Source organism: Tyto alba, unplaced genomic scaffold (assembly GCF_018691265.1).
Source record: "Tyto alba isolate M040663 unplaced genomic scaffold, T.alba_DEE_v4.0 Super-Scaffold_13, whole genome shotgun sequence".
NCBI classification, from domain to species: Eukaryota; Metazoa; Chordata; class Aves; order Strigiformes; family Tytonidae; genus Tyto; species Tyto alba.
The window spans coordinates 11,467,741-11,585,369 of NW_024881275.1; the positions used below are offsets into that span (position 1 = coordinate 11,467,741).

A 117,629-nucleotide genomic window follows, 5' to 3' on the forward strand; every position below is an offset into this window, starting at 1 on the left:
CCTCCAGTCCCAGCAGCGACACCGACCCACCAGGCCGGGCACAGGGGCGAGGCTTTTCCTCGGGGACCTCGTATTTACAGCGGGGTGGGTGCACACTACGAGCAGACACGCAAAGAGATGTCTGTCACACCAGGCCAGCAGACTACAGAAACGGTTTCAACGACTGTCTGTTTTCTTTCAGCGCACTTGAGAGACTTCCCATTTTGTAGAGTAATGTTTCAGACTGAAGCTGCTTGGAATCCATTGCAGAGAATTTTTTTTTTCTGTTTGAAAAAAAAAAGAATTTTAAAGAATATGCACTGGAAAGTTTTACTCTGACCTTGTGTGGAAAGAATTTTTGTATTTTTTTCAGGCAGCCTTAAATTCAAGATCTCTTGCAATTTGCTAAAATGAGCTGGAAGATCATATCAAGTCCTGTAGAAATGATCTGTGTGAATTTGTCTAACAGCATGGGTCAACTACAAAAATTCAGTGATCTGTCAACAGTTAACAATGTGAAAAAAAGTGTTGATGACTGCTGAATAATTAATAAGACAAAAATCATAGTCTGGTTAAAGATATTCCCTGAGAAAGTAAAGCAGCTACATTTGTCTGGTAAATTATTCTTTGTGAATAATTTGCTCAGCATTAATTAGACGTAACGGTAACATGCTACTGGGGGAAGAGATGGAACACTCTGAGACTCATAATCCCTTCTAGCAATAGATACATAGAGATATGCAGACAGGTATGTGACCCAACAGGACTAAGATGCTGTAAACATTTTTGCTCACGTTATAACTTTTCCCAGGGGAGTACAGCCCACTGAAATCAAAAGTGTAGCACAGCTACCTAAAGCTGAGATAGCAAGTTTTACAGGTGTCAATGCCAGGTGCCACACACCAGGACAAACATGGGACTGCAACACTGTGGACTTTCATTACAAAAAGAAATGTGATTTATCACAGGAAAAAAAAAATACAACAAAAAAAAATCCTTACTATAAATAAATACTCAATATTACATAATGTTTGAACTCCGGTAACATATCAGAAACCCCAACCACATCCAAGGCCCTTGTGAGAAAGAGGCTGTGAAGTATGTCTTGTTCGTTACACTTAAGAAACAACAACCTATTAATCTGTCAGGGAAAGGAAACAAAATAAATTAGCCAGCACGAATACATACACCCCAGCTTTCTTCTAGATTATCCAAATCTTAAATGGAAACTATTGTGATAAAGCAGCAGCCAAGTTTGTGTATCTGCTGCGCTGCTCAGGAATTGGTTCCCTTCAATTTTGTGAAGGCTTGTATCTCAGAGGCTTACGATTTACCAGGAGCTTACTTAAGCATCCTCACACAGCTGTTTTTCCAACTCATACCCTTCTCCAAAGGAAGCCTGACAAGGACGCTCACACCAACACCATCAAAATTGGAAACCTGGGGACATTCTAGCTCTGTGCAGGTAATAAAGGAACCTTCTACTCATTAAATCTATTGGCTTGGTGGGCAGCAAGCCAAGCATAAGCTTGCTGCATCCTTGCAGCAAAGAAGACCAAAGGTATCTAGGCTCCCTACACGTCAAGCAGCACAGGCAGCAGCTCAAGGGCAGGATTTATCACTCTCTTCTTGGCGCTTATTAGACCTTATCAGAAATACTGTGTCTGATTGTGGGTCCCTTATTACAAGACACTGACAAACTGGAGGAGGGCACTGAGACAGTTGGTGACTGGAGCATTGCCCTGCAAGCAGAAGCTGCGGGGCCAAGGCTTTTTCAGCCTGGAGCAGACATGGCTTTAGGGGCACTTAACTGCAGCCCCCAGTACACCACAGGGAGGGTATGGATGAGATGGAGCTGGGCTCTTCACAGCGGTACATGCAGGAGGACGAGATGAGGGACAGGAACCAAAACAGGAAGTTCCTGATGGATGTTAGAAACAACTTTTTTCCCCTGAGGACAGCCAAGCAGAGGAGCAAGTTGTGGAGAGAGGTTGCGAAGTCTCCACCCTTGGAGATTTTCAAGACAATCTGGTCTGATCTCATGTCTGACCCTCCTTTAGGCAAGGGACTGGACCAGAGACCTCCCTCGGTCCCTTCCAGCCTGAATGATTCTATAATTCAGATAATGTTTGTTGCTATAGAAGTCATATGTCTAGTTTCTGAAGCAATCTGAGATGACCTCTCAATTTTCCCCTACACAAGGATGAAGTTCCAAGATCCAGTGATTCACTTACTGTTCTATCTCCCTGTGAATGCTGTAGGTACAGGCAACATATGCCTCCTTATTCACATTTATCTGTGTTACTTAGATGGTTTCTGCTTGGAGCTGAAACATGTCATCCTTAGTCTTTTCATCTGACACAAACTACTTAGAAACATTTTAAAATAATTAACTGAATGAGTATATGCAAAATACAGGAATAGTTGTGCATGTATGAATACAAGTAAGCTGAAGTCTGGTTGGGAAAAGTTCAGAAGACATCAGTAGAAGGCCTTTTATCCAGGAAAATAGACAAACCCGGTGATTATTACAGTGATACTCCTAAATTCTGACTATCATAGTAATGTTTAAATTTCAGAATTCCAACACCACAGCATGCTATAAAGTCAAGATGATTAACTGTTGAGCAGGTCTCTTTCCTGTCTTGACCCCTAGGTCTCTTCAATATAAATGTTCACAACAACTCACTTCTGATAATAACATGCAGTTTGTGAAACTAAATGGACAGGGTTAGAGAATCTGTAAATCTCTTTAGAACTAAAGACAGAAGTCTATTTACCTCTGATTTCAGTGAGTATTAAGTGTGTGAATATCTGTATACACAGCAGTTTAGGTTTAACAGTTATATGTACTTTCAGTAGCTGATGCAAACTATCATACTGAGAACCAGAAGAGTTCAAAAATCATCAATCGTATCTCAAAATATATGAAACTTACTTTAAATTTGTAATCTGAAAAAACTGTACAACTGACTGGCCTTTTCTTTGCTGACTTCTCTGCAAGTTCGTATCACAGATTAAGCCGAGTTTTTAGCTTTCTCTTCAGCCACGAGAGAAACCCATTTTTATTCTTTTTAACATGGAAGATTACAATCTTATGTAATTCATTTCAGGAGCTGGAACTTCAAAAAGGCAGAAGATAAAACATTTTAAGACTTGCATTTGAAAAATTAGAGTTAGGAGCAAATTCTTATTAATTAAAGCTAGTCACATATTATCAACAAAGGCTGTAAACAACTCCAAATCTTTTGTGCATGAAACAAAACAGAAAAAAGGTACGCTATGTAGTTGACTTCTTTTTCCCACACACAAATAGAAAACCTCTAAATGCATCAGCATCTGGGTCATCTGGCTCCAGCAATGTACAGACACAGGAATGTACAGTCAAAAACTGAGGAAGGAAGGTACCTATTTTTCTAACAGTAGCAGCACTGAAATAGATACATGTCTTAATTCTGCTAAAAGATTATGAGTGATTTAAAACATGGTAATGTTCCATTCTCCAGTTCCTACTCCATACCACCAACTGTGATGATATAATTTTATGCCTATAATATTTCCCTTTAAATTTTCATTGATAGTTGTTTTTTGTTGAACACTGACCAAGCTAAAACCAATCAGCACATCAAACATTCAACCAACAGAATAACACAACGAGAATCAAAATCAGTGACTGGATGAAGAGAGACTGCTATTCAGTGTCCACCTTTTAAGTTAACCTGAACTGCTCTCCTATTTATTGTGTTTACATCGTTTCAGCTGAGAAACAAGGTAGAATGGGTATGCATATAATACTAACTGGGCAAGATGACAAATGGTCAGTTTGGAGATCAAGAATCTCACCAATTCAAGACAAAGATCACCAGTCTCAGGTGGTTTTTTTGTGAATAAAATAGTTCTGCCTCTGAAATGAAAGTCCCACAGGATACCTCTTTGGACTGTTACTAGGATAAAAGGCAACATGTAGATCCTTCCTGTTTAATCCAGCCTTTTCAGTGATACTCTTGCACCTCCACTAAGGCACTGTTAGTTCAGGAAGTACTCATATTCTGCTGTTCAGCTGTATCTTCTCAACCAGGGCTGATATATGTTATAATTGAGCATCTCGGGCACCAACTGGACATCATTCTATGTATATTCCACCTCCTGTCACTTTTACTAAGGGTGGGACATATGCCAGCATAAACGAATATGAATTTTGAAGAGATGTTATGCAGTGCTATTGAGCTGCATGAGGTATGACATACATACAGTTGGTGGTAGGGGGTTCTGCGATCTGTGTGCTTTCTCTATTGCCTGTCTAAATCCTCTAAAAAAAAGAGAGTTTACAATTCTTGATTTTAAAAACAAGTTGTCAGAGGTTACAGACAGCAGCAAATATACTACATGGCAGCAATACAGTACTAGGTGGCAAAATGCTTTTCTTCAAAGCAAGAATTGGAGCAACTCCTTCATAATAATTGGAAGTCAGCTCTAGGAAAACCTATTTACAAATTTAAAGATAGGCAGCACCAGTAATTTACTGCTGTCTGATATGGAGTGCCAGGTACTCCAGTAATACCACTCGGGATGGTTCTATAATGGCAGATGGCATTGTAAGTGCTCAGTGTGTGCCTGAAAAGGACTCTCAGTTGTTTTGTAACATTCTTTTCATAATGCATCTTAATCTCCTTGTTTAGATAATGAGACATAAAATGGCAATAGAGTTTACAATGAATAGCAGGAGGCTAACTTCAGGTTGAGTTTATTTACTAGACGAGACATGTAAAACCCACCTGCTTTTCATCAAGTATTCTATTTCAAGCCTAAATTGCAGGAATCTTCTCTGTAGTACACTCCAGACAGTACAGACAACAAACAATAAGGTAGGCTGGAGGCCACACGAGCCAGACTGTCAGGCTTGGCTGGTTTGCCAGGTCAATGGCAGTAGCAGCTTTTTATTCCTCACTGTCAACAGCCTCTCCTTGACCGCTTTATCTTTTCCCCCCTGTGCTCTACCTGGAGAGGATAACGTTTGTGTCTATCTGCACATAAGCACATATGAAACTAGTATGAAACAAGACCATTCCAGAGGATGTAAAAAAGTTAAAATCCATCTATTTTTTGAAAAAAGGTCCTTCCTATCCTATGCTACTATAGCTTATCTCATGTACTGCTGAGATTGAAGAGGGCAGGCTTTTGACCCTACCAGGTTAAATCTTATGCACATGCTTGTCAACTCTGTAGAGACAGGATCACTTTGAAGTCAAGAGCACTATTCATACACACATTTAAGCTAATTGGTAGGGGTTTGCTGCATCAAAAGCCTTCAAAGGTGCCAAGTTTGATGGGGAAGCAATGAACAGTATTGTGGGAAAATAGCACACTTGTGATAGAAAGTAGAAGTCTGTGCTAAATGGCTATCATATGAAAACTCAGAAGTCCAACTGTGGAGAAAGACTACAACTATGGATACAGTATATTGAAACAGTTGGATATAAAAAAAGTATTCCAACTAAAATGTCTAAAGACTCTTCAAAACATTCTGATTTGTTTGGGCTTTTTTGTGACATGCATAATAAACATAGAAATAAAAGGAAGTGGTTAGAATGGATCTGTATGAGTAGCACTGTCAGTTGGAAATAACAGCATTCTGGAAGATCTTGGCTCAATCCAAGGAGATATCCTGTACAGCCCATTTTCACTTAGGGAAAAAAAAAAAAAAAGAAAAAAAAAAAAGAGCAAATCACTGTTTTACCTCAGCTTTGTCAACTGCACGCAGCCTGTATTGAATGGAACTGCCTATGACCATTCTGAAATATTGCAGTTTATGATCATTCAGTACCACATATAATTTAACTCAGCTTTTGTTTATTTAATGAGATACTCAGCTTCCTCCACACCGAGATGACAAGAACAGCCAGCCTGAAAACCAGCATCTTAGTGGCTCAAAAAGCAGCATGGCCAGATTTATGAGGCAATGTTCAAGAAGAGGGTTTTTTTAAAATGAAGATTTTGTAATGACTTCCTAATAGACACACAATAAATGCTGTATTTTGTAACTTTTTGATTTTGGTGAACAAGAAGGACGAATTTCAGGGTAAATTAAAGTATTCTGATGCATGATAGGTTAGAATCTGTCCAACAGCTACATTCCTTCCTGTTTCTACAACCCAAGGAGGAAATTAATTTACTGATATGAAACTACTCCCAAAGCCAAAGGATCATATGACTTGAGGCAGGACTGTGCTCAAAGTTACTACTATGATCAATTTTCATCACATTTATACAGAACTGTAGAATCAACGATTCCCAACTTTTCTGAACCTGAGTTTCCTTGCTGATGACTCCTCCTCCTTGCCCTGCTGCCTCTTCCCTTTCTGTCTTCCTTTCCTGATCCCCAACCAAGGATCACTGTCCACTGCTTAATTCTTCTTACCAGCATTAGGTGTGTCAGAGAAGGGCCCAGCAACTAAGCCTGACTGTCTCAAACTACAGCTTTTCAGAATCACTTATATCCTCAGTCCTGGCATGACAATGCAGAGAAATGCACCATGCAGGATTATTAGCTTGGGCACTGCACTACTCTTCACTTGCAATGCTTCTCAGCAGTTAAGGATTACAAACAAGATGTCTAGGTAAAATGGACTGCAGAACATCCAAGAGAGAATAATTAAAAGGAAAAAAAAAAATAGCACATATGACAGTTCTCAAGGCACAACGAGAAATTACAAAAATGAAAAAAACCCACAAACCGAAAACATCAAAAGGAGAGAAGGGACTCAATCAGCTCTTCAGTCAAAGAGAAGAGTTGAAAATATGTGGGAAAGGCAGCAATGTTTGCCTTCCACAGTATTAATTAACACAGCTTTAAAGCAAACAAAAAACTCAAAGAGATTGTCAGATCTTTGCTGGTTGCTCAGGTGCTGCCTTGGGTTTTCATTAGCACATGCAAACACACAGAGACTGGTTTTACCAGGCAAACAATCTAGGTAACCAAATTCTAAATCTGGATGTTACAAGTCTCTAGACATAAATTTGCTCAGTTTTATAATTTTCACACTTAATGAGGCTTTGAAAAGTAAGTATAAATGCATGGACAGACAGCTTATTTGGTTAGCAGAACATTCCCTATCTCACAGAGTTTTTACCCAGAATACTAATGTACACTATTTTAAATGATATGAATCATTATAGATACTGATAGGATTTTCATACATTCTATGCACTCTCAAAAATGTAATTTATATCTGCATCATCTAGTATAGCTGGTTGCAGCAGAAGATATTAAGAAACTGTCAATTGCATTCAACAATTATGTGTATATTTGGTTGTCCAAGCTAACAGACTAGTGTGGCACTTAGTGCTATGTACACCCTATGTATGTTCCTGTCAATATAATTTAATTGTAACTAAACCAACAGTTTTTAGTAAGCCCTTTTTCCACTTCAAGCAGGGAGAGCGATGAGGTTACAGACTTCTAAGACTTGATGAAAGAGGAAGCAGATTAAATGCTTGGCATCATAAAGGAGGAAGGACTACCAGATCCAAGACTGCCCTTGCCATAACTGTCATTTGCTCAGAAATGCCTGTTACATGCACCACCAAAATCTCCACATTAAAAAGTTTAATATCCTGCAGTAAAAGCATATCTAACTGGAGACACATGGAACTAGGACTTATTAAAGTAGTTGACTTTCTGTGCTTATCTTTAAATTTGGTTCTTAAAAAAAAAAAAAAAGGGCTTTAGTTCATGAAAATTGTTTACTGCCTTAAAAAACCCCCTATGTATAAAACTTAAGTAGGCTGCGTGACTGATTTCTTGGCCCCATCTGTTTGTAGCCTGTTATATTATTTACTGCAGTTCTTAAGAATTGATTTTACTCATGCGTGATCAGAAGTACAGCTGTTAAGGGCCGCAGTTCAAATCAACTACTCAGCTTGGTTTGTGTCACACTGAAGTATTTTCACCCCAAGGGCGTAAAATACAAGCCACAGGTTTTTGTTTAAGACTAAGGCTTACCCTCCGTGACAGACTCGATCACGGATGATACTCTCGGTTATAAAGCGGTGCCTTTATACAGGCGCTGTTGCCCCATGCCAGGCCCCGCCCGCCGGCCCTGCCTGTTGCCTAGAGACCAGGGGCGGCCCCAGAGCGAGACGGGAGCGGGCCCGCCTCACCTCCCCCGCTTGAAGCGGAATGGCCACTCCGACCTGTCCGTCAAGCTGCGCGCCTTGACGCGCTTCGCCACCGCAGGGGAAGGATATAAACGGCGCGGGGTGGGGGGTGGGGGGAGGGGGCGGGGGGCGGAGCCGTCGTGTGCGTGTGTCATGAGCATGTGCCGCGAGCCCATTGGCTGCGGTGGAGCCGGCCAGGGGGCGGGGCGGGACGGGGAGGGGAGGGGAGGGGAGGGGAGGGATGGGATGGCGGTGAGGCCACCGGGCTGCGGCTAGAGGCTGGTGGGGGGGAAGGGGCGAGCGCCGGAGCAGGAGCCCTCGGGCAGGTGGGCAGGGGACGGGAGGGACCCTGAGGAGGCTGGGGGGGCCCGTCCTTGGAGGAGGCTGGGGGGGCCCGTCCTTGGAGGAGGCTGGGGGGGCCCGTCCTTGGAGGAGGCGGGGGTGTGGGGCGCCCGATGGTGTATGTGGGGGGAAGGTGGGTGGGAGGGTCCATCCCCGCGTGGAGAAACGCATTCTCATCGCTGTCGCTGCTCTTAATTAACACTGTTAATCATTTTTAAGTTGCAGCAGCGTTGCAGCTCGGGGACCCGCAGTTCCGGGGTGTAACTGTTTCCTGGTCTCCGCTTGAAACCTGACCGAGACATCTGATCGCGTTTCCCGCAGGATTCAGTGCTCCCATCCCTCCCCCTCCACCCGGCTGAGCTGGAGCTCCACCAGTGCACTTCACAGCCTGGCACCTTAATGGCAACAGAAGTTGATGGTGGCCCGAGGTGACGTATGGCTGAGGAGCGGGCATCTCTTTTTGTTCTGCCACAGCTGTGAGGATGGCAGCCTTCAGCAGGCCTTGTAGCTGGGATTTAAATTATCTTTCCTCAGATAATCACTTTTCTTGAGTTAGTGCCTAAACTGGGGTCTTTTAGGGCTTTAGCATTTAAGTAGTATAATGCTTTAACATGATTCTTAAGTGCAGCCTGACATACTTTGTCAGGAAGAAATCCTGTTAGGAGAAAGTGTGTATTAATTCAGAATGACCCTGAGGGTTATTTTTAAGTTACTAGAAACCTGAAAAGAATTGTTTCCAACTCTTGATATTTCAAGTGAAAAATTTAAATCAGAACACTATAAGTAGTATTACGTATTTTAAGCAAAGTGCATGCTGTATATGGCTTATGCTTTGTAATAGTTGCCACATTTATGAAATCTATAACTATGAAATCCAAGCTTTTTTTCTAAAGGAATATGTTTGTCTTATATTGTGCCTGTTTTGCAGGTATTTGTGGGCATAAAAGATTTGAGCTGCAGCTGTATAAAACAAGGGCTGAAAATTAAAGAATGGCAGCAAATCCTTCAGGCCAAGGTAGGTTTTAATCTAAGTATTCAAGGGGAAAGACTATGTGCAAAATGTCGCCAAAACTGTAAATTTATTTTATAGAAAGCAAAAAGGGATAGGCAGGAGGGTGGGGCTGAAAGTAGCAGAATGCAAGCAAGCCTTCTGGGAGAAGACATGCACATTAAATGGTTGAAAAAGACCACTGATGGCTGGCGAGCTCTGAATTACTGTGCATTCCTTCATGCCTAGGTTATGAAAGTGCAGTGGTGCTGTGGTTATTTCCTGAAGCATGTGTCAGACTCTTACAACGCTTAGCATTGAATGTGACTTGCAGCTCTTGCTCTCAGCATCAGAGAGCAGCCAGAAATCTAATATATTCCATGTTGGGAGTAGAAAGGCCCACACGGTAATAGATGTCAAAAGATAGGTAGCAAGTGGCCAGGCATAGGAGGAAAATCCAAATATAATTGTAATGCTAACTCCGATGAAATGTTTCTTTGCACGATGATGCATGTGAATTGCATACGTAAAATCGTTCAAGATGTGGAAGTGGTCCATCTATCTAGCTGAGGCCTGTGCATTCGAAGGAGCTGAAGGTCTGGGGTGAGGGGAGGAGTGGGAAGCCCACGGTAAATTGAAGGAGCGTCTTAAATCGCCCTCTAGAGGTGACGTCGGGAAATCTTAGGGGAACTGTGAGACTTGGCTGCAGAAGAGCTGAGGAGAAAGAAGTTTCAGAGGTGTGGCGCTTTATCTACAGGTTACGAGAAATTAATTCATTTTCCCAGCAGCCAGGGATGACTTCATGCACATTTGTGTCCTTATCCAGGAGAGCAGTCCCACAAAGCTGGGTGTAATTCACTCTGAAGTGCTGATACTTTGAAGGAGTACCAGGTCACTTATGTAGTTCCCTGCCATCCCCCCGTGATGGTCCTCTGCTTTCAAAACAAATACAAAAGAAATGTGTTGGTCAGAAAGACAGATTTTACTTGTTACTGGACGAAAAGAAGGTACTTTTTAGAATGCTCATTGAGCTTTTCTGAAGTGTTGAGACAGGAGCACTGCAGATTGCAGATGATTGTCTGTTTGCAGATTTTAACTTTTGAGAAGTTTTTGGTACATAATGCTAAATCTTGCTTTAATCTGTGAATACCGAATCAGCATTATTGCAAGGAGTAGAACTTTATCATCGAGAATGAAAAATACTTTTTCTTAAATATGTGAATTTATTGAGAAGTGGGATGGGATTTTAGTGCCAGAATGCCTCCAAATTCTAGAGGCTTACAATTTAATAGAGCCTTGGAACTTGCTTTTATGCTTTGAGATACCCTTTAGAGACTCACTAAAGGAACTGTTTAATTACATGAAAGTTACGTACGCTAAGCAGGCAAGAAACACTATCAAGTTTAATCACCCAAATGAGGCTATAAATAATACACTAGAAAAATGAGAAAATAACAGGTAAATACAAGCAACATTTCAAGGCCTCTATATCTTTCTCTTGGATAGATGCAGTCTAGTAGTGAAAATGGTTGAGACAAATTGCATTTTCAACATGCTGCATGGCACATATGTTGGTACTATTCAAGCAATTAATTCTGTCATTTCCCTCGTCTTGGTAAAAAAGAATAGGGATTTACTGAATCACTAGAAGGGTTATGAGTGGTAGTTCTTACTCTGAACTGTAAGGATGAATTAAACATCAGCCTTCTACACAGGTGGACTCTGCTTGTTATTTCTTTGTACTGAGTTGTTTCTTTCCCTTTAATCAGTACTGGGTATTTTCCTATTAACTGAGTTAACTAAGTTTTCTGTTAATTGCAGACTCAGACTACAAAGGTTAATAATTATTTTGTGGACTGGACTTCCTTTAATTTATTGACCTCTTAGGAAAGCACTCTTGATTAGAATTTTGAAGATGACGAGCTGCATATGAGTGCAGCAAAACCAAATAGAATTGAATGAAAACCTTACTTCAGGCTGCTAGTACCACATGGAACTGATGGCATGAGAGTGATTACAGCATTTAAAAGAAATGGAAAAGCTTTTAGCATGCTGTGTATTATCCACAAGATGAGCTCATGGACCAGAGTGGTACATTTTGGTAGGGGAGATGGAGGGAAAATCAACTTCCAAATTACAGACATTACTTTCAGATACTTGGTAATACACTGCTTCTGCAGCAATACTTCACAATACTTGTACAACATGCATTAATAAGGCTGCTCTTGTAATGCTTTTGCTTGTGCACAGCAAGGCCAGAGCATACCTTGTGTGTTACTAAACTGAAGACTCCATGTGTGAGTTTTCCTAGAGAAAGCTCTCTGAGATGACAGAAGTGTGACTGCTCAGGAAGGAACTCTCCGTTAGATCCCCCAAGGTGGAAGAAATACAGGTCCTGCTTCAGGCAGGGCTGAACTTTTCAGAAAAGAAGAGTTCTGGTATGTTGGAAGAACCAAGCTCTTGAAATATGTACAGAATTCTAAGCTTCAGGCTGTAGCAATTCTATAGGGTCTCTTGCTGTCCTGGAGGTTGTTTATCCTCTTGGCCTAAAGGTATGTGAGCACATTCATGTAATGTAGTCTGAGCAGCTAGATTTAGTATTCTGATTACCGAGTCTGTGTTAAAAAGGAAGATTGTGCTGTTTTGTGTTGAATTATGTCATCATCTACAAACCTTGCTGCTTTGCATCTGAGTCTGGTCTGTGTGCAAGCATGGTGCTTGAGATCTGTAGCATATCTCTTCCCTGGAGAGCTCTGCAGCTGTAAAGTAATCAATGATTTACATTCAGTTACGCATGTAGCTGTTTTCTGGAGGCACAAACAAAATATTAATGTATCTTTTAGTAATTCAAGATAACTTACTGAATTACTAATACGATTTTTGTTTCATTTTAACACAACATACTTGAAAGCATGTCTAACTGTAAATCGTTACTGAAAAGTATTGATGTGCATCAGACTACTAGATGATGTTTTGTGGTGTCAGAAGTCATCAACAGAAGAGGAAATCAAAATGCAGTTACTCCATCCTTTTTCCCAAGCCTTATGTGTTTAATAAGGACTTTCGTTTCTGCTTTTTAAGAGGTTGCAGTGCTGCCTCACTTCATGAAGGCTACCATTTATGAAAGCATGTACTTCAGTAAAGATTGTTGTGAAATTCTTTCTGAATTGAGCAGCCAGAACAGCATGCAGTGACAGTGCTTTTTATTGTACAGAGTTTAGAGTAGGCATCTAGCTTTGAAACCATTTTTCCAAGTAAAAGTGTATCTTGAACACAGAGTGGCAGAGGGCTCTTTTGTGCTGTTGCACATATATGGGCAAATGATAAATAATGCATATTAGAAAAAACTTATACACAACTGAATTTGAAGCAACCAACAGATTGGTGAAAAGATACAAGATGAAAAGCAAAGCAATAACTTTAAAGGAGGTAAAGGTAATACTGTTTCTTGTCGTGCAGAGTTAGCTAGTACTACTGACTGACATAGATATCGATGAAGTAGGATGGTAGGATTAGGTTAAAGAGTGAGGCTTGCTGTGAGCTGGTAAAGCTACCAGTATCACTCAGCAGAACTTCAGCTTTCTCTAATTTTCTGCCTTTCACATTGAAACCATCAGTGCGAGTAAACTTCTAGCTCCTGCATGGAGCACATAGTACAATGCTTGATGTCAGAAATAGAAGTGTCAGAATGGGTTTAAATTTTAAATGTCTGGGATCTGCTACTTTAGAGAGTAATCTGAGGATCCAGGTCCTCAGTTTGACATCTGACACTGCCATTAATCTGTTTAGCTGCCTTGAATGGGTCATTTTATGTCAGGACTCTTGAGTATGCAAAGCTGAAAAGAATATTAATGAACTGCAAATTCGTGAACTGGTCAAACTCAAAATAGTAGTGCAACTCATCCCAGTTAATGGAAGTCTGAACTTAAAGTTTTATTAAGAAGTTGCTGTGTTCAAAAATCTACACTTCCTTTCATAGATGAGAATCTGGTCTATCCTAAGGATGGCTTTTTTTTTTTAAATGTCCTCATTTTTAGTAGTAGAAAGCAGAACAGACAGATCTACAGATGAAAAATTACTTTATAACTGAAGTAGAAAGATTCTGTAGCTGTTTCAAGTTGGTCTTTATGGACTCACTTTGGACTCCTGGGCAGGGAAGAATCTAAATAGAAGTCTTGCTTATGTATTGCCAGATATGACTAATTATTTTGTAAGGATGCTGGATTTTTTTCTGTAAAATTAAATTCTCATGTCCCACCCCCTCAGTTGTTAACTTTTAAATGAACAGATTTTAGTTTGCATTTTTAAAAAGTTCAAAATTTCTTAGGAACTTCATGTTGCTCAGCTGAGGGGCACTAACATGTATGTGTTGGATCTCCTCCATTTTCTCCTCATTTTGTCAATGAGGCTTTTTTCTGCTTCCCACTAACAAATTTGCTTAAACAAATTGCAGATTGGTGATGGGTGCTGTCTGAATGCTAGAACAAAATACTGCCTTTTTAAGAAAAAAACAGAACCCTCTACTTAGAGAGTGATAAGAAAAGGAAGAAGAAATACTTGGGTTTCTTTCAGATTTCTGTAGAGTTTCTGCCATAAGATACTATAGCAAGAATCAAACTAAAATAGAAGACAGTGATAGTCTTGCACTGTCTCTAATGACAGTTTAAAAACAGCATTTAAAATTTTATTTTTACACATCTCAAGCCTTTCTGAATGTCTTGGTTTGGGCTGAAATAGAGTGAATATTCCTTTTCAGGGCCTAGATGAGTGCTGTGTTTTGGATTTAGCTTTGGGTTTGGTATGGGAAAAATGCTGCTAGCACACTGATGTTTTCAGCTGCTACCGAGACTCCAAGGACTCTCTGACTCCCCATGTCCTGCCCCTGCGCAAGGGCACAGGGAGCAGGGAGGGAGCACGGCCACAGCACCTGACCCAAACTGGCCAGTGAAATATTCCATATCATGGAACACATGCTCACTACATGGAGGAGGGGTGGTCGGGAAGGGGCTCTCTCTCTCTCTCTCTCGCTTCCGGGATTGCGATCGCGGGATCTTGGTATCTCGGGGTCGCTGGCCGGGAACGGGCTGGGGATTGCTCAGCGGGTGGGGAGCAATTACGCTGTACATTGCCTGTTTCTGTATTTCTTTTTTTTTTCCCCCCTATGATCGTCATTGTTCTCATTTTATTGCCATTATTAAACTGTTCTTATCTCAGCCTGCAAGTCTCCCTTCACCCCTCTAATCCCTCCCCCATTCCCAGGTGGGGAGGGGGAAGGGAGGGTGACCAGCTGTGGGGGTTGGTTGCCCATCAGGCCCAAACCACGACACTGAATCATACCATCTGCTTCATGATAAATGTAAGCAGACTCAGTCTATTTTTTAGCTGACAACAACTTATATTAAAAAGTAGTCTCCTTTTTCTTGCCTCAGTCACCATATCATCTGAATTCCAAGCATGCATTTAGATTTATGCCGTTTGGGATAAAAAAGCACTAGCAGAAGGCTGCTGAGTAATATGTCAAGTATTAAGCTTTTTGGCTGAAAACTGTGTGGAATGAGCATACAGACAAGATCACTTTAGCTCAGACCCTCTTAGAGGTACTTCAGTCATTCTAACACAGCATTTTCTCCAGAATTTACAAGAGTAAACTCTGGGCTACCTGCAACTCGGAAATATTGAATCTTAGCTTATCAGCAAGATCTCTCAGCCTTTGTGCTCTTAGAGCATGCATTCAGCAGTGTTTTAACTTTTCAAACTCATTGCAAGTACAGGGTGTTCAGAAAAAGTGTACAATACCTAAAGTGCAGAGAGACATGGAAGACCCAATTCAGTACAATTACAAAACAGAGTTTAAGTGAAACTAATGCCACATGGGAAGGAGAGATTAACAGACAGGAAAATAGCAATTAATTACATTAGTTAACAGATTTTTTTAAAATTAAATTTAAAGATGATTATGAGTGGTCTTGCATAAAAACACAGTATAATGTAATCAAACAACTGCTCCTTTTGAGAACTCTGATACACTGAGGCTCAGAGGTGCACGTTAGCCATAGTAAAAGAAAAAGGTGAGGGTTTGATAGCAAGGCAATATGGATGCAAATTATTATTTACAGTTGAAGGTTTCTACCTGGTAATTGTCTCCTTTGTTGAACCATGCTGATGAAAGGAATACTGGATTATGTAATTGAGCAGTGACAGAAGATCTCTCAAAGGGAATGAACTTTTGAGTGCAACTACTGAAAGTTGAAATAATTCTACCTTGACATGCTAATATTCCCCTTAAGAGTTACTGAGTCTGGTCTTCCTAACAGTTTGTAGGCTACCATTTTTTGGTGGTCTTACTAAAACAGCACTGAGAATGGGGGCAAGGGCACAACTCACAGCAGTTTCCAATGGGAATGACTTGATGTTTTGTATAGAGGAAATAAAGGGGATGACTTTTACCTTTTTATTTTTTTTTTTAATGACACGGTAGTGGCTTGATATTTATAGAATAGCAGGAAATTATAGATTAAAAAAGTGTGTATTTTGACATGAGGTGTATTGTTAGTGGCATAGAGGCCTGTAAGAGTCATCTCTAGCTGTTGTCCTCAACTGTGCTGTATGGGCATCCTGGGCAACATCAGGGACTTGTGTACCTGGTGTATTTGGTGGCTGCATTGAGATCGTTGACCATGTAAGAGTCCTGTGTAAGTGCAGCAGTTTTGCCACATTTTCATTTAGAGGGCAACTTTAAAAATACACAAATGGCAGCTATTTCAGGGATTTTCTAAACTCCCTCAGTCACTCTACTACCCGACTCCTTCTCTAGTAAACAAGGTCCCTTTGGGAGAATGATGTACAAAGCAAATAAAGGCCACGTTCTGGTATTGTGTCCAGACAGTTTAATTTTGCTTCTCTATTCCAGCACTGTGGTCATACTCTATTGTGGTCATACTAAGAATAAGGGTAGTGTGTATATGTAAGGACATCAGTATATTAAAACTAAAACCTTTCTGCATAAGTTGAATAAAACGTGGTAAATTTTTGTATAAGCACATGAGCAAGTTCCTACCTCTTACATATGTAAAACTTTTATTATAGTTTGAGTTCACTGGCATGAGAAATTAGGCCCTGTAAGTATATTACTCCATTATTATCATTGGGTTGTACGTTCAGTATGTTAATTTTAAATTTAGAACCTGGTAAGTTTACTTTTTTATGAAAGGCAAGTATTTCATCATGTACCTTGTTTATAGCTCCAGAGCTGGCTTGGGAAGGGGTAGGATCTAACTTGAGATAGAAACCTGTGTTTTAAAACATATGAATATCTATGATGGCTTAAGGAAACTATTTCATGTTGTAAAATGAGAATAGGAAAAATGAAACCTATTTATTAATAGCCTTTCAGACAGTTGCAAAGCTTTGAAGATTAGTGTATTCATCATAATGTCATATTGTACAGAGACTTTTAATTCCACAAGGTTAGAGTTGGGCCATAGAAATCAAGTAAATCTCTCTAATATTTTTCTGTCATTCCCACCAGGTTTCCAGAATAAAAATAGGGTTGCAATCCTGGCAGAACTAGACAAGGAGAAGAGAAAGTTACTTATGCAAAACCAGTCTTCCACAAATCACCCTGGAGCCAGGTATTTTATGTTCTTAGACCTGTTCGGACATCACTGACTATATCAAAGAAAAAAAAAAATAGCAAGTGAGCTGTAAACTTGCATAAACATTTACCAGAAGTCTTTTCTCACCGTCCTCAATAACCAGTCAGAGAGACCTTGCACTTTAGGAACATATAAGTATTGTTTACAGACCCTGTATTTTGGCTTACATAATTTCCATTTGAGAAGGGGAGAAGCAGATATGCTTGCTCAACGGCATTAAACTCTACCTTAAAGAAGAATCAGGGAGCAGGCACTGAGAAAGCATTTAATTATTAAGCTAAAATGCCCCGCGGTATGGAAGTAGCAGACAATTAGGTTCAGGGTACTGTGTGTTTAAAGGAGAACAGTTACAGCAGGGAGTGAGTTATCCTTGAAATTCCCTGTGTGCAAGACAAAGCCAGTTTATGTTACTGCACATCTTCTTGTAAAAGATGCTGTGTTACAGGGATGATTCTACACAATAAAGTGCAATAATCTCATCCGAGTTTGAGCTGTCACTGGGATTTCCTCCATTTAAGACAGAAAGACAAGATTTTTCTCATAAATCAGTAACCAGAAAATCATGTGCTGGTTTATGTGGGGAAATTGAATTGAACTTTTGGGTTAGCATGAAGTGAGTGCAGTGCCATATTCTAGACACTGTTACATGCAGTATCTGTAAAAGAGTAAAATACTCTGAATACAATCTGAGTAGTGTGTGTCTTTTTTCAAGGAAACGCTAGGTCACATTTATTTCCTTCATACTGTCAAAAAACATGCGGAATATTTGAAGTTGCCTGAGTTAGATCTCTGAGTGACTGTGTATACAGTTATTATTCAAGCAAAATTATTGATTAGGAGAAAAAAAAAAGTAGAAATAACATACTGTTATGTACAACCCCTGACTCCTGGCAACAGTGTTTCCATACTTCATTGCAAGTCTGGCAGTTTTGGGGAGTGCTTGTTTGCTTTCTTTTTTCTTTAAGGAAAAATAGCACCATATGCTAGTGAGCAGAATTAGAATTTACTAATTTTGAAGTTGGGGATGGGGGGGAGCCTATAAAAGCAGCAGTCGAACTCTGCTTCGGCATGGTGGACTGATGGGTGATTTTTGAGAAGCAGACAGTTCTGTGGCAGGGATGTTATGCCAGAGATTTTAGGCCACAGAGTTGTCAGAAATGAGACCACAGGAGTTCTGCAAACATGACAGAAAAGAATTTGATGTACCTAAAGCACAATAGCAGCATGGCCAGCATAAGGCTGAATGAGTTGATTGATTTCTGGCCTTGGCATATGCGAATCCTCTGTCCAAGAACAAAAGATCTCTCTTGAAAAGTGTCAGTTTATGATGAAGCTGTAAGATTATCTATAGAAATTGTATGGAAAAGTTAGAGACTACAAAATTAAATACAAAATAACTGAAAACGTTGTGTTTTAAATAAACTGAGTAGTACTTTTCTCCAGCAGTGAAACTCATCTTAATATTTGTCATCAGACTTCGTCAGAGGATTGTTATTTAGCTTTCATTATGCATTTAGGTATTGATTTGGCTAAAGGGTCTTTACATGGGCATAGCTGCTTTTGAAAAACTGATTTACTAAATCAACTGTTGATGAGTTTGCGTGGATCCCTTGTTGTCCTTCATACTTTGTCTCTATGACTGAGAAGAGCTGGGCTTTCAGCACCAGTCTCCAGAGCCAATGTCAGAGGTAGTTGTGAGTTGCCTTACGATACATCTCTAATGGCAGTCCTCACTGATTTCTATCTGAAGGATGGCTGATCACATTAATATATAGTTGGGGAAAAAATGTCTGCTTTTTATTTCTTCTTTTTGGTTAACAAGGTGGACAAGTCTTGAGATACAAAAGCCAAGAAAACCTATTCAGAAATTTTAATTTGAAACCTAATGTATGCTGCAGTGAGATAGATAAGCAAAATCAATTTTAGGTACTCTAAGCTATCATCAGAGGATCATTATTTCAGTTACATCAGTATGAAGCTCCTTTGCCATAAGCAGTGATCTGCTGCCTGCCTGCTGAAGAGCTAGTTTTATACTGAAGACTACAGAGCTCTTGTTAGTGCTTCTGTTTATCACAGTTGTTTAGAACAGTCGCTGAGTGAATGAGTAATGGTGAAAACACAAAGCTGCTGTTTCAAAAATTGCTGATGTTGTCTAATGTTGCACCTCAGTGGTTCCACTGACTTCAGTGGGACTGCACCCATGAGCTAAATCCACAACAAGCTTCAGGACTGAGTCTTCTGGGTTCAGTTTGGCATCAGTTGTTTATGCAAGGTCAAATGATACAGCTAAAGTAATTCCATTTTCCTTTTCTCTCATGTTAGCAAAGAGTAATTCCAAACAATAGTTAACAAATGTCAGGATGTGAGTGAGTCAGATAAATCAAGAGCTGTGGAAGTCATGGAATCTATGGATAGAATGGTGAGGACACATTTTTTTCTGTGGTATGTATCGTACTGTGTTGGTTTTTTTGCAGCATTGCACTTGCAAGATCACCGCTGAACAAGGATTTCCGTGATCATGCTGAGCAGCAACACATCGCAGCACAGCAGAAGGCTGCACTGCAGGTAAGCTGATACAGCCAGGTAGAGTTTAGCTTGGCTCTGTTTTAGGTGTGCATCCCTTCAGAGAGCAGTCCTGCACCTAGAGAGACTGAAAAGCCCCTTTTAGAGGTTAGGTTTCATACAGTTCTGTGTTTGTCACAGATGAAGTTTCTTATTCTGTTATGATGAAAACTTAAATCTGTCAGCTCACCCTCCCTTGATATGGTTGTAAGAATGTAGCCTACAGTATCATCATAGCTGTTTTGTACATCTCAGTCAAGATTCAGTCTTATACTTCTGAATGTCTCATGAAGTGTAGGAGAACTAGCCACGCTCCTTTCCTTGTTTGAATCTGAGTAGATGGAAAGTAAATAACCTGCAGTCACTAGCGACAGGGATGAAAGATTTGGGAAACTTATTTGTACATTTACAGGCTTCTGTTTGCTGCTATTTTGCTCATGTCAGGTGAGGTTGATTATGGTGTTGAAATTGGAAATTGAGCAGGAAAGCCAGTACGTGGCCACCTGCCTTCCTGGCACTCCAGACAACATGGTTTGGCAGAGGGCACAGGAGTGGGGAAAAATGTTGAAATGCAAACTGGCAAACCTGTTCACATTTCCTGTGCCTTGTTTCTGTTAGCCAGTAAAGGCCCCCAATTTCTTCTCCTAAAATTAATGGAAGCAGAAGTGAGCTCTGAGTGGCGTCCTGTGTTGATTACAGAACATCGTAGGCTGGAAGGATCTCCTGGAGTTTCTAGTCCAGTGCCCTGATCAAAGTGTGATTAACAGCAGTGCTATATTGCATTGTTCAGGGCATGGTCCAATCAAGTTTCGAAGCTCTGCCGGGACAGACTTCTCACCAGCCTTTCTTGACTCTGAGTCTGGCTCTGTCTTCTCTATACCTTGTCACTAGGTGTCTGAAAACAGCGTAAAATCTCACCTCAGCGTTCTCTTCTTAAAATAAGCTCAGTTCTCTCACCAGCCCCTTGGACCTTGAGAGCTCCAGCCCAGCTGACTCTTTGGGTCTCTGCTGGACTCCCTCTAGATTGTGTCTCAAACTGAACACAGTATTGCAAACGCAGTCTCATGGGTGGCTTCCCTTGGCCTGGCTGTTGGCAATGCAGCCTGTTGTGCTGGTAGCCGTTATTACTGCAAGGGCATGCTGATGGCTCAGGCTAAATTTGATATCCATCAGGGTTATTCCCTAGTGGTAGAAGGAAGGAATATCCAGGCCATCTAGCTTACTGGCGTCCAGTCTTAGAACTGGGAAGGATTGCATAGGATTTTACAAAGGTTGTCTAGAGCCATAAGCAGCAGCTGCCCTCCTCGGGTGAAGAAGCATACATACATTACATGAGCAGAACGCTGGTGTCCTAGGTTGTACAGGAGTGTGTCTGATCACCTGTCACTTGTACATGCAGCCTCAGGTTGTGTGGCACTACTGATGCACGTTTCTGGCAGTCATATGTGGCAGCTGTCACAAACGAAGACCTCTAAGTTTTTTATAAGCAGGAGTAGAAGCATGGGGTCTAGCAAAGGAGAGCGATCGGGAGTTCATTTACCACTCTCCCTACTTCCATGGGATTTGCTGAGAAGGGAGTAGCATGGAATGACTGAGTTAATTCCCTGGATGGGCCCTGTTCAGATATGGCTGACTTGAAATGCTGGTTTTGAATTTGTCTATTGGAGTTAAGGAGCAGACTGGGGGAAATAAATAACTAATGCTGCAAAAGCTGTAAAGTCTTAAATTTTTATCAGTGCTGCAGGGACTTATGTTTTAACAAATGTTTTTCTCTTTCCAGCACGCACATGCACATTCCTCAGGATACTTCATAACTCAAGACTCTGCGTTTGGAAATCTTATTCTTCCTGTCTTACCTCGACTTGAGGCAGAATGAGGAATGTTTTTTCTCAGAACTGCAAGATCTGATTTTTGTCCACAGCAGGAACTGTCTGACCTTTTAATTTCTTTACTTATCTTAAAACCTATTTTTTCTGGATTTTTGTGGTTGCCTTTTGGGAGTGTGAGCTCTAATGATGAAAAAGCAATGTTGAACAGCAGTTCTTACTCTGTATTTCTATTCCTCTGTCAGTCAGAGGTAAGACTTCCTTGATGTGTGAAGTGCATAGTGCTTGCTCTTCCCTGTTTCTGTGCTTCCTTTAAAGAAATGTCCAAACCCAAGTCATCAAGAGATGCACACTCTGTCAGCATTTATGTTTCTTTTTATTGTGTACAGGTACTATATTTGACTTTGATGAAAGACAAAAGTTACTTTTGTCCATCAAAACAGACATGAATCTATCAATCAAATGCACCAGTCAGTTGTTTTTGTTGGGTTTTTTACTTTTTTTTTTTTCCCTTTTCTGTGTGCAGGAACATTACTAGTGTACCGTTTGCTGTTGTAGTATCATCTGGTCTCAAGTCCTTAGATACAGTGTGCCTGCCTCTTATTTTGTTTTGTGAAACACGAAAACAAAGTGGGGAAAAAAGCAATTGTTTCAAACAGTCTTTTAACAGACAAAGTTAAAGAAGTCTTTTAAGTTGTCAACATTTCAGATGGAAAGTGTTTGCAAGGACAATTCAGCTTAAAAGATCATATTTTTCTAGTCATGCCTTTTGCAATACCTAGTGTGTTTCATTTTTGTTTGCTTTTTTCCTTGTTGTTTTTATCGGTGGTAATCAATTCCAGCTCCATTCTGAAAGACAATATATTGACCTTAAGGTAAATTATTTTGTAATTGTGATCATGCTACCAGCATTAAGTAACTTGGAGTGAAAAAGTCGTTACCTAGATGTTCTTATATGTCCACAACTTTACTAATGCAGTTATGCTAGTATATTAATTGCTTTACGTATGGAGGGAAGTTTTAGAAAACAAAAAGAACAAGAGAACTTAAGTGAGAACTAGAAATCAGAAAGCAACTGTTTAATTGGTGCCCATTTGGTGCAGCTCTGTCCTTTTCAGAAACTTAGCTGTCACACGGAGTTTCTGGGGTTGTAGTCTACAGATTTCCTTAGTGACATTTAGGGTAACCTCTTTCTGGTCTGTCCCCCCTGCAGGGGATTGCTGAACCCAGTAAGCACTACTGAACTATAAGCCCTGTTAACAATTTCATTTGTCATGAGTACAGAGTGAGGGCCAAGAGATGAGTTGCAGGTATGAGGAAAATGGCACTGCTTTCATGTACCTCAGCTGAGTACAGACCCTTGTAGAAGCTGTAGCATTACTGAAACATTTTAAAGGAAGAAAATCTTGTGGAGGAGGCCTGACAGAGCTTAAAGATGTGCAACTGTAACATGAGCTATTCATATCGTGTGCTTTTTGTGAGGGGTCTGATGTGGTAAATCATAGGAACCATGATGGGTTTTGTGGGCAATGGAGAAAGAAGTACTGTCATTTCTGTTTTCGGTGGTTGGCTTTGCATAGCTTTTTAATCACCAAGAGTAACTTTACCATGAAGTTGTCCTGACTACTCATTATTCTGCAGTGTGAGCTGAGTATCTTAGATGCTTTGAAGAAAAAGGTCTGCAAATCTCTGTGTGTAGAAAAGGCAGCTATGAATCAGTCCAAGCTTGGAAACATACAAAAGCAAAGAAGGTAAAGCAGATATAGCAGGAAGTTTGGATTTTAGATTTTAGTTGAATTTAAAAAGTAAGCTGGGCATTTTAACATTAAGGAGCTTTTTTTTTCTTTAGAAAAGTGGCAAAAGACTGTCTGCTTCCGCTAGAAACAGACTCTCTGTGCTAACAAATTGAACTATAGAATCTTTCTGTGTTGCTGCACAGACTGCATATGATCCAGACAATGAAACAGTAAAGATCTTTCCATAGATCTTTAGATCTTTCAGTGGAGCTATAGTTGTTCCACTGAAGGAGTTAAATTTGCTGGCTGTGTTATTTACATTTAAGGTATCAAAAGACCTGCTTTTGGAAATCCAGAGCCTGGGCTCAAAGCTGGAGATACTTGAAAAGAGGGAGACAACTGACACAGCTGTTGTAATATTTTTTAAGTTAGAATGCCTCAAATTATTCAGTGTAATCATGAGGGACTTGGTGATATATGTAGTTATAACTAACCATCAAAGATACAAACCTTGTATATGGAAGCTTTTATCTTAGAAACCACAGACTGTAGCAGTTAGTGTCAGATGCATCAATTTGTCTTGCCACTCTTACTTTTTCTTTTCTGCCACTAATCAGTATTAAAACCATTAATCTATCCCTGTACGTTAATTTCAGCAAAATCTTTTCTCCTGTTGAAATTGCATGTTCAAATTCAAATCATTACTAGTTAGAATATACCCAAATCAGGAGGTGTCTGGGATGTCTTTCTTCTGGCAGTAACCATTAACTTGATCACATAAAAGCAGGAGGCTTGTAATCTAGTCCTGACCTGTGTACCTAAAAGTATTTTAACAGACATAATCACTGGAGTAATTTTATTTCATTTGCTACAGTAGTAATCAGCCTTTCCACTCAACAAAGGTGGTTGGTGTACACTCTGTATCAGAGCTGGATGGTGGGGTGAGAGCAGGTCACAGCACTGGGTGTGTCTTATATCAGAGGTTAGATAGGTGGGAGGTGGGCTAACACACTGTGAGGTCAGACTGTCTAAGTGATCGCAGCATCATAATCTGTTGAGAATATATGAGGTAAAGCCAAAGATCTTGAACTGAAGCACTGAAAGAACTGAACCACAGCTTCTTTCTTCTTATCTCTGTGCTCTTTTCCACTAGATAAGGCTTCTCTCCACACCCTTTTTTTCCAAAGTCACTCACCATCTTCCCACCATTGTAGGGTGTGGAAGATACTCAGTTTTAACTGAAGAAATCTGACTGTAGAACCACACATGGTTTCCTACTGCTACAGCATTTTAGTCTCTGGTTTTTTTCTTAGTACATGCACTCTACTGATCTCTTAGAAGCACTGGTATGAAACTAATCAGTAGTACCTGACATTATATTTGCACTTTATGTCAGAACACAGAATACCCCTTGAAGCTTGCTACTGGAAAGAAATTGCACCCCCTGTTGTCACTTGCCAGGAGCTCCCTAATTGCTTTGATGTGTTCAATCAGTAAAATAGGTAAATGCTACTATAGCCTTCCTATGCAGACAGGACAAGCCAGCTGTAATTTGCAAGTCCTGTGAACGCAGCTGGGTACCACTATTCACACTGAGGAGTCCTGTCTGAGATAGATACTTTGGATCGCTTTAGTGTTTTATTAGACCTGCTGTGTCACTTAAATGCTGGATGTCATTTATCATCTTGGTGCACAGCAGAAAGGTCACTGCTCTGACCCTAACCTTGTAGAAATGCATGAAGAGGCCATACTTTTCCCATCCTCTTTAGAAAGAAGAAGAAGGTATTATCAACAAGGTAAGAGGGAACATGAGCTCGAGCTGGTGGAGGGAAATGCAGACAACTGTGTCTGACAGGGAACAACTTATTGTGGCTTGACTTACTGTGTTTGCAGTGTTTCAGGGGCAGAGCACAAGGGCTGAAGGAGGGTAATGGGCTTAGAATAGTGTGGCATGCTGTCACTGACGTGTGAGCAGGCAGTGACTATCTCAGTGCATCCTCCTAAGCATTATGATAGTTAAAACAGGGCTTGGTGTATTCACCAGGAAGAGGCATTGCTAAGAATGGCTGTCTTATGCAGGTGACTGTTCTTTCACTCTGTGTCTGCTTAAATGTATGTTTAAAATCAGCAGGATGCCTGACAAAGCAGCTGAATGATTCCTGTTGGTCAGAATTATGGCACTGATGAATCCTTCTGTCAAACCAGCTCACGTAGCAAGTTTTCTTGAAGGACAGAGTCGTTGTGCTGTGCTATGGACTTCTGCTCAAACCAAAGCTGATTCCCATGTCCTAGGGAGTAGGTGGTAACCAATAAGACACGTGAATTTTAAGGGAAAAGCTAAGAGGAGGCAGCTAGGTGGTCTGTATGTACAGATGCCTCTGAAGGAGGTAGAGAAAGAGGGAAGGATTGTCTGTACCTAGATGGAAAATTCTTCCCATCCAGAGCTTTACATGCCTGATTGATGTTTTGCTAACACACAGGGGAAAATCCTATAGCATCTTCTAGTAACACCCTTGTGTCTGGAAATTGTGGCAATCAGTGTGTTCTGAAACACTTTTGGAGGCTGTAGGGTATCCTTCTTCAGCTAAAATACACTGTACAGAGCTTTATGTAGTGAACAGTAACTTTGAAAGCTGGTCGGAGAAGGGGATTTCACATGCTATTGGGTTAAAAGCTTGCTCCAGTGAGTTTTGGTATTTGTTGGAACCACAGAGCTTGCCCCAGGCTTTTTACAACAAGGACACCTTTTCCTTGTTTCCTGGTTCTTGCTCTTGATGGAATCAAGTAACATAACTCCCTGTGGAAATGATGGTTCACACTCCTTCCTTGAATACAGGTTTTTCAGAGAGGAAGAAAGCAGGTTAAATGCACTAAGTGGATAAAACTTGATTAGTGCAGTGGGACATATGAAAAATGATACTTAAATGCTGGTGAGGAAATGGCTCTGCTCTATTCAGTTACCCCACTCTGCCAGGTTCATTCAGGCATTGAATTATGAAAGGTGGTGGGACAGTTCTCAGCCAGTTCTCATTAAGACCTCTAAGCTGGATACTTTAGCATCAGTGGATGCTACTTTTGGCATGCAGGTTTTGTAGGTTGTAGAAGTACATTAGTGTGGCTGTCTGCCTGAATGACTGTAGACCTTCTCCATCTGTCAGTGGGTGGCTACTTGTGAAAGTGGGAATGGTCAGATGTGGACCCAAGCCAAAGCTTCCGTCTCCATGTTTTTCTCCCAGCAAGAGCTGTGTACAGCTGGGACAAGGATACTGCATGTTTACAGCTGTGGATCATTATAGGCTGTAAAGAAGAGACACACGAAGATTCAAACATTTTTCAAAATCTGCCCTAGCAGATGGCTTGTTAGTCCAAGTAAAGCAAAATGGCCACGCATTGACCTGTGTACCTGGCTGAAGTGCATGCTGCAGTGCCAGCAACCCTGGCAGCCCCTCTAAGAATCTGGTGCTTTCTGTCCCATCCCAATGAAGGTGTATTGTGCTGGCTTGGCTTGAAGCTACTCTGTTCTGAGTATAGCCTGCTTTCCTGGACTTTGAGGTTTTCAAAGGCTAAGTTACTGTCTGAGCTAAGCCTGGATATATGTCCCAGTCCCACACGCACGCAGAGAATGTTTTTGGCAGTCTCAGGCCTAATCACTTTAACATTTAATACCTTGAACCAATTGGTTTGCTCTATCAGCATATGAGTCTGATTAATGTGTTGTTTTGGATAGACCATCTTTCATCAACATCTCTCTTCGTCACCTGGCACAATGGAGTCCTGACATAAGAGGGGTTGCTAAGCACAGGAAGTCATTTATAGTGGCAAATACTGCTGGTTCAAGCTCTATTACTGGTCTTCATTTCAGCTGAGCATTCCTACAGCAATCGCAAAAAAAATATTTATAGTAATATCCCCCATACTACTTTGTACCTTATTCCAATGATAAAATCAGAGACAGGGATTCAGAGAGACCTGCCAGTATGATGTCATGATGGGGCTTTTAGCAGTGGTGCTGCAGTACATCAGAAGAGAGCACGATGCCATCACCACTCAGCAGAGCTTTCTGATGATGCAGTCTCTTCCACATATATTGAGAGTAGCAGGTGTTACTCAGCCATCTAAGAATGGGAAGTCTCAAATCTAAATAAATGATTGCTTATCCAAAATCCCAGCTCAGCGATATTCTCCAGGTTTTAACAAAATGCTTGCCTCAACACAGGGCTGAAGACACCTCAGTATACATCAACTTAACCCTAAAGCAGATGGGAAACATGGTGGTTCTTGTTTCTGTGATTACTGCTTTTCAGCCTTTCCATGCTAATGTGGCCTGTGATTCTAGCTGACCTGTTTATTATACCCTTTTAGACATTTGGAAGTCTTTTCAGCATTTCTTTAAGACTTCCTAGAGTAACACAATTTCTTCCTCTGCTTCACACGTTCGTCTCTCTTAGTTATGTTATGTTGCTCCTCCAACTCCACTTCTTCCTTCCCATCAGCCTTCATTCCTTTCGGTATCACTTACCTCAGCTACCTTGTTACACATAGTAAATGTGTTTTGATGAAGCTCCATTTCAGTGCTAAACAAGATGTAATTACATTTCTTGACAGATGCAAGCAAGACTGGGATCAGAAAGTTCTGTTCAGGAGCTCTCAGCGCATTCAGCTGCGGAAAGGTTCATGATTACTGGGAAAGCAGCTCAGCATCACCCTGATATACTCAGATTCATTGATGAGGAAATTGTATTTTGCAGCACTTAAACAGTTCTGTTCTTATTGGAGAGTGACATTTGATTGCCCAGAGTTTGGCAAACCAAGTCAAAAGAATTGCTGGCTGATTCCAGCCTGAGCCCAAGCTTGATGATACGAATGAGGGGTTCTACCTGGGTTTGGTGAACTTTAGGTTAGGTAAGCACCAACACCACCTGATAAAGCTCACGTCATGGCATCTCAGTCCAGAGTTGTCCCCCTGTCCTTGCCCACAAAAAGCATGTGCAGCCTGCATGTGAGCAGTCTGCTTCATTCCCAGGCTCTGACCCAGGGGAATGCAATTGGCACAGTGTTCACAGAAACTCACTTTTTACACTGGATTATAAGGGTCAGAAAAGGGGGGCAAAGCGGGTGAGTGATGATTGGATAAAGGTTTTTCTTGTGGGCCTAGAGACTGCAAGGTGAGATGCCAGTGCCTAGTTTTCCAACATAGGTTTGCATTGTGCATGTGGGAGCACCTCCATCCTTTTAGCCCTGGAGACATCTCAGTCCCTGTTTTTGCCCTAGAGACAGCCTCAAACTCCAGCTCACTGCTGGGAAGGGCAAATGTCACCTTAAATGCAAAATGATGATTAGAGCTGAGTTGATGAATACTTCTCCCTTTCCAAGGAAGCTCTTGGGACTTCCAAAATATTATGTGCTGGTCCTTCTCAGACCATCTGAAAAGGCAACAGGAAACGCTAGAGGTAAAAGTTCATCACTTGGTGATGTCTGAGTCTGTGTGCCTCTCCATCCCAGTCTGGCATATGAACCTGACCTCTATACCACAGGAAAGTGCCCGGATTCAGGTTTACAAAGGCAGTCACCTCTGATGGAGCTCCTTCCCTTTGATAAATGGTGAAATAATCATTGGAGCAAAGACCTGACTGAGGGTTTTCTACTGGCCAGGTGAGAGGCTGACCCACAAGGTAACAAGGGCAGTTTTGCTCCAAGACTGTGAATATTCATTGTCTGTCTAAACAGAATCAGTTCCAAAGATGGAGGTTGAGAAAGTTTGGTCACGAAAATGCCTATCCCATGCTATTGAGCATTTTTATTCATGGTCAGGACAAGCATAATGCCAAACTAATGAGATCTCTCAGTAGTTCAAACCCAAATTGAATTAATACAGGGATTTTCCTTCATTTACAGGACACAAATCTCCATCAGATGACAATTCACTGCCTCCAAATTCTATGATGTGTGTTCAGTATGCATTGTGCATTCCATATAGATACATCATTACAGATCTGTTACTTGCTTTTGATCCTTACAGCAATGAAAGCCAATGCCTGGCCTTCCCCCTCCCTGACTCTACCTGGTTTTCTTTCCTGTAAGCTATTTCCTACAATATTGGTTTCAAGTAGCAGAAGGAAATACATTTATGGGATTTCCTAACACACACAGTATAGTGTAAATTATACAGCCTTCTATCTGACAGCCAAACTGATTTCAGAAATATCCCTGTAAATAATAATTACAGTGAGTTACAAACTACACCTTGCAGTCCCCCATAAATGTCACAGCTTTTCAAAACTGAGACCATTTTCATGAGGAACAAAGCAAAACATTGACTCACTGCTGTGGTCCTTACTAGTCTGACATATAATGCGTTATTTACGAGCAAATATTAGCTTTCCTGCATCTCTTAATGTTGGTGTTTGACATAACGGGTTGGAATTGTGCCTTTAAGTATTGTGTTCGGTGTCTGGATTTGGAAGCGAAAAGAATTCAAACCTCAGATGAGGGAGGAATCATCCTTCGGTGATTTAGGGATTCCAGTTGCAGGTAAATCAGTTTCAAGATTTAACTCTCATTAGTCAGATGATGCATGACAATTATGCCATCATGCTCTGCTTTATTATGATGTGGCAGAGGAAAGGTGTGAATGTCTAATCTCACAGTAGAGCACTCCTTGCAATGAGAGTGTTTGTTCCAAGCACAGAGCCCCTCTTCGACATTGTTGTGTCCCCAGGTCTGTGGAAGAACATTATCAAGGAGCAACTGTTGTTTTCCTCACTGAACAGGGACTTAAACTGAGTCACAGAAAGGGGAAATGCCTTGCTGAGATCTAGCTATGTGTTGGCAGAGGACAGGTGAAAACCCAAACCTCCCTATACCAATGGCCCATCAGCTGCCTTCTCTTCAGTATGTTTTGAGGATGCTCAGTGTCTCATCAGGTTGTACCCATTCTCTAGGCCTACCAGATCTCAGTGTTAAGGTACCTCAAAAAGAAAGAACAGTCCCTGCCCCCCACATATCTGCACACTCCCCCATCTTGCATTGTAGAAATAAGTGTTTTTACAGTTGATAGTTTCTCTAATGTCTGTGCCAGGATGAGCTTCTAGTCATGCTTTCTAGATTAATTGTAAAACAGAATACATACAGTGCTCTACAAATGTGTACATTTACGTCACTGCAGTAGTGATGCATACACTTAACACATATAACTGCTGTTTTATCACACACCTTTAAACTTCTATCCCCTCTGTTCTCTCATCACAAACTGCCCTGGAGCACATCTGAACAGTAGGGGCAGTTTATCCCTGCTACCTTCCTGGTCTTCAGCATCCTGTTGAAAAATCCCTGTGAGCCAAACTTGCAAGCAGCAACAGTGCCGTGTGCTGTATCTCCTGGAGACATAATCCCACACTGCTGCTTCATGCAGCACTGGGGAATGAGGTCCCCAATGTGAGTTGTAGGGCACGTTTCCATTCAAAGCATTGGGACCTATCCCAGGGAAAGATGAGTCCTGTAGTGGTGGATGGTAGTTTCTTCAGACCTTCTTACAGAGCTCTGAATTGCACCAAAACCAGGCCAAGAGCCCCACTTCTGAATGTTGGCACCTGGCACGAAGGCAAGTACACACAGTGCAGCTGAAATTCAGAATGGCTTAAGGTGAAAATACACATTTTTCCCTCCCCAGTGCAGGGCTTTCATTGCTTCTCAGCCTGTACCCCTATGATCTAAATGGGCTTCCTCTGGGACCTTTACAAACTTAAATCTGCACAGACCTTTCCTCTCTTCATTGCACCCACAATGCTCACAGCTTGCTGTGGAGCATCAGCACTGTGTATGGTGTGGGGTATCATTTGCTGTCACTAGTTGTCCTGCTCTAAAGCAGGGGAGGGAAGGAGGAAATGCATTTGCATTTGTTCACTGGGTTACTACCTAGTGTGGCCCTAGGTCTGTGGCTTTGGTTTGGTCCTTAGCAGTCAGCAGGCAGAAGTCCCAGTCCTGCCGGAGTGCTTAAGTGCTGAACTTGCGATTCTCCTGAAGATACCAAGAGGCACACATGTCAAAGGAAGTGGCTAAGACCAGGTTTCTACTGCTGTGGCTTTGGGGACAATGTCTCTGATGTCAGAACTCTCAGTATGGACCTTAGGTGTCTTACATACAGCTCTTGAGTGGAGCATATTCAGATCTCCTGAGTGTCTCAGTGAGCAATCATGAAATATCACATTGTTCCAGTGCTCAGGCTCAGAAAAAAGCACAGCAACTAAAGGCCCCATCAGGGCTGAAACAGGCTGTAGGTGAAGATACTGCCTTGTAGAGCACAGCTCAAATGTGAGAATTCTCAGAAATTGCCTCCAGCTATTCTAACAGTCCTCTAGGACCAGCACTATAAAGGGGAAGTCTCACTGTGATTTAGCTTAAAGACTCCCAACGTGGTGATTCCTTCTGTGTTACACAGTATTACAAAGAGCATGAGAAGGCAGTGTTGAAACTATAAAAATAGATTTGCTGTAATAGTGTTTTTATAGAAGTCTAAGGTAGGCAGGGGACATTTCAGGATTTTATTAAAGCTAGTTAAACAACAAAAGTACAAACCATATCAAGTGCGAAAGCCAATGCTTTTGGTATTGGTATGGGAAATGCTATTGGTATGGAAAAAGTGAATCTCCTCCAGAGACATGTAAAAAAAATACTTCCTTATCCTGTCATTTGGCTTTCCTCCCATCTGCTGTATCTCTGGACATGATAACTAAATAAATGACACCTAGTAGCCAGGCAAGTTTTCATATGGTGTCATACAGTGAACACATTCATGTCTCAGGCTGGTCTCCATTTAGTATTGCAGCAGTCTGCAGTAACGACTATCTTGACAGAGGTCACCATTAGATCCAATTAACCTCTATAACAGGCTGGTGGCAAACAGAAAATAATCAAGTGCCTGATAAGAAAGGCTACAATGCCTTGATGTGGACTTCATGTCACTAGATCATAGGGTAGTGTCTGACGGTTCATTCAAAAATAAGAATGCCAGCACGGTTGGGGAGAGGTGCACTGTCACTGTGACTTGCATAGGTATGAAGGAATAGGTATGGGCAAAGACAATCCAGGGTCCTATCAGGATGTAAAAACTACACTGCCTCAATAAGGAAGACACCAGTCACAAGGCCATGATGGGAGGATGATCAGACACTTCTTACCCAGAGAGGCTCCCACCAGGGAAAACCGGGCAGCAACATCCCTGCAGCAGAGGTGGGAAATTAAGGACGTGATTGACTTGCGCAAAGGTTAGAAGGGTGCAAAGGAGCCCCAGCCCATGGTAGCCTCAGGGCAAGGGAGTGTGTTGCAGTAGCAGGGTTGCTCCTTGGAGGAGCTCTGCAGCCTCAGCACAGGGCCAGCTCTTGCTAGGGTGCTCAGGAGTCCTGCCAGGGCTGCAGTGCCAAGCAGTCGCTGAACAGCCAAGGGTGGCTCTGCCCTGGGGCCAGGGCTATGGGGAAACTCGAGGATGCAAAAAAGTCTGGTTCAGAGACATGGTGCACCCAGCAAAGGTCTGCAGGACGGCTCCTTGCTTAGCTTGTACCGCCACTGTCAGAAGGACTCAAGTCTGGAGAGTGAAGACTTGAGTTGCATGTTGGACTGCTTCTTTCTAGTAGATCCTTGCTTCTGACAAGCTGGGATTGCTTCTGACATGGAAGAGCTTGCTTCTGAAGCCAATGCCAGCTTCAGCACACAGGTTTGCCATCTCCCATTTGTTGCCTATTTTCTTTTAAGTTTTGCTCAGATGTGACTTGCAGCTGGTCAATAGCTGTTCATGTGCTACATGAATGCCTGTTTGTAAGTTTAGGTGTATCCTTCCTGAAAAAAACCAAGGTGACCAAGCAGGAAAGGGAAAAGGAGTGGCATGTGCCCTCAAGCTCTGACCCCAGTTTGACTCAGCTTGGGTGTTGTGTCAGAATGATGCCAGACACTACAGATTGTCCCTGTGGGGACGCTGTCCCACCTACTCTGCTGCATTTGAATGAACAGCAGAGTAATCAACATGGCATCCTTCAGTTTCACAGTGAACCCTCTCCTCAGGCAAACATGGATCCTGCCCCTCAGACCTACAATTGAAGGCATCACAGCTTTTTTTTATAGTATTTGCAAGTATTTAAGACAGGTGTTCTTTAACAATGTAAAGCACAGGCAAGTGTCCCCCAGAAAACCCCACTGCTTTGAAAAGCAGTTATGAGCTGGCCACTCAGTGTGTACACATTTAAAATAGCCAACATATAATACCAGAGGAGCCATTCACATGTCATGGTGTTCCTGCCAGTCTCTGTTAGCATCTTCCTCCACCCTCATCCCCAAAAATCTCCTCCCCTGCCCACAGCTGCTCTCCCTGTTCATGGGTATAGCTGCACCCCAGCAATGCAGATGGTAACCCTAAAAAGGAGAAGGTGTTGGAGCAGACCAACAGGCCCTGCTGTTATTAAGGAGGGTGCTCAGCAGGCTTTGACCCAGCTCGGTGACTATCTCACCCTTGGGAAAGAGGCCACTTTGCAGCAGCAGAGTTGGATTGCGGAAAATTGGATGAGGTCCTGTCCTCCCTACACAGAATGAGGAGGATCTCAGCAAGATGCTGGAGGTCTTGGGTGACTTTTTGCTAGAGAAGTGAGAGACCCTCATAGGGCAGGGTTAAGGGTTAATTTTTCAAGCAGAGCAGAAATCTGCCCCGTGGACTCATACCCAACTGGCTGGGCCTCACTCTGAGCTGTTCCCAACATACAATGACAAATTGGGAGTAAGTTTTAAAAAGCAACAGCTTTCTTCAAGAGCCCCAGATTAAAAAGCTCCAGTTGCATTGTGCAGGACTGTTTCCATCTAGACTCTCCTTCCATGCCACCAGAAGCAGAAGGCAGAAAGAACCCCAAAGCACAGAAAATCTCCAGAATTGTTGATAGCACTTCTTCAAGTAAGACCATGCACAACAGGTTGTTCTCCAACTGCCAGCACACCTGTGTCCTTGGCTGGCAGATCTGGGATAACTTCCTCCGAGCTCCTGAGAGACCAATGACTGATATGGTTGCCTTTGGGATTGTGTTTTAACTAGGTATGAGAAGCTCTATTTTGAGAATAATCACTTGTTCAACCTAACTTCTCTCACTCCAGCATGACATGACTTCAGCACATGAGCTCTCACTGTTTTTCCCGACAGGCTCCACTTTCCCACAAACCTCATCAGTGAGCTCAGCAAAAGCAACCTCATCCACCATACATATCTAGCCTTCACGTAGGTCCTGACATGTCTTGAAAGTAATGGGTGGCTTACCCAGGAACTGGCCATGCTGCAGCTGTCCTGAGGATGACTAAAGGCCCTCAGCCACATGGCAGGGACCTTCTCTGCAGCTGTGGGACTTTCTCCACCCTTGGTCCACTTGATGTCTCTGGGAAGGGCTGCTCAGACCACCCTCTGTCCACTCCTGGAACCCCCAGGAATGGGACCACTGGGAATGGTCTGTGATTCTCTGCTCTGCTCTGCTTCCTGCACTCACTTGGGGCCATGGTTGAGGCTGGGAGTTATTTCATTGTTTTCTGGCCTAAGTGTCCTTCCAAGAAGCATTTTCTCTAGGTAACATTTTCCTGTACCTTAGACTCCTTCATGGAAAACTGAATGTAGGATTTGCAGCTCTCTGTCTCCCTTCACTTCCCTAATTTTGACCTGATGATGTGCAGTCCTGATTAGTTCATGTTTCATCTTTCCCTTGCATAAGGGTGCTCAGTCTAGGTCACGGGATTAGCCAGATGTGCCCTGTGGGTATTACAGTGTCTGTCTTTAATAGGAGTGATTCCTTCTCACTCTTTGAGTAGTGAATAAATAGCCTGTCTACGGTGAAAATTGTAATTACTCTTGGGCCACCATGGCAGTTAGAGATTTCCAGTATGGCAAAATGGACTGGAGCCTTGCCTCCCAAAGCATTCAACTCCTTTACACTGGGCCCCCCAAGACATCAGATTGGCAAAGAGACAACAAATGGAGCAGAAAAAAGCAGAGTGCTTGAGATTTATTTTTTTCTTAAAGTAAATGATATATCTTAAATTGTTACTATTTTCCTTTCTCATTCATCTTTGAGTCCATAGGAAATATGTGGGTGGGTTACAAATACAAGGTTCTTTGGACTCTGCCAATGTGCAGGTGTAATTCTGCATGGCCTGACTCAGGACTACAGTATGTGGCATTTCTGTTTTTTGTTGTGGTTTGGGCCTGGTCAGCAACCAACCCCAACAACCACCTGGGAATGGGGGAAGGGATTAGAGGGGTGAAGGGAGACTCGCAGGCTGAGATAAGAACAGTTTAATGGCAATAAAATGAGAACAGTGACGATGATGGGGGGAAAACAAAAAGAAATGTCTAAACAGTCAATGTACAGTGTAATTGCTCCCCACCCGCTGAGCAATCCCCAGCCCGTTCCCGGCCAGCGACCCCGAGATACCAAGATCCCGCGATCGCAATCCTGGAAGCGAGAGAGAGAGAGAGAGCCCCTTCCCAACCACCCCTCCTCCATGTAGTGAGCATGTGTTCCATGATATGGAATATTTCACTGGCCAATTTGGGTCTGGTGCTGTGGCCGTGCTCCCTCCCTGCTCCCTGTGCCCTTGCGCAGGGGCAGGACATGGGGAGTCGGAGAGTCCTTGGAGTCTCGGTAGCAGCTGAAAACATCAGTGTGCTAGCAGCATTTTTCCCATACCAAACCCAAAGCTAAATCCAAAACACATCACTCATCTAGTCCCTGAAAAGGAATATTAACTCTATTTCAGCCCAAGCCAAGACAGTTTTGTTTGGTTTTTCAGGAGAGCGTAGTGACTTGCTAAATAGTATTAAGCGGATAAAGTCTGAAATCAGTGTTCTGAGTAGCTGAAAGCCTGCCAAAGAATGGAATGCTTTAATCAATTGAATTAAATGTGTTTCTCATACTGGCTTGAGAAAAACATTTTTTTGTAGCAAAATTAAAACATCACTTATTTTCAACTTAAACCAACTGGACTGAATGCATCATGACAGATGCTCTGCTGGCTTCGTGCCCTCATAAGTTCAACTGCCAGGAGGACACATTTCAGAGTGAAGATACACATGCACACTCTACTTCGTTCTCTGCTCTGTGTAACATGAGCATCTGCCTCTCTCCCCAGCACGCAAGACTGTAGGAGGACATTGTATTAATCATCCATGCTGATGACAAATAATGTTAAAAATAAAACATCAGGTCTGTCTGCTATAACATGCTTAAGTGCACAGTCCCACCCTGGTAAGGAGAGGTGTGTGCATGTCCTCTTTAACCTGTGCCAGTGGTGGTCATTCTTAGCTGTGCCAAGGTCTTCCAAAGTAACTAGTAATTATGAGTGCCCGATCTGACACACTGCAGAAAAGCCTTAAAGGCCTCAAAATCGTAAGACCTGAAGTATCACCATGCTGGTCACTCAGCTAGGCAGTATTTTGATAATCTTGGGCATAATTCTGTAGCCTGCCAAGGGTGAGCATTTGCCTGGCATCATAGATGTGTTTGGTCTGGGGTCAGTGGGGAGGGAATGCAAAACAAAATCCCTGCAATTAACAGCAAATTCTGAATGAACTGTAATCCTGTTTACTTTAGAACACAGAATAAGGAATAATACTGTGCCACTGTAATCTCCATGGCCCACAAAAACTAACAAAGTAAGGATTTGCTAAATGCTCTGATTTTGTAATAGGAGAGGTATTTCAAAGGAAGGTGTTAAGTGTGAGAAACACCCACTGAATAATGCATGCCTGGCTGGAACTCTGCAAGAGCTAACTTCTCAACAAGGACAGAGCACAGCCCAGTATGTGAGACATGGCTGGAAACAAAACTCATGACTTAGCTCTCCAGTGCACCACAGAAGCACAAGGCTGCTATAAACACCATGTACCTGGAGTTTGGGTGTTTGGGCACAGAACAGATGATACCTGCTTTAGCTGGAAACAGGGCAGTGCCAGAGGGGGTGTTTCTTTGTCATTTGTAGTATTTATTTGTTAATAGTAAAAAAGGGTAAATGCCACTCTTGATATATCCTGATTCTCTTTTTGACTAGGTGATTCTTGAGTGCTGGCTCTTAGAGGACTCCAGGAGGATTTGGATTTATCAATAATGACCATGTGGATGAGGGGTGCCACAAGCAGATGTAGCTGAGACGATCCTGCTCCTGACACATGCTCTTGCCTTTGGCAAGTCATATCACAACTCTTCTGGCCTTCTCTTTTTGCCTTTTGGTAGGAATTTCTTCATGATAGAAATTGTCTCCTTCAGACAAAACTAACATACTAATATGAAGTTGGTCTCATCAGAGCACGTTAACCGCTGCTGAAATACAGATAATTATATGCTGAGCCAAAGAAGTCAAATGAGTTCAATATTGTTAGATAAAACATAGTTTTTGGGATCATGGATTTGAGGAACCGCCAGAAAAAAAGGACTATCAGTACTGAAGAAGAAGTTCGACTGATAGGCAAATATTCCTTGTGACAATAATTAACAGTTAAACACCACATGTTCTTCCACATACCCAAGCAATTTCTGTACCACTTCAGTTCATAATGGTTCCACAGTTTTCAAAAGTGATACTGCTTTTATTTCAGAACAAACATTGCTTGTGAGAAAAGACATCAAATCATCAAACTCAAGGATATCAGACAAAGGAGTAAGACATACTGTGAGACAAAATCAATAGCAACTCTTCTTCACAGAAGCACCCAGTAGCATTTTTTTCTCCTTTTCACTCACTTTATGTCACTATTTAAAAAATCCCCTCATAGTATACTCTGATGAACTGTGAGCATTTCCTCTGTGGTATCAGATGCCACTTCAGGAGAACAAGAACAGGACAGCAAACAGGATAACTCAAAGTCAGCCTGAATTGTATACCTACCAACCCTGTGGATTTACTCAGTTTTCATATATAGATATGCAGCCCTTTGCAAAACACTGAAAGGGAACTATCATCCCACTTGGGATATTGGACATAAGCTAAATGCTTTCTATTTATTGACTTTTACAGGCAATATTTGCATGGGCAGAGGAGTGCTGTTGAGTTACAGCCTTGGCTCCTAGTGCCTTCACACTCCTGGGGGGAACAGGGAGAAGCTTGCAATTGTTGAGAGAAACCACAGTAGTCCCTATCACCATGCCCTAAAGCAACCAGTCCTACTGCTCTGTATGTTCCCTCTGCTCATATACGAAACATATTGTTAATTTTTCAGAGATCTGACCCTAGGCAAGTGCCCACCTCTCCTGCAATGCCAGATTCCCCTGGGCACATGGACAGAGAAGGGAGCTGAGCTCTTCTCTAAGAAACCCTCCACTCTGTGCTGCCACAGGGCTAGGAGCCCACCACAGAGCATTCCTGACCCACTAAATACAGCCACATCAATTGAGCAAAGAAATAAAGGGAAAAGAACTTCTGTTGATTAGAGGAACAGCCACTGGTCTTTCATACCTCCTATTTGTGCCTAAAGAAACCTGACCATGACTGATTTTACTGCCAACAGCCCGCAGAAGGTCCCAGCTGGGAACTACTTGGTGGCAGTGACTGTAGGAGGAGCTCCAGCAGGTCAGCACATCTGAAAAACAGGTTCCTTGACTAGTTACTGAACAAAGAGTCTGATTTTCTGGGTGCACTCAGGTTTCAAAATGGTTTGTGTTAGAACAGCCTCTTCTGTTCCTTTCAAAGACTATTAAACCCAATCCCAGCTTCTGCTTCACCTCAGTCTTAACTGGTGCTTTGCTCTGCAGGACTGAGAATAGTATTTCTTTACAGTCAATGCCTTTTACCGTTGCCCATGAAACAAAAGAAAATTATGACAAATAGCATTTTTCCTCTGGGAGCAATGCCCACCTGAGACCCTGTTCAGGCAGAAGCTCGTATTTGCATCACATGAGCTTGTCCGGAAATCCTGAACATCCTCTGTCTTATCAAGCAAAGGCTGCCAAGGCTTCACAGGATCAGACTCTTAAAAAAACCACCCTGATGGTGGGAAATAATGTCCACAGCCTGTGAAGGTTGTAGGTAACAACTTTCCCTAGCAGATGTTTCCCCTGCAGAAGTTGATGCTACTCTGTGTTTCAATATCCAGCAAATTACTTTCTTAAAATTAAAATAATGCTGTGCAAAAGCATTTAGAAGACAGGAGTAATACTATATTTTACAACACAGAGATCCTACAAATCAAACTAATATTTAAAGAAAGAAAAAAGAGAATTCAAACAACTTGGAGGAGGGAGAAGCTGTCTCAAAAAATTATAACTAAATGTCATTATCTTTGCAATCATGTTCCTTTTGGACTGAAGCTGTGATTTCAAGGTGTTACACAGTACTAGGAAATCAATGACTGTATAGCGGGCTCAGTAAACCTCATCAATCCTCTCAGAGCCCTGCAACCTGGTGGGAAAAAACCAGCCATATCTGTCCATTAGAATAGAAGCAGATTGCACATCATCAAATTGCACTTCCCCAACTCTGTTTCAGGTCATCCAGGTTTTCTTTTCTTTGACTTAAAGACTTGCCACAGCTCCAGCTGAAATTAAGCTTTCCTTTCAACTGAGAGTGGACCAAGCTGTAGCTGTAGAAGTTTAAGGCAATTATTTTTACAACTGACCACTGATTTTTGAAAATTACATCATTTGGATGCCAGATTTGAGACACCTTAGAGTGCTTTCATTTTCAAAAGATGATGATCATTTGACTTCTGATACAAGCCCCTTTTAAGATGTCTCAAAACCTGGACAGCCCCAAACTTCTGATTTTTGAGTTAAGTACTCACCATTTATAAATGACTGACTAAAAATGCTGTTCTTTGGGGATGCTGTACTTAATTTAATCTGTTTGTTATTTAGCAAAACCAATAGTAGTTTCCAGCAGTACCTACAGATGCAGTGTAAATAACCAGGTATTGAAAAATATCTATATTTACAATACATTAAACAAGTGGAGAAAACTGTGACCATGCAAAAATATGGTTCACGGGAGAGTAACTTTTGTACAGTAGGTCTGAAACAAAGCATAGGCACTTCTGCTTCAACAGTTTTTTATCCCCCAAACTCAGTCTCCTTTCTCCTAGCTATACTTGCTAAGGAGGAAAATCCATGACATGCACATTGCTGCCTTCAATGAGGAAAAAGCTCTCCACCACCTCTTTGCTTGGAAGACCTTGCAGCAGTGAAGGAGACCACTGTTCTCCTGCTTTTCAGAAAAAGACTGTATTCATCCTTAAAATGGGACCGTACCTTTTGCAGTCCTCCTAAGAAGTTAATGTCCTGTCTTTCCACTTTTTGCTCTTGTTTGAAAGCAGCTAACCCCCTTCACATCACACTAAAGACACTGGGCAAAGCACTTCCTTGGGATGCTGGCTGGTGAGATCAGACAGAGGACACAGTTATTGGTAGGAGCTAAGAGAGACAAGCTTCCTGGAAGCCTGAGTGAAAGAGACAAAAGTAAAATTTTCACAGTGCTCCAGCTTCACTTTCTTCACCAGCTTGGGGACGACAACCCTGAGGGAGTGGAGGCCCATCCTCTGCTCCTCGTACCAGACGTTCCCCATGCCACTGACCTCCTTCTGGGCCGTCAGGTAGAAGGGAGAGTTGGCCTCCAGTGTATGTACATGTACTTGTAGAGGAGGCAATATGGGCAGAGCTTGTGCCCTTTTGAGTGCTCATGGTAGATTTGGCCGTAACATGCTCTGTTTGCATTCATCCTGTTTCCTTGCTTCATGCTATCCATTCTGGCAAAAAAAAAATGGCCTGTTCTGGGAGTCTTCGAGCAATTCAATGTCACTCATGGAACGTTAAGTCTGCGTGCTCCTGGAGGGTTCTCATGTTCAGGTACTGGCTGTCGTATTTCACCACTGTGGACAGCAAGGCTACAGGGCTGTCATCTCCCAGGTATCCCATCCTCCACATCTCTTCCTCATCAGAAGGGGAGAAGTAGACAACGTTGTGAGAGCAGGCACCAGACATTCCAGCCTTGCTCAGGACCTTAAGCTTCTCCTTGAGCTATCTGGTGGAAGAGCTGAAGGTGCTGCAGGTGACGGAGAAACCAGTGTCAGCATTCTTGAGGATCTGGTCTAGGCCTCGTTGGATAGCGTGGAGGGACATGGCTAGAAAGTCAGACCCATCTGTTTTCTTCACGGTGATGTAAAAGTCCTCCAGGAGTTCATTGAGCTTCACTGCTGGGATCTGGAACAAGAGGAATGGGAAAGATGTGTCAAGGTACTCATGGGAAGGAAATACATCACACATGGGGAAGACACATTTAGGGCTTCTCCATCCTCTGTCTGAAGAAACCTACAGCAGCTTCCACACTTCCCCAGAAGTTTGTTTCTGGGCAGCCCTACAGTCTTGGGAAGAGGCTACATGTTTATCTAAGCAAAAGAGATGCAATGAAATTCCATGGTGTCAGAGTGCTCAGACAGACCAGATGCATTTCACTGGCTGGCACCACTTTTGCACCAGCTGCAGAAATCCAGATTCAGATGAAAGGAGACAAATTCCTGACTTTTTTGAAGTGAATGAAGGTTTCAGTCACACTGAGGTGTGACCATGTGCAAATGTGTGACCTACCACTTGGGTGTAATACTCTGCTTTTGCAGTAACATGGTACATATGGACAGTTTTCAGGTGAAAAAGGAAGAGGAGGAAGGAGGATGAGGAGGAAGAGGAGAATGAGGAGGAAAAGGAGATGCTGCTGCTTTTATCCATGAGATGTCAGTATTGCAGTCAGGCTGCCTGTCAGGCTGCTTTAGCCTGCCAATGTCTTAGACCAACCTGACCAGCTCCAAACCTGAGTGGGGCTTTTTGTACTTCGGCCCTTAGTCACAGTCCTTATTTTTTGGGGTGTACACTGATTTTCTTGGGAGTTCATTTTTTTGTAGAAAAGTCCTCAAATGCTCGGAATCGCATTGGCTAGCCCTGGGAGCTGAAATCATGCAAACAGTATGTCCTTAGGATAACAGCGGGAAATCTTGTGACATGGCAGCATGGGGCCAAGGTTGTGAACACGTGTTATGCACATGGAAATCTTCAGGATCACCCCGGGTCTCCAAGCTACTGGCTCAACCGTAAAGGCAACAGGGTGTGAATTAGAAAAGGTTACAGGTTTATTAAGAGAAACTTGGAAGGTCCCCAAGACCACAAGGACGTAAGGAAGGCTGAAATCCCATCTATTTTTAAATTTTATGATAACCTCATTTGATATGGGGGGCTGGCTCCACCACTGAAAAAATGGCATTTTGCTAAATTTTCTGACCTTAGCGATGTCCATGTAATCTCTGAGTCCTTTGTCCATGCACCAGTATCTCCACATGTTGAGAGCACAGAAGGTGGCCTTGGTGGTGTTGGGGCTTAAAGCACTGATACACAGGTACTTGAGGTCATCATCAGAATTAAAGACAGGAAGCTTGTTGTGCTTAGTTGAATATGCTAGAAAACAAATAAAGAAAGGTGATAAAAATAGCTTGTCCTAGTGACATGCTGCCCCCAATTCCAGCTAAGACCAACTTTGTGTTTTTCACAAAACGTAAGGAATTTTAAAAAGATGAAACACAGCACTTCCCTGATGATTTCCCATGAGTTTGTGTGCTGAAAACTCAGATGTGGCAGGAAGGGCACCAATATGAAGTCACCCTAAAGTTCCTTCAAAGCTGAAAATGAACTGCCACATGGAGCCAGTAACAGAGAGGGAGTAACACAGCATCTTTTACCTTGCTGCAGAAACAGAGTGAGGATGACAAAGGAAAAAGTTTTTCCTTTTGTCATTTGACTCAGGAGCAGAGGAAAAACTCGTCCCATTACTACACAGCCTGACTGTGCTGCTGGTGTGTCTCAGCACCATGGGTGTCTGTGCAAGCTGGACAGGCAATGCTAACCAAGTAGGATCTTTCACTCATACCCACTTCCTACTCCCTGTTAGGCACAACAGAATCAGGCCCTGTTGCTGCAGTGAACTGAAGGCAGGTGCATCTTGATGAATACCATGACTTAAGTGAAGACATGCAGTGTGCATTTCTTAAAATGCCCCACAGGCAGGAACTGAAAGTAGAGGATTGATGGAGAACTTTTTTATAGATGTTCAGACACTTAATATCCTTTATGGAAGAGTAATACATTTTTATGATACCACTATAATTTTATTATATCCACTATACTTTAAGTCTACTTTTTACAGGGCTGAAGGTAATGGATTTTGCAGCCCAATGCATATTAGCTGTGAAATGTTGCTCTGAACATCCATGCACTGAGCCTGTGATCCATCCCCATGGAGACTATCTCAGCACAGCAGGCAAAGGGAAAAGGTCGTACACTCAAGAGGAGGAAGATGCTGGCTTTCTCCTTCTAACCTTCAATTCTGCAGCCACAGCTGACCGTTACTGCAGCCCGAGAGGAGTAACTCTGCATGCTAGAGAGAAGTGATTTTACAAAGGGGTTTCTATTGTTGCATCTTTTGCTGTGAATGTATATAAAAGGTAAAGGAACTGCATAAACCCAACTGAAGAACCCACTGCAAGCAAAACAAGCTGGAAAGCTGAACAGATGCACCATGCACAGGTTAACAACGTAAGCATGTTTTCCGATCCTCTGAGCTCCGGGCACTTCTATAACAGGAGTCTGTGCTCTGCAGAGCCGTGACAGCACAGAGTCTCCTCCTGAAGACTCCAAGAAATATTGCTGGAAAAGAGCAGGCTATGCAGAGGGCACATCTGACATGCACATTGCCATGCAAGCCTGTCCAGGGGCAGGGGTCTAACAAACCAAAAGGACCCTCTCTTCCTTCTGTACACTGCAAGTAGTCAGTGGACAAAAATAGGACTTCTTTCCATCTGAAAGGTAGGCTGCAAGTGTTTTTTCTAAAGTCAGCATAATGAATATTTGCTTTCTTTTGTCCAGGAGAAAACAGTTCATCCATTTAATTCCCATACAGTGTGAAGGAGTCCCGGAAAAGGCCAGGATCTTGGTTCAGAGGGGCACCAGTGCATGGGCTCTGTTTAAAGACAACGCCATTCCCATCCTGTCTGCATCACTGACTTCAGCAGCTGCATACCAAACCATAAAGCTCTTTGCCCAACATCTCCTGTCAGCAGCTGGATGATGCTCTAACAGTTTTAAATGTCTGAACACCTCCTCGAGTATGTGACAGAGGTGTTGGCACACCACCAAGAGACACTAACAAAACCTACACCCTTAGCAAGCACGGAGAGGAGTTCTCTCTGGGACCTGTCAGATAGAATTTGGAAAAGCATCAAGTGGCCAAGAACACACATCCCATGTCCAGAAGGGCCTTGCAAACAGTGGTGCTCTGTCTTATAATTACATCAACGCTTGCAGGTTCTGGATCAAGACCCGCAAGACTGCATTTTTACGTGTGTAACTCACAGGCTGCCCGTTAAAGCAAGCAAGTCCTGACTCAGTACTGCTGTAGGTACGGTATGAGTAACTAACAAACACAGAGGAGATCTTGCACCTAAATCTCAGAGTGCTGAGCCCTCACCACTAATACACCTTTTCCATCCCTCTTCCTGGAGGTTACCCAAGAGTTTATTTTCAAACAACACTTCAGGGATGTGGGCTAGGTATGTGAATATGCAGCACCCAAACACCTCAGGAATGATGGTTCCTTTGATACAGTAATCTTTGTATTCAGTTCACCTGATGCTACACTCATGGCAGAAACACTGCAAAAGGACACAAAACAGCCATCTGCACAAGCACAAGCCCTCTTGCCAAAATTCTGCCACTGTGATGATACATCATTCAGGAAAAAAACAGTTACATTTGTCATTGCTTGCCAAAACATGCACAAACCCTACACCTACAGAGACAACTGTGCTATTATCTGATGGTTTGCAGGGGCTCCATGCCAGACCTTTTAAGTTGAAGTGCACGTGGCAAATGTCTAGACATCTAATGCTTTGCTCCATGTTGAATCCAGGAGCTGTACTGTGTGTGTTTGGAGAATGAAGAAGACGAGGATTGCCAAACAAGCTAGTAAGATGCCATCAAAACTGGTGAGATTTCAAATCTGATTTCTCTTCACATCTCTGCAGTCTTCCCCTAAAGCAAAGGCAGTTCCTCATACAGTGCCTGCTGCTGTTCATGCTGCAAATTAGCAGTTGCTGTCTCAGTGGCACTACATCAGAAAAGCTGGGGGACTGTATTAATCCTCCCTCTATGGAAGCAAACATACTAAGCCCCCCACTCACCTACCCTAAATAAAGAAGATAAAGATCACTGCCATATCTGGATGTTCTTAAAAACCCCAGATGCCATTCATCTTTACCTGGCCTTTACTCATTTTTGTGCTAGTCCATGCTGCACAGATGCTGACACGTATCACAGGCTCCTGCAAATACCACTGTTGTCCAGAAGGAACAGGGATTTTAGATGCTTTTAGAAGGTATCTGGCTCTTGCAAGGTGAGCAGGGAGACACTCCTGTGCTCCCTGCTGGCTTGCAGGCACCCAGCGTCTGATAGAGCACCAACGTGGGCTGACGCATTTCTGGTCTGCTGAGCAGTTTGAGGACCACATTTTACAACTGTGTAACCAGTCCCTCTTTCAGAAGGGGCTCCATACCCAGGAGCCTGAAGGACACAGATGATGTGAAGGGGCTATCCCCCCAGCAGATGACATTGCAGAGAATACAGCTTAGCTGTCTGGTTTTGTAGGATGGGCAATGCCTGTCTGCTCAATGGTTTCCTCAGGCAATCCTCTGCAATACAAGAACATGTGGCCACCCTGAGCCTCCAGGAATGTTTCTGAGTGCCCTCCACAAAGGTTCAGACACACAGAAATCTCCTTCCAAATGCAGATGAACGGCATCATCTTGTATTACAGGGTTAATGGCTCCATGGCTAGCAGCATCTTATCTCCTCAACACTCAGTGCTTCTGCCTGCCTTTCCCTGGGTATACATTTGAAGCAGGGTTTTCTGCAGTCCTCTTCTGTTTGCCATTTTGTATAGGGACAAGAATAACTAAAAATGTACTTGCAAGTACATGAGGAGCTCTGAGGTGAATAATCATCCATGATTTTTCTTCAAGCACTTTCAGTGTCATTTCCTCACAGCTTTCAGAGGAGCAGCGGTAAGCACATCTCATATGCTGCCAGTCTGGTGTGCACATTCTCTGTTCTCTGCTGGGTACCTGTAGGAATTTGGCCCTTAGAACAATGTGTCTGTATACAAATAGCTCTATCTTCTTATACTTAGACATATTTTTTTTTCTCCTTTCTAATTATTCTCTTTGAGAGCTAATCAATGTTATCAATAGTGAAGGTTGTAACACAGTAAGCCATCACGCTACTCTGAACTTGCAGATCTTTCCACAGATAGCTGCCAATTTCCATTTGTCTGGTATATAAGACAAAGCAAACCACCAGCAACTTACAGACCCCAATTTGCCATCTCCAAAGCCTATCTGAAGAGACAATATGCCATAATGTCCCCAAGCAACTTCCACACCAGTTGTAGTCATGATGTTCTTAAGCAAGGTCTCAAGTACAATGTCCAGATATATTCAGTTGCAGCCAGGAGACTTCATCACATTTATGAGATCATTCTGGGGGAGCACCTCAGGTTAACCGAGCCAAATTCCTTGGTGCTGTTTGCCTAGCTACTCAGAAGGCCTGAACCCTGCAAAACTGCACACAATGTGTGCATGCTGCTGCTGGTTATCCTTGGGTATGAGAGGAGGAGGAGGAGAGGACACGCAGACATCCCATGAGCTGGGGAAGCACATCCGTTCTTAAAATGTAATCTGGGTTAAAAATGTAATCTGGGTTAAACCAGTGTACAAAGGGAAAACTGAAAGCAGCTCAGTTACCAGAACTTTGCCAATCTGATCAGTTGAACCACGTTAACCATTACCAATGCCTGCATACTCACTTTTAGACCAAAGGAAAGCACATCAACTTCTGTGAAGATAGCTTAATCCAAGCTAAATTTAATCCAACAGTTTTACTGGGCATTTAAAACAGATAGCAAAAGCACCTGGTAGCCCCTGGCCATCACCTGTCCATACTTCACGTCTCTCTCTCTTCTTCCAAAGGGCTCTATTTTTTCTTTCCACTTGTCACTGGGACCACAGCAGGACCTTTGACATGATGCCTTTTATGTGCTGTTGTGCTGAGCAACAACACACAGTCCACTGCTAGCACCAAGCATCAAGAAGGGAATTTATACAGCAGAATTTGCCAGGTGATGGAAATGCAGTCCCAAAATACCTGGTGAAAATCATGTTCCTCTACCCCTCACCTATGGTGTTCTTATCCCAAAAGAAGGGTTCTTCCACCCAGGATGCAAGTCAGTGTGCACAGGGTCAAGGTATTTCTTCTATTTCATGTCTGCACAGACATGGGTATTAGGTGGTAATTCCACAAAGCTAGCACACTGCACAAAATAACTTCAGTGCATTTATACACTTCAGACTTCACAAATACGCATTTACTGTAATGACCACTGGTTAGTTTCTTATCACTTTGTCCCTCATTGGTTAGTTATATTTAAATTAGCCTCATTTGCTATATAAATTAGCACACATGCTCCTTTCAGGCTTGGGGGAACAAGTCTTTTTGGTCTTGAATTGAGTTGGTGGTCATGATCCCCCAGTGACACCTTTACCTTTCCCATAGTTACCACAGATTTTTGCTGACTTCATGCTTCTTGGGCAATGATCCCTCCTCTGGACCTTCCAGGGCAGGATGTTCCCCTATTAGTCTTTTAGCTCCTCTTCAACGGTATGGTTGTTAGCAAGCTCTTCATCATTTATAGAAAGTATCAGGCTTACACAATAGACCCAATGTTTAGTGGTCACTACAGCTTAGGCATTAACCTGAACATATGTTTTTTCTTACTCTACAGTGGCACTTAGCTCTTACTGTCCTGCACGGATGTCCTAACACCAACACAAACACACTGCTGTTTCCTAGACGGCAGTTCCCTGAGGGATTTTGCTTCTTCCTTTTTCTCATGTTCCTTTGGCAGAACCTGAGACACTCTGATGTTCTTCAACGCAGTAGTGATCCCATGAACAACAGCTCAATGGAGTTTCATTGGCGATCTCAAGGGATTTTTCCACTTGATATGTTTCTCTTTCACAACACAGGGGCTTTATTAGCTTTACTTTTCTGGTCATTTAATTTTAAAACCCCTTGAACAGAGAAAAGTCAGACCTGACAAGCAACTGTCTTAAAAGATCCATATCCTTGGGTCCACATTTGATTTTATTCTAGATGAAAATTAAAACAAAACTATGCAGAGAGCAGACCTTACTGCTGAAATTCTAAGTGCAAAATCAGTAATTTCAAGCCAAACTGTGCCTTGGAATTGATGTAACCAGATGAGGTTCAGAAAAATTACTTCAACAAGGCTCTCAGGATGTAGGCGTTCAGTCCTAGTGAGGTGAGATTAAATGAGCACATGGTTCAAGTCAAGCTTGCTTGTAAGTACATTCCTGAACAGGGAAGGATTTAAGCAATTGTTTAAATGTTTTCCTGAAACACAACCCCAGATGTTAAAGAGGGTATGACAGCAACTGTTTCTTGGTGAGCCTATTTGCAATCTGCTAATAAAAATGCATCACAGGTCCATGGGAACTTCCCAGCTATGCTGATACTCGAAAATCATGAAAGAGCACTGTGCTTTTTTAATACAATGTGCTTTGAAATGCCAAGTAAATTGTTTTCAAGTGATTAAAGAAAGCAGTCAACTTTACAGAAAACAGTTTATTAAATACATAAGAATTGGTTGCTACACCTAATTACAGACAAAATATTGTGAATAAAGCATGCACTTATCACAGACATCAATGACTTTCTTGATTATTTTTAAAATCATCTTTAATTCTGGGAGTTTAAGGCTGTACCATTACAAATTTTAAAAAACAAAAAAAAAAGTCACACTACAATTGTAGCAAACATTGTACAGACAGTGAAATCTATCTCTGATGCAGCAGAACCAGACTTCTTAAAGATTATTATAAGGGAATAAAAATGGAACTGAAGTGCAATAAAAATCAGAATACCTCTAGAATTTGCAGATCAGTAAAAGTGAATGTCATACTCCAGTTAGCACACAACTGAATCCATTCTTTTCAAAAGCCTAATTAGCTGAAAACTGAGCAAGGGATGAAACTCAGACACCATGAAAAAGAAAAAAAAGACCTCTTGGTTTTACTTTTTCTTTTTGAGGGCACTTTTGTACTCAAACACTAAAAGCATTTTTCAGGGAGACATTTGACTAAAGTGTGGCAGCCAACAGTACAACATACATTTGTTTACTCCATCCCAATTAAAGATGAGTGGAGCATCTTGCAGTAGGGGAAGGGAAAAAAAAAAAAAAAAAAAACACAACAAAAAAACAGCTCTCAACTGGCACAAGTGACAGACAACTTTGTTGACCATATTTGTCTTCACCTGCAAAGGACCTTACCCTGTATGAAGTTTGCTTCTTAAAATTACTCTGCAGAAATAGCAATATGGCATGCACGTGGGTCAAAACTTACCTAGCTAACAAATAAGATTACCAGCCCTTGAAATCCAGTTGGGGATCTGGGGCTCAAAGTAGGTTTTGAAATTTTTCCTCATTTACAGCAGCAAAACCTTTTGCTTGTTTTTTTTCAGGTCACTGTGCAACTCCAGAAAGAAGGTAATTTGAGGACAATGAGATTGAACAGGTAGCTCTGAAAATGGACTGTAGTTGACAATTTTGCTCACGTTTTCAGAAAAGATCCAGTAATCTCTCCGTTCCCCTCAGATATTCTAGATTTGCAGATCTTAATGCATTAAAATGCATCAAAATGTTACTTCTCCCTAATAAATCATTGTATTGATTTATAATAAATCTCTCAAATACAGGGCAAGAGATCTCTATGAGAAGGTGCCCTGTGTGTAGAAAACCACATTTTGAGTGGAAAAGATGTAGCACTGCTCATGCTAAAATCTCTGCCTGAAATAACTTATTACACCTGGGGCTTGCAAAGGGGTCAAAAAAAGCTAAATCCCCAAATTAGACTGTGGTTTGGATGGATAATTCTCTTTTGGCTCCTTTCAGCAGCACAGCCTAAGCTATAGTTTTTTCCTGAAAAACACAAACCAAAACAAAAACAACAAACAAACCAAAAGCCATAAAGCAAGCTTGTCCTGCAATATAATGCACTTGAGACTAAAGGTAACTACAAGAGCAATTACAGGACTGACAACACATACACTGAAGGCATCACAGTGATTGGAAGGTGATATCTAAACCAGCCTGCTGTCAGCCAGTTTGCATCTTAAAACCAGTGAATCATGGTGAAAAGCAAATGCTACTAGAGACTCAGACATGCCACAAGCTGCAGGCTAAATCCTAAAGCCAGATCTGTACTTGTAGAACCATAACTGCATTTCCAACATGCAAAGTGTTAAATAGAGGATACTGATCACTTTCCTGATTCAAATCTAAGCTGAAGATAATGCAGTTTTATCTAACTTCACAATGGAAGACAAGATGGGGAAAAAACAGCTGCTGTGCTGCAGGAATCTCATGCATCTTTTTTGCAAGTTGGGCCAAGACATAAAGGCAGCTAGGAAGACCAATTCCTAAGACAATTAATGCAATTGGTGGGACCACAAAGACTCAGATCTAGCTATAAATGGAAGAAACGCAGGAAGTAAGACTGTGTATCACTGCCTTGCATATTTACTATTAGGGCCACATAGGCAGGAGTTCTGCAGAGTCAAAACTTTTTGATCATATCAGTGGAAGCATGAGTTCATGAGTAAATGGCTACTGTACAAGAAAAACAATGGAGAAACACATTACAGCTGGTCTCAGCTGGTTTCTGATCTCGCAGGAGCATGAAGCAGCTACATATTTTAAAAGGACAATAAAACGTCCTGAAATTTCGGAAGAGAGCCCTGTTCTCTACAAGAGATAGGAACTAGAGTGTTGCAAAAGGCTTCTAAGCATCCTAATCACTTGTGGAAGGTTTAGATCTTCAGCTGGGGTTTTCAAATTCATCAATTTGTGGGGGACTGGCTTGCAGCCTACTATATGGGATGATTTTCAGTGTGTTCTGGGCTGCATCCCTTAATACTGTTTTTTGTAAATGTCTTGGGTGTCACAAAAATGAGCAGTCACATTGAAAATTTTGGCATAAACTTCTTTTTTCGGAAATATTTTACATGACAAGGGTTGTAAATTGTCTTGCTGGAGAACAGAGATGGCTTTAGACCAGTACCTGTAAGGATGAATTCAATACACTCTTATTTTCCCAATCACACAGTTTTTCTGGCAACTTGGTATTCTGATTTGGAAAGTATTTTCAAGGTGTGTAACAGGCTTCTGTCTCTCAGTAGAGATGGAAAAGAGATGATTAATCTTTTATTTTTTCCATACAAAATACTATTCTAAAGACCAGACTAGGTAAAGTTGACCATGCTTTCTGGCTGGGAAATGCACTAGACAGATGAACATCTTGCATTCCCCTCCTGCCTGTTTCTGTTGTATGATTACACTAGGGTACAATTTCAGCCTGTCAAAATCTTATGAGAATCAAAATGATTGCATATGTGTCTGTGTATTTGCTATATTGCCAGATTTTAAGCAGAGGGTGGAAAAGGAATTGAAAATGCAATGTCAGAATCTTGATAAACAGGGCTTGTCTGCCATGAAAGCAGTTGGAAAGAACGAGTCCAAAAATCTTGGGCTTGAATTTCATCCAAGTCTCATTTGGCAGCAATCTGTGGCTTCAGCGGAGGCGCAACAGGGACTGGAATCCACCACTTGACCGGGCTGACACTTGTTTACAAGAGCAGGCTCACAACTGTTATGAGAGCTAACAGTTTCTTATGGTAATCAGAAGATTGTTTTCATTAAACGGCATTTGGGCATGCTCCCCGATGACTTGAATAGGCTTGGCTAATCAGTGGATCTGTTACCAATAGGAACATTTGGGTACTACGTCTTCTCTCGTACCCCCCACACTCACAGTTGGCAGACTGCTGCTGCAGGAGGTGTAGCTGGGGAAGATGGCTTCTTTTCAGCTCTTCTAAAGCGTTTTTTTCCCAAATGAAAATTAATTAGGAGACACTTAGTAGAAAGATGGAGAGTTCAAGATTTGTTTCTTTTTCCTTTTTTTTTTTTTTAAGCTTCAAGCTGGTAAATAATCATATGTGCAGAACAAGATATTAGAAGTTTGGCACCTCCCGTCTATCACAACATATTGATTCTTTCCACAGAAGGCACTAAATACGGGCTTAAAACAGGAAATGAACAGCAGAATGCAGAGTTTTACCATGACACACAAAAAAAACCTGCTAACTGGCACAGCTTCATAGTACAGTTTTCAGTTACCTAGAAGTGCGGTGATTATAGCAGCAATGGTTAGCATTTTTACAAGTACCACAGAAACATACAAATGCCAGAACATCTAGAAAACATGCAAAATTTCAACAGCAACATCACTGAATCACACAATGCATAGAAATATTATTATTAATTATTAATATCATTATTATTATTTGGCAAGATAGTGAATCTTTTTCTTATAAAACAAAACAAAAGAATTAACAAAATCTACTTTTTTTACAAACTGCTCTTAAAAAAGTTGAGTTGTCATTAAAGTCAGTGAGTGGAAGTTTGCCTTAGAGAGAGGTTTAACTCTGAGAATGAATCAGTCACTTAGGAGAATTCACATAGTTTGGTGGAAATTTGGTTATATTTAAGCAAAATATATTTTTCAGCTGCTGTTTTGGAAGAAACAGTGCTAATCTTGTCAACGTACAAAATGGGAGAAAATACATTCACATTAAAAGATTAGAAAGATTAAACACTGCATGCAGGGAAAGATAAAAGCCTTACTTTAGCTGTTTCTCCCAAGCACTGCTCACCATGAGACCAAGGGTTGTCATAGCAAAAGTGCTTTTCAAAGGCAGAGTTAAAGCTGTCAGATAATTAAAACAAATGCAAAAGATATTCTAATTCCAATGTAAAACAAAGTAGGATATTAAAGGATAAGGATTATGCTTGCGCTCTTTAGGAAAAAAGACAAAAACTTCTGCTGTGTTTGCCAAGCTTTCCCACTGCCTTTCCACTATCTTCATCACACTTAGATATTCTGCCACTTACTTTTCTTCCAGTCTTAAACATCTGGTCTACCCTGACAGGTCTCAAGATAATCTTGAGATAGATGGGTCACGCGGACAAAACCAAACTGGTAACACAACAGCAGCCAAGCAATGCCTTTTCCTGCATACTTCAAACCCATTTGTCCCAGGGGGACTAGCTGATGTGCTCACAGCTAAGTGCAGGTAACAGCCTGAGCTGGGTGGCAGCAGGCGGCATGGGCTCGCATTTATCACAGTGCTCTGCAAGACGGGCACCAAATCCACTCCCGCAGCAGCACCACCCGTCTTGCCCACACTGTCACAAACAGGAGCAAAATCAGGTTCTCACCATTTCTTCCCCTGGCTCTTTCAGGCTCCGTGAAGGCATTTCATGTCACGTTTCGTCTGCCCATCCCTGAATGCTCTGTGTATTTCTGCACCTGCATTTCACATCCATCCATCCAGCCTTGTACACAGGAACCATCTTGCAAGCTGCTCACAGAGATAGCTCCCACATAAGGCAAAGCTTGAGAGATCTGAACCATAAGCACCAGGCAGAAAACAAAGGCCTCCATAAAGCAATTTACACTGCAGTCATTGTTCAGTGCACCTTCAGCCTCACTAGGAGTCTCTAGGAGAAGATTTGTCTTCCTACACAAAAGTTACCAAATCAGTTTGAAGCCAATTACTATTGCCTTACCTTCTGCGCCTACACTTTGCAGCCACTGCTGAAGATACAGGGGCTGAAGCAAAGCCTTTGGCACTGGCTTGTTTTCAGGCTGGAAATCTGACTTATAGTAAGTGTATTAAATGTGTGATAGTAGAAGAGAATGAGGAATTCTGGCAGGAGCAATGTGGGGCAGACCAGGGACTACTTAAGGCTACATGTTTTAGGGCAGCTGAGAACATGCTATAATGGTAAGGAGGACAGTCTTGGCAAGATTACAGCCTTCAGAAAGCATATAAAATTCTAGGCATGAGGAATATTAGACACAGTCATCTTTCTTCACAAAAATAACAGCTGAAATGGCAAAGATAGTATCTGCAAATATTAATTTTATGAGTTTAGTTTTCTACTGTAAGAATAATACAATATTTATGTCCAAAACTTTCTGTATTTTCTAGACTCTCTTCCCCTCACTTGTCTGTTTCGTTATTTTCTTGACACTTATGACTGTATAAAACATTAGTAACCGAAAAATGCAAAGTTGGATTCCTGAAGCATTGTGAAAGCTGAACACCTCATTCCCACTGAAACTCTATCCCACTGAATTTCAATGATAGCACCTGCCTCACCTGTCTCTTAAACACTGTGAGCAAACCCTCTATGAATTATAAAATATCAAACTGAAATCTGAAAAGGTAGTGATTTTTTCAGATACTAGTGACTGCTGTGTAATGAATACTGAACAGAAGAATAAAAGATCAGGCAAAAGCATCCTAATCCCTTTGAAACAGTAAATCCATTTCCAATCCACAGACAACTAATTTAATGGTATTTGTATAATAAAACAAATAGAATTTTGTCTGCATTACCAACTAATGTTAACCAATTCAGTGAGAAAACAGGAAATAAATTTCTTGCTTGAGACTCTAGAGACTATGTTAAAGCCTAACAGTTCATGTAACAAGCAAATTTCATGCCAAACCCATTTTTTTCCCCATCAGATTAGAAATTAAAGACATCACCACAGCTTTGAACATGTTCCAGTGAATAGCTAATGTCAAACTTTCCAGTAAACTCACAGGTGTCTCTAAACTGTGGGGCTTTTTAGCTTTCCAGCATTTCACCGCTGTAAATGCCTCTCTGCTGGTTTCAGGAAGGGTCGAGGTGCTGGAGGAGAACTTCAGGAGAGTTTCACAAGGCTTCAGCCAGAGACAGCGCAGTGGGGAGGAATGGGCCGGCCCCTGGTTTGCACAGGTGGAGCTGGAAGCAGTGCAACCACACACCTAGCTGGGAGCTCAGAGAAACCCGCCTTGTCCTCAGAAGGGTCGCTCCATCGCCAGCTGAAGTTACACTGCTGTGAAAGAGGTGAAGCGGTGATGTCCCTGGTGGCTCTTAGGTTTCCAAAACCCTAAAGGAGGTAACAGCGCAGCTTCATGTGTCTGTCATATGCTGTCCATGGGGAAAGCACCATCATTTAGTTGTGCTTAGGGCCTTCCCCCTTCTTGGCTTGCTTCTCCCTTCTTGGCTGATAGGGGTGTTCTTGACAAGCTACCCCCAGGCTCTCAGTTTTCGGAGTGTTGCAATGACACCCATGCTGGCTCTGCACAGAGCCAACAGATATGCCAGGAGACACCAGCGATGCAGTACTGTCCCTGATCACCAAGGCATGGCTCAGCACAAGGGGACCATCACCAGAAAGTATAGTTCAGGTTTTTTGGCTAGTAATATAGCCATATTTTATGCTGGACTGCCTTCTCTCCACACTCCTCCTCAGCACTGAGAGTGCAGATTCAGCACACACATGAAAGCACAGAAATAAAAGAAAATACATCTTCTCTTTTAAGAACAAGGACAGCAAAGCAGTCATCTCTTCACACTGATGTTTAGCAAAGAACCCTCATTACGAAGAGCAGATCCACTTCCTGACACGTTTCATAGTGAACAGCCGAGTCCTTCTATACCCTAACCGAGAGGCATGAATTGGCTCATTTCAGGTGAATCAAATGACATTTCTGTGTCCTGTAAGCTCTCCTCCTTCCCACACATTTGCATTGCCTCCAGGACTTCAGTGAGTCAGGGGGGTCCCCATGCCCTGTTGCCTGCACCGTATGAAATGAACTGATTTCCATGACAGAGTGAGCCCAAAAGTTACGTACTGTTGAGGATCAGTCATCTCAGTCCTACTTTAAGGGTGTTAGTGGAAGGCCAAACAGTGCACACGAGTGGGCCTGATCCTCTACACAGAAGTGAATTTCATCTCATTTCATGAATTAAAAGCTCTTTCACAAAAAGCAGAAGAGAAGAGAGAGGGAGAGTGCTTCCAGCATGAGAGATGCGAGCCTCCAGAGTGCTCGCGTGCAGTATCCCACAAACCTCGTGTACCTGACGCGAGGCGGTCTGCCCTGAGCGCGTTATCCCCAAAGCACAAGGTCACTTGAAAGGCAGGAGGGAGCTCTCAGCCAAGAGCCACCCTGCACATAGCGGTCCCCTCGCCCCACGGTACAGATGCTGGGAGAGGGGAATATTAGAGGATCAGGGACGGTGAGAGGAGCAGGGATGTTGGGGATGGGGAAGACCGGTCAGTCAATCACAGTCACTTGCAGCTTATTGTCAGAAGGAATGATCAGCCCATGCACCACATGTGCTAGTCAGGTCAGTCAATGCACTTACGGGATGTACTCAGACACGGTGACAAGAAAGGGTAAATATGAGCTGGACAGGGAGGAAACCTAGTGCAACAGGAATCTCAGTTTCCTTTAAGGCTGTTTCAGTCCTTAGGGCAGCCCAGGCTCTAGAGTGACACAGCACCTGCTCCTCCTGATCCCCATCTTCCCACCCCACATCACTTGCGCAAACAGCAGAACAAGATCCGGTCACAAACATCCGAGACAAGCATGCACATCAGTACAACATGCTGCCTGCATCTCATTCCACACAGCTTTCTAAGAGGGCAGCTACGCTGTAGACTGAACACCAGTGCACAGCAGCTTCTAAACACAAAAACACAAAACAGTTCGAAAGTGTTGATATTCTTCATGAAGGAGAATGTGCAACAGGGACACTGATTCCATTTTTAGATTGTCCTGTATGTCAATAGCCTGGATGCTGCTATCACAGAATTATTGCACTATGCAGATGAACAAGGTATGTGCTGTTATTTTAGATATCCCTTGTAATTTAGTCTATAATGTAGTTCACAACAGTATTCCATTCTCCTGCACTTAAAAATACATTTTGTTGCATAAATACATATTTGAAAATTAAACAGGCAGTTCACAGCACCCAGATATCAAAGACTTTAGTTCCAACTACCTGCATGAATACATGTACATTGTGCAAACCCACAATATCATAAATATATGCATGAGTGACTAATAAAACAGAGCTTAAGCCATTCAAGTGCCTGCAGCTCTGCCCACCTAAATGTGCAATCACATGAACAGATCCAAGTGCATCTATTGTGCACAGCTGCATCCAGATCAGTCCAGTGACACCCATGTATAATCCCCATGTCTGACTCTTGGTTTGGTGTCATGAGAAGGCCACATGGGAAAGCCTGTGCTAACACTGGTACAGACTCCTTCGCACTGTGCGTAGGCCTGTGCTTTGGCACTCTGCCTCTTTCTCAGGTTCAAGACCAAACTTTACTCTTGGTAGCACTGAGCAAATCTCCCAAAAGCTGGTAGATGGTTCTGAAGGCAACCAATACATCTGAAAATGATTCAGAAGGGTCTCAATCGGCATTACACTTTTGATGGGTTTCCAAGGCTGCAGTAGCTGAGCCAGGTTAGTGACTCTCTGATACTGGCAGAGGAACACACACCTCCATCTCCCCCACTGGCTCTGCACCTTAGTTTGTGAGCAGATTCAACTCTGTAATCTGGCAGAAAATTATCTGACGTCCCCCCTTTTCCGCTGCATTTTCTGCTGGGCTAGTGAGTTGAAATGACTCACTGGAGAGGTCTAACACCAGATCAAAGAAAGGTGAGTGGCAAGAAAAAATGGGAAAAAGGAAGGAGAAAAGTGGGCCCCATTTTGGAGCCAGCTACTCCCGTTTTATGGAAATCACAGCCTCACTGTGGGGCAAAAACTCAGCTTTTACATCAGAGCACAATGTAGTCAGCAGCACAGCCAGCCACCAGCAGCTCCTCACTGCAGGCCAGCCCACCCAACCACCAGTCCACAGGCTGTGCTGGATGAGAGCATGCTGTACGGTGTTTTGCCAGCTGCTCTTCTGATCTCATGGTGAAAGGTACCCGGTATCAAGACCCACGGTAGGAGACCCCAATCCTTTGCTTAGGCAGCGAGGAAGACTTGTAAGAGTCAGCAGCACTAGCCCCTGGCCACACTGCCATGTCTTAGCACCAGGGAAGCTGCACACCACTGTGGTGAGCTTGCAACTTGCTGGTGGAGCAGGATTGACACCCTCAGAGTACTGGGAGACAGTTACAAGCAACTGAGTTGTCACCTGTCAGCTGAGCCGCAGCTACTCTCCCACCAGCATGAGGCAAAACCATGAAAGTGATTTAAATCAGAAGTCTCCCTCCCAGTGGGCTAACAAACCTCCCAGGGCCTTAATACGAATGGTAATTCATTAAGCTGTGGTCACTTGATTCCTTGCAACTGTCCACAATGGAAGACTGGCAGATATGTTGTGCTAAATGCCCTTCAAAGCTAATAAATTTATTTTTGGAGTACGATACTACTCAAGTATCACATTCTGGCCATATGTGTTTAACTATTTCAATGAGTAGCCTGTCTGGGGATGCCCCGTAAGAATTTGCCAGGCAACCTGCCATCAGCACCAGCTGGAAGCTGGAGTTATTAGAGATGTCACAAATCAGAACAAAACCACCCCGATAATATTGAGGCTTTCACAATAAGCACACGTACTCCACAGCTTATCCCCCAACCAGACAAGCAAAAGCTGCTGATGTGCCCTGCTAAGTTAAGGGTATCAGAAATGTTGCCTCACCCAGCGTAAGGCTGGACATTAGCACAAACCATCCCAATACTGTGGTAAATAGCAACTCAGACAGCATGTAGAGTCAAGAAGTCATGGGAAATGCTTTTTATGACCTCCAAGTTCAAAACCCAAGAGTGCCTGTGTTCTTTCTTCTGGGTGACTCTGAGCATTTTTGGCTCCTGTCAATGGAGCCAAGGTCTGTGCTGAGGCTGAATTACAGCACTCATGTGAAACAGCACTTCAAAGACCTGCTTGCAGCACAGCGCATCAGCAACCAGTGATCTGCCTCCTCAGAGACAAGAATAATTGTGGAATTACCACACTAAATAGCCCACACAAAATAGCCCACTCTGAAGCAATATGTCCAAGGCATACCAATAGAAGATGTGAACCATTGCCAAGTTCTGAGCCTGATAACAGTGTGAAAAGCAATTTGGTTATAAGGTCTGGTTTCTTGCCATGTGGGTCTTGAGGGAGACACAAGAAAGCCACAACTTGGGATGGCTTCTTTCCCCTACAAGCTCAGGGCAGCTCCTTCCAGCAAAGAGGGGTAGTCAGGCAGGGGAGAAGAGGTGGGAAACAGAGATCTGCCCCACAAAAGCCAGCTGACACCCAGCTTCATGTTGCAACACAGGAAAGGTAAGGTGGGGAAGTAGGTCATATCCTGCAATAGCTGCCACTGGGAAGTGCTGAGATGAGTGCCAGCAGGAGAGGAACAGAGACCAAAGACTTTTCTAGAGGTTGACTCCATGGTGGAGCTCTCACCTGGCACCCCTAGGGAGCTCCTTGGCATGGGAACCCCCTACACTCTAACACCTAGTAAGAGCATCCTCAGGGAGAAACAGCAAAGAAATCCCACAGAGAGCAGCACTGGCCTTGCAAAACTATTTTTAACTGTATCACATTAAAAGCAGTGCCATGAAAAGGCAAGGCTGTGCAAATAGCAGTCAGATGGCTGGCCTCATCTGGAAGTTGGGCAGCTGTCTTGCTGGCTGCACCCGAACAAAGTCTTTTTTGGCTTCCCTCTCCTTCACCTGTAAGTCAGATTTGCCATGGCATTGAAAATCAAGGACACAGCTTGCACTCACTTCAGTAGTGTCATGATTTGGTCTCAAGCCCCAAAACCAAGTCACAAAAGCACAGCTCTACAGTATGAATGATCACCCATGCCCACCAATCCACTGCCTACCCTACAGCCCTGAGGGACAGCAGCCAGTAACTCAGAGGCTGCAGATTTGGTGGTCACAGTGCCATGACATGCAAGACCCTGGGACAGCCAGCCCTCAGGAAACCCAGATTTTGTACCAGCCTTGATATGTGCGGAGCACAAAGAGATCAGAGCCAGGCTGTGTCATCTGCAGGAAGCTTCATGGGAGGACAGATGTTTATGATAGTGGAAATCTCTGCTCTTAGACCTTCCAATGGCTCATCTGCTACCTACCCCAGCCTCCAAACAGACCTTGAGTAAGGCTTAAGTGAGGTGCAGGCATTCTGCCACGTTCCTCGCACACAGGAACATTTCTTCCTAGCAACGCAGGAAACAATTTTTAAATGGTGCCAGGTTGGTTATTTTTATTTCTGTCTGCTACCTTTGTTTCACCCTTTCTTTGGAATTAGTGATGATTAAAGTCACTGCACAGTTGCAGATCTAAAGAATATGAAGGAAATGCAGTAACACAAAGGAATAAAGACAAACAAGCATAAAGAAAACTAACATTATAAATCCCCAAAACAAAAAAGGCCCTCAGTTACAGTTTAATCCAACACCCATGGAAAGTCAGCTGAGGTTGACTCTTTCATCAACTTCAGTGGGCATTAGATCACTCCAGCGGACTTGTCTAAAGCCTCATCACAGCCTTAGGATATCCTAGTGGAACATAAACTAAGCTGAATTACTTGAGAAGTACTGTGAATCATTTTAAAGGTCAAGAATTATAATCGTTCACTGGAATACTGAATTTGTTAGTGTTTTCCCCATACTTAGAGAAAAACAACAACTATATTGCAAAGTCAAAACAGTAGCACTCATTATTTCAAGGCTTTAAGGACCAAATTCTGTCTTCAGATTCACATGCACATTTTCCATTGTCTGCAATAGAAATAGATTATGTGTAGCTGACCTAAATTTGTTTTCCAGTACTTATAACTATCCAGCTTTTGAACCTTCTCTAGTGAGTATGAAATTATCATTATACGTTCTATGCTACTTTTTTTTTGTGGATTTCAAATGATGGCTTAAGACATACTTGATGCATTGTTTTTCTGTGCAGTTTGAGATAAGATTGTGTTTTTTCTGCACTGTTGCAATCCCCAGAATACTGAAAGAGTGGCTCTAAATCAGTAGATTTTACATTAAGTATACACAGTGACAATATACTAACAACCCGTGCTTAAACAGTTAAAATTATGTGTCTGACAGTGGTTTTGCCATTATAGTTTTGCATATTGTTGAAAACAATACTTTTTAGTCTAAAGACCAGCAACATTTTGATCACAGAAAATCATCAACGAAAACAAAAGTTAAAAATAGCCTTTAGCTGACTTCAGGATTTTTTTTTTCTCATCTAGCATAAATGAGCCTCAGGAAGCAAAATAAAAAACAGACAAAAAGTGTTGTAAATGGTTTCATGAACTTACACTGATGTACCTCTTATATCTTGGTCTTGCTGATCAAGAATAAGCCATCAGGTAAGAAGCAGCAGCCAGTGATAAGTTAGTTTCCTCCACTGTGGGAGGTCATGTTAAAATAAGCTGAAAAAATGCTTTAAACCAGAATTGCTATGCAAGCCTCCCTGGGGATTTAAACTCACTGATGTGTGCATGTTAAAAAATGGTATTTCCAGTCTATCTTGTGTTGCCTGAGAACCATTTCTGTCCTTTTAAAATCTGCATTTATATTATAACCCATAAGTACCTTTCATTTTCATATTAACACTATAAATACTATGTTAGTAATACTAAACTATTTCTATTGAGTTATTTGTAAAAAGAAAAATATATTATATATTTATATATTTTTATAAAGTGAATTAACACTGGAGAGAGGGCTATGGGGGAACAGTGTACAATCACAGTTGATGTGTACTATTGGGCACAAATTCAATGCTTGAAACAAAAAGGAAAAGAAAAAAGTGTTCAGGTGATATCCCCCTTTCAAGCTGTATCTGAGGAGGAGTCATAGGACGCTGACACTATGAAGTTGCCAGTACTGGAACGGCTTGCCATGGACTGGGCAGCCTGCTGGCTCAAGTTATTGCAGATCAGCACCAGCTGGTTGCTCTGCGCTTCTGAGAGGGTGCTACAGCTCTGGTAGACACTGAAGTTGGTCTTCCGTCCAGGGATGTTGCCTTTCTCACACATCGTCTTTACCATCTTGGCAAGCTTGTTTTTCCCCAGGGCTTGGCAATTGTACCAGTGAAGCGCGGCCAAGTTGACGACGGGTTTGATGGACAGGTAGAAAGGTGCGTCCTCATAGCGCATGGCTGGAGGCCGCCTCTGGGCGTACTCCTTGTAGTCTTGCACGGGGCAGGTCTGTGGGGAGTGCTGGGTTGCATACACCCGGGAGTCCGTCCCGCCTCTCTTGCTCTTGGCGTTGGCATCTCCGTTGTCTGGCCCCATCCACTCCAGGTACTCCAGCCCAGTCTCCGTCACTCGTAGTCTGATGTCTCCCCACTTGAGGGTGGACCCATGGAAACCCGTGCAGTGCCCAAACGCCTTTGTGTTGTTTAGCCAGACGAGATTCAGCAGCCCTTCGGGATTGTATCGGCTCAACAAGCCTCTTTTGCGCAGGATAAGCTCATCAGCAAAGGTGAGCTTCATGGATTTGTGTGGCTTGTTTCCTTTTCCTTTACACCTCAGCTCTATTTGCTTTTGCTTTAATGCTTCCTGGGACCTCTTGAACTCCTTATCCCTTGTAATACTGTATCCATACCTGTGCTCTTTGAGATATCGCTCCAGCCCACACTGATAGTTGGCCAGACTGTTTGGCTCGTATTCAGACCCATCCTTTTGTCTGGCATCCACAAAGAAGGAAGCAAGGTAGGCATCAAGCTCTTTGCAGGGTATGACATAGATCTCCCGGGTCTCAGAGGGGTACTTGGAGATGAGGAACTCTCGGAAATTGCGGAGAGCTGTCTGTGTGCTGCGAATGGTCTTCTCATTCTGCTCCCTGCTGAGCTCTGCTGTTCTCTCATCCTGGTCTGGAAGAAGCAGAAAGGGAAAGACAAAAGAAAGCAGAAGCAGTGAGTTTGTGCAATGCACTTTTCCCCAAAACAAATTTCCTTTAAAAGAAAAATAAAAAGGAAAAAAATTAAAATCAACTCCACAAAGAGCACTGGAAAATATCATTACATACCTGTTACATGACTGAAAAGCCAACTTCAGTTTCACAAATGATGTACTAGAGTATAGCACAAAACCAAAGTGCCAAACCTCATGACACTGGGGCACAGTTTTGTGCACAGAGATTTGTGGAAAACATTGGGATTAGTGCAATCTGCTTTTTAGAACAAATGTAAGGTAGAAGGTTTTTCTGTGGATCCCAATGCTGTGTGCAGGGCCCAATCCAAGTAATAAGCCCATTCTGAATTGCTTCATTTATGAAACCAGAGGTTGTACTGGTTCCAATTTTTTTCTACAAAAAATAACTAAAGCATGATATTTATGACAGTAAAAATTATCTTTAATCAAAAACATTTTTAAAAAGCTAAATAAATATAGACAGAAATTTACAGTACAAAATACTACAGAAATGTACAGGATGTGCATTAGCCACACATCCTAACAGAGGAGTTGGCAGATAAAACTACTACAGAGCAGTGTATAATTTACAAATGTACAAGAATAATAAAAAAAAAAAGTAGTTAATATGTTCACATCAACAGATAAGGAAGAAAACCATGATTATACATTCTGTCTACATCAAGCTGTACCTTGACAGTTGAAGTACAATTGCGACCATTTCTTTTCATTTTGTAGAAAAATAAATTCTGGAAACAACTTTATATTGCTCTATAAGGCTATACTCAAAGGTCCTTACAATCAGTGACATATCAAACCACAGCATTCACATTCTACCGCTATGATTGTTGTTACTGACAGATGATTTTCAGGTTGATCATAAGCATAAAAAGGAAAAGTTTTTTACATTTAAGTGATGTGTGTACTCAAGGACTGCTTTCTTGGCATATGCAAACTGCATATGCAAAAATCTGTCTGTACAAGGATGCAGCTTACAAGCACATAGGTGGAACTGTCATTATGAATGTGACGAACTTCAATGGTTTTAGAAAATGAACAGCAAATGCAAAGAAGGAAAAATTGTTATTTAACTATTCTCCGTAATTGTGAATGGAACATTCTTTTTTTCTCTGTTCCGTTTAATAAACAGAGGAGGGGGAAAGAATAAGCTCTTTTTTGTTCTATCTCATTGCAAAACCCATACATTCTGGTGTCCTTTCAGCAGTGCCATGTGTTGCCAGGTGTTTCCCACCCAACATACACACCACAAAGTGGTATGAGTCCAGGTGAAGTCCCTACTGCCTCTCCGTTGCCCAGGCCAGGCTCATGTCAGACCATGTAGCACATCCATGCTGTGCAGCAGTGCTCAGATGCTTGCTCCTCTTGCCCACTCAGCCCTGCAAGCCTGTTAACAGAGGAGGCAAGCAGGGAAAGGAAAGTGGCCTTATCTCCTCTCCTAGCCCACCTGCAATGTTTCATGAGGTGCAGAAACACTGGTGCACAGCTGGGCAGCTTCCCCTTCCACCCATCTACGGAGTGACTCTGAAGAGAGCTCATCCCATCACCTCCATACCACAGCTGCAGACCGAGGCATGGAGAGTGACTTGCTTCAGGACTTGCCAGCATCCCAAAAACAGGGCTGAGTTTATATGCCCCGGGACCAGTACCTGTGGCTTTACTGCCAGGCATCTACTTCATCCACAGGACTCGGTGAATCCTATTGAGAGGGGTCCTCAAGCCCTCTGCAGAACACAGAGAAGCAGGGGTCTGCAGCTGAGGCCTTCGGAAGCTTCTGCAGCCATGAGAAATGCTGCCAGAGAGCACTGAGGTTTGTTGGAACTGTGCTCAAGGGGAAAAAGAAAAGGTCACCAGCCAGTTTCAGAAACTGATTTTAATACTGATGTCAGTATCAAGGAGCTCCTAGAACCTGCAGTGAAGTCTCACGCTTTAGGTGATGTATAGGATAGATCCTTTTATTATGGCTAGATGCAGGCTGAAAATAAAGACACAAAGCTGTCTGAAGCTATGAAACAAACATTTATTCTGGTACCTTGTTCACTGCACCCACCACCACTTATTATAGCACTAAGTACTCAGTGCTTTGACTGACAGCCCACATTTTAAGTACTGTTTCAATATAAACAGCACATATAATGGCTCAGTTTTATACATGTCATCAATCACTACTTCTTAGAGGACAGCCTGTCACAACACAGCAGTGACACCCAGTCAGTCATTTATGTTATGGCATCTTTCCTTAATCTGCAAAGGGAATTGCATATCTGCAGCTAAGAGTTATAAAATCCATGCTGAATTAAAGATGCCCTGAAGTTGGATGAGCAAAACAGTACCCCAGAAACACTGCATTCCTGAAGTGCTGTGGTGTGTTACTCCACAAGGCAGGTGGGAAATGTTAAAGGTAAAGGGTCAACTTCTCATCCAGCCATATCAGGAGAGCTATGTCAATTTTGACTGTAAATCCAGCCTGCAGTTGTAATGGATTATTCTCTTCCTCATGAGACTGCTCAAATATCAGGGATACCTCATAGCATGGGATGACTGCAGGGAAGCGTCACAATGAATTTTTGAAAATGTATATGTTATGGTAAGGATCTGACAAGCTGGGAGAAACTGTTGACGTACAAGACGTCATCTCTGGGTCTGGATATTGAAAGTGAATGTTCTTGTCCTGAGACAGCGGCATTTCCAAAGTAACAGCTCCCAGATGTTTGCTTGGTTTCCCTTTGCTGCATCTTGCTGAGTAGAGACCAAAAGCTCTATTGGCCAGGGCTTACTTTCTTTTAAATTTATTTTCTGCGTTCCTGCTGAAAAACTCCTGAAAACACAGGTGGGGATCTACATCAGCTTCTTGACTACTGCCAACATAAACCTGTTTGCTCTTGGGCCTCCACTGCTCACAGTATCGTCAACTCTCCGGTGTGCATGGACTCCGAAACTAGGTAAAAGCATGAAAAAATAAATAAAAAATCACAAAGTGCTCCTCCACACAAGAGAATGCCTCTGTATCAGGGAGGCCCTGAGCTGCAAATTGCTGGAGGATAGGAGAGTGGTGAGGTGTCATAAATACTTGCACCTTTCTTATAGTCTCCTGCAGGTGTCTGTTGTTAGGCTCTAAGAAGACAGATACTGTCATGTTATGGTCTAATTTGTCTCAGCTAGTAAAATGCCCTGAATCAACCAACCAAAAATTATTGTCAACACTGATCTATCAATCCAAGCTATATTTAATACTTTTTCCTTGTCATAACACAACCTTTGGAGTCAGTAGTGCTATTACTCCTGTTTTACAGATTAGGAGCAGAAACATAAAAAATTGATGTGGGAGATGTATTTCCTGAGGTCCTCTCTCTTCATCTACATCACTGCACAAAGGACCTGGTTGCAGCTCTAGTGTTTCCTATCTGATCCCACATTGGAGTTTCATTTCCAAGAAAACAAAAACATAGCAGAAAAAGCCAGGAAAACCTGCTCTACTGTGGGATTTGGGGTAAACTCCCAACTAAGAGTTTGGAAATGTGCCAAGTAGTTTAGATGTCCCTATTTAAATGTAGCTGAATCGATAAAGTGATCTGGCAGAGATTAAACAGACAATGGAGTGGGAGCTGAGTGTTCCAGGCTAGCCTGCAACCATGAGATGATCCCTCCCACAGAGCAACAGCTGTCTTCTGATCTTTTCACAATCTGATCTTAACACAGCCAAGATTGAACATTATCAGCACAGTTATCAAATCCAGGGTTGTTTTTACTTCAGCTTGCACACATACACACACTCAGACTCCTTGAAAATGTCATAACCTCCATAATTATGTATGGAGAGGGGAAAGGCACTTGCGTTCACAACGGACAGATGCAGATTGTTAATGTTCAGAGAGGATTTGTAACATTAGTGGGAGTCAAGAACCTGAGCTATTTCTGCAAACAGTCTTAAAGTCCGCTTGCAGTAGGCAGTGAGATCTCAGGACAAGTATATTAAGTGAAGTGGGTTTTTTGGTAGTAATCACATCACCATCCAAAGTCTTCTATGCCCAATTTGTGTTCTGACTAGGAAAATGCTTCTGCAGCAGACCTGCTTCCACCAAAATGCTTTCATTCAGGTGAAAAAGCCTAGTTAACCACACGCAAGGCACCATGTATCCTCACGCTGGTGCTAAGTGCTCTTCTTCCATGCCCCAAAACTAATACTTTGCAGGTTGGCTCTTGCCCTTGCTCTGCAAGTACTGAAAAGTAGCAATATCCAGCCTATGGGCCACAGCCATACACAGCCCACTAAAACAGTTAATGTAAACCACAGCCTGCTCCTACCTTTCTTTCCTCTGTCCCCTTGTGATAAATAACAGAAGAATTTTGCTTTCGCTAAAAGTAATTAAACAATTACTTTTATTGAGTTAGGCTAAAGCTATTATTAGTACAACGATCCAAATTTTAAGAAAAGTAAAAGAATTTACTAGTGGGAAAAGAAAAGGGGAGAATTGATCTGAGGAAACACTAACCCGACAGCCCCCCCCCTTACTGGGATGCTCACCAAATGGTCCATATCAAAGGGTGGTAACTCCTTTGCAATGGAATGAGAAAGAACAGAATGGGCCATCTCTGGTATCTCTTGTCCTTGAGATAAGAGGGGAACTAAAACCACTGAGCCATAAAGACAAAGGTGCTGCAAATTAGCCCAGACTTGAAGGACAAGGTGTACCTGACTACAGGACTGAGTTTGCGCAGAAGTAAGGGTCAGCTAGCGAACACAGTGAAGAAGACTACGAGCCTTCATCTGCAGACCCCTGCCCACAACCACCAGGGAGCACTGCGCAAGCGTGACGGGAGGAATTGGGGGTGGGGGGATATGTTAATGATTTCTCGGAACTAATTGTAATATTCCCTCCCTATCCTTGGAGTAGTGATGCATACGTATTAGAGTAGATGAATATGTAACCATTTATACAATAAAAGGGAGCCCCTTTGGCTCCAGGGGGCGTGCCATTGTGCCCAGCGCTGTATTCTTTGCTCCACTGACTTTGTCCCCAATAAAACCTTTTTTTTTATATATACGTGGGCTTGTTTCTCACACCCTCCTGTTTCAATGAGGTATTTGCAGGAAAACAGCATTCTCAAGTCAACAGCTGCAGTGGGCAGAGGTCTTGCTGTTGCACAAGGGATGTCTGGTCAAGACATGGCAGGGAAATGTGGGGGGAACTCTCTGGCAAACACACCCTCCTGAAAGGAGTGATACAGCTCCCTTCTCAGGAGTTGCTGAATACCACCATCGTACCATGGCATCCCAAAATATCAGTCCTCTTTCTGCATGCAAAACTTAGAAAGCTGACAGGTGGTTTTCACAGTATCACAGGAATAACTAAGTGAAAGCCATTCTCTCATCTTGCCACCAAAGAGCAAGGGTGAGAGTAAGAGCAGGAGGTCTCCCTGTCAGAAATGCCTCTGAGCATCTGCAGAAACACCCTGAGATTAAGAGGGTAGAACTAAACACTTGGAGAATTATATTTTTGGCAGTTTTACTGTCTGATATGGACTAACTTCCTTGGGGCAACTCCTACACACACGCAGCAGTCAAAGGCTTAAGTCAAAAATAAATACGTTGTAATGCAATTATTTCATATTCAACAATAACCATTTCTTTTGGAAGTCCTAAGGCCAAACAAAGCATACTTCCTGTGCCATAATAATCATACTTAAGCTTAGGCTTGGTGAGTCAGATAAAAAGAGAGGGGAAAACTGTGACTGCCTGGAGACTTTCATCAGGTTTTGACATCTAACAGTTTCTGAGCTCAGCAGGGTCAAAGGATTAACTTGTTAGCTGCAGATTACTGAAGCAGAAGGAAGTGCTGCTGAACTTTTTCCTGAATTTCTGCCCTACCCATCTGATGTTGCTACTAAATTCTGTTTAACAACTGAAGTTCCCTATTTCCGCTACATTAAATCAAACTCTATGTAGTTTAACATTTTCAGAAAAGGCTTTGATTAGCACGTAAAATCTGTAGTATGATAGAAATTTATTAATTAAAATCTGTTTATGAAAGATGTTGTATTTTCTGGCAAAAACAATTTATGCTTCTATTCAGTTAACCTCCTCCAACAAAATTACCAGTGAAATATTTTATGATTCTAAAATTAAAAACCTCTAGATTCTGTCAAAGACAAAAGGACAAAGACTGCAAAGAAATGAGCATGGGAATATTTACACATTAGTACCTCCATGAAGTAAGAGTCACTAAAATAAACTTTAGTCATCTGTACATTGTTCACAAGGTACAGAATGGTCAGATAAATAGATGCTCACTCAGACACTAGTGCTGGTTTTCAGTGTGCATTCATTTTCACTACTTACTCGCCACAACAGTCTGAAAAGATATGAAGTGCCATTTGGCTGATGGCAAAGTCAACAATAAAATTCACATAAATATTAATGGGACTAATGCATGATCCTCAGATGACTGAAAATTTGTAGCCATGACAAGATTCAGAATTTATGTCCTCCTATGACTGACTGGATCAACATTTTACACAGTACATACTAACAATCATTAATGAATGGTGCAAACCAGCAGCACTCTAGGGACTTTGATTTGTACAAGGCTCCATTCTTTCTCCACCTTGTTGAAGGTTAAACTTTTAGAACAATATAGCAATATTATGCTTAGGTCAAGAAGATGTTCTTTGTATATGTTAAAGCAAAAGGCATCCCTAATCAGAACAAGTACATAGCCTTTTTTGAGCAAGGACATCCCAGAGCAACTACATTGACAACTTGGCAAGCAAACTCAAGGTCCATGTATCCTTGGCTGAACTACCCTCATTATAATATTAAAAATTACACCCACAGGTGAAGAAGACCCTTGCCCAGGTGAAGCCCCTTCCTGTGAACATGTCTAGTAGTACAAGTATTGTGTCAGCAGTATTATAATTGTATGTAAAATACAAACCAATGATCATAGAGAAGATGGACTTGGAAAATTATTAACTCTGCAAGTTTTGTGCAAAAATATAGCACGGAAAGTCCTGTTGGTGCCCTAGCTTTGTGGAATTACTACCTAGCACCCACCTTTGCACAGACATGAAATAAAAGAAATACCTCAACCTTGTGTGTATCGGCTTGCATACCAGGTGAAAGAACCCTTCTTCTGAGATAACAATCTGATCGAATGTGACAGCTGAGCTATTTTAACACAAAGGTTCTAAAAATGCATTTTCTAAATCAAAAATGTTTTAATTTGTCCAAAGTACTTCCACTTCATCTAGCCATCTGGTTTAGTTTTTGTCAGAACTAGTGGAAAAGAAAGTGTTGCATAATAGCTTTACCTCACATTTCACTTTTTCCACTGAACCCTTACAGTGGTATTTCTAGGGTATGAGACTGTATAGTTTCCTATCTCCTTTTGAAGCTGTTCTGTGATGCACTGGTGTGAATTGCTGCACTGCAAAATGGGATGCATTTCCTCTGTACCCTGACAGTAGGGCTACTCAGTTCATATTTACCCAGATCCCACCTTCATTTGGCAGGAGAAAATATACCAACTTCAGCACACCCAAGTCTTGCCCAACACTGCAGCACCTCACAGGAGGATGCTACAGCTGCTCCCTTGGGCACAGCATGGAGAACAGCAGAAACAGAAGATATTTTGCAAGAGCACTGGAAAACTCTGTATCTGGTACTTAGGTGATATCCAGGTAAAACATACTAAGCTCACAGTTGGACTGGAGCCTGCCATTTTAGCTGCACTCATTTTCCAAGGGGATGTGGCTGGCTTGGCACCAGTCCAGAAAGTGTTGCACACACATCCTCAGCAGAATATCTGTTTCTCTCCCAAATAAGTTTCAATTCAACAAAACATATTTTAAGTGCATTCTGGATTGAGGTCCCTGGATTTAAGCATATGCTTATGTAGAAACACAGAAATCAACTGGACTGTATTATTATATGTTTAGAAGGTGGAAAAGGGGCACAACCGGATAACCTATTTATATGATTACTTGATTGAAACAAAAAGGGGCCCAAACAATAGGCCTCAAACCAAAGTTGACTACTGAGTGAATTCCCTGACCAGCAACAGCATCTTATCAGCAGACTGAAGCAACCAGCACTTATCAGTGAAAATGCAACCCTGGGAACAATCCCTGGGAACTATAAGTAAACAATAGAAGTAACTATAAATCCCAAATGTAAAGAAAAACAAAACTCCTCAGACATGCCCGGATCCTGGCCAGATCCGGACACGCCTGAGAGAGGCATGTCAATCTACCAGATATCTCCTGTGCATTTTGTATAGACTTGTTTGTTAAACTGTATAAAGCCGGGCCCTCTCACAGCACAGACGCAGACCTCCCCTACGAGCGGACGCCCTGCGTGGGACTTCCCAGCTGCCGGGAAAGGCTCTGCGACCCTTCGCTGGGACGGGGCTCCCCAGCTGATGCACGGGTCGGGTGATGGTCAAGTAGGAGGGCACTTGGTGATGTATCTTTCTTAATCACTATAGCCAGCTTTATGTAGTAATGACTAGGTGCATTACCTTGCTTATTCTTTCTGCTGCTTTAAACTAAAGTAAAATAAGCCTATTTCTTTAGCTTGGTGTCTGTGTCCTTTGTGTTAACCCCGTCAATTGGCAAAACAAATTTGGCATCACGGACAGGATAAGAACAAAATGTCATTTTTTAAATCTAAACGTAATGAATCAGCTCCATCTGAAATTCCTGGATGGGAAGACCTTCCTTATAGTTCACTGGCTCTTGAGTGGGCTAAGGTCGGAGGACCATGTGAACAGTGGGAAAGTCGGCTAAAAGAAGCTGAACCACTGGATGTATTAAAATGTATCCAAAAATTATCTATCGAAAAAGGAAAAGAAATTGTGTGTTCGGGAAGACGGGGATGGGTTTTGTTAACAGCATATCGGAAACAGCACCAACAGAAAGAAAAACTGTTGTTAGAGCGCTCCCACATGGAGCGACAGATGTGTGATTTGCAGAATCAAATTGTAATGGTACAGTGTCAAAACAAGTTGCTTGCCGATAAGTTGGATACTTATCAGACTGTAGCTGAAAGAGCTGCAGTAAGAGTTGCACAGTATAAGTATAAGAAAAGAAGGGGACGAGTAAACCATAGGAAAGTGCATGCTGTGATTGCAGAAGCAGGGGTACAGTGGGATCCTGACAGATGGGATGGAGATATTTGGGATTCTACAGGTTCTGATGAGGCTGGTTCCTCAGATGAACCTGTGGATGTAAAACCAGTGTGGAGACGGAAAATAGAATTGGATACTAACGGGCAACAAGTAAGGAAGGATGTGATTGAAGATTATACTCAGCATGAAATAAATGATATAATTGAAAGATTTAAGCAGAGACCGGGGGAACCCCTGCTCTCTTGGATGGTGCGTTTGCACGATCAGGGAGCAGCAGGGGTAACCCTAGATCCAGAGGACTCTAGGAAGTTTTTAGTTTTAGTTCTGACTCCTTTGTGCAAGATGCATTCCGAAATAATCCTCAGGATACAAATTTGTTAACCTTGGCCCCGGGGATGTAATAATAAATACCCCACGAGAATGATTGGCCAGGTGGGGAACGTCCCTGGTATACTTTGCGAGATTGTATACAGCGGATGAAGGAGGAAGGGATGAAATTGGCAATCTTTATAGGAGACCCTGACAGAATGATGCAAGCTGCCTTGTCTGTCACTCATAGAAACCGATTGATTAAAACTGCCCCACCAGCATATAAAAATGTAATATGACTCTCTTAATTAATGAGACCGGAAATCCCATTGATGAAATAATTGAAAAAATACAGCAGCTAGGTGATCTTGGAGAATGGGGCCCCCGAGGAAGTGCAGGAAACCGAGATACTCGGGACAGCCCTAAAGGAAATGAGAACAGAGTTCTCGCAAAAAATGTTTACAGCTTTATGAAGGATGGCCTATCTCGTGAAAAGATTGATGGTGTTCCAACTAACGAGCTGTGGCGAATATACAAACAAAGAGGGCTGAATAAGCCTAGCAGGAGAGTGCAAGTTCTGAAACTAAGAAGCCAGGGGTAACTCAGCCTACAGCACCTCCTCCTGAGCCTCAACGGGACTTCCCATCTGCACACGGTGGGCCCTCCGCGGCAGATCAGTTGTTCCGGGGGAAAGGGGGGATTGGGAGCTGTATTCTGATTTATACCCATGGAAGGAGACTAGGGAAATTGTCCAGCGTAGTAAACAGGAATGAAATTATGGCCAAGCTCCAGTGCAATGGGCACGGAAGGACCGACGGCCCCATGCGGAGCTCCAAATATTTTGGAAAAAAGGTCCTCACAAACAGTAAAAGCCTTAATTGACACAGGAGCGGAGGCCTCCTTGATATATGGGAATCCAAAGAAATTTAAAGGACAACCTGTAATTATTACAGGTCTGGGAGGGAAACAAATTGAAGCTGTACAAACTCAAATTGAAATGAAAATAGGAAACCTCCCAAAACGACTGTATTCAGTCATGATTGTCCCCATTCCTGAATACATAATCGGAATAGACATTTGAAGGGACTAACTTTGAATCTCCCAGACGGTCAGTACCAGTTTGGGGTGAAAAATCATATCAGTATTAGAACAATTTTAGTAGGAAAAGTGAAAATGCCTCCTGTACAGATTCCTGCTGCTACTAAATTAGTGACTATGAAACAATATAGAATTCCAGGAGGGCATGAGGAGATATCACAGACAATTAAAGATTTATTAGATGCAGGAGTGTTGAAACCAGTTACCACAGCTTGGAACAATCCGGTATGGCCTGTCAAGAAAAGTGATGGGTCATGGAGAATGACAGTAGATTTTAGGGAATTAAATAAACACACCCCACCACTTACAGCAGCTGTACCAGACTATTACTTTAATAGAAAAGGTTCAAAAGCATTCAGGGACTTGGTATGCTGTAATAGATTTAGCTAACCCTTTTTCACTATCCCAATTGCAGAGGAGCATTGGGACCAATTTGCCTTCACCTGGCAAGGACGACAGTATACCTTTACCAGATTGCCTCAGGGATGGCTGCATAGTCCAACCATTTGCCATCGGACAGTGGCTGAGCATCTGGATAAGATAAAATTGCCTCCTCATATGCAAATAGTGCATTATATTGATATCCTAATTCAGGGAAACGATGAGAAGGAAGTGCAACAAATACTTGAACAGGTGGTAGATCATATGAGACAGAAAGGTTGGGAAATTAATCCTAACAAGATTCAAGAACCATCCCAAACGGTAAAATTTTTAGGAATTCAATGGCATTGTGGGCATCGGGAAATATTACCCAAAGCTCGACAGAAAATTTTGGATTTTGCAGTGCCACAAAATAAAAATGAGGCACAGAGATTTATTGGATTGTTTGGCTTTGGCGGCAGCATATTCCCCATTTAGGACAGATTCTGACTCCTTTGCATAAAGTAACAAGGAAAAAATATGAGTTTGAATGGGGAAATGAACAGCAAGCTGCTTTTGAGTCAGCAAAGGAAGCTATTCAAAAGGCCCTAGATTTGTGGCCATTGCAGGAGGGAGAAGTGGAGTTAAATGTGTCAGTAAATGGATTACATGCCAATTGGAGCCTATGGCAAAAACAGGGAAAGAAAAAGTTCCCTTAGGTTTTTGGGGACGAAAGCTGCCAGAGGCAGGAAAATTATACACCTTTTGAGAGACAACTATTGGCATGTTATTGGGCGTTGGTAGAAACAGAGCAGCTTACAATAGGACATGAAGTGTCCCTTCGTCCTGAAATTCCTATCATGCAATGGGTTAAAAGCTCTCCTAAAACCCATCGAATTGGGCATGCTCAAGAATCGAGTATCATAAAGTGGAAATGGTATATTCAGGATAGGGCCAAGGTAGGGGTTGGTGGAGTAGCTACCCTCCACGAGAGAGTAGCTACTGCCCCCACAGGTGATCAAGTAATGAACCCTGATTTCACAGTTGAACGGGAATCCCCAGTACGATGGGGAAAAGCTTTAGACCCTCTGAAAAGGAACATGCTTGGTTCACTGATGGATCAGCTAAGTATATAGGAGGGAAGAGGTTTTGGAAAGCAGTAGCTTACTATCCCCATCTAGAAAAATTTTTAGAAACTACAGGAGAAGGGAAAAGCAGCCAGTATGCTGAATTATATGCAGTTTATGGCCTTGAAACAAGAAGACCTAGGAGAATGTCATTTATATACTGACTCCTGGTCAGTAGCTAATGGGTTAGCTACTTGGCTGCCAACATGGGTAGCCAAAGATTGGAAAATATACTCCAAAGAAGTCTGGGGAAAGGAATTGTGGAAGGATATTTGGGAAATAGTACAGAGGACTAAGGTGTCTGTGTTTCATGTTGATGCTCATAGTAATGTGAACACTTTAGAACGACTTTATAACTCTGTCGTAGACAACCGGGCAAAGATTTCCCAAGCTGGATTAGAATTCCCTCAGAAGGATGATCATGAAGGCTTGGCAAAATGGGCACACCAAAAGTGTGGGCACCTTGGAGAGAAAGCCACTTACAGGTGGGCCCAAGAGCGTGGCATAACAATGTCACTTGATATGATCAAAACTATAATCGCCCAGTGCCCCGTGTGCCAACATACTCACAAAGTCCAGTGCCTAATATTGTGAAAGGACAACTGGGAAGAGGAAAATTGCCTGGACAAATTTGGCAAATGGATTATATTGGACCTTTACCCCAGAACCTAGGGTGTAAATATGTCTGCACTGCTGTAGATACATATTCTGGATATTTGATTGCCCATCCTTGTAAGAAAGCTACTCATCATAGTACTATCTGTACTATAGGCATAATCATTTTGTACTATGGAATTCCATTGCAGATTCAAACTGACAATGGGTCTCATTTTCGAAACAAATTTGTTCAACAGTATGCTGAGCAGCAAAATATTCAGTGGGTTTTTCATATACCGTACTATCCACAAGCTGCAGGATTGATTGAACGAATGAATGGGTTGTTGAAAGAGCTGAAGAAGTTAGGAGATGGGAACCTATCCCGATGGAAAACTCATCTCACAGATGCGCTACATATCTTAACAATAGGCCCACGGGGAAATGGAAACCCCTTTGATGCGCATGACTACACCCAATTTACAAATAAAACCTCTGACAGTAAGTGAGACTTTGACTTACTGGGAAATTGTTCCGGTGCGATGGCCCCTTACCGGGCCACTCCAGAGGCTGCAGGGCTAGATCTCTATGCATTGGAATTGATCAGGATAAACCAAAACAGATGAAAGTTATCAATACTGGGATAGGAATTAAAATTCCTCCAGGACACTTTGGTTTGATAACTGCCCGTTCGAGCCTAGCCTTGAAAAGTATTCACGTCATGGGAGGAGTGATTGATGCGGATTATCAAGGAGAAATTAAAGTAATTCTGTTAAACAATGGTGAACAAGATTTGATTATTCATCCCCATGACAGAATAGCACAACTATTGATATTGCCAGTTTTGAAAGCAATTGTGAAAAAAGGGGATCCACCTCAAGTCACCACTGTTCGTGGAGATAAAGGGTTTGGATCAACTAATTTCAATAACAGCTAAAGTATGGGTCCAGAGTTCAAGCGGACCTCCTGAACCAGCTGAAGTAATAGCCACAGGAAAAGACAATACTGTTTTAATCATGAAACCTGGACAGGAAAAATGGGAATATGTTCCTGCGACTAAATGTTATCTGCGAGAATAACTAGATGTCTTAAGATTCTATCTTTTAGATCCTGCTAAGATGGATTTGCCTGTGTATCATCATGGTCCATTTGGGAAAGGCTTTCACACCAGGATGGCCATTGGAAGGTCCACAGAGACACCGCTTAGGTGGCAATGGAAAAATGCAACCAAGACAAGACAACAGGATGATTTCCGATGCAAAGCCAATTCTGCCTGTATCATAGCCAATCTTACTTTCAGTACTCAGTATCAAACATGTGTACATACTGGTGGCCTTCAGGACCAGCATCACGATGGAGAGATCGTGGACGTCTTTTTGTAACCTGTCCTACAGATAATTCAAGTCACTATATCTAGTAAAGTATCTCTTAAATGTTGTAATGTATCAGGTCTGCCCAGTTCGAAAGATTATTACAAATGTGTTAATCGAACAGATGGTCATGAGGTGAATGCTGCTCATGCATAACCCTTCCCATGGAAGAAATAGAAACTAATATGCCATAATAATTCAGTAATGAAAAATCGGTTACACTGGGGAGACTTCTTTACTATGTTAAAATCTAAACCTCATATTTCTGTTGATCATTTGTACCGCATTCCGTCTACTTGTGTTCAGGTAGCTCAACAATATCAGAAACATGTTATTCATTTCAATATTTCTTTCCCCCTGCTACCATCATGTAGATGGAAAAGGGCATGGTATGATACCCTGTTAGGAGGAACTGGGGCAGGAATGGGAGTTTTAAATTCTATTGATATCGAAACCTTAACAAACAAAGTAAAGAATGCTGGTTATGATGTGGCGAAGGAATTAGGTTGCAGGCTCAATGGCTTCCAACTACCTTTACCCCACAAATTGGGTCACTGAACTATGATACAGAATTTTTAAAGCTCTTCAATAGGACTCAAATTAATCAGTGGCATGTTGACCACAACATTAGCCAGATTATGAATTGGACAACATGTACACTGCAGACTTTACATGTCCTTATGCAACAAACAAAGCTCAGAGTGACTTAATGGCTAATAATGAGCTGTTATGGAGAAACATATTTAAGAAATGGATTCCTCAAACCCATTGGGTCAAATTATCTCCACAGACAGTGCAGTGCACAGATTTATTCTGTGCTGGTCAAATAGTCCACTACGATGTTAGCCAACCTGATGTGTAAATTTCTAGTACTGCCTGTAATTTTTGGGGAAAAACCACCCTTTGAACCAGAATATTGGCTGCCCCACTTGGAGGGAGATTATATAGACTCTAGGAATCGAACCCATAAATTAGATTTGTGTACGTCCACAGCAAATGGTTTATTGTGTGGACAAAGCTCGCGGTTATATGAACCATGTTTATTGGAACATTCAGTGAATCTGTGTAAATGGACAATTTTGCCCAAAAGCTTTGATATGTTTGTAGAAATTAGTGCTAAGCATGTTTGTATAGTAACAAATGATAAAAATATATATAATGTATAATCTAACTACTCCATTTTCGGGATGCCTCAGAAATGTATTCTATCTCATCTGGCACGGACAGATGTATACTTTTTATTCAATGCATGAAGAACACTAAACATGTACTGGCATCCCCAAAGCTTAGGACTTAATGGAATCAGCTTATCCCTGACTCCACTGAAAACCATCATGGAACAATCAGAACATTTGCGACGACACCTAGAACGACGAAATAAAACTCTGTCAGACTCTGTGATACAGACTGTAATCACAAAGAATCAACTAATGTCGCTAGCTAGCCAGATGGAGAAGGAGACTGCACACCACTGGTGGGACATCTTTACTGGATATTCATCCTCTGCAACCCAAGTGTTGAATTTCTTAATACATCCTCTTGTAATATTGTTAGTTATCATTATTACTTTATATAATTGTTATGTATGGTATCGTATCAAACGGATAGAGCGAACATATTGGGCTCTTCCAAAAGGGTCGTGATCTTCACTCATAAGTCAAAGGACCGATTGAACAAAAAGGCCCAAACAATAGGCCTCAAACCAAGTTGACTTCTGAGTGAATTCCCCGACCAGCAACCAGCATCTTATCAGCATGAAATGCAACCCTTGGAACTAGAAGTAAACAATAGGAAGTAACTATAAATCCCAAATGTAAAGAAAAACAGAAACTCCTCAGACATGCCCGGATCCTGGCCAGATCTGGACATGCCTGAGTGAGGCATGTCAATCCTCCAGCTATCTCCCGTGCATTTTGTATAGACTTGTTTGTTAAACTGTATAACAGCCGGGCCCTCTCACAGCACAGACGCAGACCTCACCTACGAGCGGACGCCCTGCGTGGGACTTCCCAGTTGCCAGGACAGGCTCTCCGACCCTTCGCTGGGACGGGGCTCCCCAGCTGATGCACGGGTCGGGGTGATGGTAAAGTATGAGGGCAACTGGTGATGGATCTTTCTTAATTACTATAGCCAGCTTTATGCAGTAATGACTAGGTACATTACCTTACTTATTCTTTCTGCTGCTTTAAACTAAAGTAAAATAAGCCTATTTCTTTAGCTTGGTGTCTGTGTCCTTTGTGTTAACCCCGTCAATTGGCAAAACACTTGATTCAAAAGTTGCCAAGAGAAAAAACAAGCAGAACAAATCAAAATCAGGAGAGCGAAAACTGTAAAGATCTGAGAAACACCTCCTTTGTTGAATTAAGCTTATAATTTAAAAACTAATGTAGCATTAGGGGAAAAATACAAATTCTTTTGGCAAAATCCCATTCTTATATAAGAATAAACAAGAAGCTACATTTTCCATAAGGTTTTCACCTTTACATGCTTATATAAAAAATCCAGATTTACATGTGTAAACAGATGTCCCAAGCACCAATTGCTCAGTCAGCAACTTAACTAGTGGGCTGGTTTGCACAAAATCATAGGTGCAAATTTATATGGCATTTAGAAAATTTGATGCAGTGTAGTTTTGAGTCTGTCTGTAGTTGCAAGCACTGTGGAAGAAGAATGAGAAATGGGACACAAACATGTACTTCCTTACAGTTTAGTCTTCTCTTTACATGCGCCACATATATTGTGTTCTCAGCTATGTCCTACCACAAGTTTTAATGTCATTGCATTTAAGAGCTAACTTTAATAAGCATAGTTGAGAAGGCAATGCAAGAGGTCTCGAAGGGATAAGCCAGGGCTATGAAGTTTGCCAGCTTTTGATGCACTCCAGACAGCAGCTGAGAAGCAGAGTTAGGAAATATGGGAGGAAAATAAAGATGAGGGGGAGAGAAAGGAAATCAGAACAAAGAGATGTGCGAAAAAGAACAACACTGAAGAGACAGATTAAAAACAGATGAGGATCCTCACCATCTGAAATCTAATTTATATCACTGTTTCAAAATGAGGCAGTCTAACTGGGGCAACAAGCAGTGAAACAAAGAAAAGGAGTATGTAATAAATATTTTACTACATTAATCGCAATAAACTGCACTTTAAGTCTTGGCCAAAGCCTATTCTTAAATCAAGCTGAGAACGTGAGCAGTTTCAGACTTAAGAGCATGAGGCCCACATGACTGTAATTAACATAATAAATCATGCTGTGGAGCTACACAGGCTAACAGTACTCAGTTGATACATTGCTTATTAGAGACTGCAGACATTTCTCCCTCTATTTTACTAAAGTGCCACTGGTAGTGAATCAAAAGATACACTCTTCTATTCTGGCTGAACTATCCACTGCAGGTGTAATAGGAAACACATTGAGAGCTTGTGCCATTGACTTCTGATAACAGAGATCACAGCAAATGCATCCCAAAGAACTGTATTTCAGTACCTTTTCTCCCACCTTCAATGAACTGCCTTATTACTAAGCTTGCAGTTTTATTTCTTAAATTCTCTGTTGGTGATTTTGGTCAAGCTGACCAATTTGCTTTTACCTTTCCACACTATATATTCTCCAGTATGAGTGAAGCACGCTATGAAGGGCACAAACTCTATGAAGAGCTCACAATTCACAACCTTGCCTAACTAGATTCAACACACACTTTTAATGCACTTATTTCCCTCGTCTTCAGTGGACCACAGAGCAGAATTTAAGGACCAGGTCTTTACATGATTTTTACACATCCAGAGGGGATGAAGTACAACACAAAGTGAAACAGCTCCTAAGGTGGATTTTTCAGCCTGCTTTTCTGTTCTGAGCCTGTGCTGAGTCCTCTCCTCCTTGTGTTCCAGAAAAAAAAAAACAAACTACTTCAAACTTCTCTTCAACCTTTGAAAACGCAACTCTCACTGTATTAGGAAGAGGTGAAAGTTCAAAGATGTAAAGGCCCTACAAGGTTGGGGGAGACTCAGCATCTGGGCAAAGGCCAGACACATGAATACATCCCAACTTGCGGAAAGACCACAGACCTCAGGCGTTAAATACTCTGGTAGGCAGCTGCTCACACACGCTTTCTGACCAAAGCACACACACTTTGTTCCAGACTAGCCACTGCACGTCCAGGCACGTGCCAGGACAAGGAGTCCCAAGAGGCACAGGAGCAGCTGGAAATTCTGCACAGAAAGGAGATGAAGAGATAAGGAACATGCATTTCTCAGGAACCAGGCTGTGATCATGGCACAACTTATTTCTGTCCTTGAGTACATGTTTAAACTTACTTTATCACAGTTTAATTGAACAGATATGTAGTCACTTTTTGCAGCCCTACTTGAGTAAAGTCGCTTAAAATAAACTGAGAATTTTCAAATTTTTTCTATGGACACACACAGAGAACATACATACACCCTCCTCTTTGCTGCTCAGAATATTGTTCTTATTTCTTTTCTGTTTTTATAATTTTCCTGTCAGGATTATAGTGTTATTTCCATAAATATAATTTGTTCTTCTATACAGGACATGAACAATCACTTTTGCTGCTACTGAATGAGTTCATGCCAAAACCAACACCAACTAATTCATGTAAGAAGTGACGTGATGTATAGTTTAATGGATACAGTTATGGATGTATTTTATACATATATATGGCTATTTTATTATGCACCAGCACAACAAATACTCCTGATGTATTTAACAACTGTACAAGTGACTGGTAAATGGGACAAGTTAACTAAGAATTATTAAAACTTAAACTAAGTTTTCTGAGGGCTACTTGAAATCACGGGAAAGGAAACAAGGCAAAAAGACACTTTACACAGAGAGAAAGAAGAAATGTAAATATGAGCAAAAAAAGCAAAGTGTGTATCAGCTTACAGGTGTGAATGCTGCGCTGTGTAATGCTAAGAATAGTTTTCCTGTCTGTTAATTTTTTTTTTTTGGATGTAGAGTCAGTAAGAGAGCGCAAGTCCCAGTCAACTGGCAGCTCTACATTTCCTAAGATTCAATGACAGAAGACCCCCGCCACAACCTAGCACATCCACATGACTGAAGGACAGAGCTCAGCACAATCAGAAGAGAGCTCCAAGTCGTGGACAAAATTAAACTATTCCCACACAAAACATCCATGCTTCTGTGGCTCGTTCATACTGCTATCCTTGACCAGCCACTGTAGTGAAGCAGAGATTAGGCAGATACCCAGTTAAGGGAGAGGTAAGTGTAAAGAGAAAATAGAAGCAAGTCATTCAAAGATCAGAGATGAGCATCCTTATCTTTCACAATCTTGACTGTTGGGTACAGTTATGTCCTGCTTTAAATAATTCAGTAATACAGAACATCCATCGTTTGCACTGGGGTGATAGGGCCTGGGTCAGAATAGCTCAAAATCATTTTCCTTCTCTGAACAGAACAGAAGGCCAGCTTTTCCTCACCCCTCTTTTTTTCCCTCCTAAGAAGAAATGAGTAAACAAGTGATTAAGTATTACTAATCCATAGCTATATGGTTTCAAGTGACATTTTCAACATGAAGACCTAATAATGAAAAGCAACAGACCACAGTGTCACTGAGATTCTAAAGATAATCCTGAGTTTAACCAACAGGAACACATACAGTATTTCTCTGTGTGTGCGTGCATTTGCTGTTTAATTAAAGTTAATGGGAGTGACAGGTGTATGTTAGAAGTAAGATGCAGCCAATGCACTTAATGGGTCAATGTATAATCAAACACATAACATGAAGCTTTCATCAGACTCTGCAAGATCCTCAGCACCAATTTATACAAAATATGCGTGCAGGAAGCCCTGTGCCTGACTTTCACCAAGAACAGGGTTTGGTAGCAGCCACGACCTGGGAACTGCTGACTCTTAACACAACATTCATGTGATCAGCAGCATCCTGCCATGTTTGCAGGGCAGCATTGCTTGGCTCCAGAGAAATACAGACTCATTTGGGAAACAAAAATACAGCTTTGCCCATCCATCCTACAGAGGCCACTGGCCACACGGAAGCTGTTCAGAACAATCAATGCTGAAAGCAGCTTTTGTGTGACCAGTCCATGTAGTGCCCCAGCAAGAAAGAGTCATCAGGGAGACTAGGTTTCAGTTTCTCTTTCAGCTCTGCTTTAATAACACCATTCAACATTTCCTGCAAACATCATGGGCATAAGCTTCATTTAAGCATACATCATCAAAGAACAATGGATTTCAGCATGTTATATCAAGCACTGCTCTGTGCTGTGGCAGCCATGACAAACTATCTAAGATCACGCTCCTGTATTGTATTCTGGAAAAATGCAAACAAATTTCTGTATTCAAAATTGTTATCTTGCTTAGACAGAAAATACATTGAAATTTTCACTGATTTGTTTCATGACCAAGCAGGTTCTAAGTTCACTGCAAGCAGAAAGACAAGATGACATAACAGAACAGGACTCACTAAAAAGGAAATAATTTATGAGTAAAATGGGAGAAATCACTGTGTGCGGGCTTCACAGAACAGCTTATGCAAAAATGGCATGTTCCCACCATGGACACAGGTGAAAACTGTTCTTCAGAGGTTTACTGCTGCTATTAAAAGCTTAGACCTTGAACACATATGTGAAATAGATCTCCTGTAGATATATTTACCAAAGCATCAGCCTCATCCAAAATGGAAAAACACTGTCACAAATTATCCTGACCTAGAACACCAAGTCCTGTATTTCCTTGCCATTCCAGCACCCAATTCGGAGTGCCAAAGGAAAGTGTAGGTCTGAGGCCATTCCACAGTCAGCCTCTTTCCTGGCTACTGTGCTGCATCTCTGCAGATCCTAATTTCCTCTTGCCTTGCCTCTTCTCTTACATAGAGACTTGCAAATCATAAGATGAAAATAGCTCCAAAATTAAGCGGAGCAACTGCAAAGACCACACAAAGAAAACAGATCTGACTGAAAATACCATCTTAAATAATAACCTTCTATTTCCTAGAAATAAGATGATGTTCAGTACAGACTTGTCTAGTTTCCTTTGTTGTTTCCATATGTTTTCAGGACAGCTGGAACCAGCAGAGTCCTTACTTTCTTCTTTTATATACCAGTATCACAAAACACAACACTGCACAGAACAGTAGCCTGTTTAAGATGCCTTGTAGTGAAAGGGAGAGGATAGCACTTAGATCATGTTGGTCTTGAAAAAATTGTTTTCTGCTTCTCACTTGCACTTATTTTTTGCTTTTCTGCCTTTCATATTGCGGTAACAGGAGAGGTTGCATTTCTAAGTCTAAAATGAGTAGTGATGCTCCAGAAGACAACCATTCATTGAAGTGGGCAGTTTATCTTCAGATATCACACACCTTCTTAATATATAATTAATATTATTTGTGCTGTGGTACTTTGAACTAAAAATATATATGTAGATGAAGTATCAATAATTCTCAGTGATGCAATTCCTCTATTCAGAACCCCAGAGAAAATTCCCAACTGTTTGGCAGCTGAAATTGGCATACTTTACAGACTTAATCCTTATAACTACTGGGGCCTGGCTGAAATAGATCTGAGGCTGCAGATTCAACTCCGTCCTAGCTACAAGGAAACAACTTCTACAGACTACATGGAAATTACTATTCCTCACCTGTTACACAGGATCAATATGCCTATGAAGCTTGTATTGCAGGAATACAACTCAAAGCCCATCCCCATGTCTCCCACACCAAGCTAGTTTCAGCATGAATACTCATGAACGATTTCCCCTAAAATGTGTGTATATATACATATCCAGTAACCAAGCTGCCAAGAGATTTCTGTTTTCTGCAGGTAGTTATACTCAGAGGACATCCATGGTGAACAGAGAAAATAAGCCCTGACTTCAAGAAAACTGGCAGCCTAAACTCTTGTTTTGACAAATTTTACAAACTTTGTGCTTTAACAAATACTTAATATTTAGGACAGCATGAAGATCACTCTCTACACCCGTCCACTGTTGTCTTCAAGGTTTCAGTGAAGCTGGCATGAGCCTTCTGCATCTGGAAGGAATTTCCAGTAAAGAAAACACATGTGGGAAACCTGAAATGGTGATAAATAAATTTTTTAAGTACAGTGAAAAATCTGAAGATGTTTTAATAATTGACGAGTCTTCATTTCAGTATTCTGAAAGAATTAAGAGCTTGATAAATGCTTCTTGTAGGAACAGCTACATAAAACATACTTTTGTACTATGGTTTAATTTTTTAAAAAATTTGATTGTCATGCTATACACCCACATGATGAAAACATACAGATGACTATGTTGCCAAGGCTGAATTTGTCCTTTTTATGAAAGTGTCCTACTTTTGAACGGAACTCCCTTACAATATTGTAAAGATAAGTAATATTAGCTGCACCATCAGAACTTCTAGAATAAAGCCCCCCAAACATTACTTTATAATTTAACAGCAATTGGACACAGATAATTAAGGGGGGGAGTGGGCTGGCAAATCCATGCTGCAAGATCAGAAGTCAGTGGCAGCGCAGGAGGTGGTTAATCACCCACTAGCTTCCCTCTTCTCATGATTAAAACTATAATGATCTATTTTTATTCCTCTAAATAATCCAGGCCCTTGCAACTTAAAAGTACTACACTATTTGTAATTACATATCTCAGCACTTTCTATTTTTAGTTCAGCTACTAGAACAAGAACAGATATCAATTATGGGACCTAACGAGTCATTGGTGGACTCCGAACTTATTTAGTCCAACACAGAGAGGAAGAAACTGTCTCACCTCTACAAACGTTCAAATGTTTGGTTGACCGCCTTCAGCAGCATATGTCCCTGGAGGCAGGCTGCAGCAGTCACTTTCGTCAGAAGTCATTAATCCTTGTACACAAATTGCAAATACAGAGACAGATCAGCAATTATTTGAGTGTTTGTAACTTTCTTTTGACATGATAGTTTGCCTTGTATTACATTCATTCTTGGCACAATTCCACTGGACTTGAAAGAATTACTACAGGGATTAATTTGGCCTTTCTATATGTATGGCTGATACATTATATGCCTCTGAAAAAAAAGCATTATTTCTCTTGTTTGCACTTTGAAATGTGCTAGCTGACACTTTTTCCCCTTGCAGTGTAAACAGTGATTTAGGAGTTTAAGCTAAACCTAGTCAAACTTAGCAATTCATGAGGTGTGGGAGACTTCTTTCTCCTGTAAGTCTTGTAACATCTTGATGCTCATCTAACAGCTGCTAATCTAAGAGTCTTATGATCACATGAGGATCTCAGCTCCCACTTAAACCCACACAACTGGGGGGCGAGGGAATGGTCCTAGTTCTTTTGACTGCAGAAAAATACTTAAAAATATTCCATCTAAAAGTTCTACATCAACATCAGACAAGCCCCAGATGAACTGCATTTTATAACCATCTTGTTCAGACCTGGAATTGACAGGGATGTCCACATTGAGAGCAGGGCAAGAGTCAACCCATGCTGAGTGCCAGTCATGAAAGGCTGCAATCCCTGCTCACACCTTGCCATGATGAGAGCACAGGACCAGAACTAGACCTTTGGCCAAGACACAGGCTAAGCTGATCACTAGGCACTGATCTGGGATCTTGAATGCCAACTACAAAAAAGAAAAGAACAGGTAGGAGCTCAGAGCAGAGACATCAGAGTCAGCCTGGCAAAGTACTGCCCTCAGCAGAGACCAGGACACTATCCACCACGGCATGCATTCAACCACCAATACTGGTCAATAACCACAGCAGAGGGACCGTGTGCTTGTGGTCAACCTGGTTCTCTTCTGAATTCTGCAAATGCCTGTACACGTAAAACATCACACAGAAGCCTGGTGAGTTCAGTGATGGAAATGCATGATGGCATTGTGATGGTACCCACAGAATATGATTTGTCACATCCGACAGAAGCAACAACCCTCATCACTTCATTTACAGGATTTTTTATACTCTGTTCTGCACATTTTGTAAATATGAATTTGACATCTTTAGTGTATCTTTACGGAGTATTCTTTATAAGTACTTCAGCAATTCTGCTTACAAATTAAGTCCTACCTCTGAGAATCAAAACTTGCCTTTCTACACAATAAGCTTTATACTGCTCTGAGCCATAATCTTCCTTCATAACCTTCTTCAGTAACATCAGACCTTTTCCATTCATGGTTTCAGACATCCAAATGTCACTAATTTATCTAGGCAGCATGTACTGGAACCTAAAGCATCACGTTTCTTACTCAGCTTCCATCTTCACCCATGTGACCTACCTTGCCCTACTAGTTCTTGGTCATAAAAAAACAGATCAGGTATTAGCAAAAGGAAAAGACAAGAGGCTGTTGGGAAGTAGGAATTGCAGAAATTCCTTGCTCTCCACAACTGCAAAAAAAAAAAAAATCTCTTCTGTGAGACTTTGGTCCTCATTTTTTATGCAAGAGAAGGACTAAATAGCACCTACATATATTCTTGAAGGTTTTGCTAATAATGTGGTAAAGAACAATCTGAAAATTCACAGATGAATACCCACTTACTAGGGCTGAAGTTTAACAAAAATAATGCAGTATATTCCACAATGCTTAGATAGAGACCTGAACCCAACAGAAATCAGTGTCTAACCTCACTGAATCTTCATGGGGATGCCACTTTTAAGACATGAAAATACCTTTGTTAAGTCCCCGCTTACATACTCGCCACAATTTAAAGAGAGTGAAAGAGGAAAAAAAAAAAAAAAACAAAACAAAACAAACAATGTTTGAAAGAGAATCTTATCCAAAAGTACAATGTGGCTTGAACTGTCCTAAGCTAAAATATAACATTAAGATTTTTGATTTCATGAAGAATCTCACTCAAACTTTCATGACCTAGGAGATCATCATGCATAGAAACTACCAGCTGTGTCTGATACAAACGTACAGATATGTGACTTAAGCTAAAACTCAGAGTAATATTTCTTGCTGGTTTGATCACACTCTTTAATCATAATGTATCATTTAAGGCCTTAGTCCTGAAAAGACCTCAAATATATGACCAGTTCTAATGGGGCCAGGAGCAAAGTTTCACATATTTTAAAATCAAGCCACACTTTCTAGGGGACAAGATGGAGTTTACATTCCCTGCTTACTTTCAACTGTACCTTTGTTTGTTAGTCAAGCATCCACTGAGTCTACAAACAAAATCTCTAAGGTTCTTGGTATAGCTATTTCCTGCCTTTTTTTTTTTTTTTACATAAGAATTGTACTCAACCTGTTCTGTCTGTTTAGGATAGTAACATTTTTACGTAAGATAAACATCCTCTTGTAGTTCAGTATTTCTCAATTTTTATATATCACACACCACTTCCAGTACATTGCTCTTTATTAAGAGACAATGTAACAAAATCACTATAAGTGAGCAATCACCCTACTCTAATCAGACCTCCCCATTTTATCTGCAAGAATCTGCTGTGCAGAACTCTGCATCTGTAATAAATTCACTTGCCAAGGTTGCTCACTTTTCTGCAACCGACGATTTATTAATGCCAGTACTTCCTTCCCAAAGGAGCAGACTCCATGGAAATCAGAGACTTTACTGAAGTGAATATCAAGTTTTAGTCATATGTCAATCATTTTACCCTAGTTAAAATGCAGCTACCTCTGAATACAGTAATAGCATATTACAACACCACTATACCAGGCTGAGGAGAGGAACTGCATAATGCTTTTTGAGAATAACACAAGAAATTTAAGTATCGAGAACATAACTGACTGAACTGGAATTTGGACAGCACACTGAGATAATGTTTCTGTCTATTCAAGAAGCACTAGGAGGTTTTGAGGGTTGATTTACGCAGTAGGTGTAAAGCCTGATGCAATCCCACTTCATCCTCACAGTGAGACACTAGACACAGACCAACCCTGCTCTGAAAACTATGTAAATGTGAAAATGTGGTGCTGCATCTGTTCTTGTAAGGTTTAACCTTAAACAGTAACAACTGCTGACCTTGTTCGGCTTCTGAGGACTTGGCAGAGATGATTGAAAGGGTTTTGTTTTTTTCAATGTACCTGTTGGAAGTAAATCACTCTCCTAGATAATACACACCTACACGCACAAATACTGCCTAGGTTTGTATTCCCTTGTCCCAGCTTGCAAGTTTGAGACTCAGCAGGTTGCAGGGGCAGGTTGGTAGAAACCAGATCTAGTATATACAGCAGTGACACACTATAAATTAAGGAATGCAGAGTGAGTAGGTTTACCATGCAATTTGGATTGACACCAGGCATCCCATATCTCCCATATTTAGCTGAGCAGAGCCGAGATGCAGTTTGATAAGGGTATTTCTGTGAGGGATGTTACATAGCATGACTACTGCAAAGTAACATGTAAAAGATGCAGCCATGCAGAAATGGGTCCCAAAGAAGAATCTGCTTTGCTGTAACTAAGAAAAGACTCATCCTTTTTATTTCTAATGCTTAGTGGGGTTTTACTTGGCAAAACTGGGTATTTAAGCTTGCCCGTTGTTTTACTTGACAACAAGGTCTGCAGGCTGTTGCCAATTAACAGATTTACTAGCATTCAATCAGGTTTCAGGGTGTCCAGGTTGAAGTATCATCCAGGCAGTTAAAATTGTTGTTTTTAGCGCTAACAGTAGCTGCCACAGAGACTTCATTTAGGCAGTTTTTTACTCCCTCCACTGTTTGGCTCTGCTCTGTCTGAGTAGACACTCATAGGCTGAACCAGCAAGGGAGCAGATGGAGAACTCGCTCCTGCCCTAGCCTCCTTCCAGGATGGCACCACATACCAGTTAGAAGAGCAAATCCAGAACTGTCTGCACTCAAGTCCAGAGGGACCTGGCAAGTCTTCTCAATAAACACATTTCCTCCCCTTCCAGAAGACCTACGTCCAACACTGAGTTATTCTGCACAAAGGATAATCATTCAAGCAGAACTATGTTGTTTTAACATGCTCTATCCAATAATGATATCCTGTTTGTTCCAATTCTTGGTGCTTTGGCAGCAGCAGGAGATGAAAAAGAGGGACACAGGATATCAGAACTTTCACTGAGAACAGAAGGTGGGGAAAAAAATCCATTTTGCCTCTTGGATTAAAGTTTAAGTGTCATGGTTAAGGTTGTGGCTGTCCTTCTTGTACCTGCAGGCTACGCTGATTCACAGGTCTGGGTCCAGGACCCATTTATAGGTCAGGGAAACTGTTTAATAAAGATTTTTCCAGGCACTCTCTCTTCATGTCAGACATCATTCTTTGACAGGGTGAAGGCAACACCCAACCCCTAACTCTAGGCTGCACTGGCCAAGACCACCCTCTGGTTCATTGAAAGACTACATGGCCAGCTTTCACATCTTCCTCACCCCGTGCACACACGCCCTCTCCCATGACACAACTGCACCCAAATCAGACCTATAAAGCTGTCCTAAAGGAGTGCTTTCCCTATGGCAGCAGTACACTTTCTCACAGGGGGTGCTCCTGGCCTTTGCTCAGTTGAGGTCTTTCAGCTCCTCTTCCAAGTGGGGAGCGGGGCAGTTTATCTAAAGACTTATGAGCCAGCGGGACCAGGGCACCCTCCTGCAATGCAGCACCTCCTCGCCGGCTGTCGCTTCACCAAGCCATGCCTGGGGGACCACCCCCCAAAACACCACCCCTCCTCAACTCCCACCCAGCGTCCTACCTGGTATCACCGGCTCCGCTACCTCAGGGGTGGTGGCAGCATGGGGCTGCTGCTGGCTGGAGCTGACCTCAGGCTCAGTGCTCAGCAGGGGTGAGCTAGACACATCACCAGCCAGGGACACCTGCGGGGTGGGTGGGACTGTCTCCTCAGCAACCATCGACTCCTCCTGACCAGGCAGCTGCAGGGCTGAGAGAGGGATGCTGATGGATTTCCCAGACGCAACAGTGGAGCTGGAGCTGGTAGCCGGCACCTGCAGGGCGGCCACCGGGCTGACTTCTGTCCCCTGTGCCAGGGAGGCAAGGAGGCTCTGGGGCAACTTCTGTGAAGCCAGCAGGGACAGGCTGGGGGTGGAGGTGGAGAAGGGCTGCAGGTCAGACTCAGAGCTTGTGGGGGGCAGCAGCATGGCCCTGGCAGGTTCCAGGCAGGGGGTCTGGGACTCCCTCGGCAGGCTGGGCTTGGACATGTGTGTCAGGGACAGGGCTGGCCCCTCGGCACCCGCTGTCAGCTCAACGTTGGCCACAACATAGCAGTCTTCAGGGACCTCCTGTTTGATCCTCTTGAACTCCCTGCTGCTGCCTTCATTGCTGGACTGTTCCTGGGTAGCAGCGGACAGGCAGCTAGCCTGCCGCTTGTGGCGGCCCGTCAGCTGCTCCTTTAAGCACAGCTCTAAGTCACTGTCTTCTTCAGTGGCAGAAGACTCGCCAGCAACTTCAAAGTCATTGCCCTCATCCTCCTCCACAGTCTCTCTCACCTCTGATGGCCCGCTGACGCCTATGTTGCTGGAGCTGCCGGCATGGTTATCATCCAGCTTGCCCTGGCCTGCCTGGCTGGAGTAGTACTCCAGGGAGGTGGATTGCTCTGAGGCCACATCCAGCACTCTGGGTCTACCCCAGCTCAAGCTGTGGCTCTCCTGGAAGCAGATGCGCTCCAGGGAGCGACTATGGCAAGTGGCAGCCAGGGGCCAGTAGTAGGCATGGCCAGCGCTACATCTCCACGTGACTGTCAGGTTGCCCTGGGACCCCTCGGAGAACAGGTGCTTGAGGCTGGGGATGAGGTTGCAAATGGTTCCGTGGCTGTGGGCCCAGCTCACCAGCTTGGAGAGGTCTTCGCAAGACGTGTGAAGGCAGTCCTCCATGGTACAGGATCGACAGTGCCTCGCCACTGGGAGGTCAGCGTAAGATGTGGTTCTGATCTCAGGCTCGGGGCAATCACTTGCAAGCTGCCAAGCTTATACGTGCTGCTCACCTGCAAACAGAGAGCAAAACCCCACTCTTCAGCGCTCCCAAAGCCAGTCCACATTTGCACGGGCAAGTGAAACATTTGTAAGCTTAGCTAAACCCATTTAGCTCATCTCATGCACTCCAAAACACATTTCCCAAAACAGCACCAGCTTTTGAGTGACCTCATTCTGCCTGCAAAAAATCTGCCTTTAAACCCAAGGAAGGAATATCCCTGCAACACACGACTAAAAATAAGATGGCTTTTAAACAAGCCAGTCCAGTATCAGTGACAGTATGATTTGAAGCTTAAATCTCTGACAAAGTGCAAACGTAGCCTGAAAGGTGGTGATTGTGTCTTCATACTTAGGAAATTAAAATTAAATAAAATCTTACAATTCATCATGAACACCAGAGTGGCAGTCAAGCACCAGCTCAAGACATTCCCTCTGCACCTGATGAAACTTTGACATTTTACATTATTTATGCACATTTCTCAAATATCGCCTTTTCAACTGAATTTGAAAGGCATCAAAATGAGGGCCAGAAACGTTAGTTCTCAATATAAGGAAAACCCAAACAAGTTCACCCATTGAATGCACCTGATAACCGAGAATTCACCTCCAATGACTTTCTCATACAGCTAAAAGTAACTGGGAACTTCTGCTCGCTTCTGCAGACCTGTTTGGAGGCTTTCCCTAACATCCTCCCTTCTGTGCTTTATGAACATGAACTGCAAGACTTAGCGCTCCCATTGTTCTCACCTCACTTATATTTTCATATAGGTAGAAAAGCCTTTCACACTTCCCAGCTGAAATGAAGTGTGTGAAATGAAATGACATTTCACACCAATGTTACATGTCATTTTGTCCTCTTCTACAGAAGAATTTAGATGCAAAATGAACTGTGTCCTGGCTGAAAAAAGACAGCTACGTGGTGGCCAACTGCTCCTCGACAATGCTTTCCCTAAAATCAACACAAATTACTACCTGCCTACTCACTTGCTCTTCAAAGTCACCTGCCAGCTAGCTGCAGATAACTCTGTTCTGTGCCAAGGGAGGTGAGGAGGCTCCTGTTTCAATGGTTTGCAGCCTGTGTATCCCTGCCCACCCACTCTTGCTGATGAGGCAAAGGGTGGGTTGTGCAAAGCAGAACTGGAAACAGGATGGACAAGTACTGACAACTCCCTCCATGAGGCTCCCCATGGGTCCTTCCTCCTCACCCAGGCAGTCTACCTCACTGGTGGGGTCAAGAATGGAACCAGCAAGGGAATTTCTAGGTATTTAGAAAACTTCTAGGTATTTTTCCAACATCTTTGAAACTAAGAACGACATGGAGGGAAGTCCTAGATAATGGACGAACAGGAAGAAACACATCATCAGGAAACAGAGTTAAAACAGTGTAAGATCCAAGTTTGGGTTCGCAGTAGCTCAAGCCAGAGTGCATGCACAAAAAACAACTGCTACACTAACTCAAATTCTAACTTCCATTGTTGCTCACATGAAACCCCAGCAGTGGTACAGATCTCACAGCACCACCTGCAATGCAAAGCTTCTTGCGTGACCATGCCTATGTGCAGTATAGTATATGCAGTAGGACCCCACCTTGAAAGTCTTTTAGGCACCCGAGGAGGCTCCTTCTTTCAAACATACATATTTTAAACATCTAAAAGACAATCTTGAACATCTCTCAGTTTACCAGCTCTGTATTCAGCAAATGACATTTTAAAAAAAGAATAAATTTCCTGGTAAATAATTTCTGAAAAGTGTATCAGCAGTAAGTTTTTAAAGTGCTGATTGTTTGAAAAAAAGACTAGCTTTACCTAGCTACCAGGGAGCTTATGTATCATGGCTTGGTTACTTTGTGTTGTTTATTAATATTTGTTCCAAAATTGTATCTTTCTTCATACCATTACTCAGGATGATTGGAATATAAAACCCACACTATATCAGACACTAGTATTTGCCTCAGTTTGCAGTTCACAATCATTCTTTAATGGAGAAAACCTTCCACATGCTTGAAAAAAATCTTTAAAATATATTTTTTCCCTGAGTTTACAATGAAGTGTGTGTACCCTCTCTAATTTTAGAATTACAATAAGAATGAAGCACACAGCTTGAAGGCAAGATGTTTTCCCTGGTCTTTCACTTTCCTAGAAATTGTATTAAGAAAAAGTCTGCGTGTAATTTACTAAAAACCCCTGGGAATATTAATGTTGACTTTCACACAAATTATGAAGACCAAACTCTCCCATCATCTTAGTAGAAAACCAATACCTTCAGTTCCAGCCCAGACAACGTAACTATACTATGCTATTCCTCACAACAAAACACAAGCAGCTTCTGTCAGAGAGCTTTACTGTGCCAGATTCAGTTTGTACTTTTTATTTGTAGGATTTCTCTCACTTCAGGGCTCTTCTAAACTAAGGGAAATCAGAATAGTGCAACTATGGCGATATTGAAAGCATGCACTATTTGGCTACACAGTGGTAGTGAAACCATGCTATTAACCAACTATACAAAACAGAGGGGTTGTTTATGTAGAAAACTTGAGCAAGCACAGCAACTCAGCATTTCTGTGTGAGGATGAAATTCTGCTTTCTATACTACAATGTAAGGGTTTAGGTTTTCCTTTTTTTAAAAAAAAAAAAAAAAACAGAGATGGTTTTGGAAGTTAAATGATTTTCCAATGACTTAAGAAAAACCTTCTGAAACTGTCTTTACAGTGTGCTTTTCAAAGTATCAACAATTATCCTTATCATTGAACTATTAGTATCAGACTGAAGTCATGCTCTGCAGTTGCTTTTTAAATCTTTAAAAAAAACACCTAACAACAACCAAACAAAAACTTGTAGAAAACAGTTGCAAGAAAGGAGAAACTTGGAAAAAAACCCAGAAACATAAAGACAGCGTATTATTCCATGAACAGGCTTGTATCTAACTGTGCATAACAGATCACATGAAGCTGAGTCCCTAATAAAGTTCTTAGACAAGACTTTGACATGATGTAGAAAAAACAGTAATATGAAAGCTGCCCTAGAGATGAGCTGGGAAAAGCAAGGATTTGCATTCAAATTTAATCCAGTCAGAAATACTGGGTAACATCCTGTACTCAACAGATAGTAGACTGAAAAAATTAGAAATGCTCCACCCAAGTATGTGCCGATTTTCCTGTTATCCCAGAAAGCTTTCTAGCTGTGTGCCTCTAACACAATAGAATCGATCAATTCAGATTATCCTAAAATTTAAACCAAGGTTTAAAACAGATTACATTTTAATATTACTCAGATGGGTTCTCTGAAAGTGCCCAAAGAGATCAGAGCCCCATGTTGTTGAGCCCACACAGAGGTGAGGAGTTGGTGGTGGCACCACCAGCCAAGCAGCCTGACTTGCTGTTGCTCTTGATGGAACAAGTGGGGAGCAGGCCACAGTGCGATGCAGAGATCTCAGGGATGGAGCGTACCTAGGCTGGTCTGCATGGCATTTCGAAAGCCTGCAGGTATGAGTTCAGTGGGACCGGAGATATTAAACATATGTATGTGGAAAAGGTCCCTATGACCTTGGCTGGCTCAGTCAACCCAGGCCCCAATTCTTCGAGGCATTTATGTAATCAAAAGGATGGACAAGCACTGAGTGGCATTTTCAGAGGTCTCTGTAGGCATCTATATTTCTATAAAATCTGACCCTGAGCATCTAAAAGCCTGTGAAGGCTTTAGCCAGGCAAGTTCCAAAGCTTTGGCTAAAAGAGCTAAACTTCTGTCCTCAAGCAAGCACAGTTCTTGCATCAGTGCAAGATTTTGCACGTACAACGTGAAGATTTAGGGATGATACATGATTAAGAGAGACGTATTCCTGTTTTACATATAAAGGCACTGGCAGCTGGCACACTAAAGAAGATTTTGGAAGAGGTCTATCATGGAGGACTCTGAGTCAAGAACCCTTACTTCCTTTTGGAAATAGAAAAACAGAAATGCAGCCTTTGGACAGCTGCAGTTTGGAACAACAGGCTACATACACTGATGGATGTTTGGCAGAGCAAATAAAAATAAGACTATATATCATGCAACCAGTAATATGGAAGAGGGTGTCTAAGAAAAAAAATATTACTGCGTACATGGTTACATTGTTGCATTGCACATCTTCATTAAAGTCTGTTGTTGCTATGCTTCCTTAATACTGGATCTATTACACCAAATATGAGGGTATTCCTTCCAAACTTACCCATTTCTGCTCATACTGGTTCATTTCATGATTAGAGTGACAAAATGCATGCTAGTAAACACAGCTGAATAGAAGTAATTACAAGCAGGACAGTAATTTAAGGTACATACTTCAAATGCACACCACTAACCCCTTCAATAAATGCATCCAAATAAACTTCTTAGTCTCTCCAAAGATAACAGAAAAAAACCCCTTAATAAATATAAATCTTTCCATCTGTGGCACTCCAGACTTTCTCTTCTCTTGCCAATTAAAAGACAGAAAATAAACCAAAATATTTCTTAAAACACAGTAGGTTTCAAAGATACCAGAAGATATTTTACTACATTAATGTGACAGTGTTTCCAACTAATTCTTTATTGTGGTTGAATTTATTCTAGCCTTTGAATAGAGTTAGTAAAAAATATTCAGCCTTTGCTCTTTCAAAAACAAAGAAAAAAAAACCTTTAATCCATAAACACCATAAATTTGAGCAGAAGTGTCATACCCTGTAGTCATTCCAGTGATATTGATATCAGTATCAAATTTCTTCTAACTCTCTCCAGATCTGAATAACCTATTATCAATTAATGACAAACACTGGAGAACATGCCAAGAATAACTGAAGATCACATTCTAGGTAACACAGAGCTTTCTAACAAATGCAACTTAATTTTTGTAAATATTTTCTGCAAGGACATGCACGCACTCGATACCCATCCATCCAACTGTGTGATGGAGTGTATTTGCATTTGAAGCCAGTCAGGTCTCTTACACATAACTGTTCATGCAGATTCAGCAGGTACCTGTACACGTCTTGTTTGGAGGAATAAAGCAGAATCCAGAAGGGCTGTTTCTGAATTATACTGATCTCTTATCCTTTTTTGTTTGGCTTATATCTATCTCTTCAGAACACTTGAATTACTTTTTCAAAATGTGAGATTTTTTTTTTTCTCTTCATTGTATATTCAAACTATCCTAAAACCGCCTTCCTGCAGTCTTCTACCCTCAGAGCACAGAAATATTGGTTTCTTACAACAGTTGATCATAATTACCGCTTTTCACATCTTGGGATAAAACAATGGGAGCATTGCACACTAGCAGCCAACTACTAATTCCAGTATATTTTTAATAACACAACTACAGCCTTAGCAAAAAAATCAGGTTACCTAGAAAAGCACTAGTGAAGTAGTTTACAGAACAAAAGATTTTGAGACAACTCTTACACAGAAGTCCAGACAGCACCACCCTACCCTTTCCACATGCAGATGCAGTATCTGATACCAGGCAGAGGGTGGTAGTATCAGGTGTCTGCTGCATAGTTAGATACAATAAATAATACACAACTAATGCAAAAATATCAGTTTCATTCTGTTCCTACTTACTTGAGACTGCATTGCATGCATTACCTTATCTCTAGCTGAATACAACACATCTGCCCAAACCCATCACCGAAGACTGAATTAAATTTCCTTGGCAGTAATATTATTATATATGCAGCATGTTTATCTAGTGCTGTCTTTTCTATTTTCTATCTTAAGTGTCTGGAAAATGTAAAAGCAATTCAATTTGCTGCCTGCTCAAATATTTTCTACCAAACAATCTAATGGGTCAAACCATGTGAAAAATGGTAATGCTGTTTTCTTTTTTTTCTGTCATCTGAAACCAGGAAAAAAAACCCCATACAACAAAAACAAGACATTGTTTCTCAAATAGCATGTCATATCAGCAAAAATTCTACTTTGACATCCTTCTGAATTCCTTACAGTATAATTACAAATACAGCAAAAGCAATACACTTCTATTTTTGAGAAAGTATCTTGCACAGGCAGAGCATGATTAAAACTAGTGCAGCACTTAAAACAAATGCAACCAGTTAGGATCACATTTGTATAGTCATACAGGGAAACTGCTAGACCCTTGATGGCTATGAGAGTCTTTCAAAGTAGTCATTAAATAGAGAGGAAAGGTGAATCAAGAAGATGAAAATGACCTATACAACTTAATTTACTTGACCTTCGGTAAAGCTTCAACAAGATACCTCATGCCTCAGATAGCATGTATTAATTCCCATAATAGCGGTATGCAATGGGAACAGCAGATCTTCCCACAGTGAGAAGGACATTGCAGACAGAGGGCTCTTGCATTGGTCACAGAGGCCTGGGTGCAACTTTCCTGGCATCAGCTGACTGGGAGGAGGCTTTTATATCAGGTAGTGCTGCAGACCTCTGCTTAACCTGGCCCTAGAAGCACATTTCCTGGGGCATCAGCCCTGAACAAAAAGTCCAGGCAACTTTGCAGGAAACTCACTGCACCTCCAAACTGTGCACTATGCAAGATGGAGAACCCACACAAACCCCAGAGGAATGGTAGGCTCATCCACACAAAAACACTGGTCCCTCTGCACAGCCAGGATATCCCCACCTATTGCCCTCCCCAAGGATACCAAAGGCTGCCTTAATTTTACAGGAAGATTTGTATATTAATGTCAAGGCAACCAGGTGTGTCCTTCAAGCCTTCCTACGGACTTGCCAACTCAGTCCCAAAACCCTGATAATGACATTTGTGGGGGCCAGGACAAAACTCCATGCGAGCAAAGACTCCAGCTCCCTCTTCCATACAGAAGTCTCAAGAGCCACATATAGATACTCCTCCATCTCCTCACTGAGAGGCACAAAGTTCCTCCTGATTAATGACCTGAGTAGGAAGTGCATTGGGATGATCATCATCCCAGTTTCTTTTGAAGAGCTACATTCTGCCAAAAAAATGAGAGAAAAAAACCCTGGCATCTCCCTTGCAATATGGCAATGAAGATCACTGCCCAGTGACCATTAGTAGTGGAAAAAAGGTCATTTGATGAAAAGAGTGGATATAATGTATTACAAGTTTACCCCAGCTGTGCCAGTGGGAAGAAGAAAACCTGTCTTCCAATACCTCACAGTATAGGCAAGTAGTGAAATTTACAGGTGGAGGCAGCCAAAGAAAGACACTGAACAGCTGATGACTAGATGTGTTCACTCAGACTTTCCACTTTTTAATTATTCTAGGACAGTGGTACTGCATCAATACTAATGAAGTAAAACACAGAGCAATTTGCTGTGCTCTTACTTTGTTAAAAAGCATATTCCTGATGCCCAGTGTGAATCTCACAGCCTTAGGCAGCGCACTGACATCAGGGTACAGCCATGAGGGGAACTGCTGCAATGAGGAAATCACCACCTTCCACCAAAGGAGCAAGAGCTCCTCCTCCAGAAGAAAAATAAATCACTGAGCCCAAAAGGCAAGCCCTGAGATTTTAAAATGCGCACACACACACACTGGATTCATACCTCTTTGTTTCATAAAAGCTGCTGAAGTGGTTCCAGGTTTTTACTTCCCCCATCTTAATCTTCACAGTATTATACCATGTAAATACTTCTGCACCAGTTAAATGGCCTGTAAACTAAGCTAATCAAACACAGCTGAACAGTTTAATCAGTATGTAGGAGGTCAGCAGAGGTGAAGACAGTTTTAGAGATGCCTGACTGGAAAGAGGTCACTTAGCTTTACAGGGTTAACTATCCAACAGGAAAGTACTGAATGCTAACACACACATGCAAAAAAATTAAATTGCAATGGTTAATAGTGCATATCTTTACTATATGGCTCTGAGCTGCTATTTCTCCTTGACTCCTGGCTAGACCAAAGCAAATTTTAACCATCTTTGAGACTTTTCAAATGCATAGAGCAAACAGTGCATTAAAGCAGATGTAGCATATTGAAGAGAGCTCAATTGAAGTGTGGAATGTTTCTTGCAAATAAAGGGCCAGGTGAATAACCACCCTCCATACAAATTGCCTGATGAGTTATTCCTGTAATGCTCCACTATCTTGTGGAGCTGTTCCAAAACATGACTTATTTGCAGTGCTTGGTATAACGTATTCTTTTGCAGTCCAAAATAAATTGTAAATACAAATTTTTAATTTTTTTTTTCTCTGCTACACAGCTTTTTTATTTTCATACATGGGAATGCATTACTGAGAAGGGCTGCTGTACATTTCCATACTGAAATTAGTCTCATTATTTCAGAATAGATTATCTAACCAGACAAAAGAGCTAGCTGAAAGAAAAACATTCATGGACAGTTTGAGAAAAAATACAGGAAAAAAGCATGGAAGTTAATAAAATTTGCAAGCATTAATTGACTAGTGCTTCTTTTTCTGGGAGGATCATTTACCTGTGTTTTGCTGAATTGCACCATTACATCTAATGTGTTATAGGACTAATCCCTTAGACTATTGATGCTAAAACAAGGGGGGAAAAAAAAAAATCTACATACTGTGGATTTATATATATTGCATATATAATATTCTGGCTTTCTTCACTCACCCCCACAATAAATACCTTCTCTCCCTCAAATCAGGACAGATTTGTAAAACCAAATATCTGCCCCAGCTTTCCCTAGACAAAAAAAAAAATCTTCATCCATCACAAGTATTTTAATCAAATTACACTTCCTGTTCAGCAAACACTCAGTGCTGTGTCTGATTGTTAGGCTGATGCCAGGCACCAGGTCAGACAAAGTGGGTGGAGTCCTACATTGCTTGTTTAATTCATAATGTTCAGTTCAGAAAAATATGCCTATTATGGGATTCTCAGCTATACTCTGCTATAAAATGAAGCTGTGTGCTAAAAACGATTTAACTGAAAGAGGGTTTAGATACAAGTTATTTACATGAGATTTTTTTTTCATGTCTTGACTTGTGGGAACAAATTTTAAACTTGTGAGGAGAATCTACATTGAAATGTAACTTAATTTCCAAATCTTCTAGAGTTCATCAGTCTGCTGGTGGATATTTCATGTTCATTCATTATAAAGACAACGCTTCTTTTTAAATGGTTTAGATCCACAACCGTTATCTGTATTTTCAGAAATCAGAGATGGAAATGTTAAACCTGAATGGTTTAAAACTAAGTCATCAACACTTATCAAGTCTGCTAAAATTGCTAGGATTCACATATCTGGCACAGACTATGCCAAGCACTTTACAGAACAGTTTCAATTGTAGTTTACTGATTGCACAATGTTTGCCTCTTGAGGCTAGAAAATTTAACACTGAGTCTATGAGTAAGCTCAGTTTTTAAGAAGGCACACTTGATTTTACAGTTATAGGTAAGGTTAAAATATGCTTTAACTAAAAAAAAAAAAAAAGAAACCAGACATTATTTTTCCCCCCTAATAGAGCTAAAAAGAGACAGTATGAAATCTAAATTTCAGACAGGAAATACTCACTTTCCTAGTTAAACATCAAAAAAGAGACCCTATAAGAAGCTCTGTTACAATAAAATCTGAGCAGATATTTAACCTCACCATGTAAAGTGGCATGACCTAGGATGACTATGGACTACTGCAGGGGGACAATTCACTTGAATAGAAAATGTTCCACTGAGTAACTTGGCATCTTCCGTGCAAAACTGGCTCAACAGTAAGGATCAAAATCTCACAAAGATTAAAAAAAAGTGTCAGCTTCTATATTTTGAGAAACTTCATTAATTTTTTCCATCCTGCAATATTTTACAACTTCTAAGCTATAACATTTGGAGTGTTACCAGCTAAAATATGCTGTCTCCTTATGGTGTGTTGCAGTGGATTTTGCAAACTATCACAGGGCGATGAGGGTTTTCTCTACAGCTTCAGGAGAACACTTAGCAGAGAACATAAATACATCCTCTCCCCTCCACACTTAGACTGCAGACACACCACAAGTATAGGAATCACAGTCTACAGCTTTAGGTTTAAGGAGAGTAAAACCAGAAAAAAATAAGAAAAGACTGCAACACCAGGCACATACCAAAAGCTCATCTTTCCCTGGAAGCAGCTGACTGTATCCCAGCTCAGGTGTAAACACCATACTAGCATCCCACTCAGAAAAAAAGGAGGTAGTTTCTAACTGTTCAAGAGCTTTCCTGCACTGGGACTACTTCTAGGGAGATACTGGTACCATGACAAGAACAAAGCTGAAGATACACCAATTGGAAAGTTTTCATTTTGCCATCACATTTCCCTCTTCATGCCCCTGGTATCCAGGGCCTCCCCCTCAACCTCACACCAGATCACACCGCTCTACAACTTTCTAGTGCACTGTAGTCACTTACATCTTCAGATAGGTACTCTTTCTTCCCATCCCCTCCACCCCCAGCATCTCCTATTAAAAAAATTGAGTTTCTGGTTATCTTTCTTCAGTCCTGTTGGGAAATACCCATTACACTCTTGTTCTAGAGAAGATTACTCCCTTCCCTTTTATCAAAAAACCCTGCTCTGCAAAAGATAATTTTGGCCAAAAAATTGCTACCTAGCTTGTAATTTCAGCATTTCCCTAGTCCTACCACAGAACAGAACCCTGCATTTTACACCTCATACCCTGTTGTCTCTAGCCCAGACTTCCAACTCGCTGAGATGATTTTGAAATCTGATTCTGTGCTCCCATGTCATTGTGGCTCCTTCTGGCCTCATGTTCTGCACAGGTGCAATATGGGGGGAAGTATGCTATTTCTTCCACTGTATTATTCTAGAAAACAGCAGATAGGAACAGGAGTGGGAGAGATCCCAGCATAATCACAGCTCCTCACCATGTAAGTCAGACACCTTCTCTGTAAGATCTATCATTTATCTCCTATGACTACAGAATATGTATAATAATAATATATAATAATAATAAAACAATATATATTAGTGTAATATCAAATACATAGTAATACAATATCAAAATTATATTGATATGTAAGGCAAATATATTTATGAATAAGCATTCTTTTATGTTTGTATATTATTTATATATGATCTATCTTTACATATTTATAGAAGATAACAGCAGTTATTTTGGGTCACTACTAGGCAAACTTACATGATTTCCCCTAACAGCTTGTAAACCACAGTCACTGACCATGTGGAAATTTATACCCACAAAACAAATGGCTGGGTTCAGAAACTGCTTCTTTTGGGGAGAGTGTGTGCAGGGACCTGGGACAGCATTTGACACTGGCAGACAAAACAACAGAACCCAACAACAGTTTTTAACAACCGCAGACTCCCTTGTTTGCAGACCAGCACACCTCCACACAGGGAAAAAAACTGCTTTAAAATGCTGCTACCTCTAGCATTAAAGACAAGGGTCAGCAATCAGGAACCCAATTACAGCATGGTGTCTGGCTGTTAACCATTTCACAGCTTTTCACTGGAGCCTTCCCTTTAAGATGGATTTCTAACCCATCACTTCTTCCAGTTAGTTTTATTCTGTTTGTTATACCAACCAGCAATCTTTAAGGCAAGATGGGTTAATACACAGTTAAGTACCACAGATCATTTAGAGACTGCTTCTGGCAGGGAAAATAAAGAATTTCCATGTAAACCACTAGATGATCAGTGGGTTTTCTTTTCTCCAGACTTAACCTATGACAGCATAGCCACTGAAATTTGAAATTAAATTCAGTTGCCACTGGTTTGACACAACTTTTGAATAAAACTGCGGTAGTAATGATATCATGGGTACTTTTCTTGTATTTTTTTTTTTAAGATGCAGCTGTTCATAGGCAAAGGAACTAAACAATAAAGCTTTCAAATTATAGCACTGGTGATTCAAGAAAAGAAAACTACTTACCTAGTCCAGTTGCCAAAGCTAAGCAACATGTATGTCTGGATGTTTGCCCACTGCTATTATATTTATGGTCCTGCTTTTAAAAACATTGGAGGGCTTTTTTATTTTTGCCTGATTGTCCACACTGGCCAGAGACACTCACTTTACTGAAGATCAAAGGAAAAAAGGGCAGACTATACAAAAAAGGGTGGGAAAATTAATTAAATAAACAAAGCTGAAGAGAAAAAGGAAGAGGCATCTCTTCCCCTCCTTCTCTCTTCCAGTTACCTTAGGTACCATTTACAAACGACATGTAAAATACTTCAGATATAGTGACTGTTTTTAGAAAATTACTTTGAACTCTTACAGTAGAAATAAAAACTTGTAGAAGGTCACAGCGCTCATGCTATGAATACCATCAATCTAATCCTCTGATTTTGCACTTAAAAGTTTTGTTCCTGTAAGTCTCCACAGGACTAAATCCCTAAGATGACTGGACTCATGTGATGTCTGAGCTAACATCAGTCAGGTGAACAAAAGTTTCTGGATCCTGCCTGTTGCTAAATAATAAATAAGAAAAGGGAATATGAAGGAACCTTCCAGCAAGGGCTGTGATAAAAGTTGACAGACCAGAAAAATGTGGAAAACACTTGTAATTGAGAAGAGCCCCCAGATGATGCAAAATAACTTACTTCCATGGCTGACTGATATGTGTGCAAAGAAGAGGTACACAAAGCTCAAACTGAACTCAAGATCTGGGATGGGTCCTTTTTACCATATCCTTTTCAGAAGAAAACACAATACTGGAAGCTATCTACTTATATCCCATCCACATATGTATGCCTGAGGCTAAACTACAATACATTCTCACGATGCTGAAGGCATCTATTATTTTATTTGTTTCCATTTTGACTGCTTTAGTTTGGACAGTCAAATGGACAAGACCTTTTATTTACTTCAGGGCCCAGAATTACCAAACCAGAAAAACACAGACAATCAGTGGCCAGCCAAGGGTCTCATTACAGAATCTGTGTAGTGTACTTGTTACCATGGAAACAAGAGAGGGCTGGCATGCTGTAATTTCTGTCTTGCAAGAGAATTCACCAACCCTGCCAGTAAATAAAGTTCATAAATCAACAAATCAGAGCCAAGGTCAAGTACGTGAAGATGAAGCAGTTGTGCTCCACAGGTCGTCTTCATTACTAATACTACTAAGGTATAAGTCTTTCAAGTTCCTTTGAGCTTATGCAGCTCCATCATGGAAACATTTGACTCAAACTAACAGTCCTTCTTGAATATTTTTCACAGAAAAGGAACCAGAAAAGCCACTAAAAATTTGCACTGTAAGTCACTAACCTTCATTCCCTCCATTTTACTTTGGAGAAAGGTGTACAGCAATAACCTTTGAAAGCAGAGCCTTATGTTCAGCTAGTTACACTTGAATTACCAGATGCATAACAATCCTCAGGAGGACTAATTGCCATATAAGTTTCTGTGAAGTGCCTTACAAGCAAACAGTAGTTAGTTTTCACACCACCGTGGATGGGTTATCTCTCCCAGGGTGCAGATGTGGAAAAACAGTGGCACCGTGGAAATGAGCGCCAAGGCTGGCATTACAGGTCTGCCCGCACTTAAGACCTTCAGACCTCTTCTGTCTGCATTTTGTAACTAACAGGGAAAAGAAGCAGAGAGGCATAAGGTCCAGAGACTGAAAATACCAGAAGGTGGTATTGCTTGAAACTGAGAGTCTCTGTTGAGCTCCAGTGGGTGGAGACACACAACATCCCAGTCAAACTGGCATCAGGTAAGGTTCAGTTGCCACTTAATGAAAGTACACCTGGTGAACTGATAAAGAAGCAAGCCACTAACACTTTGGGAACTTGGTGACTTTATCACAGCATGAACGAAACAGAATTATACTGTACTTTTGAAATTTTCAGTAACTTCAGTTATAGGAGGCTTCCTGGTATAGTTTAGGGACTACCAGTGCAAAAATGTATCAATACATGAGCAATATCAGTATCTACTTAAAAAAACAAACCAAAACATCAGCTCCCTAACAATGACTAGAAGTAGTACTTGAGCTGTTACAGTTTCTCCACAAGTTTTAGTTACCTCCTGGAAACCTAGCTATTTTAGCTGAAAACAAGGACCACCTGTGTTACACTTAAGATGCATTACCCACAATACCTGAAAGAGTAACTCAGCTGCACATCTCTCTCACATGCAAGATCAGTTATCCCCTGAACACTTTCAGTTAATACTTAGTTCACACAATATCTTGTTGCCAATTCTGATCTCTTTATTACTCCTCTGGGTGCAAGACTTTTAAACTATCAGGTTGGTTTGTTATTTTACCTGTAAACTATTTCGAAGAGCTGATAAACTGGAGCATAAGGTTGAAAAATCACATTTTGCTGAAAGCCACAGGGTAAGAGCACCTGTGGGTATCACTTAGCCAGGTCGCGTGCCAGGCTCAACACAGGACTGCAGGTAAGCACATGAACCATGTGACTTCCAACTTTGACTTTTGTCTGGCTTTAGAAGTGGGCAAAAATAGGTTTAGCCAACCCTGAAATGACATTTGAAAAACCAGCCTGAGACAACTGGTAGATCTGACCCCCAAGGCAATTTCACTCAGCTGCTGGTAATGCCAGTCAGTTGGAGGCAGCCTGAACCAATGCAGATGTGCTGTGGAGCAGGCATGCAGCCCCAGCATGGTGCTGGCTGGGGTTATTAGGTTAATTGCAGTACCACACGAGTACAGCCTTGTCCGTCTGAGCTCTGAATTATACAGAGGGAAACAGAAGCCGCCACAGGGAGGGGAAACAGGAACTGGTCACTCCTGACCTGCAAACACCTTTTGGGGTTACTTTGTTTAAAGAGGAAAAAAAGTTAAGAGAAACAAGCCTAGTCCCTGACCTGAAAAGTTGCCATCCAGAACACAGCAATGTAATTTGATTTATACAAACCCTCACTGCTGCTAGCAAGCACACTAAGGGCTTGGTCCCATTTCTCTTCAAATCAACAGAAAAAAGGAAAATCACTACTGTCCCTGGCAGTTCACCGTCAAGCTTTAGCATCTATTGCAGCTTTAGCATTGCAATGCTACTTGCAAAGGTTGTATTTCTGAGAACAGTGGAGGAATGGCAGAGAAGGCCGACAAAACCAAACTTTACACATTAACAATTCAAACACTGAAAGCCAGTCATATACGAGGAGTTCATTTTTTACCTGGTGTATTGTTTTGTTTCTATGACAGATAATCATTCACTGGAATGGAAACAGCCCTATTCTACATCTAGTACTACTGAATAACCAGCTATGTTCAGGGGATATTTATAACCATTAACACTGTAGATGGAAGGTGAGTTTTAAGGTATGTGACATAGTTATTCCTTTGGCTGGAAAGCAGCTCTGTTTCTGACAGCCAGAATTAAATTGTGGAAGGCTCAATATATCTCTCCACCGTTTTCACTCTTCTCCTTTGCACTAAACCATCTTTTCCAAGCTTCTTTCACAGTTTTCTGTCTTTCCCTGTCACTCCTGCCTCGTCTCGGTGACGAGCCAAGTTTGCGAGGGGCTGCCTTTCCCAGTGCACACCCCACTGCCTGCTCGGGCTGGGGGGAGAGAGAGGGCCCCCTCGGCGCTCCCGTGGGAGGTGCTGAACCCCCCGGGCGGGGCCCAGACCACACAGCCAGGCACTGCCTCTCTGCCCCGCGTTCCGTGGGGCCGCCAGACCCCAGGGCCCCCAAACCGCACACACCCCCCGCTGCCCCCCTCCCACCTCTATTTCAGCCCGGCGGCGGAGAGGGTCGCTTTTCTTCTTGCGAGAGGGCTGCAACGGCGGGGGGGGGTGAGGGGAGGGGGGTGTGGGAGGGCCACCCCGCTCCCTAAGTTGTGCCAAACGCCAACATCCCGCCCCCCCACCCGTGCAGCACGGGTGGTGCACAGCTACCCCTTCCGCCGCACTCTGCCCCGCGGAAAGGCCGGGGGGAAGGTGGGGTGCATCTGCCCGGGGAAGCTTCCCGGAGAGCCCTCCGCTGCGCACAAAGGGAGATACCGGGAATATCGCCCGCCCCCGCGGCGGGCAGCGCTGGAAGCACACGCACCCACGCAGACGCGCATACTCACACACTCGCGGGTGCAGCCGGGCGGGTCACGTACCTGCAGGTGCCTGTCTGTAGGAGCGCGAGTGGAGAAGGCTGCGCAATACCGCTTATATCGCATGGGGGGGTAATTACCGTGATTACCGTGATTACTGGGATATTGCTTGGGGCTGGGGAGGGAGGGCTCCTCTGCTCCCTCCGCCCTCTTCCTCCTCCTCCTCCGCCCCCTCCTGTGTGAGTGTGTGTGTGTGTGAGGGGGGGGGGAGGGGTTGGGGGTGTGCGGGGAGGGAGGGGTTGGGGGTGTGCGTGTGCGCGGCGGTTCTCCGCGCCGGCGGAGGCAGAGGCGGCCTCCGGCTCCTGTCAGCTACCGGAAACCGGCGCCTGGTCACACACACCGCAGGAAGTGTGCGATGGCACACCCGCACCCCGGCACCCCGCACCCCGGCACCCCGCACCCCGGAACCCCGGCACCACCGCACCCCGGCACCCGGCACCCCGCACCCCGGCACCCCGGCACCACCGCACCCCGGCACCCCGCACCGCGGCACCCCGGCACCCCCGCACCCCGGCACCCCGCACCCCGGCACCCCGGCACCCCGGCACCCCCGCACCCCGGCACCCCGCACCCCGGCACCACCGCACCCCGGCACCACCGCACCCCGGCACCCCGGCACCCCCGCACCCCGGCACCCCACACCCCGGCACCCCCGCACCCCGGCACCCCCGCACCCCGGCACCCCGCACCGCGGCACCCCGCACCGCGGCACCCCGGCACCCCCGCACCCCGGCACCCCGCACCCCGGAACCCCGGCACCACCGCACCCCGGCACCCCGCACCCCGGCACCCCGGCACCCCCGCACCCCGGCACCCCGGCACCCCGGCACCACCGCACCCCGGCACCCCGCACCGCGGCACCCCGGCACCCCGCACCCCGGCACCCCGCACCCCGGCACCACCGCACCCCGGCACCCCGCACCCCGGCACCCCGGCACCCCCGCACCCCGGCACCCCGCACCCCGGCACCCCGCACCCCGGCACCCCGGCACCCCCGCACCCCGGCACCACCGCACCCCGGCACCCCACACCCCGGCACCCCGCACCCCGGCACCACCGCACCCCGGCACCCCGCACCCCGGCACCCCGCACCGCGGCACCCCGGCACCCCCGCACCCCGGCACCCCGCACCCCGGCACCACCGCACCCCGGCACCCCGCACCCCGGCACCCCGGCACCCCCGCACCCCGGCACCCCCGCACCCCGGCACCCCGCACCGCGGCACCCCGCACCGCGGCACCCCGGCACCCCCGCACCCCGGCACCCCGCACCCCGGAACCCCGGCACCACCGCACCCCGGCACCCGGCACCCCCGCACCCCGGCACCCCGGCACCACCGCACCCCGGCACCCCGCACCGCGGCACCCCGGCACCCCGCACCCCGGCACCCCGCACCCCGGCACCACCGCACCCCGGCACCCCGCACCCCGGCACCCCGGCACCCCCGCACCCCGGCACCCCCACACCCCGGCACCCCCACACCCCGGCACCCCCGCACCCCGGCACCACCGCACCCCGGCACCCCGCACCCCGGAACCCCGGCACCACCGCACCCCGGCACCCGGCACCCCCGCACCCCGGCACCCCGGCACCACCGCACCCCGGCACCCCGCACCCCGGCACCCCGGCACCCCCGCACCCCGGCACCCCGCACCCCGGCACCACCGCACCCCGGCACCCCGCACCCCGGAACCCCGGCACCCCCGCACCCCGGCACCCCCACACACAAGCACCCCGCACACACGCACCCCAGCACCCCTGCACACACGCGCCCCGCACCCACGCACCCCGCATCCACGCATCGCCGCATCCCCGGACCCACGCACCCCCCGCACCCCGCGGCCGCCGAATGGGAGGGAAGGCTGGCTGGAAGAGCCACCGGTCCCTGCTGGCTTGGCACAGGGCACTGGAAAACAAACAAACAAACAAACAAACAAACAAAACAATAAAAACCAAACAAACAAAAAAACCACCACCACCACCAAAAAAAAAAAAAAACACAAAAAAAAACCAACACAAAACCCAACACGCCCCCCCAAATAGGGTTGCTTTATCTGCACTGCTGTGGCTGGGAGTGTTTACCTCGAGAAACCAGGAGAGAAGCGCGTGCAAGTGAAACCAGGGTTCTCTCACTAATCCCAAGGAACACATTATCAACTGACATAAAATAATGTGATTCTAACTGTTCAGATGGAGGCCTGTTGACTTACTCCAGCTGAGTTACTCATAGCTGTGTCCAAATGACTGCTACTCAGTTGTTTCGTGCAGATGGAGAGAGACTCAATTTACTGTTATTCCACCTTCTTGCCTGAGATTATAGGTACAGCACCATGTGTTTATTATGTGGAGTATGTACATACGCATGCATATATTTGCACCCTTTCCATGTCTGTATATAAGAATTGCAATTTATATGTTGTGAAAATTGCAACTTTCTTAATTTGTCTGCAACTACTGATCTCAACAGCAACATTACTTAATATTAGGATTTTTTTTGGAATCAATCATGAGAGCGCTCACCATGTGCTTGCAGCATTTTCTCTGGGTGTTGGTTCTCCCACAATAAGCAAGGCGCATGCCAAAGCAAACTCTGCTCATCTCCTCAGTTGGGCTCTTTTTCCCTGCCTTGTTGCATCACTCCAGAAGGAGGCAGGCCTGGCTGCTGCTGAGAGAGTATCAGCCTTCCAAGCCGGCTGCTTCATGCCCCAGAGGTTTCCTTTCCTCATCTTCCTTATGCCAACATTTGCAAAACTTGAATGGGCTAACACATGCTACTAGCTACGATGGCAACAATGCTTACGCAAGAGTATAATGGAGGCAATCTGGAAGTGTATTCGTGCCAAAAGTAGTGCTCTTTCCGGATTTGCCTGTGATGCAGCAGGGGAATTCGGTAGCAGCATTAACCTTGCCTGGGGAAGATTGCCATCCCTTTTGCTATTGTTATTTTCAGTAAGATGCCATTGTCATGTTGCTGCAACTCAGCAGAGGTCTTTAAGAGTTCAGGGTTAGACTCCTAAAGATGGAAAACCCTAAATGGAAGAAGTAATTACTCCAGGGAATAAAAGGAGAGTCTGCCTCCATCCATAATGATAAACACATGACACCCTTCTCCCAGATCTTCTCACTTTCAGTTCGGGGACCTGGAGTCAAAGCACTGGCAACACTGAGTATAAGACCAGCATCTTCCTGGACTCTGCTGTGTCCACAGGCTCCTGCCAGGGTCTGCGATGGGCTGCTCTTAAGGGATATGTCCCCCACAGCACCCCCCAGGCCACCAAACACACCTGGGCAGAGGCCGCACAGGTTGCACGGTTCAAACCAGTGCTCTGTTTGCCTCAAAGTTGGGGCTGCCAAGATCTCTTTTTAAGATCAAATAGTTGCATTTTCACAAATTATGTCAGTAAGGAATTCCTGAAGAGGCAAACTGCCTTCTAAACAAACACTCTATGTCTCTGGGGGCCTTAAAGCCAGGCGCATCATGTGCTGTCAGGCAACATAAGGGGATTGCTCTTCACTGACAGTCTCCAATCCTGTTGCTCATGTCCTATCTGCAGCAGAGAAGCTGACTCTGCTGGCTGTAACTTCTATGTAGACTGATGAATTGCACGTGAACTTGCTTTTTTGCAGTCAGCTTCGCAGTGCACTTGGAAGCAGGCTGCAAGCCACAGTTTGAAAGCTGTCTTATTTCTATGGTTTCTTTATTCTCATTTCTGATCCCTCCTTCCTTTCTCCCAACTCCTCTGCATTTTTAATTTGTTTTTCTCTTTTTCTTTCATGCTTTCTGTGGCAACAGGACAAAGTAGCCTTCAAACCTGCCCTCCTCCCACCTTCTCCCCACACGTCTTTCTACTCCTTCCTCACTTCTTCATTGTTAGGAGCAACCCCAAGTCAATGCTGTGTCTGCACTCATGAATTAAAAAGAGGGCTTGAAAATGATTCTCAAACCTGACATGATTGCTTGGCTATTGTGCCCTATTGTCATCACAGTGTTGTACACAGGGCTGTAGCATCAGAGGTTTCTGATTCGTGTCATATGCACTGATGAAGAGCTTAGCTAGCCTAGTGATGTCATCAGCACTTCAGCAAAGAATTGCAGTTTTAAATGAGCCCATTTTAGCTCACTGCCTGTACTAGTAACTGCACTGGAAGGGCAGCAAGCAGTGTGCACCCCTGTTCCTGCAAAAGCAAGGTTTTCTCTGGGAAAGAGAGCTGCTGGTATTGACTTGACAGGACTGTGCTGGCTGCTGCAGGACAGATGGACGGACAGGCTGCCCTGCTTCTGCACAGCCAAGGGACTGCCACTGTATGGTGGTGTTATTGCTGGTCATTTCTCCTTCCATTCCTCACTTGGCGTAAAACTCATCGAGGCAGAGGTCTGACTGTTGGCATGGACACCTGTAGGAGGTGCTAAACATCTCTTCATAGATGGTCCCTATGCTCAGATGAGGCAAGAGTCCTGTCCTATCATTAATGCAGTGGGATGAAGAAGAAGACATATCACATCCTCATCCCAGACCTATTTTAGGCTTTCTTCTGTGACCTCGGGCAGCTCATTAACCTCTGTTTACCCATCTACACTATGACCATTTATCAGCCCTATCAGGCTGTGTGACAAGGTGGAATTTTCGCATTCCAGGCCCCAGTGCCAGTGAAACGACTGCTTGTGGTGCTCAGTGGAAGCTCATGCTCTCCCTTCCTGAACTGCTGGGCAGTCTGCTGGATTGTGTGCCATCCCATTAACACCAATGCCACCAGTAGGCCAAGAACAGTAGGCAAAGGCAAAAGCGTCCCAGATCCCACAAGAACTGAGTCTTCCACAGGGAAAGACTGACTGAGCCAGTGGGCAGTGAAATAGGATGTACAAGTTGCCAAACAGGAGGGAAAGGAGTCCCAGCCCTCCCGTTTGGAAACAGCTGCCTGTCTGCTTGAAGGGAGCTCCAACAGTCACAGTGAGCTACAGCTACATCCGAGCACAGGTGCCACCACCTCACAGAAAACACACAGACACCCAGCGAACACGTGGCTTCTTTATGAACCCACTCAGCTCCTCCAGTGCTACGCTGTTTGAGCTGTAATGAACAGAGCTTGGCTTCTCCCAGGGCTGTCCCCTCTGAGAAGAGACGGGTACTGACTCACATCAGTGGCACGGGCAAGGGCCTGTTTCCCATTCGTGCAGGACTGGGGGGTGAGCTGGGATTCATGCTGACAGGTTTGGTTCTGCTGCCCAGCTCTGCCCTGCATTTGACCCAGACAGCAAGGAAGCAATGAGTGAATCAGGTCCCTACATTTTGTGCCCTGGCTGTCCTTGCTTGCTCCTGCTCAGCTGAGCAGGGTGTGCCAGCACATACATACGCTCTCCATCATCCCCCACCAGTGGTCATGAGCCTGACTCTGTGCCAGAAGCTTTGCCAGCTGAAACACCAAGGCAAAACAGCACTCCTGTGAAATCCCCTAGCTCTCCTGGAAGGAGGGAAGCTGCTCTAGAAGGTACTAAACAGGCTGCGAAGGAGATGGGCAGTCAGAAAATAATTCTGTTTTTAGCAGAAGGTTGGACATATGCTAAAGACCTATTATGAGAGCAGCTGGGTTGAGAGTAAAAGACAAGAAAGTCCAAGAATGATGCTTTTGACCACATGTAGGTTTTAATCAGGACTGGCTGCAGCACAGGAAGAGGAGCAGGATCAGGCCACTGCCACACCAGGCTTTTGTATCGCTTCACTATACACTCCCATTGGCATGTCTCCTCCAAGGCCTGCTGATCATGGCTGGCACCAGCCAAATGCAGATCATGAACCAGTGTCTCATCACAGTAGGAATACTCTGCTCTGTTTTTCAGAGGTATGTTGCTCATAGGAATGTGTGCGCAACAAAACTAGCTCCTGCAGTGCAAGAAGTTAAGCTAGAACCGCTTTTGAGTCAGGAAAAATTCCTTGCACAGCCAGTAGCTTGCTGAAGAAGGCAGCCCCTTGAGATAGCAGTGTGAATTAAAAGAAACCTTTGCCTTTTTAGAATTCATTTGCTGTGACCCAAGCAAGATTTGGCCCCATCAGTCAACTGGAACATGAAGAGAGTAGTATCTGGGAGTTCCCAGAAGGTCCCAGAAGAGCTGCAGTGCCTGGCAGGACCTCGTGGTGTCTCACACTGCCTCCTCTGTACCGCTGTGAGGGGAGCCTGTTTTAGGCGGCCTTCCAGCATGAAAGCAGACAGCTAGATCTTCACTGAGGCTGCCTCCAGCTGAGTCAAAGATGCGAGCACAGAAAATCCGGGGAGCTAGCTTCCCACCGCAAACGTTCATGTGTCAGTCTGGAGCACTCCTCTAGTCCCTTCTCAGAGGACTAAACTCGAGGTAGACCCACTCAGCCTTTGCTCACAGGCTCCTCCAGAGGAAGGGGCTTGATGAGAGACAGGTGCCTGTAAGTCAGTAGTAATGCGCAGGACAGGGGGTGGGTTCCCTGGTGGGACATCAGTGCTCTGGAAGGGCAGAGCGAGAGGGGGGTCTGTGGGGCGGGTGCAGCTTCCAGACACCCAGCCATGAGGACTGGAAGTCAAGGACAGCAAGGTGGATGGCAGTTTCCCCCCTATCCGCAGGAAGACAAGTGGTCTGACATGCAAACAACTGGTGTGATGAGTGGAGGTGGGGTATTGCAACACTCTGCTGCCATGCTGGGGGTTAGTGAATAAGAAGGCAGAGTCCTTCTCTCATGGCTTGTGCAGAGGGCTTTGCATCCCTGTGTTTTCAGTACCAATGTAGCAGAGCTACACTGGTGTAGGCTGGACCAGAATAAAAACCATCAAGTGGGCTGAGAGCACCTCTGTGGACACCAGCTGTCTGCCACTGTCAGGGAGAAAAGCACAGGACAGGACAGGGATGCTGCTATTGGGAAGATCCTTGGAAAACTGCTAATAAAGAGAATAGAATATAGCAGTGAATAAGATGTTTTTCTGTTGTTTTTTTTTTTTTTGTTTTTTTGTTTTAGGTTTCCTGTAGAAAACATTTGAAATGTAATGTTTGAAAGGTTGATTTGTTCACCAAGGCATGGCAAAGCAGCATCACTACATGACCCATTTGCTTAAGAGCGATCCTTAAGGAGGAAGAGCAACCAGGCAACTTCTCCCTCACACCCCCACACCTTCTCTTTATGTAAGGAGAGTTCTTAAAAGCAGAGTCTGTGAAGTATCATAGCGATATTCCTGGAATGTCTGTAATTAAGTACACACAATATTTCAAAGCAAAGCACTGACAGTTAATTTACCCTTCACATACCTGCCAGTCCAAAAATTGTTTGTGGGAGCACTTCATGTTGCCATGATATTTTTGTCACTTCTAGAGTTGATTTCAGAACAAATTCACCTTTGGTAGACTGTGGTCCTTCTGCACTACCAGCCCTTCACCACAGCATCTGGTGGCACCCTGCTCAATAGTACTTCAGCACTTGGTCATGCTGCTTTTGACACTGACCCTACATCCTGGCTCCACAGGTCAGAAACCAGGGCACAGGGAGCTAAAGAAATCCACAACAGTTGGAAGGCATGCTTCCTTCTGGGGCAGTAACAGAGAATACAAGCCCACAACAAGCCTGATTTGAACAGGGAAGCTTGAGGAAAGTGGTCTTCTGCTCCAGCTGCCTGCAGTAGACTGCTGTGTTTCGGTGTTGCAAATACTGCTCTGCCCGACCAGAGCAGGACAGACTCATGCAAGCGCTCAAGCAGACATCTTTCTGGTCCTGTAGGAAACACTGGGTTGAATTAAAAGGGGTCATCAGCCCAGGAATGTCCTAAGCTTGATTCCTAAGTAGAAGATAGCATGGGACAATCTGATGAGCAGGGATTCAGCCATTACAATGCACTGCAAAGGTTTTGTCTTTTTCCAGTAATCACTGATTAATAGGAGACTCCTGCCCTTCCCAGACTCCACACCAAAATGCCTAGTGTCAAGTCAGAGTTAAGACCAAAGTGAGTAAGAGTGTGTACTGACAAAATGCAAAATTATAACAGCTTACAAAGTCCTACAGAGAGATAGTAGTGCCCAGGCAAAACACTCAGCCTTTGGGTCAGCTCTACATTTTCTTCTTGCCCCATCTGGGGAAGCTAACAACCTGACATGTACCTGTGAGTTTTCTCCTGACTGGGACCTCAGATGGTCATGTTCAGCAGCCACCTTCAGCAGTTCCTTCATGTGTGTGTGGTGCCATAGGACATGCTGCAGACAAATCCTGCCATTGTAGGTGTCACGCGGCTACTTCACATTCACACCTGAGCATATCAGAGTAGAACTAACTTCCTGCTGGTCTTTTCGTTGTTAGATTTGTTACCAGACTGCAACTAACAATTCAGAGTAATGCAGAAAAAGGCATATGAAGATCAGCCCCCTGAGGCGCTTCTGAAAAGCCTATGCTACTTCACCAGAGGCCTGAAATACCCTTGAGAATCCAGTCTATGTGTTTACAGAGTTGTCACCACACAACTCTGCTTTGTATGAAATTCCTGTGGATTTTAAGTTAGTTTAATTTCCAGGCTCCTCTTGTCTGATATGGCTTCAGAGAGCCCAAGAAGTCTAATTTTCAGTGCTCATTACACTTTTACTACACAAATGAAGCTGTTTGAGTTGCTTTTTCTCATGGAAGGACAAATGAGGTTGACAGTGCTCTCTGTGTGTAAGTCAGGCAGAATATGAACTGCTGGAATAGAGAAAAACTTCAGATTTCTTCAATGTTTGCTTGGAAGACAGAGCTCTTACAAAAAATGCTTTAAAAATGTAAAGAATGAGCTTTTTTCAGTATTGAACATTGCTTCTGCTTTAGGTGAATAACATAAATGTCTTACAGGCAAAAAAAGACTAACCTGGATAGTAAAAGAGTCAGAGAAAGCCTTGATGAACTGTACATATTGTACAGCTTCCCCAGAGCAGCCATCTGCAAGAAAGGGTTAGACAGAAAAGGACAGGGCTGGAGTTCTCAACTTCCTCTTTAACTTGATAGCAGCTCCCCGTTTGTTTTGGGAAGACCCATAATGATAGTAGAGACATCTGGGGTTTTGGTGGAACAGGACATATCTGTGGCAACAGCAGGCAAGTGTCAGCTATTGCATGACAGAAATACACAGGTAAAGCAGGGCAATTTAAACAAAAGTCTGAATAATGAGTATGATAAAAATGTAAAGTAACAGCTCAACAAGAAACCCACTTGAAAGAAATCAGGGGACTTGGCAGTATAAGTATGTGCTAATTATAGGATGGAGATTTGGCTGATATTAGTAAGAATGTACAGCGTGTAATTTGTGTGTATAGAATAAGAACAATGGGCTGTTTCTATGTCTAAGAAACCACGACACTTTGGTCTCCAGCCTCTGGCCTCAGGTTATTCCCTAATGTGCTTTACAACACAGAGAGTGGATTTAAAACTGAATGGGTCATGCTCTTCACCTCGTTGCATTGCTATCTGTGAGCTCCTGGGTTCAGCAAAGGGGTAGTGACATATGAAGGCTCTAGCTGACTCACAGAGCATCCATTTCTGTTCCCCTCTTAACACTGGTCTGCAAGGGCAGACCTGCTTTTTTACAGGATGCC

The 117,629-nt window shown here is 42.9% G+C and overlaps 3 protein-coding genes across 5 annotated transcripts; 1 reads left to right on the forward strand and 2 right to left on the reverse strand.

Annotated features, from left to right (window-relative positions):
- Positions 1-8,365: 8,365 nt before the first annotated feature.
- LOC104366714 (INTS3 and NABP interacting protein) lies at positions 8,366-23,122 on the forward strand. Of its 2 annotated transcripts, none has more exons than XM_042787732.1 (6): positions 8,366-8,462; positions 8,698-8,906; positions 9,407-9,493; positions 16,995-17,097; positions 19,596-19,686; positions 21,464-23,122. In XM_042787732.1, the coding sequence occupies exons 3-6, from the start codon at positions 9,469-9,471 to the stop codon at positions 21,557-21,559; spliced, it is 315 nt and encodes a 104-aa protein (XP_042643666.1). In that variant the 5' UTR covers positions 8,366-8,462; positions 8,698-8,906; positions 9,407-9,468; the 3' UTR covers positions 21,560-23,122. The 2 variants fall into 2 exon arrangements, with proteins under 2 accessions (XP_042643666.1, XP_042643667.1); XM_042787733.1 differs by having other exon boundaries at positions 8,374-8,462; positions 8,704-8,906.
- A 17,178-nt stretch (positions 23,123-40,300) lies between these two features.
- Positions 40,301-45,378, reverse strand: LOC104363250 (uncharacterized protein KIAA1958-like). The gene is given in 4 exon segments (XM_032981573.2): positions 40,301-40,861; positions 40,864-41,002; positions 41,004-41,045; positions 41,047-45,378. Coding segments are annotated over 4 exon segments (858 nt in total). The 5' UTR covers positions 41,509-45,378; the 3' UTR covers positions 40,301-40,646.
- Positions 45,379-48,966: 3,588 nt separating this feature from the next.
- Positions 48,967-108,213, reverse strand: KIAA1958 (KIAA1958 ortholog). 2 transcript variants are annotated; one of them, XM_042787707.1, is made up of 3 exons: positions 108,068-108,213; positions 90,872-92,116; positions 48,967-63,175 (listed from the first exon to the last, which is right to left on the reverse strand). In XM_042787707.1, exons 2-3 carry the CDS (start codon positions 92,004-92,006, stop codon positions 62,130-62,132), a joined length of 2,181 nt encoding a protein of 726 aa, XP_042643641.1. In that variant the 5' UTR covers positions 92,007-92,116; positions 108,068-108,213; the 3' UTR covers positions 48,967-62,129. The 2 variants fall into 2 exon arrangements, with proteins under 2 accessions (XP_042643641.1, XP_042643642.1); XM_042787708.1 differs by lacking the exon at positions 108,068-108,213 and adding an exon at positions 108,035-108,048.
- Positions 108,214-117,629: the final 9,416 nt, after the last annotated feature.

Coding starts and splice junctions, on each gene's coding strand:
- LOC104366714 (XM_042787732.1), top strand. CDS start 9,469: ATGGCAGCAAATCCTTCAGGCCAAG. Junction 9,494..16,994: donor AGCAAATCCTTCAGGCCAAG/GTAGGTTTTAAT, acceptor CATTCCCACCAG/GTTTCCAGAATAAAAATAGG. Junction 17,098..19,595: donor ACAAATCACCCTGGAGCCAG/GTATTTTATGTT, acceptor GTTTTTTTGCAG/CATTGCACTTGCAAGATCAC.
- KIAA1958 (XM_042787707.1), bottom strand. CDS start 92,006: ATGGAGGACTGCCTTCACACGTCTTGCGAAGACCTCTCCAAGCTGGTG. Junction 63,176..90,871: donor AGCGGAGCCGGTGATACCAG/GTAGGACGCTGG, acceptor TGCTTCTTCCAG/ACCAGGATGAGAGAACAGCA.